The sequence below is a fragment of the Schistosoma haematobium genome, chromosome ZW, assembly GCF_000699445.3.
Source record: "Schistosoma haematobium chromosome ZW, whole genome shotgun sequence".
Taxonomy (NCBI): domain Eukaryota; kingdom Metazoa; phylum Platyhelminthes; class Trematoda; order Strigeidida; family Schistosomatidae; genus Schistosoma; species Schistosoma haematobium.
This window is the reverse complement of record NC_067195.1, coordinates 40,830,239-40,974,417: the sequence shown is the minus strand read 5'-3', so window position 1 is coordinate 40,974,417 and position 144,179 is coordinate 40,830,239. Positions and strand designations below refer to the sequence as shown.

The following is a 144,179-nucleotide window of genomic DNA, read 5'->3' as shown; positions in this document are numbered from 1 at the left end:
TCAACCACCAGAAGGGAAAGGGGGAGAGTAAGCAGTCCTGTCTGACACCACTGTTCACTTGGAATGCGTCTGTCAACTGTCTCCATGCACCACTTACTAGTGTAGTCCATCGAATCAATTCCGTATGATGTTGACGATCTTCTCAGGCACATCATACCGTTGAAGAACATTTCATAATGTCCTCCAATCCATTCTGCCAAATGCTTTCTCATAATCAAGGAAGTCGATTTCTAGTGATGAGTTCCACTCAATTGATTGTTCAACGATGATCCGTAGTATCGCGATTTGATCTGTGCACGACCGATCTTTCTAGCTGTCCTCCATAATAGTTTCTTCTTCGTTCAGTAAATCTTGCAAGGCTCGGAACCTGTTGTTGAGAGCTTTATTGAATTCGTTGAGTTTGTCAGTATCAAGAAAGAAGTCTGTATGGGACCTGTGTAATGCTGTTTCCCCAGTTTTCTAGTGCTTCTTTAGCTTCAGTTCCATCTTGACAGCTATCAGCTAATGGCGATCTGAAGTTATGTTAACTCCTCTCCTGGTTCTCACCTCTTCTATTGACCTTCTGAATTTTTCAGTGATACAGATGTGATATAACTGGTTCCGTTTGGTGTGGTCCGGTGAGGTCTATGTAGCTTTGTGTATGCGATTGTGTGAAAATATTGTGCCTCCATAACCAATTTGTTGAATCCAGATAGATTTGCAAAGCTCTCGCCATTCTCGTTCATATCTCCTAGTCCATGTCGTCACATGATATCTTCATACCCGATGTTGTCTATTCTGACTTTGATGTTTAGGTCTCTCTTCAAGATGTTCAGGTCTTTTCCTGACCACTTCTCTGTGACTGATTGCAGCATTTTTTTCGTGAGCAGAGTACAACAGCATTTCTCCTGAATTTATCCTTTTCTTTCCAGATTGAGTTCAATGGACTTCAGTGATTCTGAGAACATTCAAGTTGTATCTTCTCATTTCAGTAGCCATTTAACTGGTCCTCCCGGTCTCCCATATTGTCTGAACATTCCATGTATCTGTATTAATTGTTGCTGTGGTTGTTAGAAGGAGCATGCTCCTCATGACCTCCAAAGAATCTCAACTTTCACCATGAGGCGTCATAATTCTACTGAATGAAGATCCTTCAACCCGGAGGGCAGAATCTAGATGGTTTGAAATGTTTATTCTGGTTAGCTTTGTTAGCAAGGTTGTTTCCTAAGGGCTGGGGTTTCTGACCGGTATAATGTTTTTAGTATGGAGATACAAAAGTACTTCACTTAAATATTCAGTATTTCAACACTGTTAAACCAATCGTACATGGAATTTTGAAGTTTGTCTATAATATTTTTTAATTCAACTATTTCCTTCTTATCTATTTGTGATCAACCATAAATTGTATGTAAACATTTTTAAAACAGATAAAAATCAGCACATCATAAATGATCTCCTTAAACAATATCAGAGTTCATATAAAACATGAATAAATTTATGTATTATTTCATCATATTGCATTTCCAGCTATTTTCACAAACAAATTTATTCCAAGTTTTATAATGTGAAAATAAAATTTTCCCATCAATTGCATTGCTTGTTTTTATTTTCCCACTGATGTTTATGACTGAGATTCATCAGTTTCTTTTCCTGGCATATGTGCATCCTGTTACGATTCCCTCAATATTGCCATTAATCACATGGATTATAAGTAGAAATGGATAGTGTCTAGCAGTGGAATACAGGACGTACGTTTCATCCTATTCGGGACAACTCTGATGGATATACCTGCATTCCAGAGTTTTCACTTTTTGATTAAAAATGTTTCCTTTCACAAAACCTAGGGGCTGCAAACACTAACGAGAAATAGTTGGAATCAATTGGTATTAGCATTTTAATATATGATTTGGCAGAAATCTTTATCGATCGTCGTGTATATAAAATACTGATGTAGGGATAAATAGATGTCTTCACTTCATGTCTTAGTTTATGAGATATATATATATGCTAATGGGTTAGTTTTCGTTTGAACTATTAGATGAAATGTATTTGCATACTTTATTTCAACCCCAACAACCATGTTGACTCTGATTACAGCAAAAAATTTCAACTTAAAACTAACTTGTTTAGAAAAATTTAAATTTGTTTTATCAAGTGACTTTTATAAAAATTAATTTTTCTATGTCGATTTTTAAATGTGGGAACCTTACATTATGTTTGTTAGGAGATCAACAATCTTTTCCCTCCCTTTGTCAGTCAGTACTATTTACATTTAAATCATAAACTAGCTTGTAAACTATAAGGACAAATTAGTAATTACTTGGTAACAAAATGAATATATCTGTAAAATTTATTTAGACAGTATTATTTGTTTTTAATCTGAGTACGGTTTATTTTTATTATTGTATTATTATGATTACAGGAAAACATTAATCACGTTTATTTCAATAGCTTGATTAGAGCACATGTTTAATGTTGTTAACACTCTTGGGAGATTTCAAAATTCTCATTACATTATATGTAACATGTAAACAATTTTGAACAACATTCGAGTTTAGATCATCAACATATTATTAAGGTAACTAGAATTGAAATGTGAAACTTAAGTTTGGACAAGCTGGGGTTTTTTTTTGTTGTTGAATGAAACAACTGTTTGACGAACTCTACTATTGGATGATGGAATTGCAAATGTTTTATATACATACCTTTTTCATTAATTCGCTATTATTAATTTCCTTGGTAAAACACATTTTGTCAGTTTTGTATAGGCAGTTTAATTATCGTTCGGCCCAGAATGCAGTGTGAAACTGCACAATTAGAATATCATAGTATCATCCATGACCAAGGATTTTAGATTATTCCCATTTTGAGCTGCCAAAAAATTCCTACCATTTTACTTGTCAAATGAAAAATATGTGTTCATTCCCCAGTAAAACTATAACCAAAATAATGAAAGTGGGAATGTATTTTGTTGTTTGTTTAAACTGACACATTAAGAAATAAGTCAGTTGTCCGAAAACCTGTTTACGATAATACATTTGTTTCCTATGAAACGTAAATTTATCTAATACTAATAATATGCCTATGAACCTTTCAGTATTCTTTTTCAAAACGTAGCACTTTTCTAAACTCTCTAAAAGTATTTAATTTCATTACAGCTTGATATAAAATAAACTACATGTATTATCATAAAGTTTATCTTTTGACACAGTTACATTTCACTTTGCTGTAGATCCTGTTTCATTGCTAAAAGAAAGTAGAATGTAGCAGATCAATTATCCTGCATTTTTTTTCTCTAGAAACATTCATAACAGTGGTTTTTGTAAACAAATGTTGATAAATGTCAAAATGCTCATTACTCTCTAGCATGTTAGTCATTCGTAAAATAAGATTAAACAGTATCTAAGGGATAAAAATTAGCTAAAATTTCTCCTTGAAAAGTCATCTTTGATAACATTGTGTTAGGAATACTAATTTTTGTGCACAGTCAACTAATGACAGAATGTAAAGGATTTTGATAAAATTTGCAATTATCAAATATAAAAAAGATTTGCATTATGTTTCCGTGAATGAAAACTAGTATTTTTCCACTAACAAGATTGTAGAAAATAACAAACTAAAAAAGGAAAATATATGAATAACAAACACGAATGAACTCTATCATCAAGCGACATAGATTTCAAATGAATAACTTCGTGTGTTTCACTTCATAGAACTGTATGAAATATAAACTTTACTCAACAAACACATACTACTTCGAAACGGCCGTTCAGTGCTTCCAGGTTTTCCATGGTAGTCTAGCCTCAATCGACTTATGAATTCAACTATTAAAATATCCAGATTTCATAACCTTTTGAAATCGATTGATTTCATTCTATTTATTTACTGAACGCATAATGATTTGAACAGATCCTTGGTTGAATGCAGTCATTAACGTTGTGTTCTCATTAATCGACACAAAAAATATTCATTTAAAACATATATTATCTATTTTCCATTCACTTCTAACATTGCTATCTGTATCATCGCGAATTCCAGATGTTTAGAGTTGCATAAGTAGTTTAAAAGCACAAATGTTCGTCTAAAATTGTTATTTTCGACAGTTGCTCAACGATTCAATTTTAGAAGCATACCATTGTATCATCTTCACTGTAGGCTTAATCAATTCAACTCATGAGTTGATAATTTAATTCTTCATCGGTCACCATGATTATACACTCTTAGAACCACGGTGCCCTTCAAAAAAGTCTCATTATCATTTTAATTAATTCATTGTTTCGACTTTTACAAAAACGTAAAAGTGCGATCATGTAGTAAAAATACTTCTTGATGTGCGTCTGATGAGAAAGAGTAAAGGTTCCTTAAGAAGATCCGTATTTAGAAAACAAACATGGAATGGCCAGCTGATCAAATTCTATAGCTGGGTTTTTTCAAGCAGAAAGAGAAGTCTCACTCAGTCTTTATGTCATCGAATACATCGGATCGGTAGTACGGAATGCATTGACGATGAACTGGCATTCCTCAGGAAAACTCTGACGAACCATGGCTATCCAGACCGCCTCATAGATAAGAATATGAAAAGAAGCAGTTATGAGAAGAAATTTGGTTGTTCGGTCTCAAAGAATAGCCTCTATATACGTTTGGAATTTAAAAGTGATCAAAGATCAGACGTAATCAAAAATCGTTCAACCACAGCGATTAAGGGAACATTCAATGCGGCAAAAATGCGAATAATGTTGACTAGTAGTAGCTTTCCCGACTGGTCGCCCCCATGTGCATGTACCAGTTCACCTGCTCTCTCGCTTTCAACTCGAATACGGGGACATATCTCAGTTTCGTTCTACAAGGGTGAAAGAAAAGCAGTTAGGAGTTCTATACTTGAATACATAATCGACTATAATCATTCTACAGATCTAGTTTGATTTTAAAGTTGTATATATGATTCCTTCAAACCTGCCTAGATTTCTTCCTATCCAACTGCTAAAAATAGCCAAAGCTCTTACTATCCATGAGCTCAAATCAGAACTATGCGTACAAAAGAAGTACGTCCTATCGTTATCGTTACCTTGGTCTTAATTAATATTATTTTTAATACTGCATTCGCCACTACTAGTGTCGTATTCTCATTGTTTCATTCATAAATTCTCATCATATCATTATTTATTTTTTACATCTCTATGACATTTAGTGACCTTTAATTATGGTAACAAAAATCTTTTAATCATCTTACTACATTCATGTTACAATTCGTTACTAACTTATTAATATCAGATGGGTTTTGTGGATATTATAGTAATTTCAATGGTTAAGATCATGAGTCTAACTTATTAAGTCTATTGTTATTATTTGTGTTACGTAATCTAGTATTATAATCTTTCTATTACGTCATCTTGCTTATTCCATGTTCACGTTTCCTCACGAGACTAGTACTTTAACAAAAAAAGTTTTTAATATATATACGATTGTACGGCTTGATAATAAATCCGTTGAAAAGAGATCCTTTCGCTGAACTTAACTTATTAAGTATCTTGTCTTTATGAGTTTAACTTAAGGTACTGTTGTCAAGACATCAGTGACTAAAATCCTCCAAAAAAAGAAAAGAAATAAGCTTTACTTCCATATAATACAGTGATCGGATTATCTGTGGTTTTCATATAATAAACCATTTGAAAAAAATGTAAACACATTGTACCACTGAATTATATCATGACCCTTGTCAAACGCTATAATGATACACCTTTGGAGTAATTCATTGAATTTTTCGAAATGTAGGTTTATTCAATTTCAGTAGTTGATATCATGAGTCAATTGAAGCTAGACTACCATAGAAAACCTGGAAGCACTGGACGGCCGTTTCGTCCTAGTATGGGACTCAGAAGTGCGCATCCACGATCCGGCCACCCGCGAGATTGAACTCAGGACCTATCAGTTTTGCGCACGAGCGCTTAACCATTAGACCACTGAGCCGGCATCCAACGGTGTTAATGTCTAACTTCCACGAAATTACGCCACCGTACACAATTGTCTTCCTTCAGCTAATATCTTGCAACAGTTTCATGATTTCAACTATTGAAATTTCTAAAATCTCCACAAAACCCCTTCTGTTCATTCAATTCTTGATCTTGTCCGATCAACATGAACAACATATTTTCATTCCATATTTAGTACAATGGAATCTTAAAATGGATAAAGTTCAAATATCAAATACACTTCAATTCACATTTAATCAAACAGTAGGATTCCAATTATACCATATTTTTACAATGTAAATAAACAAATAAATAAATATTGAACATCAAATTCTTAATCTTTAAGTCATCCTAGTTAACATCATGGTATTTAACAGTATACATTTCTATAAACATCTAATAATTTCTTTCAGCTTAGAAATAATGAAAATAATTTCGTTTCATTTTTATTTTTTCTATGTAAATCCAATTGTATAATGGGATAAAATAACTAATAAATTTGATCCGTAATTCCATCTATTTAAATATACAACTATATCCAAGTTGAATACATAAAGTTCAAACAGAAACATCAACAACAACAAAAATCCATATCAATAAAAGACATTTCTGATAGACAGCTAAAGCCTCCTGGGGTTGGAAATTCACCATTCCCAATGAACAGTAAATATTTGCATAAAATTACAAAAAAATATTCATCAAATTGGTTTAAAGTTAGCAAAATATATAGTTATAAGTAATAAATGTTGCTATTTTAATGCCTCATATATACATATACTTCTATACATGCAACGAAATAAAAATCGAATACAACATATTTCTACACGAACTAAATAATGGTTATGATGATAATGATAATAATATCAGAAGTTCATTCATTCATTCAACAAGTGATGAAAATGAAATGGTAAAGTTCAGAAACACAAAAATATTCTTATTAAAATAAGTTCATGTTACTATGAATTAAAATACAACATAGTTAAGATTGTTAGTTAGACGTTGGCATGATTCAAGTAAATAAAAAAAAGAACTAGTGCCCGTGAACAATCTTACTGTAGTGTTTATTAAATGGAACCTTTTAGATAATCTTTTATTTATGTGAAATGTTTTATCTCATATGACTGCCCTTACAATATATTAGTCAATAAACTGACGGAAATAGACAATAAAAACTAATATGTACTTAATAAAAACAAGATATAGTGCTTTACACATGAAAATGACAGCTACATATGAAATTTTACTTAAAATTTAGTTTCTAACTTCTTATTAAACATTTTTCCCATAGATATCTTTGTCTTTCCAAACAATAAGTATTACTCTCAATGTTACGTAATTGATTGTGAGTATCCTAATATCGGTAGAATATAAAAGGCACTTAATTCAAATGTATCCGAAATGTTAGCTAGAATTTTTACTGAACTACGAGATTGTTTATTATCTAAACTGTCATTCATACTGTCCAACCGTAGATAATTCTACGATTTATTTCCGAATTCCTCCGAACTCTAAAACTATCAGTTATTTATAGATGGAACTGTTGATATATTTATTTTATCACACGAATGAAGCTAATTAGGCTAATATTACCTGAAAAATCTTGGAGCCTGAAGTATAGTAGATATAATGATATCATTTGATAGCTTTTTCTAAAGCCTTCTTTAAACTGATTGCATCCCTAATGTTTGAAAAAGTAGTTTTGAAATTACATCACATTTTTAATAATAGTCGTTCATTACTGTAACTTTAAGAAAAAAGAAATACATTTCCCTTTTAAATAGAGTTTAAAATTTCGGTGACGAAGAATCAACGATGTACAAACAACCTGTGATATACCAACGCAAGTATTTTCAAAATATTAAATCATATGAGATTTACCTGAAATTTATTGAACGTAGTTATGTATAATCTTTAATATTTTATTTGTCGAAATGTATGATAGTTTGTGACAAGAAGTCATGTAGAAACAATAATATTCTTCTGTTACTTTAACTTAAGCCCCTATTAAACTGAGTTTCTTGTTAGTAAAATAGATTATACAACTATGTCATTTTAGATGGTGTTCATAAATGTTGTTTCTGTCTATTTATGATTATAATGAACAGATCAGAAAATGAACTTTGCGGAAATTTAAAACCACATCATGTTTTATTTTGTGTAATGATAATAGAAAAGATAATATATCATAGAGTGCATAACCTTTTAAAAAGCATATGGAAAGTATTACATAACATATATGTCTATAGGTTTTCAGTCTGATGATTTATATATATTCTCAGATTCGATGATCAATGATAAATTTCACTCATGTACAAATTACTCAGAGTTATTGTACAATTATTCATTATTTCCACTATTATTACACAATCGTTTTTTTCTTTACTCTTATTATTAGTAACTATAAGATCATCTCATCTCTTCCGTACAACTATCATTAATATTATAGTTTGGTAGTTTTAACCATGTAAATATGAATTATTCTTATTTATATTTAGGGATATATTTTATGTCCTGTTCTACTTGTTATGATTTTCGATATAGTCACAAACATCTATTTAACTTCGTTAGAAATATTCGGAAACTTTATTTCTAATTTCATTATTCCTTGTAATATCAGGCTACTTGTACCTGACGATAAACTGTAATGTACAATAAATTTGTGTTATACTCCAAACTTTACTTTTGCTCTGTTTATAAAAGTTATCTACCCTGACTAACCATCAATAATCTATTTTTACTTTGGTTTTCATAATGTAACAAAACTCAGTTGATTTATGGAAGTGACAACTTTCATGTATCAGCAACATAGAACTAAGACGATCGATAATGTTAAGTAATCGCTCAGTGTTGAAATCAATGAATGTCAGATGAATTGTAACAGCTTTCTCCACAAGATGTTTTGTTTTAAAGTATTATTTTAGTTTCTTCAAAACTGCCACATTTCTTTGTGAGATCAGGACATAAACGAAACTGTTCTGGGAAATTAAGATATCTTTCATAATACCCTAAATGTATGTAACAATTCTAGGTAACCAATAATTGCACGGCACTCAAAAGCGTATTTCATACATAATGTCTGTTTATATGGAACTTTGACATTAAGTTAACCATACACGTATATTACATTGAGATAATTAATAAAGAATAAACACATGCCAGGAAAAACTAATTAGAAGTCACCCAAAAAGGATAATCCGCATCCTTTCTACTAATGTGTTAAATATCGTACATTTTGCACAAGTTACTGACTATATGAACTAATTAGCTCAGTGAATAATGCGTTAGACGTTTGAAACAAAGGCATCGAGTTTGAGTCCCGATATGGATACCAAGACTATGATGATAAGTCCGAAGAAAGTAGAACAAAACGTTCCTCTTGACTTTCAAAACCGAACTATTCTATAAAAATTTTCAGTCATTGTTTCAAAAGATATTCACCATACTTCGTAATAAAATTTTAGCCATATTTCTCGGAATAACAATTTACCCGCGAAACTGGATTCAGACAAATATAAAAAAGCCCTAAGTATTAAAGTGAGCTCATAAACCGGAAGAGGTTTTACAGTCTACTGGAAGCAATAAATAAACAATTTGCTACAATCTAAAGAAAAATATATTATTTTCGTTGATAAAAACTGCGGTACCAGTTTCGCAAAGTTATATATCATTTTATTTCAAATGTCTAAATATTATACACAAAAATTATCCGAAATGGAGTTGATATTGATTGACTAGCAGTAATATATATACATATATATGACAATTAAAATACTTGAAATTGGTAATCATTCAACCGTTAAAGGCAACACAGTAAAAAAACTCTATTATCAATGACTAAATGTAAGATGAACTTCATACTTCAAAACGTATTTAGTATGACATAAAAGATCTGATTTGTGTACGGTATTATTGTCAAAACGTTTCCATTTTACAATTGTGGTGAATGTTCTGTTCTAGCAATCAATAATAACACATATTTGAGCATTTACATGTACCATTTTTATTCAATGGAACATGGTTAATCAACTTAGCCGAAAATTTATGCTAAGTTATCAGGCGTACTGAAAGTTTTCGATATAATATTTAACGAGGTTTATGTTTGTTTCTTGATAATATACAGGAACGTACATACAGAAAGAATTCCATGGGATTGACAGCCTACAATTCCAAAAACATTTAATGACTCAAAATTTACATAGAAAATAAACACATTATAACGTTTATGAAGAGAACTACTCAATACAACGTGAAATGTATAATTCCGGGTTTAAACATTAGTGCACACTAAAAATGCCAGAAAAAACGTTTACGTTTGATTTCTGATAAAATTATCACATTTCTGGTGAAAATCTTCAAATAATGTACTTCAGTCACTAAATGCCCCCTCCCAGTAGTCTGAATAACTTAAATTAAATTTTCGACGTCGTTGATTAAAATTGCTGAAAGACACCATTTTAGAGCAAATAACTGTCTATTGTTTCTCAGTCTTTAACAGTAATCAATCAGTCCATGATGCAAACCGTAAGTTCAACAATCTTGTCAGTTAACTTCTGATAAATTCAGTTTTAGGCATACCACGTAATCTACTTCAATATCAGGTCTCATAATATATGCGTTGATTCCAACGTTTGTACTAATTACTAAATTGACTTGGATGAAGAAGAAACTAAAGTTTAAAAATCAAATCTGTTCGAAATTCTACACAAATTTAAACACATGCCTATATCCTGATACAGTTCATTAGTAATATCAATGATAACGATAGTAAATATGAGGATTTTCATGATAAGTTAGATTTAATTATTGGAATGCATTTAACATAAAATTATCTGTTATAGGACTATATCTATACATAGTTACGTCGGTCAAACTGGTTTGTACCTCCTGGATGATGATTACTGATCCACTCAATAGACCGGAGGTCTGTATGGGATTCTAACATTATACAAAAAACAACTCTTCTTTTCGTCTCGATAGTAGAAATATTTAAAAACAGGTATGTTTATCATGTTCTTTTCCTTGAAACTTTCAATAATAATTAGTCTTTTCTAAATATATAATCTAACTTTGTCATTAATTAATTCAATTGTAAAGTTTTCTTAATGCCTTTATTTTATAGGTTAATTGATGGAGAATTCATTAATAGAACTAATTGTCTCACGCTTACAACTTTGCATCATTAATCAGCCATTTTGATAGAAGAATTATTTCATTTAATCTAATATTGGTCCATTCAGTTCAAATACTTTTTTCCACAGACTTAATAATAAGTAATATAATTCTGAACAAGCTTTTTGTGGTACTTGTGATATATTATTAGCGTTTCGGGATATTTCGATCTTTTCTCATGATGAAATTGAATTAAATTTTTGTTTGTCAACATATCACATTGATTATCATCTGTAATAATTTTAATCATTCTTTATGACAATCTCCATGAAACTGAATTTCAGAACTATATCTACTATTAAGTTGTTACTGCATTTCCAAGTCGTATTTTACTTAAACTACCTTACCTTCAACCTTTAATACCATTAGGGGTATTTAATGAATGTTGATTCAACTTTATGGCTACTGTTGTTTTGCATATTTAATGTATATAAAAGGAATCTTGATTTCATTCAATTTTGAATGCGTGGAAACCGCTTCCATTATTTTAACGAAACTACTTAATTATACTTCTGGAGATATAGCTATTTTAGGTGCTTATAACGAGTTATAAAAAAGTTTTTAATAACCTAGTACTTTAGAGAGAATTAACAAGTGGACTATTTTGATTAACTCATATCTATAAGGGTTGAGTAGTGATTAAAATGTTCTAACGCACCTGGTTTTTACTTCTGTTTTATTTGTGAGCTAACCACTGTTTTATCTGCTAACCTGACCAGTGCTAATCGACTCCTTGCTTTTATAAAGTCTAGTATACTAGTTATATTGTAAGGCAAATTCTCAGCTGAGACTGAAATCTAGGGAATTTACATCAGATTGCTTAGTGTCGTCTGTTTTTAAACCTTTTCTTGTGAATTCCATATAAGATTTAGGAGTGAACAAATATGATAGCTTCAGTAACTTTTTTTAAAAATGTGTTTGTGTATACGAAAGCATATTGACTAAAGAATCCAATTCAATACGTAAACTTAAGATTTTCAGTACTATATGCGTACGCATTTTGAAAAAGAATTATTGAAGGGATCAAATACCACTTGAGAATGGCTTTTCATTAAAAAGACTAGTAAAAATAAGCTGAATTTCTCGACGCAATCTAAATTAAAGTTAAGTGGAAGTGAAGTAGTACTTTTCACAACGATTAGTTACAAAGTTACTACTAATGAAAAATTTCTGTTAATGAGATATGTTTGGGTTATTAACTATTAAGTTGGATAAGCCTTGATAACTTTTCTAAAATGTCCTCTTACACTCACGACTTTCCAAAGCCTCTTCACCCAAATAATACCCTTCTTTTAGTTCTCGGTTGGTAGATAACAACAAAGGCATGTATCATTTTCAGGTTATCATTGTTTCAAAAAAACAAAATTATAAACACAATTAGACGTCAGCTAGCAGTGTAATACAGGATACGCGTTTCTTCCTATACGGGACAACTCTGCTGGATAAATCTGAATCATAAAACTGATTTTCATTCAGACTCGGGCTCAGTACTGTTCGTTTCAAACGGTATCGAGTTATCCACTTAGTTGATCAACTGATCAGTTGTAGTCCTAAACATCAATCAAAAGATTCAAACAACCAATACATATAAATCAGAATTCACTTCCTTTCAAAAGTTAGTGGTTCTCTGAACTCAGTAACTATATTGATGACGTGATGAGGTTTGAAGTGGACAGTACAGGGTTAGAGTATCTGAGTGAAAATCAACACTGAGATGCATGTACATCCATCAGAGTTGTACCAAATAGGACAAAACGTGCATCCTGTATTACAGTGCTAATCACTATCCATCTCTACTTATAATATCGACAATATCGAGACAAACCTTACAGGATACACATTTCCAGAAAAAGAGGCTTGTGAATCTCAGTCCTAAACATCAGTGAGAGGATTAAAAAAACACCACGTGAAGTCTTACTCTGTATTTTTAAAAACACATTTTTCGCTAGTTCATTCTTTTTTTAATCCACACAACATTTTATCTAAGTAGTCGCCTCACTTCATTTTCCAATACTATCTTGAATAATATGAACTCTGGGTTTTGTCACTATTTCTCACAAAGGGTAGTTCAAAGCTGACTGGATGAAACTGAATTTACCAAACTAATTACGCAACATAAAATATGCAATCTACATATTACACCATTCAATATGAAATTCCTAAGATAGGAGTTTTATTCCTTTCTATAGATTACTAATTTTTTTCATATTTTCTAATTTTTTGAGTCTATAAATAAGAATGATTGAGTAAAAGGAAGAAGTCAAAAGCCTTCGAATTAACCATTTCTATCTAACTATCGTTAAGTATTCTTAGTTAATATATTAGAAATCTCCATAATCTCAATTATCTCAAAAAGATTTCACAAATTGGACTGGACAATATCAATTTATTATACTCTAAAAGCCTTTAGTTCGATTCAAGAGTTTGTAATACAGAGTGGTGTGAGATGACTTCTTCATTAGGTTTAGTTGCATAATATTGATTACAAATGTTGAATAGTTATTCGGTGTTTTTCCGACATGATATATATATATATATATATATATATATAAATTGAATAAAAATATTATCTTTATTCATTCCAAATACAAGTATATTTCGTAGTGAAATGAATAAAATTTACCATGATAAAATGTAAACGACTATGTATATAATGGTTACAAGGATAAATCTATTAATTGTTTCATCATTTCAAGATAACTTTCTTATGAACTGATTACCTGATTATCTGATGAAGACCAAAAAACATCAACTGTATCCAGAGAGTGAACTTAGAATCTTCAGACTACTAGCTTTAAGTAGAGCGGTTCATACCTACAGTTTCATTCAACAATCTCATAATACCATTGGTGATTCTCAATCCATTTTCAACACGGTTGAACTATAACAGTCTAAGCTTACTAAACGACATTTAGGAAATCCATATTGACTAAAATTGAGCTCTTAGAAACGATTGTAATTCGACATGTTGTTTGTTAAGATTGATGCCTTTTAAAATCTTGGATTATACTCAGTTTGAAAATGTGTTTACTCTTACCCGGATGTATGAGTTTATGCTTATGAAGTTGTGGTATATTAGTACTTGATGTACACAAAAATAGTTTAATTATTTGACAGACTATGAAGTGTGTAAATTACAAAAATAATCCAACTACATTTCTATCACTATTGATTAGATTTTAATACGGTCTGATTCACTCCCTTAAAATTCTCGTCAACACAAATAGAATCGGAATAATTTTAACCTAATTTGTTTTGGAAGGCAGTAATGTCATACTTCTGTAAAAACTTACTTATCATAGAAACTCAAATTTAATATATTGCCATTTACTTTAGTAGTATAGTAGTATAGTATACTCTACAAGACAATTTATATATATTTAAAGGTTAAAGGTTGTTCAGAACGCGTGCTAATAAATAAGAAGCTAACATCTTCAAAAGAAAATTGAATGTTTTTCTGAAAAACAACCCCAATACTTCGTTTACCTTTTTGTTACTTTTTTATCAGTTAAACTCTGAACTCGGACAGAAAACGCTTGATAGACCATTTATGTTACTAAGATTAACATACTGTTAAAATATTATTATAATCAGTGGTACTCCGTTAATAGTCAACGGTGAAAATGTTTTAGAAAAACGCAATGACTTTTGCAAACAATTAAATTCATTTCATTTCACCAAATCTATATGTTTATTTGCTACCATTTCGTTTTCTTTAGTATACAATGAATTCTAAGAATACAACTATATTATTACGATATTCCCATTACTTGCACCCCCCCCCGAATGACAATAAAGGAGTAGTTACCTTATTAAACAGTGTTTGTTGCTATTTTTTTAAATAGTTTAACATCCACTCAACTTGGTTGTTGTTGAGTATAATCCACATGAAAATGCAAAATTACTTTTTGGTTAATTCATTTACTTTCAAAATGACAAAATTAAACCACTTCAGTTAGTAAGTCGTTTTTAAACTTATTTGTGACAGATACCTGGAACTACAACTATGAAATTAGTCTTTAATCTTATTTATTTTATATAAAAATATATTCAAACATTATCCGATTATTCATTTTCCTTGTACACTTGTGGTATATGCTACTTATGCTAACAGATATAAGTAGTGTGTAGCCAGTTACAAACACCGACTTATAGGACCTTACCCCTGAGCTAAACCAATAATGCGTCAACCAGAACGACCAACCTTGAGTCAAATCTGGATGCTTAATAGTTTTCTACATCATGGCTTCTCGCCAAACTCATCCTGATTCATTCCAGAATACAAATATCAGCCTCCCCTGTGCTGATCGTATATTTCAGACAAACGTAGTTCACGTACATACAGACCAGACCGCGTCGCACCATAAAATGATAAATGAAATTTATACAAGGTCAAACCAAAAGTGTATGTGAGTGTGATATACTATAACTGATATAGCAGGAATAAGTTAAAAAAGGTAAATCGTATAACAGTGACCAATCATCAAATAAATGTTTATGATAAAAAGAATACGAATATATATATATATATATATATATATATATATATATATATAAACTGGTTACTTAATCATTATCCAATAAGGACATATTTAATACCGTTCCACAAATACTTCCTAGCATTAATCATTCATTTATTCCTCGTTCGGAGTCTTATTTGGTTTATTTCTAACAATGCTACGCACAATAATGTCAGTCAGGTAATTAATAAAATGGATAGGGCTGTACTTTAAATTGGAACCCTTAAGTCTTGTGTTTAGGTAAGAAACTCTATGGATGGCTTCAATTTGTATCTTATGTAAGATTTTCTTGATCTGTATTACTTAACCCTATCACTAAGCAAGATATAATCACAAATATTGAAATGTAATCGTCAATGAAATGTACCTTTCCAGGGACGAGGTATTCCCGTAGTGGAATAGCTAAATTTTTCGAATAAATTATACAAGTAGCAATGTAAACTCAACAATTTTTTAAAGTTATCTATCTGAACTACAGTTAGTTCTCGTAATATTCCTCAGCTATGCATTTCATTTATATTATTTGCACCAATAAGGGAATCACATCATAAAATAATAAGTTAAACTATAACTGTTAAGTAAATCCTTAAGACCAAAATCGAGAATAATAAAATTTATCAGTACAAAAATGACAAAGAGATACATTTTTACCAAACATGAATCTACGGTATAATTCTCATTTCAAAATAAATGTTGACTTCCGGCTTAAATTACAGTAAAATATCAACTAAAGTTTGTTCAGTTCTTATTCACGAACTATTAGATTTTATGACAGAGGCCTAATTGACCTAATAATTGTCTAACAACTAACTCATAATAGTAAGTTGTTCTTCTTCAATTAAATTTGTTACTGAAACACTACCCATTCACTTAATAAAAACAAAATATAACTACCTGACTTAACCTAGTTTGATAATTATATCCAGGTAAATATTTCTTTAGACCCAGAACCTCTTGACAAGTTGAAGTTAATGCTTCTTTGATGCCTTTCCAGTTGTCCTCCATACTAGTTTCTTCTTCTTTCAGTAGATCTTGTAAGGCTTGGAACCTGTTGTTGAGAGCTATCTTGAATTCATTGAGTTTGTCAGTATCTCGAAGGAAGGTTGTATTGAACCTTTGTAGTGCTATTTGTCCACTTGTCCAGTTCTTCTTTAGCTTCAGTTTTAAATTGGCTACAACTAGGTGGTGATCTGCAGCTACGTCAGCATCTCTCCTGGTTCTCACATCTTCCATTGTTCTTCGGAATTTTTTGTTGATGTAAATATGATCTATCTGGTTCTCTGTAGTGTGGTCCGGTGAGATCCACGTAGCCTTGTGTATACGCTTGTGTGGAAATATTGTTCACCCTATGACCAATTTGTTGAATGCACATAGATTTGCAAATCATTCCCCATTTTCGTTTCTCTCACCCAGTCCATGTCGTCCCATGATCTCTTCATATCCGGTGTTGTCTATTCCAGCTTTGGCATTTAGATCCCCCATTAGAATGGTGAGGTCCTTTCTTGGGCATTTCTCTATGATTGACTGCAGCCGCTCGTAGAATTGATCTTTAATGTCGTCGTTGGTATCATTGGTGGGTGCATAACATTGGATAATATTCATTAAGATCCCCTCCTTCTTTGTTTTGAATGATACTTTGATGATTCTGGATCCGTGAGATTCCCATCCTACAAGTGCATTTCGTGCTACTTTGGACAGCATAAGAGCGACTCCCTGAGTGTGTGAAGCATTGTCCTCTTCGTGACCGGAGTATAGCAGTATCTCTCCCGTAGCTAGCCTTTGTTGTCCAGCTTGGGTCCAGTGGGTTTCGCTGATTCTCAGTACTGCCAAATTGTCCCTCCTCATTTCCGTTGCTATTTAACTGGTCTTCCCGGTCTCCCACATTGTTCGGACGTTCCATGTACCTATAAAAATTGTTGCTCTGGTTGTTAGAAGAGGCATCGGCCTCGTGGCTTCCGAAGGAACTCGGCTTTCACCATGAAGCGTCGTAGTTCTTCTAAATGAAGACCTTCTAACTTTCGGGGCAGAGTTTAAATGGAATGAATTATTTGTTTCTGGTTAGCGTTCTTTAGCGAGTTATTTTTCTACGGGATGGGGACGCTAACCTCATGCCCAACCCTCCTCCTTTACCCGGGCTTGAGACCGGCAGTAACCCTATAAGAGCTACAGGCGGAGTTTTTAAAAAAATATATCTTAAACTATTGGTGATATGTTTAGTCTATCAACTGAAAAATTATCAGTTAATTATTGATCGTTCACGAATCTAAATTTTCGTTATTAATATAATTATTATTTAGTAAATCTTCAAATGAAATGAATAAATGTACATGTTATGATCAATAAAAGTGCTTATTTATAAAAACTGTGAGGCATGCAACCTCCAATGTAAAAATTACCGATGGTTGACCAAGAACTTATGAGTTTTATCTGTAAAACAAGCACTGTTCTATTAAATAAACATTCACAAATCTTACCAGTCAACCAATATGATTGTTCACTAATAATAATAAGACTCAGCATGAACTATCGCCATCAACTTCTGAAAACCAAGATAGTGGATATATGCCCAATAATCCAGAGTGAATTAAAAATGATTTGAATACCATTTAAACCATGTATTGTTCACTGCAAAATCAGAATCGTCAATACTAACGTCAAGACAGTTCTAATGTATGGAGCTGAAACTTCAAGAACTACCATAATCACCATCAAAATGGTACAGGTATTTGTAAACAATTGTCTCCTCAATATAATCAGTGCCCGTTGGTCGGATGCCATCAGCAACAGCCTACTGTGGAGGAGAACAAACCAGGTTCCATCTGAAGCGGAAATTATGAAAAGACGTTGGGAGTGGATAGGACATACATTGAGTAAATCATCAAAGTGCATCATGAAGCAAGCGTTAACTTGAAATCCTGAAGGGAAGCAGGAAAATGGAAGACCAAAGAACACACTTTGTCCGGAATTGAAAGCAGATATCAAAAGGACGAATAGTAACTGGAAAGAACTGGAAAGGATTGCCGAGAACAGAGTTGGATGGAGAGTGATGATAAGCGGCCTATGCAACTCTACGAGGTGCAACAGATGTAAGTAAGTAAGTAAGTAGCCTCATGTTTTATAAACTGTAAGAAAAAACTAATACATTATTTTTGTCATAAGTTTACTAGCATATTCTTAAATTTGACCACGTAGTTGTTGAAGCTAAATTTCCACAGTGGTCAATATTTTCCGCATTTAGTTAGTTTTTCCAAATATCATTCCATACTTCAAAAGAGAACAAAATCAATGTGTCTAAACAGAGCACTTGGAGTTTTCGAAACTTTCGCGCTCAACCGATTCCCCTTATGTTCGCGCTTTAAAAAATACAATCGATGAATATGTAGAAAACTTATTTCAAAAGATTTATGGGAACAGTTTCAAAAAATAGTACGGTACAAATCAAATACTCTATGTGACTCAATATATATTGCTATGAAATCACCATATAAATAATACTTATTATTAGGTACAATTCATAAACATTTTTCGCTTTCTTTGTTTGTCGATAAATCTAATGAAATCTACTGTAACCAATAAGCTAACCATAACCAACACCTTTAGAAATTACTATACAAAACGTAATCAAAAATAAGTATCAAGAGAAATAGGCATTACTTCAAAAGATATTAATTTAAGTTGATAATAATCTAACTTAACAATTCATATGAGAAAACATAAGACTCTTTGTTCTATCATAAAATTATTAATCAAATTTGATTGACTGAAATAGACAACTATGAATAAGCTAAATGAAACATTAAATAGCTTTTTTTAATAAATACCAGGGTAAGCTACATCAAAATGGGTTTCAAATTGTTTAAAGTGAACATGTCAGAAAGAAATCAGATTTGCTTACTTCGGATCAAGATAATTATAATAAGTTTTTCTAACCGTAAATTAAAATTCGGTATAATTAAAAACACACTATTTCACTGAAAAACAATATGATATTATTTGCAAATGTAAAATTGTTTTACGAAACCCACCTTCACAAAGAAAGTGTATTATGAAATGTAAACCATTGTATACTGTATAAAAAGAATGTCACATAAATCCTAAATAATATCACTTTTATTAGAAGAGGTTTTGTGGATATTATGGTAATTTTAATAGTTGAGATCATGAGTCAGTTGAGGCTAGACCATCATAGAAAAACTGGAAGCACTGGGTTAGTTCAAGTTAGGCATTGGCACCGTTGGATGCCGGCTCAGTGGTCTAGAGGTTAGGCGTTTGTGTGCGAAACCGATAGGTGATGAGCTCAAATCCCACGAGGCGCACTACTGAGGAGTCCCACTGTGGGACCAAATGGCTATCCAGTGCTTCCAGATTCTCTATGGTAGTCTAGCCTCAGTTGACTCATGATCTCAACTATTAAAATATTTTTGTTGTATTTAAAAAGGTTAATGAGTTTCTATGACGTACTACATTGATAAACATGCCCCAAAACAAACAATAATTTCATACAATTCACCTAATTGATAAAAATTTTCAAAGTAGTAACCATGGACGTACCAGAATAATATGAACCCACTATATTTTTTTAGTTCCTCACCAGCTGCATACAAGCTGAAATCATACTGTTTATCATTAAAAATAGGTGTAAATACATTATATTTTAGTGCTGGATTTACCCCTCGTTAATTTAATCAATGAACGTTCATGAAAAGAGTAATAACATAAAAATATAGATGTTCATACGTTAATTAATGTAGATATCTGTGGGTTGAATATATGAATATTCTGGAGCAGAAAACTGAGGGTATAGAAACAGGATACTTTAGAAGTAAAATAGTAATGTAATGTTTATGTAATTCCCAAAATATAAACAAAATAGAGTGAGTACGGATCAAATAAGAAAAAGCAAGTATTAATTAGTGCCATAGAAAAAATTATGTAACGAACGTTTATGAATTATGTCACCACGGTATGATAAGATTGACTACTGAAATCTTATGAATAAGTAAAGTTAGTCTCAGTCATTTTATGGAAACCGCTCCATCAGAATGTAGAGAATTTGACGTTTTTGTTTATTAATCAAACTGAAAGACTACGAGACGTTAACATCATTACCACGTTCAAGCAAATGGATTACAATCACAGTGAAGACTCGGTGTTCTTTTATTCTAAGCTGTCATAGAACGTACTTTGATATTCAGACACTAACCACCCTTTCCATTCTTCCAATGTTTATGGCCTGGCATATACATGTAAACTGGTAGACACAATTGAAGGTAGTACAAGGTAGGAATTCGTTCTTATCTGACTGTCACGATGAGAAATTCGTTGAATACAAAAAGATCAGCTTATCAGCTGGATACATCCTTTTATGGCGATCTTTGATTTGAAATTAATCTTTCTAAGCATTTCTTCACCCCTGAAGTCAAGTTTTAACAAAATAGGCTACGTTTATTTTTCTTGGTTTAGTCATCCGAGCTTTGGTTTTTAATTATTATTCAATTTAAGCCATAAAAACATAAAACGACTTAAGGCTTTCAACCATAAAAATATAATACTCAACTAAAAATAGGAATTAATGTTTATGTTTGTTATTCTATCACTATTACTATGGAAAACTAGTTGATCAATGGAATATCCCTAATTCAGCAATATAATTAATTCATTTTATAAAATTATTGAGATCACATGATATCACAAATAAAATTGATAAACGAAAATCTTTCTACTCAATCAACAAAAAAGGTTCATAATCATTCTGATCAATCTGAAAACACAACATTTATATTCCTGTTAACAGTTAGCATTTATCCCATAACAATCTAAGTGCATCTTTACAGTTTTCAAATAATTCATCAACTTACAATGGCTTATATCGTCAAACCAACATTTTTTTTTCTAATCTTATAATTAAAATAAATGATCAATACTCCATGAATTGCTCATTTTCCTTCTCACCACGTTGGATATGTGTGTATGCGTGGGTGTGCTTATATAATGAAAATCTAATCTATAACTTAAACTTCTAGTCCACCGTCTCTTTTTGCAAACAAGAAAGCCTTCTATTGATTACTTTTCCAAATAACTCCACATTTGCATTACTTAATCTGTTTTAATTGGATTCGTTTCTGAGGAATTATTAGGAAATTCGCTTTACATAGAAGGATAACTGAGGATAGAAAAAAGAATAAGAGAGTAGAACAATTTCTTCTAATTTTTTTCTTATTTGTTTTAAAAATAATTAATCAATTTAAATAAATGAAATACAAAACTAAAGATAAACAACAGCGAAAATAAAAAATACCGCAAAATAAACTAATCACCAATTATTCTTAGAATGTTTCGTTGTTGTTTCCTCTTTCGTAATCAGCGCCCAGATGAAAAGAAAGATTTTTCTGAGAAGAGTAAAAAATGAAGGGTGATTTTAAAATCAATTAATTGGTGATTTTTAGTTCTTTATTTACCTCTGAATATGATAAAATTGATGAACGTTTCTTTTTTAGCTGCAACAAGAGAACAAATACATCAGTGAATATGAGAAATAGAAAAATAAACAATTAATAAAATAGAGAAAAAAATTCGTGCGGATGAACAAGTAAAAATTATTGTTTTATTTTTTTTTAAAGTAAAAACTGAGGTGAGGAGGACTCTAAGTAATTTTGTTTTCCTTCCCAAATATTATTCGTGATTATCTAGTATAATAATACAGTGAAATTTTTGATGGATTTATCAAGAATACAAGAGCAAATTATTCATTTATTTTGTTAGATTCCTTTGTTTTTCTTTATTAAAACACTGCCGATATGTAATGATTAAGTTATTTCATTCTTCTATGTACAATCGACTTATCTAATCTCATTGTTGACCCATATATGATTAAAAACAAAAGTATAACGCTGTTTAACTTTAGTGAATCGTTATTGCTACTTATCACTATCAAATAAGGGTGATTGGTTGAAATAAATCAGCTATTAAAACAAAGAAATTATCGTAACCAAAATAGTATTGAGATGATTTATTTATTTCAGTTGATCATTATGTATGCAACCGATAGAATTAGATATTTTTGGGGGAAATAAATCACATTCTTACAAGTCATTTAACGTTCAAATTGTGTGTAAGATTTAGGGTGATACGTTGAGTATATATATATATATATATATATATATATATATATATATATATATATATATATATATATTTACAGTTGAGTGGTTTCGTTAATTGAATTTAGATGATTATTATCCTCATGCACTGAACTAGTAAGCAATTTTTATATATATTTGTAAGAAATAGAAGACAATCAGTGGTTGAATTAATTTTATAAGACAGTAAGCAGTCAACCAACGTTTGAGAGCCAAGTGAACTGTTAAGAGCAGTTTTACTTGACATGCAAGGTAGGATAATTTGACAAAAAGAAAATAGCTTAAGTTGTGTAATCGCATCACTTTTTATAGTTAGTATTGTGTAATGACTTTATTGACTTAGTTGTATTAAAATACACTGGGTAAGAATTGCGTTCTATGCAGCAAATAATTTTATAAATTTTAATTTATATATTATTGTTTTTTTTAGAATATTCCTACTCATCAGTCTCTTTCAGCATATATGCATCTATGAGGATTGCCTCAATATGGACATCAAGTCAAGGGTATTTTCAGACCAAGACGGATGGTGGCTAGGAGTGGAATCTTGTATGTGGGTTCTGTCTTATTTAGAATTCGTCGGCAGGTTGATTACAACTTTAAACACCAATGAGAAGACTCAGACAACCAATATATGTAGATTAAAATACACCTCCTTGCACATACCAGTGGTTTTCTGAACTCAGTAGCTAGGCGGACAATGCGATGACGTTTATAGTCAACGGTACTGTGTTAGAGTCTCCGAGTGATAATCAACTCTGAGATGCAAGTATATCCAGCAAGTTGTCCCAATTAAGATGAAACATGCATACCACTGCTAGATACTATCCATCTCTGCTTTGAAATTCTATGAATTATTAGCAATATTCGCGTGTATTCATAACAGCCTTTTAGTTACATCACTGTCGGACAGCACTTCTTTAGACTCCATACTATTAACAAAAACGTTTTCGTTTTAACTGAGGTATATGAATCCTTTTTTATTAACAACCTTTATCAGAATATTATTAAATGTGTATTGTGTCGGCTAAAAATTGTCCCAATAGCCACAAGTGACTGCCATAAATGAAACGTAATTGCGTTACCTATCCTTGATAATTATTTCAAGATTACAGGCTCTTTACTAACAACCTGATTTGATGTAAGAAGAATTTACGACGTTTACTGATTTTCCATACGGATTTCAGTAAGTCTAACCCTATTTTGTCCATTAAGTTGTGTAGATTTTCTAATAGATTGACCCATTAGTAATGCTATTAATCTTCAATGAAATTTAGTAAGCTAATTAGTTTTTTCGGTATTGAAATTTCACACTCCGAGAACGTTATATGTACTTCTACTTTCGAAGACATTTTTCGGAAGAACTTATTGTAACAGATGATTTTCTTTAGGTTTTTAGTCTGAAATCCATTTTTCAGTATCAAGTCAAATATATATCAGAGAAGTACATGCAATTTGTTGTGGAAGTCCTCCATACATCGATTACAATAAAACCAGGTTTATTAAGAGGTTCTTCCAAAAAAGATGATACGAAGAATATATCGGGTATCAAGTTTGACTTATATTCAGCATTATACTATATTATCCTCAACATAATGTATAGTTGTGAAGAGAACTTTGAAATTGATTTAATCGATCACTACAGTATAGCAACTTTATAAATTTATTTTTTCCGGACTTCATCCAGTATTTCTTCCACATCTTTCCATCTAGAATTAAGCAAACTAAGCTAGAGCATATTAAAAGTACTACGTAACTTTATGTATTGTCATGCTTCCTGAGTTATGATATAAAAATTCCATGTAGACAGCTGTAAACTATTCACAAGTCCAACCTAGTTTTTAAAAGTCATTCAGGAACAATATCGCTGGTTTTTAGCATATACTAAAGAAAAATATTGCAGAAAGATGAAACTCGATTATGGCGCTTAGAGAGTTTATTTATAGTTTGTTCGTACGTTCAAACAACTGTCTTCCTTTCTATCAGTTTCTTACATCAATAGCACATATAAATTCCAACTCTACTCTTTCATATTTTCCCTACTCACTGACAATCACACATAACCATTTTGACAAGAATTAGACTTAAGTTGATGTTTATTTTGACTGAACTAATTGTTCCCCCTTTTCCTCCATATAGTTCAAACGTGTGTTGATTTAATTCCGGTTATTTATTTAGTTACTCTAAAAAAACGACTTCGACCAAGTTATTTAAACTTCAAGAAGTTTTTCTTTTACTAATTGAGAAATCACAAATACATTATTACTTCGCTATTGTATGTTAAACGTATAAAAATATGTCAAGAATGCGTTGTACTATTTTATGGATTTTCATAATCGAAGACAGTATTAATAGAATGAAGTATGTTAAACATCCATTAAGCGTTAATGTCGGATTCCTTAAAGCATGTCTATAGAACTAATTACAATATCAAAAATAGCCATTTATCGAAACAATAATAGGGTTGATCTGAAACAGTAAGTAGTGTTAAATTGTTGTCTGAACTCATTGTAAAGACGTATTTGTGTTGATTTGTGATAGTTTTCAAGGAACCTAAAACTTAAGTAATTCGAACTATCTGCACTAAGTGTTTATGAAGATGATATACAATTAGTTATTTCAAGATTACCTTTTCAGACATTGGCTATTTCTCCGTTAACTTATATTATTTCGTACTACTTGGCTGAAATTAGTTGTTACATAATTTTAAATCTATTTTTATTAAATTCAGATATCTTGACTTTTGAAAAGCATATACAAACTGAATGATGCTATCAAAATCGAATTTCATAGAAACGAATACTTTAGGCATAGTCCCAAACATTGAATATTTCATAAAATGTAATTACTCTCGTTTAAAAAATCCACTTTAAAAGGTGACAAGCTTTTTCCAATAATTAACTATTCAAGAATATTGTTTTTAGAATCCGTTTTCTATTCCAAACAGCTTTTCATTGCATTTTGGGCTATCAAACACTAGTTCATAGTTTAATATACTCTTTAAATATTTTATTTTTCAACTCATTGGTCTGACCAGGCCATCAAACTAGATAGAGTTGAAGTTAGTTAGTTATAAAATAGTTTTACGATTGACTGGTTAAAAACGTTGTTACTTTAGCCTCAAATTAAACATCTATATATTATTCTAATAGTTGGGATCATGAGTTAATTGAAGCTAGACCATTATGGTAAATCTGATAGCACTGAACGGCCGTTTCATCCTGTTGTGGGACTCCTTAGCATTGCACATCCACGAGACAGATAGGTCCTGTGTGTTGAATCTCATGAGGCGAGATCGTGGACTCTTACTGCTAAGGAGTCCCCTGATAGGATGAAACGGCCGTCAAGTGCTTCCAGGTTTATCATAATGGTCTGGCTTCAATTAACTCATGATCTCAGCTATTAAAAATTACTATAATATCCACAAAACCCCTTCTGATATATAGTATTCATTCAAAAAATGTCGTTCTTTAAACTATTACAACAAAATATACATGCCTTAGTATAAAGGATAGTTGTGATTATGTATCATTGTTTTCCGTAAAGAAAAATTTTAGTCACTGTAAAAGTTTTAACTGGAGAATTATCGCTGTATTTAATTTCCTAGAAGAATTATCTGAAATTATCCCAGATGTTATTATAAATCCTGAATAGTAACATAAAAATTTTTTTAATTACGAATAATTAATCCCTAGTTTTATGGTTAATCAATTCTGTCTTTGTTGCATTTCATTGTGCCAGAGAAAATAAAACCACGTTTAACCATTTGACTAATTATTATCATAATCCGATATTTTGAGAGCTGAGACAAATAAAAGATTACTTATCAAATAATGAGGATGGTATAGTAACCAATGTTTTTTCTCATTTTATATATATTCAGATACTCAGACACGGTTAACTATGTATAGGATACTCTTTTCCTTCTGAAATTTATTAGAGCAAATGTGTCTGTTTATAATTCAGAAATGTTAACTCTTTGACCATTTTACATTTCATTTGGCTTTCTTCAAACACCAAACACATCAAATAAGATATACTCAGTAGTTATTGAAAAACTGATTCTAAATCAGTGTTTTCCTGAAACATAAACAAACGTCTAGTCCAATGATATATTTAATACTCATAATTAACACAACCACCTTCTAGACTAATCGTTAGAGTTGTTGCACATCAGCATGATCCTAGCTTGCAAAATAACTATAACGTCATGTACAAATAAAAATTTCGAAGGCTTTTTTATACTACAAAACATCTTTGTCACTTTTCTGCTCTGAAAACTTATGAACCTGATATCTGTTTGAAACATCAAAAATAATTATTTTGCACTCCTAGAGTACATAGATAATCAAAATAAAATTTATATGATTACTATATATATTCTGACCATTGATTTATGTTGTACTTTTGCTGTTATTATTTTATCATACAACTTACCACGATTGGAGATTTTAGCTGCACAAAATGGCACAACATCAAAGGTGTACTGATGATTAAGAACTCTGTTTTCAGTTATTTTATATTTCAAGTTAAAAAGTTTAAATTAACGTTATAAGAAATAACGAGAAGGCGCTTGCTTTTTAACGCTAAATAGTTCTCACCAGACTATGCCTAAGAAATGGTCGATTCAAACTTTTATCGCGAATACAATAACCTTTACGACCACATAAAGTTGATTCGTTTACGTTTTGAGAACTGGCAAGCATTGACACATTGCTTAAACCTTCTTCTCTATAGAAAGGATCAAACCAAATGTGTTTGACTTATAGTGTCACCAATTATTCCTCTTTTTATATACATGGTAACCTATTTTCTCGTTTGTAAAGTTTCACTACGACCAATGTCATATGTACTTGTAGACTCTCATGGTATCATAAGTCGATGGAAATCCGATAAGTAACCCGATGTGTTTATCTAAAGAGATCATCGAAACAGAATTATATAAGCTGCAGAAGCATTGTCAACCTATTTTATTTATACATTAATAGGATGATTAATGTCAAACTTATTTAGGTTTTCATATATAAGCTTACTCGAGCACGAAAAATATTACTGAACAGATGTTTCATAATATTTAAACAGTTGGGAAAAGAGTAAAAAAGTCCATGTAGAAAATCATTATCTTTAGAAATACTCTGATAACGAATACTTAAAACATGTGAGATTTAAGTGAGAACAGTAAAAAATTCCATTTGATCTTTTGATCATAATTTACTATATTTTGAACATATGCTTATGTAAAAAAGAATATTTACTTATCGACTGCCTAAGTCCATCTCTATGAATACATTTTGCTTGACTGACTTAAAAAAATCACCAACAGTTATCTACACATGGAAATATAAAGCAAAAAAAAATATCACAGATTCGTTCAGTACTTAAATGTTCAAAAAATAATCAGTGATCATCATCAAATATTTTCCATAGGCTCTAAATGTTCAGAAGTTAACTTCAATGTGTAATCTAACTATTTTTCTTATATTGTAGGGAAAAAACACTAAGCAGGTTATAAGTACTAAATAATAACTTAATGACTGAGCCTATGATTACAAACAAGTAATCTATGAATATAATTTTGCAACCTCATAGACTATTTGACTCCCAAAACAAAAGCATATCGAATTAAAAACAGTTGTAGCAAAACTACACCCATAGATGTTATTTATTCGACTCATTGTCACAATACGACAGAATGTTCCTAGCCTTCACTACCCTCCAAGTATATTTGAACAACTGTGTTTGCCCTCGTACTGTAAACATGAAGTTGAACTGGACCAACAAACGCCGAACCGATAGTATCGTATTTAAAACATACTGAAGGAAAACATAGAATACAAAAGACAGTATTTAGATAGAAGTAAAAATTGAATTCATTCCTAATCCCCTTGGAAACAGAGCAGTAATACAGTATTAATTCATTTTTGTATTCATTTTTTAGTCTCTCCATTGATGTTTAGGACTGTAATTGATCAGTCGCATATTGACATATGTACATCTTGTGCGGATTGCCTCAATATTGCCTGAAGTCATAAGCATTATAAACTGAGATGGATGGTGGCTGAAAGCGAAATCCAGGACTCGCGTCTCGCCCTATTTTGGGCTAGTCAGTTGGATGTACCTGACTCCTAGAGTTGATGTTCACTTGGGGAAACTCCATCTCTACCTATAATGCTTGTGACATTAAACAATATCGAGGCAATCCGCACAAAATATACATATGCCAATAAGAGACTGATCATTTGCAATCCTAAACATTAATGCGAAGATTCAAACATAGATAAAAGAATTGGATAACCTTGTGACCAGTACCTAGTTAATTTCATCTGAATTATGAAAAAAACTTTGAACTTCCATACTCAATAAATGGTGTACATTTAAACTGAAGTATTAAGGGTTTCAAGTAAGTAGGAAGAAATGGCTGATAAACAACTATGAAAAAATAAAACAATCCCGGTAATTTTTTATTTCGCTGTGCCAAAATATAGGAGTAATGTATAAAATATATTTTATTTATTTTTCGCTTGTCAGTACTTATTTGTACAATAAAGTTCACTCAAATAAAAACCACATAAAACTATGGGGGGATTTTAAATTGAAGTATATAAAATCATGTAAAATCCATAGGTATAACACTCAGTACAGATACTTACTTACGACATCTTTAGTCGCTTATAAATAACTATATTGATCAATAATACCTCTTGAAATAACAGCTACTTTGTATTTATTTACATATAGCTCAGTGAATTATAATAAGTAAGAGATACTGATGGTATCTGACACCACGAGAACTTATACACGATCATGATTCAATTATCCTTTTCATTTTAAAAGACTTTTCAGGATTTATATATATATTAATAGTATATCAATAAATAACCAGCTTTGCTAAGTAAACCTATGATCCGATAGTCTTATGACAAGCACAACACTCTTAGACCCTTAATTTTAAATCTAATACTTTACGCTACTAACTTCAGTAGACCAGTGGTTTACCTTGGCTGTTGTTCAGTGTTGCTCCTAATAACTGGTACACTTCCAATAATATGACTACGGTTTCGAACAGTTATGGAAATTAGGGAACATGAAATACGTAACTTACTATGACATTAAAAATTAACCCTTGCTTTCTCTTGATTAATTTGGATCTATTGGTAGAAACATAAAATAGTTATTACCGGTTAAACTGACTGATTTCCAAACTCATTTGGTAGACAAAGTTCCAGAAATAAGAATAAACACATTTATGGAGCAAACAAGGTTGTATGAGCTTCTTATGTGAACAAATATAAGTAGTATGTGGGAAGAGGAATGCTTAACAGCAGAGGATTGAAATGAAGATCAAAGAAAGTAAACCGGTGAGTAATCGGAATAACAATAGAATTAAAAGAATGGTAGAGTATATCATGGATAACAGAAAGATGTGCAAATGGTGTATTCACTGTATGACGAAAAATGGCTACCCAGACCGTTTCATAGAGAAGAATATGAGTAGTAGTTGCGACAGGAAATCTAGCTGTTACGTCCCAAAGAAAAACCTTTATATAAGTCTGTAATTAAAAGGTGATCGAACATCAGACGTGATCAGAAATCGTCTAACATCAGAGATTAAAAGAACATTTACTGCGGCTAAACCGCGAATAATATTCACTAGTAGGAATTTATTTTCTGTATCCATAAAAGATAAGCTTCCTCGACTGGTCGCCTCCATGTGCATCTACCAGTTCACCTGTTCTTGTCGAGCAATGTTCATTGGCCGTAGCCAGCGCTCGCTTTCAACTGGGATACGGGAACATATCTCAGTTTCGTTCTACAAGGATGAGAAGAAAGCAGTTAGGAGTTCTGTACTTGAATACATAATCGACTATTATCATTCTACAGATCTAGTTTGATTTTAAAGTTGTATATATGATTCGTTCAAATCTACCTAGATTTCTTCGTATAAAACTCCTAAAAATAGCCAAAGCTCTTACTATCCATGAGCTCAAATCAGAACTATGCGTACAAAAGAAGTACGTCATATCGTTATCGTTACCTTGGTCTTAATTAATATTATTATTCTATTATTATTATTATTACTATTATTACTGCATTCCCCTTTACTTATGTCTTATATTTCCATTATTCACAAATACTCATCATATCACCTGATTTATTTTTACACCACTATGACCTTTAATGACCTTTAATTATTGTAACAAAAACATTTTAATCATCTTATCATATCCACTAAAACTTTTGTTATCATTCGTATTACATAACCTAGTATCATAATCTTTCTATTGCGCCATCTTGCTTATTCCATGCTCACATTTCCTCACGGAACTAGTACTTTAACAAAATTTTCATACATATACTATTGTACAGCTTGATAATTTATTCGTTGAAAAGAGATTCCTTCGCTGAACTTCGTGTTTTTTAATTCTTAATGTATGATTTCCATATTTTACGAAGGCACCATGTGGTTTCGCAGAAAACAAAAAGCTGGTTGACCGTGTTTGGGTTGTCGTTCACTACAGTATTAATGATTACTCCAGAGACGACAATAGCGATAATAGCAATTTTTGTACTGAGAATTTATCCAATCTTTGTTTAGTTGAAAATTCAAAACAGATTAATTTCCTTAACTTTTGCTTGATAGAAACAAAAAAATGCATATATCCTTTATTAAGCTACCTAGAAAGCTACTAATCACTCTTAAGTCAAAGGATTTCACTGCTTCTTATTCAAGTCTCCTATATTTTCTAATTGTGTCCAGCTTTTGAAAGTCATTTTTCATGTAAACTCATTTGATATTTTAAAACCGTTTAATCTATCCTTTTAAAGTATGCTTCTGGGTCTACATCATTTCATCAACTACTAATTAGAACTGGTAATTATTTCTCTCCATAAACATTTGAGTACTTTATTCGTCAATTAACCAGAATAATAATTTCTGTAGTCAGCGGTTGTTTAGATATTATCAGTTTCTAACGAATACTAACTTTGAAAATATTTGTCGTTATTACATTTTCTAAATTCCATTACTTCATTTTTATTAGTAGTATGAAGTGTCATTTACTTCATCCATATATTCGTTTTGTGACTCTTCACACTGGTTCATAATCGTGATTATTAAGGACTGGTTTCTTTCTAACCCATTGGAAACCATTCCTTCTTCTCGTATATAGTTTAATTGCAACATGGGACTATTATATCCTGTTTTCCAAGGGTTATAAGAAAATCAAGGATATTGTTAACAAAATTTTCTTATTTATGTATTTATTTTCCTGTTGTTACCGTTTTAATTGTGTGGCTCAAAAATTACAGCGAATAAGTTGACAAAGTTTACTTTCATTGTAACAATATCTGGTAACATTGTCAACAAGACAAAGCTCATAAAACATTTCTCATTTGTGATAAAAGTGCTTGCTTTCTTAGACTTGGAGCATCGGGTATAATGGTTGAAGGTTGGCTATGTGAGACCTCAACTTTTCTGTGCTTACGATATGTATTCATAAAGCAACTCCAGTGTTACTCGAAAAGACGCAGAATATCTTTAGTAATAGTTTCGCGTCTCAGAACGAGGTTTAAAATAATATGAAAAAAATGGGGGATCTTTGTTATATCCATTTTTTCGTTTTTCAGCTACGAAACCTACATGCTTTCAATGTGTTGCTGCCTTAGTATTTACATTCTAATAGAAATAATGCCTATAATAGCTGTTATAACATGCTTTAGTAAGTTTGACTCCTGTAATTATTTTTAACAATGAAAATGTACTTGGAACCAGCAATAATCGAAATAATCGAACAAGTGGTTCTCATACTAATAGCCCAGTATTCTATTAACTGAAATAAACCTATCTCACAAAGTCATTATCTACTACTAAAATACAGCTGATTTATCAATAGAATATAGGATAAATTCTCTCATATCATAATTATTGTTCAATACTACTTGACATTGTTTGGCTGGTAGTTTCATGCTTTAGATAAATTTATAGAATGTAGAACGAACATTAGTTATTTTTCACATCAACATGTTTCTTTAAGCAATTGTATTTTGATCTATAAAGAGAAATCTATATATTATTAATCCAGGAACGTATTTGTAATATGACATTCATCAATACATAATACCTATTTGACTGTTCATACGCATATATATGTACATATGTCGTTAACTTCCTGTTCTATAAATTCTAAAGCAAAAGACAAAATATTTGGATACATACAAAAATTGCTATGTCCATATAAACTTGCTCAAACCATAATAAGACAATTTTGTAATTCTGTTTGACATTTACATTCTAACTAACCAGATAAATATCTCTGAACTAAATACAAAGCTATTGTAAACGATAACAATAAATTACTTTTGAACTGGACAAATTACATCTGCGCGCTAATGTACAATGACACTGGACAGTATTCAAGTTTCACTTACACATAAACAGTGTAAGTAAAATAATTTGGACTTTGTTTTCGGCTAAAAAGATGGTTTCCATTGAGGACTTTTGGAAATTATTTGGAAGAAATCAGGAAGCGTCTTCACTTTGATCATGTAGAAGAATAGGTACAAGTAGGATTAATTTTATATATTAAATAACTAAGACATTTGTCTTACACCAATCAAATTAGTCGATGCCTAATCAAATTTTGACAGCCCAAGAAGAATATAGAGCACACCAGTTAACACAATATCATCACAATAAATAAACATTATACCACAATTTGCTGGTAAAAGAGTTCACGTAAACGAATGCGTAACACTTTACACTTCAAGGAACATGCAACAGACATAATAAAACATTTGAACCCCCCTAAATAATATGATAAAGTAAGTCATTCACTTTTTAAAACATGAAAGCATTTTATGCTGAAACTCAATTTTTATAAAAATAAAGTATGACAGTTTGCTTACTGCGAATAGACTTTACCGGTAAAACTAGGTTACGTTGGTATAGGTACTTCTGTCTCACCATACTGGTATTAAAATAAGCATTCTCTGTCCGTGTTTATTTGGTCAGGTGTCCAACACTTATTTAATCCATTCAGTACTTTGGGTCTTGAAATATTACTGTAAAATGGGATTAAAAGCCACCCATTTTTTTCTGATAGAGTAAATTAACTAGTTTAGAAGTACATGTTAGTTTCAATCACTATCCTGATGTGAATATACTCATTTGAAAAAAGAAACAAAATAAATTCACTTCATTGGCTTTTTTAGCTATACAATATTTTATAACTCCTAAAACAGCCACCGAATCAAGATAATTTATATTAGATTTTTCAGCTGATCATACAATCCGCCGAACTATACATTTAGTCCGTTTAACTTAAATTTGGTTCTATTTATGTTAAAAAAGGCAAGGTTGCTTACTCTCACCCTTCCTCTTTCTCCTGATGATCGACTGGATCATGAAGATGTCAACATCTGAGAAGAAGCATGGAATACAGTGAAAAGCTAGGATGCAGCTGGGCGATCTAGACTTCGCAGATGATCTGTCGCAAATGATCTATTGCACACGCAACAACAAATGCAGGAGAAAACGACCAGTATAGCAGCAGCCTCAGCAGCAGTAGGTCTCAATATACACAAAGGGAAAAGCATGATTCTCCGATACAACACAGAATTCACCAATCCAGTCACAATTGACGAAGATTTGGAAGGTGTAAAAACCTTTACGTATTTGGGCAGCATCATTAATGAACAGGGTGGATCCGATGCAGATGTGAAGGCGCGGATCGGCAAAGCAAGAGCAGGATATTTACAACTGAAGAACATCTGGAACTCAAAATAGTTGTCAACTAACACCAAAGTCAAAATTTCCAACACAAATGTCAAGATAGTTCTACTGTATGAGGTGGAAACCTGGAGTACTACGTAAGCCATCATTCGTGAGATACAAGTGTTTATTAACAGTTATCTACGCAAAATACTCAACACGCATTGGCCGGATACCATCAGCAACAGCCTTCTGTGGAAGAGAACAAATCAGCTTCCAGCTGAGGAAGAAATCAGGAAGAAGCACTGGAAGTGGATAGGATACACATGGAGAAAGGCACCCAACTGCATCACAAGGCAAGCCCTCACGTGAAATCCGCAGGGCCAAACGAAAAGAGGAAGACCAAAGAACACATGACACCGAGAAATGGAGACAGACATGAGAAAAATGAACAGAAATTAGACAGAACTGGAAAGGAAGGCCCAGGACAGAGTGGGTTGGAGAATGCTGGTCGGTTGTCTATGCTCCATTGAGAGCATCAGGCGTAAGTAAGTAAGTTATGTTAAATGATGACACATTTCTATATTTGGTGGGATTACATATATAGAGAAAGCATTTGAACAATACGATTGTTGTACTTCTGAACATTAACCTCTCTATTCGCAAGTAGTCAAGTTGATCTCTTGCCATACAAATCAATTTAGGAAAACGCTAAAATTATTATTGTTGAAAGCGAAAATGCAATGTACACAAAATAAACATTACCCTTAATAAAACATAAAAATACAAGATTTCATTAACATATAGCCACAAACTCCTGCTTTTGTTACATTAAACAGACTTGTCTAATTTGATCTGTGTCAAAAAAAACAAAGTTTATGAGGAAGAGTGAAAATGGATAGCTAACATATAGTAGTTATGTAACTAACTTTTATATGGAGTGTTTTGACATTTTTAGTTCTCTCTAGTCTCAAATTTACATAAATGTATACTTAAGTTTAGCAAGAAAACACTCATCAAAACAAATAAACGTTGACATTTTATGTTAAGCATGTTAAACTAAATATTTTCACCACTTCAATATACAAATGACGGTGATATATTATTAATGTTATTATAACTTAATGAGTATTCTACTTAATATCTCATTAGATTTATATTCGGAAGATTTAGATTATTCAAATATTTAGGAAATAACGCATGGATTTAAAGAAATATAGGAAATTTCTAAGTTATATTTAAAAATCTACCATGGAGTTCTTTTACTTTCATCTTTACATGAAAGATTTGTATTTTTGAGCATAAAATATTTGAAATTATGCTAAAGTAGACATGCTGATATGCTTTATTTATTATATAAAATGGGATAATGTGATGATTATGAGTAGTTGAACTACAGTACAAACTAAGAATCTCAGAAATAACGCAATTTAGCCAAGAAGTATTAGATGAGCACGAATAAATGTATTGTATTTGGAATTCAAAATCAAGCAGTCAACAAGTACAAAGGAATCATTAGTTCATTCAAACATCACATCCGCCACAGCATAAATTGAAGTCTAAATTTCTGTAATCAGTTTACGTCTTCGCCTTATGTTCAGCCTGTGTCTGTTCGACAGTGCATTGGATGTAGACTCTATATCATCTAGAATGTATTCATCAGTATTAGGATTAACAACTGCAATTTGAACGGACTCATCTGGGTCCTGGCATTGTATACAATCACCATGTTGGTTGTATAGCGAAACCACTGATATCTAGAATTTGAATCATAGACTTACCAACACTATCCTCCTCCACGAAATAATGTTGGATCCTCATATCCCCAGATTATGAATGATGTGGCTTCGTTTAAAACATATTTCATACATTGACTAGGGTATTCATTAGAAGTGACTTTGTGATAAGGATAAACAACAGTTGATATGAAATCATCCGAACTGTAATTAAAATCGTTCTCATTTAGTGTTCGTGCTTCGCATTGAACAAGTTTCCCACTAGAAGCAAATGCATTATGAGGAGAAGTAATATATGATATGACAACAGGATTTGATTCTTCTGAAATGTTTTCCTCAATTGTATTAAGAATGTCATTGCGGAGCAAAGGATCATTAGAAAAATCAGCATCTATCAAAACTGCATCAGGTTTTCGATCATGATTAGATTCACCCAACATATTTTCCTCAGATTTATAAGAAATTTCATCAGAAATATGTGAATCATTAGGACAAACCATATCTGGTACAATAACATGAGAAATCCGATAAGAAGTTGATTGGTTAGGAACTTTTGTCTCACAATGACTTTGAGTTTCATTTAACTCTGGATTGCTGTGTGACTCTATATCGGTTTTTGAAGTCGTGAATAAAGATGAATGATCATTAGAAAAACCCAACTTAATAAGATCACAATTATAAATTGTAGCATTAGTTTCAGCGGAATGAACCGTAGTATTACAAACTGACTAAATGTGTCCAATCTCACCACATCTGAAGCATTTAAAAATACGAAATATACACGATATAAATGAGTGAAACCTGCCACAGGACAAACATTGACCAAACTTGTGCCCATCTTCGTGAACTGCATCGCAGCTTCTCAATGAATTATCTCCATAGCCATGAGTACGCACTAAATCGGGATGACGTAGTAATGTAGTGGAATTTTTTATGTCCTGATGAACCATTTTACGAAATTTTCCTTCTTTACCGCATTTGAAATTCGTATACTTAACATAGTCTATGAGTAGTTCCTTGAGAGTTAAATAAGGAAAGGTAACAGGCATTTCTGGTGAAGCCAGAGTTTTTAATAAGCTGTATGCTTCTTTTCTGATGAGTGTGAGGGGATGTGCTACAATAATATTATCCTCAACATCTTCCTCGTTCATATCCCAGATTCCGAACCTTTCCAAATAATCCTCAAAAGCATCAAAATCTGAATGTATGCCCAACCATTCTATTACAGGCTCGATCGCGACGCCAATGTGATAATTAGAAGTATTTGGATTATGGTACAAACTAAGAATCCCAGAAATAACGCAATTTATTCAAGAAGTACTAGATGAGCACGAATAAATGTATTGTATTTGGAATTCAAAATCAAGTAGTCAACAAGTACAAAAGAGTCATTAATTCATACAAACACCACAGATAACCTCTGGATGAAAGGAAATATAATAGCAAGCGTACAAAGTTCCTTCACAATGTGTTATTTTATTGAATTTGTGAACTCATCTAATAAATTCATAAAAATGATGTATTTGGAATAGAAACCAAATACCAAAAAGCTTTGGTAATACTTCTGATAACATAAAAATTTCACATTCAACTCTTTGTGTCACGACATTATAGTACTGTAGTCAATTGTCCATTGGGACTTTGCAATAGGAGGTCACTAAAGTTATATTGATAGTTATACTAGAAGACATACACATTGTTTTAGATAGTCAGCTATTTGTTACATTTTCAAATAACTGCAATGAATTTTATTCACTGTGGTTAGAATTTGTATCAGTAATCTCATAATTTCATAAGAAACTACTAAAATGTCAGTTTTCTTAAGTGACTCAATCCAACACTTATAAATTCACTGGGTTTGAATGTGATAAATTGTTCATTTAGTTTGATTTAAAAGAAATAAGATTATTAAGAAATAAGTTTGGTAATTAGTAGAATCATGCAGTCTAACGAAACAGTATTTTACTGACTATCCAGATGGAAATTATGTAGAAAGAGTAAAGGGTGCCGTAGTTTCATTTTCGCTCCATTTATTGACAAGTAAAAAGATTCTTTCGACGAATATTTTAGTTCATCACTTTAGAAATATATCAACACTAAAACATTTTCTGACAATGAATACCAGTGGCTAGTACATTGTTTCTTGTCGAACCGCTCAACTACAAAATGATGAGATTTTTATCACTTTAAAACTAAAAAAGTTAAATTTTCAGTCCATTATGATAAAATAATAACTTCACTTCAACCTAGTAGAAAATTGTGTTATCTGAACTTAATAATATAAAAGACGATTAGCTATGAGGAATGCTGAAATTCGAAATAGAAAATAACGGCCATTACGGTTCCCCCAAAAACACTGAACATTCAATCCCATCAGACCAGTGTATTGACGTTTAGGAACTTGAAAGTATATATATATATATATATATATATATATATATATATATATATATATATGCAACGAGGTATCCATTTTCACATAAATGAAATAAAAATTTAAACACCATCGGTATATAAACTTATTGGATAGTAAATCGTCTAGTCCATCCAAGGATCGAGATAAACGTATGTACTGTCATAAAGGTTTTTACGTGTAAGTTACTTCTTATTCTACTAAAACTTTGCGATGGAATCCTGAAAACACCCATCAACTGAAAACCACCTACCTTCTACATCTAAATACTTTCTATTAGTAAAAACATCTCATCTTAATAAATAGTGATTCAGTGCAGAATTGTGATTATCCAATCTAAACAATTACTCAGGATATCTACAGATATGAATAATGATGAATGGAGATGATGTTTTTATAAGTAAAGGTCAGTTTTGTAAACTGTGAATAAAGTGGATATCGTTTAATAGATTTTCTAATAGTAAGAACCACTATGTACAATATCCTAAACAATTTGTTATCTCACCACAGAAAAATAAATAATGAATTGAGAATCAAAATATATAATTTGTTCACTCATTTGCCTCTTTCTTCAGTAATTTATGTTTCTTTTTTGTGTTTTGTCCATTACCGCAATAAAAAGGCTTAAGAATAGTTTATGCGTACGTCAGCTGAAATAAATGGTAACTGGGCTAAAAGACAATGCATATTATGAATAAAAGTAACCAACAACTTGTATATGAACTTCATAAATAATTAATTTGTATATTTGTCCTCATTAATAAGTTGTAGACGTGTATTTTTCACATATTAAAATATCTAACAACACTCAGCTCACTTATTTTTGCATTAATAACTAGTATGAACGATAAACTGGATAATGTCGTTTGAATGCCACAAGCTTTTATTCCAATTTATCCTTAATAATTTTAAAAAACGGAATATGATTTAACCTTCAAAGAATTTACACGGTACTTATACGGCAATCCAACTCCGCCTGGAGTCCCTCCAAAGGGGCTACTGCCGGTTCCAAGCTCGGATAAAGGAGGAGGGTTGGGCATGGGGTTAGCGACCCCATCTCGTAGAAAACTAACTCCCTAAAAAAACGCTAACCAGAAAAAATTATTCAAACCTTTTAAACTCTGCCCTGGGAGTCAGACGCCTCATGATGAAAGCCGAATTCCTTCGGTAGTCACGAGGCCGATGCCCCGTCTGACTACCAGAGCGACCATTTATTTAGGTACATGGAATGTTCGTTCAATGTGGGACACCGGGAGAGCCTTCCAAATTGCTGCAGAAATGAGAAGATACAACCTAGAGGTACTTGGGATCAGTGAAACACATTGGACACAAGTTGGACAACAACGATTAACTTCAGGAGAGCTCCTGTTATACTCCGGCCATGAAGAAGAAAATGCACCACATACACAAGGAGTTCCATTGATGCTGTCCAGACAAGCACAAAATGCACTTATAGGATGGGAATCTCATGGACCGAGGATCATCAAAGCCTCGTTCAAAACAAAGAAAGAGGGTATTTCAATGAACATCATCCGATGCTATGCGCCTACCAACGACTACAATAAAGACGCTAGAGATCAATTATACAATAAGCTGCAGTCAATCGTCGAGAAGTCCCCAACAAAGGACCTGACCATTCTGATGGGAGATTTCAACGACAAGGTTGGAACGAACAACACTGGATATGAAGACATCGTGGGACGACACGGACTGAGAGAAAGTAACGAAAATGGTGAGAGATTTGCAAACCTATGTGCCTTCAATAAACTGGTCATAGGCGGCACCATATTCCCACATAAACGCATACACAAAACCACATGGACTTCACCGGATCACTCTACACAAAACCAAATCGACCATATTTGCATCAACAAAACGTTCAGGAGGACTATAGAGAACGTGAGAACCAAGAGAGGAGCATCAGATCATCACTTGCTGGTCGCCAAGATGAAATTGAAACTCAAGAAGCACTGGACAGTGGGGCGAACAACATCACAAATGTTCAATACGGCCTTTCTTCAGGACACTGACAAACTCAACAAATTCAAGATAGTCCTCAGCAATAAGTTCCAGGTCTTTCATGATCTACTAAATGGAGAAGGAACTACTATGGAGAGCAACTGGAAGGGGATCAAAGAGGCAATCACTTCAACATGTCATGAGGTCCTGGGTCACAAGAAGCACCATCACAAGGAGTGGATCACTGTTGATACATTGGATAAGATTCAAGAAAGGAGGAACAAGAAGGCAGCAATCAGTACCAGTCGAACAAGAGCAGAAAAAGCCAAGGCACAAGCTGAATACACAGAAGTAAACAAGCAAGTGAAGAGGAGCATCAGAACTGACAAACGTAAATATGTGGAAGATTTAGCAATGATGGCGGAAAAGGCTGCAAGAGAAGGAAACATGAGACAAATGTATGACATAACAAAGAAACTCTCTGGAAATCGCCGCAAACCAGAACGACCAGTGAAAAGCAAGGAAGGCAAGGTAATCACCAACATTGAAGAGCAACAAGACAGGTAGGTAGAACACTTCAAACAACTCTTGAATCGACCATCTCCACTGAACCCACCCAACATCGAAGCAGCACCCACAGACCTCCCAATCAATGTTGGCCCACCAACAATTGAAGAAATCAGCATGGCCATCAGACAAATCAAGAGTGGCAAAGCAGCAGGACCAGACAACATCCCAGCGGAGGCACTAAAAGCAGACGTAGCGGTAACTGCAAGGATACTCCATATTCTCTTCAATAAGATTTGGGATGAGGAACAAGTACTAACAGACTGGAAAGAAGGACTTCTGATCAAAATACCGAAGAAAGACTATCTAAGCAAGAGTGATAACTACAGGGGCATCACTCTTCTCTCAATACCGGGAAAAGTCTTCAACGGGGTATTGTTAAACAGGATGAAGGACTGCGTAGACGCCCAACTTCGAGACCAACAGGCAGGATTCCGTAAGGATAGATCGTGTACAGACCAAATCGCAACCCTACGGATCATTGTGGAACAATCAATTGAATGGAATTCATCACTCTACATCGACTTCATTGACTACGAAAAGGCATTTGATAGCGTGAACAGAACAACACTATGGAAACTTCTTCGACACTACGGCGTGCCTCAGAAGATAGTCAATATCATACAGAACTCCTATGATGGATTAAACTGAAAAATTGTGCATGGAGGACAGTTGACAAAGTCGTTCGAAGAGAAGACCGGTGTTAGGCAAGGTTGCTTACTCTCATCCTTTCTCTTTCTCCTGGTGATCGACTGGATCATGAAGACGTCAACGTCTGAAGGGAAGCGCGGGATACAATGGACATCTAAGATGCAGTTGGATGATCTAGACTTCGCAGATGATCTGTCGCAAATGATCTATTGCACACGCAACAACAAATGCAGGAGAAGACGACCAGTATAGCAGCAGCCTCAGCAGCAATAGGTCTCAATATACACAAAGGGAAAAGCATGATTCTCCGATACAACACAGAATTCACCAATCCAGTCACAATTGACGAAGATTTGGAAGATGTAAAAACCTTTACGTATTTGGGCAGCATCATTAATGAACAGGGTGGATCCGATGCAGATGTGAAGGCGCGGATCGGCAAAGCAAGAGCAGGATATTTACAACTGAAGAACATCTGGAACTCAAAATAGTTGTCAACTAACACCAAAGTCAAAATTTCCAACACAAATGTCAAGATAGTTCTACTGTATGAGGTGGAAACCTGGAGTACTACGTAAGCCATCATTCGTGATATACAAGTGTTTATTAACAGTTATCTACGCAAAATACTCAACACGCATTGGCCGGATACCATCAGCAACAGCCTTCTGTGGAAGAGAACAAATCAGCTTCCAGCTGAGGAAGAAATCAGGAAGAAGCACTGGAAGTGGATAGGATACACATGGAGAAAGGCACCCAACTGCATCACAAGGCAAGCCCTCACGTGAAATCCGCAGGGCCAAACGAAAAGAGGAAGACCAAAGAACACATGACACCGAGAAATGGAGACAGACATGAGAAAAATGAACAGAAATTAGACAGAACTGGAAAGGAAGGCCCAGGACAGAGTGGGTTGGAGAATGCTGGTCGGTTGTCTATGCTCCATTAAGAGTAACAGGCGTAAGTAAGTAAGTAAGTAAGTATACGGTAATCCATGAGTTGCATGACGCAAATAAGATGATAGGCAAATAAATCAAAATGATACTTCAGTACACTGGTTATCCGGATCAAATGTCGGGTTGGTATAAATTAACCTGGATATTACTTAACATTAATTAATCATTGCAATCTATTTAGCAGTTCTTTAAGGGAGGCTTTGGATTAGTTTTAAAGAACGAACTCACAATCTTAAGAGAAAACAATCAATTTTCATGTATATATACGAGAAAAGGTTTTTCACGAGCACAACAATATGCATAAATCATTTTGAATGGAGCAAACCAGAAGTCTTAGACTTGTTTTATATCCATTATAGAAATTGGACAGACTTCACTTACATGTGTGCTAAGTTAAATAAATGCAGTTTTTCTTTGTCGAATAACACATTGGAAATACTTCCTCAAAAGAAATCAAAAAATGATCTCATACAGAATGGGCTTTAAGCTCAGACATAAATGCATAGATAATCACTAACTTATTGATACGACCGGATTAAACACCTACGCAATCGAAATGTGTGGAATATTCAATTACACACTACAGATTTTAGAAGTCATGTGGTTAAGTATTGATTCCCTGTAGTTTAGACAATTGTTTCATGGTAACGTTTATCTTAGATCTTGTTGAAAATACCTATCTTAAATTACTTTTATTAATAAAATTATATTTATTCACTTCTATCCTTCTGTGTGTTGCTCAATCAATTATTATGTCTCTTCACTGTTTCAGTTACTGTTATTTTGATTAGGGTTAACAGAAATGGTTTTTTGAACTTGTGTTTCTACTGCGTTTTTATACAAGCAATACTTTGGATAAAAATCTCAGATTACTATAAGATAAATAAGATTAGCATCCTCTTAAAATGTGGATCTAATTTTTTTTCATTGAAGAACAATCAACATTTTTAAACGACTATTAAAAAGTATTCTTCATCAAAATACATCAAATGTAAGTCTGTTGTTAATCAGAGATCATTGGAAAGATGATTCATTTCAGTGGTAAGCACTATAGTTTTAAACAGACTGATATCATTCTATAATGAAGTGGACCTTCAAAATATATAAAATTTTTGCTATGAGAACCAATTAAAGGTACCAGTTAAAACATTTGGGTAAACTACATTTAGCCTTCCAACTCTGGATATAACAAACTCATGCATCTAACAGTCACACTGTAAAAGTGATTACAACAAAATAATAACGATGGCTGTGATCAAGTAATAAATTACCGTACTTCATTTGTTTTTGTATGAATTCATTTTAAAAAACAATGAAACCATTATTATTTTTCCAATGTCTCCATTTATTGTATGAAGAAAATAATCCAAAAGGCCATGAACTGCCTGAGAGTAAAAGCCGTTGATGAAATCCTTCAGGAAAACGTAAGGTTCAGCTTTTTGGATTTTATGTTTACGAATCTCTATGAATGCGACCATCAAATATGATCACTTATTATAAGATTATTATAAGCAGTTAAAGGCACACTTAATTTTTTTTTGTTATTTCTTAGTAGATTCTTTCTAAACCGAGTTTTATTTAATTGAAATCCATAAACTCAAATGACCACAAATTGCTAGTGATCATTAGAAAGCAAGATAAATATTTGAACGTTTTGCGAACCGCATATATATTACTACAAAAATTTTCCTAGGTAGGAAAATCTAAAATATCGAATAGGTGTTCAACTTCAGACTACAAACTTATACAACAGATACAATCAGTTGTAGTGAAATATAATCATATTACAATTTATCTAACTATATGCAAACTCATATCATCTTAGAACTCTTAAAGCATATTTTCAACCTTAAACTTTTCCAGGAGTTAATATAGAAATGTGCTGCTGGTTATCGATTCAGCTTCTCGTAAAACGAGATGAGTGAACAAAGTCGAATTGAAATTTATGTTCATTGTCATCATTCTCCTTAGAATATCTGAAAATAGGAATTCAAGCGATTTCATTTAGTCAACAGTAAAACATTAAGAATAGGCTATCAAGAAACCAAGGCATAAGCAAACGCGCATTAAATGTTTTCTGTGACTAAATAGTGGCACTGTTTTCCTAGAAGGTGCTCTTCTAATTGACATTTCTTTATGCAACTTATCAAATTTTAGTTCCAATCACTAAATGCAGCTGTCTTAGTTTTAGATCTTTTTAAAACCCCTGTGCGTACATGTATAATTGGATGGTAGTTCCTAATATTCAAATGACTGCAAACAACAGTACATTACACGGTTATCGCCATTTCTCTCTATGCTTTTCAGGATGGATAATATCATTCATTTAAAAATGGTTTGGCTTGTCCTACTGTTGCTATTTTAACTGAAATTCGATCAGTCTTGGATGCATGTATGCATTCCATGCAGATTGTTTTGATATAGAACTTTTAACACAATTTGATACAGAATTGATGGAAAGCGGCTAGCAGTGGAATGGAGTAGATGCGTTTCGTCCCATTTGGAACTCGCCAAACTTTAGTCAAAATGTAAACAACGGGAAAATCGCAATCATTTTAAATATAAGTAGAGCTCAGTAAAGCAAACGACACTAAGTTTGAGTCCTGAGGTGCCCATTACCTCTTGGATACAGGTACGCCAAAACTAAAGTTCCAGAATAGGACGAAACGCGCACTGTGGATTCCACTACTGGTCATATTCTATCTAGCGTATAAGAACGGATAACAGTTTGTTTTAAGATAAACTTATAATGCGAAAATTATCTGTCTAGTAACTTTACATGGTACCTGCTTAGTTAGGCCGCAACTTTATTCGTACTATAATATCGATTTTTACTACTCAAAGTAGTAAATTTTCCACCTTTACATGGAAATTTAAGAATAATAAATTGAATTGTATAATGTCACGAAAATTCACTGATGTAGTTTCCTATCTAGATCCTAATTTTTTATCAAAACTAGAATTTAATACAAGTTCACTTGTCCCCAAAATAGCTTCTCATTAATAATAACATTTCATTGTAACGACAGTGCTTCAGACAGATAGAACCAGTATATATTTTTGATGTAACTAACGGCTTTAGTGATAGCTTAAAACTCCCTAAACCCCAGAATTTTTCAAATAAATCCCGACTACTTTCCATTAGTTAGTAGTATCTGTAAAACGTAAAAATTGATCAACCTTAACAATGTATGTCAATGGTATTTATAATGGATAAACCGTGTGAAGCTAGATCATTACCAAATATGTACTTACAAGAAAATATCACACCATACATTTATGTATATAGACGCACCACATTGTAATCTTGACATTTACTCGCCAGCATTTATTCATATAATTGATATATAAAGCTCCTAACTATATTTCACATACGACTTAGTTTTTGTATAGCGGAATTAACTAAATTTGAAGTGATATATAGATCTTCGAAACTCATTTAAGTGATCCTGATAGCACGGGGAAATTCGAGTTTATGTCAACTTCTGAAATCCACTATCTATCGATGTAATTCTACTGACTATATACAGAACACTATTATGTACGTAATTCATCAAGTATCTAGTAATTAATATCACTACTCAAAACACGCCTTAGTTAACATTGCTATTTTTCCAACACAGAGATTACTTGCTGTGTATAGAAGCATATTTTGATACAGAATTTGATCAGTATCCTGAAATTCTCAGTACAATATTCTTTCTATACACCTTTTACTTCTCGTGGAAGAGCATGGGCCACTCACCAGCATTCTTCATCCAAATCTGTACTGGACAATCCTTTCCAATTGTTTACAACTGCTATTCATCCTTTTCATGTCAGTTTTCAATTGTCGACGCAGTGTGTTCTTTGATCTTCCTCTTCTTCGTTCCCATTCATGATCCCAAGTTAACGCGATACATATGATGATTTTCTCAATATGTGTCTTATCAACCTCCATCATCTTTTCTCAACTTTCGCTTCAGAAGAAAGCTGATTTGTTCTCTCCCACAGTAGGCTGTTGCTGATGGTATCCTGCCAAAGGACACTGAGTATATTGAGGAGACAACTGTTTACAAATACTTGTACCATTTTGATTATGGTTGTGGTAGTTCTTGGAGTTTCAGCTTCATACAATAGAACTATGCTGACGTTCGTACTGAAGATTGTGACTTTGATATTAGTTGATAGTTGTTTTGAGTTCCATATGTTCTTCAAATGTAAGAATGCGATACTTTCTTTGACAGTCCACGCGTTACGTCTACATCAGTCCCTCAATATTTATTGATGATGCCGGGCATTTACGTGGAGATCTTCAAAATCCAGTCAACCACCAAAAGAAAGAGAAAGGATGAGAGTAAGCAACCTTGTCAGACACCGCTCCTCACTTCCAACGCGTCTGTCAACTGTCCTCTATGCACGGCTTTGTACTGTGGTCCGTCGTATGAATCACGTATGATGCTGACAATCTCATGTACTCCATTGTATCGAACAGGGTTCTATAAGTCTTTCCCATCCACTCTGTCAATTGCTTTCTCATAATCAAGGAAGTCGATTTCTAGTGATGAGTTCCACTCAATTGATTGTTCAACGATGATCCGTAGTATCGCGATTTGATCTGTGCACGACCGATCTTTCTAGCTGTCCTCCATAATAGTTTCTTCTTCGTTCAGTAAATCTTGCAAGGCTCGGAACCTGTTGTTGAGAGCTTTATTGAATTCGTTGAGTTTGTCAGTATCAAGAAAGAAGTCTGTATTGGACCTGTGTAATGCTGTTTCCCCAGTTTTCTAGTGCTTCTTTAGCTTCAGTTCCATCTTGACAGCTATCAGCTAATGGTGATCTGAAGTTATGTTAACTCCTCTCCTGGTTCTCACCTCTTCTATTGACCTTCTGAATTTTTCAGTGATACAGATGTGATATAACTGGTTCCGTTTGGTGTGGTCCGGTGAGGTCTATGTAGCTTTGTGTATGCGATTGTGTGAAAATATTGTGCCTCCATAACCAATTTGTTGAATCCAGATAGATTTGCAAAGCTCTCGCCATTCTCGTTCATATCTCCTAGTCCATGTCGTCACATGATATCTTCATACCCGATGTTGTCTATTCTGACTTTGACGTTTAGGTCTCTCTTCAAGATGTTCAGGTCTTTTCCTGACCACTTCTCTGTGACTGATTGCAGCATTTTTTTTCGTGAGCAGAGTACAACAGCATTTCTCCTGAATTTATCCTTTTCTTTCCAGATTGAGTTCAATGGACTTCAGTGATTCTGAGAACATTCAAGTTGTATCTTCTCATTTCAGTAGCCATTTAACTGGTCCTCCCGGTCTCCCATATTGTCTGAACATTCCATGTATCTGTATTAATTGTTGCTGTGGTTGTTAGAAGGAGCATGCTCCTCATGACCTCCAAAGAATCTCAACTTTCACCATGAGGCATCATAGTTCTACTGAATGAAGATCCTTCAACTCGGAGGGCAGAATTTAGATGGTTTGAAATGTTTATTCTAGTTAGCTTTGTTAGTAAGGTTGTTTCCTACGGGTTGGGGTTGCTGACCGCATTCCCAACCCTCCTCCTTTGTGTGGGCTTGGGACCGGCAGTAACCCTAGAATAGCTAAAGGTTGAGTTTTACAATAGGATCTTTTAAACGATGTGCTATTTTCTCTTTTCTTCGATAGTAGGCCGATAATTAACTACCTTTCTGAAAGATTGTTGCCCAGTTACAGTCAATAAAATATCTGGTCATATAATATTTGACCAGATTCACTTCCTAGTCGTTCACTTTGAGGTATTACATATGACTTCTCTATGAAACAAATGAAGACATGAAATTTTACGTCCTTTTCTTAGGCTATTCATTGCTATGTAAATGTTTATCATTTCTAAACTTTTCAGTGTTTGCATAAATACACCGAATCAAACTAAAACAATTTAATCCAAAGTTATATATTATTTACTGGTCATTTGCTGCTAATGATCCATCATTTTTACAAAAATGATCGTTTGAAAAGGTCATTACTGAACCTCAGAAATTAATTATAAGCGTAGATTATTGATTAAATTATTCTATAGCAACTTCAAACTGGTAATAAAATACTGGCACTCGTAATAATGATAAAGATGACATTATTTTCTTTTTTTCCACTTGAATCTCATTTATTCAATTGACCTTATGGGGACGAGTTTTCGTATATTCTTTAGCCTGGTAAACACTATCACACCTAAAATATCATTAATAAACTGATTCAGAGAACTGGACTGCACAAATACTGAAAACTTTGCCAGAAATGATTTGTTTTTTAATGTTATTCAAAAACCCGGACAATATATTTCTAGTCATCAGATGTATTACAAAGAATGTTATGTACTCACGAAAAATTAATTTACCTATTAAGTTAAAAGAACTGAAACTGTCATCTTAGGAATTGAGTTACTTGGAACAAACATTCATTACAGTTTTTATACAAAGATAAGAGGCTCATTACTTATTATTGAGCAACTCAGAAATTCATTCAACCATTGACTGATCCTCATTGACTTAAGTTACTGCTACATATGTACATCTCCATTTCATTTTCATTGCATTATCAGTATATTCTTTTAAGTGATTAGATAGGCAAAGATTAAGTCTCTTACAACTTTCATTAGAGCATATAACCCTTAAACACTTCAGAAATATTATAGATCTATACAGTAAACTAAAGCTTATATTTGAAGGCTAAAAATGTTTTATGATTTTATATTGATGGCACTGACGATATCTGGGTGCACATAAAAAGTAATATTCCCGAACCTCATGTACCCTTGTGGTAAAAGCAGATGTTCTTCACAGGTATATGTATGCATCACTTATAAATGATATGATTTATCGCATATACATGTACGTATATGTCATTTACAACTGATTTTGCTTCTACGAATTTCATCCCACAGGACAAACAATTAACAACGTAGAAAAACTATTATTTGGTATGGCCAAAAACAATAATTGTTACATTTTACAGTCTTTTTTTATTCAGCTAGTATCAAACATAACAGTAGTTCTCAATAATAAATATATTTTTGTTAGATCCCAATGACCATAAAATTGGGATATGACAAAAAAATATATTTACCACTAACTTTCTACCTAATGTCCAAATTATTTGAAACTACCAGGTCCAACCTTGGCAGTGATACCTATAAACTCAGTAATTTTTAAGATAATTAGTCGTCAAACTGGTAGCGTGAATTTATCTCCTACAAACAATTGGAACTAATGCAATCGAAATTACCAGGGTAAGCCTTCAAAAAATGTCTGTTATTGTGTTTGTCTTTCTAGGTTTTTAAATTTTCTGTCTTACGTTTATGGTGTTTAGAGCTACAACCAGCTATAATTCTAAGATATCTAGCTATTTGTTTAAAATTAGATCTTCTCAATAACATAGATCATTTATTTTCTATATAAGTTTTCCGACTCCATAGGCCGTATATACCATATTTTCCAAGGTTTTATCACTCTAGAATTGAATGAAAATATCCATAATAAATAGTGATGATGGGCTCTTGAAAATGTTTTAAAACACATCTACTAGTCTTCAATTATTAGGTTGTTTTGCTTGCTTAAGTTTAAAATAGTAAGTGGACCTATATCAATGATCCCCACCATCACAGAACAAATCTTTGTGAGTAATACCAATGATTTGCACGTTTCTTGGAATCTCTCTTGGACAAATCACATGTTTAAAAACCTTACGAATCAAACATATTACGTGAAAGATTGTAGAAATTTTTAGCAATAATGTATTTTTTGTTTTTAACGCTACTAGTTTATTAGGCTAACGGATATATATTTTTGAAAACTCTTCTTCACTTACCGAATCATCATTAATTTAAAAACGATATGAATAATCTCTACATGAACCATGAAAAGCTTATTTTAATATGAAGTCATTTGCACAAATCCGTATTTTTCGAATATTTATAAGGTGCTTCATTTTAATCATATTTCAGTGCTATATTGTTAAAATTATTTAATTGACAAGGAAAACCAATTTCGTATGCCCAGTATTTGAACAAAACATTTTTCTATTATAATCAATCATTATGTATTCAAGGAATGCAATTTATCTACCTCAAAGATAGGTAAATGTTATAAGGAGATGCTCATATTCTGTAGATAAAGAAATTCATATTTCCAAAATAATTTTTCATATCAGCAGATATTAATATTTGAGACTTGATGGTACCTCCAATCCATTCAACATGAGTATCGGTCCATCTTTCTATCTCAGCAACATATTACCAAAACACATCTATGGCTCAAGTTCAATAATACAGTCGATACCGAATTTGTCCAGCAGCAAGAAGTGGTAGAAGACGAAAAATACAGAGTTCGAGCACTTCCTCCGTATATGTATGGGCCATCCTTAACCGCTTTCTTAGCAAATCTGATATCTCATTTCACTACTTAGAAACTATCTTTGCACTCAATAATGTGGGTTTTGTCCATATCAACTTTAGGATTTTCATTAACAATTAATCCCCTTATATTTACTCATGCATAAGGTAATACTCATCATTTTTATGCTAATAATTTTTGAATAAACCTTGGTCTAATATTTGTCTCTAATTATTTCGTTTTACAAGCAGTCGAGAATAAAACATACTTAAATTGAATCTTTATTTAATTAGTTGTATAGATATTGACTATTTATTCGACACTAAACATCAAAATTAAACTTTCCCTTCTTGTTCTTCTGCTGTAAGATGTTTCATTTTCTTTTTTTCAGCTACATGGTCTGAATACTTTTATTTATGGTTTCATAAAAATAGCTTGGTACTTAATCAGTAGTCTTTGTGCAGTAAAAGTGGACACAACTCGGAAGCTGATATAACTGCTCATTTTAAAGGTATGCATTTCATGAAAACTTTCGACACGATAAAATATTCTCCCTCCTCTCAATAACACTTGAGCTCACCTGATGACAGCCAGGTAAAACAAAGGACATTATGTAATTGCCATCTCATTCTAACTTAATTAAACGCATGATGATATGTAGTTTAATGAAATTAATTCGAGTTTCTGGAGTTTGCAAACAATCACCCGTATTCTATGTTATTTCATTAATGCAAACTTGTTGATTTATATGTGCATATGTTTAAAATACGCATCATTTAAGGAGTTAACTGAACTAACAATGGAGGATGGACTGACATTAGAGAAGTTGACTTGTTGAAAGGTTTTTAAATATTATAGCATATATCCAATTAAAACTTGTTGATATGTCGAAGGCAAGGTGCTGTTTGGTCGCAACTATGAATTCAAATAAACTAAGCGATAAAGCACACTACTACATCACGTTTCTGAAATGTGAGATAAAAAGTAATCTGAAACAGTTATTCATCTTAGCTTCATTTATCTTATAATAATAAGAAAAGCCTAACCCTGAAGAGCCAAACTTTTAGCAAGCTTTCGTGATACTCACAAAACTAGTGGCCCTGAATAGCATAAAAAGCAGTTCTTTGAACTCTTTGAGGACTAATCAATTCTAGTATTATTACAATTTTAATTTGCTGGTACAATCTAGCGTACTTAGTTTAAGTACATAGACCTGTGCCACTGGGTTGTTTAATGTGGAAAAGATATGATGGATACAAGTGATCTTTATGTTTTGCCCTATACAGTGCGTTCACAGGCGACCTGCTTTTCATTATAAGTAGATAGTATGTACAGAGAGATTTGTTAATTAATTATTTCACAGGTTTTAATTCTCGCGAGCTGATAAGCACATAAAGAAAATATTTTTATCTGAGTTAGTATTTACTTGGCTCATTTTACAAATAAATTTCTCACAGGCATTAAATGAACATCCTATTATGTTGTTTTTTATGTATTTCTCAATGCCTTCTCTCAAGATCAAGAAGCAGCTACTTTTTGTTGAACTGGAAGATACAATTTGAACTCTGGGGGTAGCTCGCTTTCTGAATACAACCGATCACAAAAGTAGACCCTGCGTATGCGACAGTTGGCATGAATCTAAAATACGAAAACCACTATATTTATATCTTTATAAACATAGACATTTTAGAGCAAACAAATTTGACATCAATGATAAGTTTATTGCAGCCAGCTACAAGACCCCTCAATGAGTACTTAAATGTCAGCATAATCAACAGTTCAAGAAGTTGAATGATATTACTGAAGACTGCTAACAAAAAATAAACTTAGACTCCATCTCCCCTCACGATATGGAAGCCTCCTGTCATTCAATATCTTTCACACTATATGTTTATCGTTTTTATTGTTTTTCATGTTTATTTAATACTCAGTCTTCGACAATACTAGCGTGAAACTTGTTAAGCCTTGTATTAATGACGTTCATCTGTAAAGCCTCATTTTATTCTATCAATATCACTGACACCAATAATGAATACAACACAACTCAAAGTGGATTCCAATTACTATTCGCCAGAGATGGCATATTCTGCCAAAAAGATCCATATATATAAAGAAGAGCTACAAGTAAATAAAAAGTATCGTCATTTAGATTATTTGTCTATTCTGTGTTGGGAAAGCGACAATTTAGTAAAACTTTAATATCTTGGTATTCAAGAATAGTGACGACTCTATAAAGTACAATCCTTTGAGCTTATTTCCAAACTCATAATAACATATTACTTTCATTATGAATCTTTGTAGTGTTGATTGATTTCCCAGAGTGATCCGATAACACTGTTTGCATGATATGTCCAGTATGAACTTAGCTCCTTTACTATTCAAAGATTCTAAATGACAGCTTCTGAAATTGGGGTAATTTGAACTTCAGTAATCTCATAGTTTAGCACCATAAATTCACTTGTTAACAAATCCAAACAGATCCTTAGTCGTACGATGCAAAAAAGGAAACATCAATATCAATCAAATATAACTACTAATTGGTAATATCTTACTATTTTGAACTTCATATTAGAAAGATACTTGTTGAAAAAGTCTGCCTTCTTTCTACATCCAGGAATAAACCGGCATAAGAGGACGACAAAAGTAATATAACTGTACTTAAACGTCATCAGCTACCAACTGATGTGTACTGAACCTGTTGATGATGATATGAAGCACAATACATATGTGTTAGCGATACGCTTGTGCTGATCCGAGAAAAACTGGGGTATACTTTATTATTTTTTATAAATTAAATTTTAAATAAATTAGCTCGATCAGTTAGCAAAAATAACCTAAACCAAAAATAACTCCTGTCAAAGTTATCCATTAGCGCAGACTATAATGAAATTGGAGAATTACCTCAAACTGCGTTTAGCGAGTCTGTTTAGCAAAGGGGCAAACTATTCGTTCATCAGGTCACTTGATCAAGCTTGGAAGTATCTTTAGACAAGTTACTAGAGATTGTAATTGGCTAAAAACAATAATAGCAGCTGCAGATGAGCTATTCTTTTGTGTCAAAAAATGATACTAAGATCATCCAACACCGCAAAACGCATAGTATTAGAGATACAATGAGCAAACTTTTAAACACTAATACATTATGTTGGCACTTAACAACGATTATATATTATTCGTGTAGATTGATAGGTGAAATTTCTTTAGTTTACATCACGAACTCATTTTATCTAAGCGACCTTTGAAAACCAGGAAGGATTGTATAGCCGTCTGTCCTATCGTGAAACTCCTCAGCAGTGTGCATTCAGAACCCCTCATATGTATATAGACTTCAGGAGCTGCACGATTTAAACCATGAAAATTTGCGTAACAGCAAAAAATTGACAATCTTTTCAAATTGTTAAACATTGGTCTGCCATAAATTTATGTTAGCCATTAACGCATTGCATTTACAAATAATGAATTTGAATAACTGATATTGTCCTGCAATTTCTCTTGTTGTGATGCTTAACATTTCTGAATGCTGTTAGTCATTTCGTTTTTACAGAAATTATTTTGATGGTTTTAGACGTTGAAGATTATTTTTACTGTAATTGAATATACGGCTAAATATAAACGTTTTCAGAGATAATTTAAGGATTTTGAGCAAACATTCCGAGCTCTGAGCTCAGATTCAATTGTTCAACATATTCTGGATACACAAGAAAAAATAGGCTGGGTGGCTCCAAGGCCTAAACTATTACTTCGAACTACGATTGCTCACTTGTGTTCGTAAACACATTATTAGTTCTAGACAGAAAGTACAAACTGCTATCTAAATGCTGTTGGTACAGTGTTAAAATTGCTATGCATGAATCATATTATTTGTCTAGCTAGCCTTTAGGCTAGCTTATCAATCGAAAATATTTGTACAAAAATTGTATGATAATTAGTTGTCTGAGTGTTTTACATACATGAAAAGTTACCACCAAATTTGTCAATATCCAAATAATCTAAAAGATGGTAACATTACACAAATTCAAAAGTAAACAGTTATCGAGGAGATAACTAAGCTCCCTTGTAACCGTCTAATGAGATGTAAATGCTTTAATGGTTTGAATTTTCACAAATAACATTGAGATTAACTTATACCACTAGAAATGTTCATTTGAATCAGCGACGAAACTAGTTGCAAGGTCTGGTATGTATATATGACATCAATTCACACTAGTGTTTTTCAATATTTAGCTGCATTTTAACGCCAACCTACAGCGGAATATTGAGTAATCTGACTACGCAAAACTGCAGAAAACATTAGTTTTCTTTAATAAATCATCATTCGTCGTAAAATAACATAAAATGGCTTTAGTGGTAAAAATCAATACTATGGTAAAAATTTTAAAAGCGTTAAAATCAACAACGATCTATGGCCCAGGACTCGGGTTACATCTAGGCTCATATCTTCTGATGTTGAAAACTGTGAATCCGGAAATGCATGTTTTATAACAATAGCTTCATTAACCGTTTTCATATACTAACTACTAATGCTATTGATAAAATACTCACTTGTACTCTCAGCGTTTCGACGTAATTAGTTCCATAGGCGCGTCTTGTGAAGTCACAAAGGTTAAACTGAATTTGGTTCCATCCTTCATCTAAGCGCATTGGCATGGTACAAATAAAAGGTTTTACACGAGTGGTACTCTGATAGTTGCTAGCTCGAAATCTCCGCCTAATTTTCTTATCATCTAAAATCTGGGAAAAAGAGTCAGTATGAAACACTCGTTTTACAAACCAAGACTTCAAAGGTGAAATATTTCTTTAGATTCTTAATAATCATCACAAGGAATGGTAACTTAATGCCTAAACTTCGCTTAGGTTCTGCCGGACAAGTGATGAATGTGGTGCTGAAATCAATGAACAAATTTGAAAAGAAAAGCACCTGACGTTAGTTCCCATCAGCTCTAACACAAGTGACTGTATATCATTGTCTGTTATTCTTTTTATATGTCCATTCATTACCTAGATACCTTCATGAGTTAGAAATTTTAAACTACGCTTTTATCCCATATCTGGAGAGGTTTACTGCCAACACTATAAAGTATTGAAAGAAATCCACTTTGAAATGTATTCTTGAACATTTTCACTCCGACGGCGAGTTTTACAAACACCCCTTAAAAACGTTGTTTATAGCAACAAATAAACTCACCTATTTAAACAAAATACGGCTCCAGTTTCAGTTTTAAAAAGAAAGGATGTTTGTTGGTCTTTTTTGGTCTTGATAATGATGTTCTCTCAGTTGATCGAGTTTTCTTTTAAGAAAGTGGACAGAAAGAGCTTCAATCATGTGTTGAGATAATGAATTCCACTCGTTGAAGAGTCAATGGGAAAGTCGATAGTCAGGTGACAAGTATTTTGTTCTGAGCTTCTGAACCATTTTGGAGTGTCCTCGTAAATTCTTTGTCTCAGTAGACGAAATAACGAGGTTACATCATGATCAAATTTCTCACTAAGTAATAATACGCTAATCGGGTCATCGCCAATTCTTCGATATGACAACAGGAACAGGTTTAGTTTAGCCAGTCGACCATCATACAGGAGTCAGCTTAGATTCTGTTCTCTGAACGTTTTTTCAAAACTTTACTGTCTTTTTTAAGCAGGGGCTAGCGGCTTGCATTCAGTATTCAACTTTAGGACGCACGTTTACTGCACACAAGGTCAAAAAAGTTTTAGCGTCCACATGACTAAAGGACATACGTATTGTCCATAGGGTTCCAAAACCTTTGGCGGCTATCGTACGGCAGTGTCCAGTGGTTTTTAAGTCTTGGCTAGCAGTGACTTAAGTCATTGTGTATTTGGACAACAAGTAGCTCAATGTTATTCATCAAGTATGTATCTTTGGTGACATTGAACCCTAAGCACACAATCCTCTAAGCTGAACACGAGACAGCTGGGAAACTAGATATTCAACATTTAACACGGAGAAAAACCCAACGATGGAGGAGGCGGGAGGAAGGAATCCAATGATTCAATTGCTCAATCGGATGGCATGGCTCGCCCATGCAGGTGTGGTCACTCTTGAGTGTTGTCTTATATCTTTTATTCATATTAAATATGTTGCTCTTTATCTGGCCTAACCTTGTCCTCCATCATGTATTGGCAGTTGTCACGATGCAGTGAGTTGGTGTAGAAGATAATGTGACTTCTACGTAAGATTTTATAGATTACGTAGTTACATCATGACAAGCTTAAAACTAAGTCTATCATTAGAGTACTACTAATAACGAAGCAGACCATAATTCTACATTGGCAAGCCCGACTAAAGAAACGCAGCCTATTACTATTATTCCTTATTTCTACGTTAACTTTCTCAATCGACTTTTACTTATATAAACCCATTATTCTGTTAGTCGTCTGACTGGTGATAACTTGAGGGCGCGCGCTACGGACTGGACGTTACTTTCAGGCCGAGGCCTTCAGTTTTCTTTTTCTGGGATTCTCGCAGAGTTGGATGGATTATTTTTTCTTAAAATTATGGAAGATAACTCAGTTCTGAAATATCAATCTATAAACTGTGAATTTCGTGCTATATGATAAGATCTGAGTTTAACTTATTCATGGTATTTATGATCATATTCATACAATAATTCATAATCATACAACTACATATATTCATTTTGGCTATACGATCAAACCATGCTCTATCATTTTAAAACCATATATAATCATATTCGACGAAGAAATGCATTTCACATCTGTATTCTTTTCCTTAAGGAATATATGGTTATGTCGTGTTTGGATGCTTTAACCCACGTACTTTATGTATCTACATGATCTATTCAAACCTCTACCTGATATATAATCGTGTGTGTTCAACTACCGTACTCACTATTTTATGAACTATCATTTAAATCGTATTTGGATACTATAACTAATTTAATTTCCGAAATTACATGTCCAATTCGGTGAGTCTGTCATAGTTTTTTTGACAGTATTTCTATCCAAAAAGCTGTTTTATATATTTGCTCATAAAGCAACATAATAATTTTAGACAGTAATCATCTCTTAAACTACTCATCTCTGCACCTCCCAATTTTTACCAATGCGGACTTTCAGTTTACATATGTGTCACGTACCGTGCTCACTTTGATTGTTTGATACTAATTATAGACATTTCTAAATTACATTATTATATTGTTGAGTTGGCTTTCGGAGAACTTCAGTGGAGCCTCCAGAGGCCCAAAAGGAGCCGAAGAGTCCTAGCCAATCAGAGCATGATGAAGCATTCTAGAATTCCAACGTGGAGTGTTACTATTGGTAAGTAGCATGATATGTCGTTAATGGATTGGCCGAAATATGATGTTGATTTAACAAACGCTAACATCTATAAATACCCATCTTTTCTGTACAAAAAACGAACCTTGGAGTAAAGTGTTTCTCCCATACTTTGCGTCTTCTTTCTGGTGTTCAGGTCGTTGTATAGTTCTAGCTTGCGGGTTTGTAGTGGCATTGGCCCATAACCACACAATCTTCAAAACTGAACACAAGACTACTCGGAAAACAGATATTCAATATTTAACGCTGAGAAATACCTAACGATGGTAAGGGCGGGAACACCGAATTGAATGAATTGGAGTTGATCGGATGGCATATATTGTTCTTTCTCTAGCCTAGGCTTGTTCTTCATCATGCATTGGTAGTTGTTACGATACAGTGAGTCGGTGTAGACGATGATGTGACTTCCACGTAAGATCTTATAGATTAGGCAGTTATATCACGACAAATCTACAATTTTAGGATTAGGTCTATTAGAGCATTACTAATATCATAGTAGACCATAGTTCTACAGGTTATTAGAATAGCTTGGGAACGAATATAGCGTCCAAATCAGCAAGACAAAACATATATAAGGCTATCTTTCGTGTAATATATATGTTATAAATTACACAACGTCCTCCTTTATGTTCTATTTGCATCCACACAGATACTGACATAAATACCTCATCTCCACTACTATCTTCCTGCCATTCTCATCTCTTGTTTTTGACACCTTCACCAATCCTCACGATACATTCACTCTTGGTTAAAACATAGGTTTTGACTTCCAGACTAACTTGAGCCCTCGGAATTGATTTTTTTACCCATTTCTATTTCCAACATTCTGTTCAATCCATCTGCTATACGTCGCTTTCTTATCATGCCACAAAAGAGAATGAAGACATTTGCTTTTAGGCGTCCAGCCAAACGTAAGAAAATGACACAATCTAACACTTCTACTGGCACGATTTCCGACAGTTTGAACGAGACGAGCTACGCCGTTCATCCGGAAGCAGACAAGCTTTTACCAGTTGTTTCCATTCCAGACATGTTGAAGACTCTGTTGGTAAACAGTGATGGTAATCGCAACTACAACCATATGGGTGATATAAAAAAGTTGCAAGTAGACATGAACATTCTCAATCTGCTTAAATATCTCATTAACCCCAACCTCACAGAGACTCCAGATCAAATGAATGACAGAAATAATTTCCTAGATCGTGTTACATCAGAGGTATTTAAAAGAACAAGACAATCTAGTAGTGCAATTGTGTTCAATATACCGGACACATATGCCCTTAAAAATATCAAATCTAGCCTGCTTGGAACCAACAATATGACACACGTACCATGTGTATACACAAGAATAAAGAGAAGTCATCCTGGTGTGCACTCACCGATTTTGTTCAAATTCAACTCATTTGTAGACGCCAGTGAGTTTTTAACTTTCTCAAATTCATTGAGAGAAAAACAGATTTTCAAGGGTATTAGGATTCTTCCAGACAGAACACCATGCCAGCGAAAAGCAGGAAGAGATAGCTACAGACCACCAGCGTCAAACTCCAAAACGCATCATAATCCTAATGGTCGTAAAAGTAAGTCCGATTCTAAGAGGACGTCTAGCTTTACAAGTATGCCGCCACCGAAAAACTCTTCTGAATTTCCTCAAATTCAAAACCCAGTAGAAAGTAATCCCGATGTAGGTGGTATCCATTCTCTTAGGAATGTTGACTTAGATTCAACCCGAAGTAGTTGTGCTGATGACGAATGGGATAACACAGTCCAGATCCCTGCTAGTGCAACACCCAGTCACAGTAACTGTGCAACGGATAACAAGAAAACTGATCATTACATTTATATAACTGACCACACACTTAACGTCGATATATTCGAACCTCGCAATCCATCGCAAGTATGTTTAACAGCACACAATTCTCCCCAAATTAAGAGGAAGACAAAATTAACCACAAACCTTGGAAATAAACATCTGGAACATGTTATCCATACGTCAGGTATAAATAGTAATCTGAATTGTAAATAGCCACTTGGTCGCACACATAGAACTGAGAGCCTTCTTGCTCCGGCTCCCGATATGTACACTATGCCTTTATCAGATGTTATATCCAATAGCAATGAGAAGATTTTCTTTGTAATTCCGCCGGCTTTCTGCCGGCAACGGTAAACATATTTCACATGATGACAAAGTGGTTGAATCTATTTCCCCTCACAACACAACTCTTACCTTAGCCAATCCTACGAGTATTCATGGAACTACCAATTGCGATTTATACTCCAACCTGCTTCACTATGATGACTCTCTGTCTAATAAAATTGTTCATCTTAAAACCTTTTTATTCCTTGTAAATCCAACCATTGTACTTATTACGGAAACGTGGTGTAATTCATCTATATCCGATCACTCCTTGAATGCAGATAACTATGTTTTCTTTAGAACCTATGGACGTTATGGAGTAGGAGGCGATACAATTATCGATGTCCGTTCAGACATTCAGGTGTGAAAATTTGAGGATAAATCTCTTGATGTTATAGACGACTCCATATGGGTTACTGTAAACTGTGGATCCCAAAATTATTTACTGGTCGGATACCAAGTTTGACAGATTACTAACAAACATCTTTTCCATTGCTTCACATTAACCACATACTTTTAAAATCATCGAAGGTGATTTTAATCTGCCAAAAATTACATGGGGTTCGACTCCGGTACCAGGTCGATATAACAAGCCAGTTGAAATACTAGAAATTTGTAGAAGGGTTCAACAGGTTCGAAAACCGACTAGGGAGAATAACATACTTGATTTATTGTTTACAATCAACATAGACTCCATCTCAGTGCATACCAGTCATGAGTTTTTTATGAGTGATCATAGAGTTGTATTTAGTATTATTCATTCTCTAAACTCCATAAAATTGAACATTAAAGTCTTAATGATGTACCAGAACAGACATTTTGATCAACAAACCTGGAAATGGACTGAAACTCTCATTCAATGTTTACCATAGGAAACTTATGTTACCACAAATAATGTTGACATTGCGCTTTCCAATCTATACCACAACCTGATATATTGCCTTGGCTGCACTACTCCAGTTACTGGCCATGTGGCTTATAATGCTAATAAGGGCCAGAATACTTTTAAAACTTTCAAAAGAAAGCTGAGGAAATTAAAATGCTGCTACTACGAGCATAATGACGTTTATGCACTTCAGAGTATACTTAAATTATTCGACAGAAATTCTTCATCTAAACGCAAGTATTTTATGAATATTGAAAATAAAGCCCTACGTAGTAAAAGCTCAGAACTGCCAATACTTCGGCTTTTTAAATCCTGTGTGAAGTCAAATTCCGTTAGCACGACTAAATTCTTCATAGTTAAAGGAAGCATTGTTGACGACCCTAATATTATTTGCGAATAATTCAGCAAACACTTCTCTCAATGCTACAAAACTGGGACTGAAAGCCCTATCACCACATTTCCAATGCTGACATCCAGGCACCTATCGAAAATAGATTCTATACCCGCCAACATCAAGCAGGCCATAGCTGCTCTGAAAAAGTCTTATGATGGTGGGACTGACGGGATACCTTCATCATTTGTGATATATGGGAGTAGAGAATTCCCACTACTTTGTTCGAAACTTTTCAACCTATCCATGGAATATGGGACCTATCCGTCTGTATGGAAAACATCTCTTATAACCCCTAGATTCAAAACAGGATCACGTAGTGATATTGTTAACTATAGGCTAATTAATTTAATACCCGTGCTCTCAGGAACCATGGAAAAAACATCCACAAACAGCTATTGTCACTTTGACTTTCGGCTAGTCTGATTAGCCAATCCCAACATGAGTTTATGACTAAACGCTCATGTTTCATATCGCACCTGGAGTTTTTCGATCAAATTACCCAGAAAAGAGATGTTGGTCAGCCAGTGATAATTCTTTACTTTAGTAAGGCTTTCGGCAGTGTCTCACACAAGCTTCTTCTAAAACTCTCTTCATTTGGCATACAGAATCCCCTTTTATCTTGGCTCAAATCTTTTTTAGAAGAACGTGGCCAAATCGTTCGCTTTGGATCCTGCTACTCTCAACCTGTTAGTGTAACCAGTGAGGTTATACAAGCAAGTGTGATTGGTCCATTACTCTTTCTCCTTTTTATCAATGACGTGTGTTCCCTCTTTCAGAATGGTAAACCTTTCCTTTTTGCTGATGACCTAAAAGTAGTTTATACATTTTCTTCTCCCACCAAAGAAAGCCATATTTCAGCGGTAATCCAAGAAGAAATAAACAAGTTATACGAATGGACTGTTTCGTGGAATTTGCCACTTAATGTTCACAAAAGTGGATTTATTCACATTGGCCGCTGCCTTAACTTAAATCTGACTATACGCAAACATACAGTGAAACCTCTCAACACTGTTTGTGACTTGGGTTTAAGATATAGCAACAGTCTGAACTTTTCTGAGCACATTATATCTCAAGTATCCAGAGCTAGAAAGCTGATCGGATTGATAATGATAAACTTTAATAATATCGAATCGAGATTGTTATTATACAGAAAATGTATCTTACCCATTCTTGAATATGGTATTTTAGTTTACAGTAATTGCAGGCATGATGACCAGATTAGAATTGAAGGTGTTCAAAAAAGGTTCACCAAAGCTGTTTTGGGGTATTCTGACAACAAAGACTATCACCAAAGATGTCAACAACTCAAATTAGAACCTCTCTGGATCAGATGTATCAAATCAAATCTTGTCTTTATCTACCCTGCACCATCCTCAAAGCCTTAGACATTCCAAAGGGACATAAGGTTGCGACGTTTAGAAGCTCCCACCTTCAATGGACCTATCCTTGACCATCAGTTGCACATTCGCAACGCAACTTTCGTGAAGCGCGCCAAGTGTGGTACTGATTAAAACCATCTACATTCATATCTTATAAATTATCAACCCAGCTATATAATTTACTTAAGTGGATATTGTATCATTTGTATCAATTTGATCTTGCCTGTAAACTGGCATGCCTCATGTAACAAACTGTTATTTAAGAATAAAATTATTATTATTATTATTATTATTATTATTATTATTAATGGTATTTCCTACCCTTCGGTATCCACTCCTTCATATTCTATGATATAATCCCACGATCTACTCAATAAGATGAATATTCTGGCGATTCCAAGAACCCACACAAACGTACGCCAGAATTTTTTCGTTATTTGCTACTCAACCATGTGGAGCAGACTGCCAGTGAACAGACGTTGCAGTGAAACTACAACCTGGTTCAGAAGTCTCCTCGGTGGTTTTCTTTCCGATAGTGGTTATTGTCACCTATTGAATATTAATGTATTTAATAATGATTTATGCAAACGAGGTTCATCATCCATCTAATTGACTGAAAAGCAAATTTAGCCTTTGAAACTTTTCACGTCTTTTTTATTTTACTTCTGTTCATCCTAATATATGAAGTCTGGTTATGTTCGTATTTATATGCTATTACCGTTATTAGTATTGTTATTGGTCCCCCGACACATTATATATTCTTTTTATCTCTTCTTATCCTTCTAAACATATTTAATTTCTGATTGTCCTTTGAAATTAATTATGACTTTCATAGCTTCATTCTCAATTGTTATTGCACAAATGTTTATACTGACATCCGGTTTCACTCCGTATATTATTACATAAATCTACATGTATTTATACGAGTGCACTACAGGATTTATTTTATTTTTCCAAATTGTTGGTTTACTTCAGGGGTCTATATTCATTACACAATTATTATTATCATGGTTGAACCTATTCACTAGGTGCCCACTTCTTTTCTCTCTTTTTCTCGTCTAATTAGATATTATTCATAACATTACGAAGTTTGTAATTAAGACAATAACTTGTGTTACATCGAAATTAACTTCTCAGACTCCTTTTATCTTGATTATGCATATATGATTCATGCATATTCATATTTCATTATCCTTTTCACTTAATTGTGACCTTCATAGCATCATTCCAAACTATGACTGTACAAACATTTATTCCAGAGTCATATCTTACTGCAATAACAAGTTATTTTTTCTTAATTATTTTCCCTTTTATTTTTGTTACTAATTTGACGATAAACATATAGTCGTTTATTCTTGTTCTGTGTTCATAAACACGCCTATTAAACTATTTGCGTATTTCACGTCTCCTTTATTTCTATTCCCTTATTTTCTTCCTTTCCTTCCAAGTCAATTCAATATTCTTTTCAATTACACAGAACCTGATTTATTATTATTATTCTATTATTATTACTCTCCTTTTTCAAATATGGAAAATGTAATGCTAACATCATTGAAACTTTTGTATTATTGCATTTTTGAGGGAACCCGGAATGGTTTCTTCACAACACATATGTACCCATAAGATGTTTGTGAATAATAATTATAATGTATTATCGTAATAATATATTGATTAGTACTCATAACATACTCAACCGATAATAATAACTGGTCAGCTATTTTAATTAGCTTTGATGATTCATTGGCAAATCTTAGTGGTGTTTACCATGTTTCAGCGAAATAAACTTGTTTAAACATCAAACTCTAGCAAATATGACCTGTAAATGGCCTAAATACATATTGATTAGCAACGTAAGCAAGGACTGAAGGGTTTTCTGTACCTAATTTTTTATATTCTTTCTTCAATCAACGTTCCAATCTTGCTTAAACCAATCACTATTCTGTCATATCTTTTCTTCCGACCACTGCTTGTCTTATTTTTAATTTTCGAGCTTCATTGCCAAGCAGCAGAGATACTACTCCGAACACATACGGTGAGTTTAGTCTGTAGCGGTAAATAAATCCTCAAAACAAATAGCTCTGTAAGTCTTCGAAATTGGACGCTGACCACATTTTTTAATGGACTCACCTAGCTGAACGAGCTCGGTCATGCATCCGCTCCAGATCACGAGTGGGAACGCCGTGCTCAACAACCCCTGCAATCGCTAGCCAGATTAGATTAGACGATTCTCGATATATTGATAACCTATTAAATATATCTTCAAACCTCCTCGCTTTTGTCTTTTGATTTCACTTGGTGGGTAGGCTTCATATTAGAAGGTGTTACTGGTTAAAGCGTTGTCAAACTCCAAATACCTGTGGCATCTTCATTGGTGGGTCCGACGTGATCTGGTACACCAAATCGTAAACTGTGAGTCTGTTGTTTTTTGGGATACTATATATCATTGCCTTATCCTAATTTTTTAAACATCGTGATATTTTTTTGTGTTTTTGGACATATATATTTTTTTCACTCGTTCATTCACGTACTTCATATTTCATCATGACTGAACAGACACCCAAAGTACTTAAGGTTAAGACTTTGTCCGACCTTCGTTTCAACTGCTGCCCTTCTGGCCAGATAACATCGAAGCTTGGTTTTGCTACGTACAAGCCGACTTCTACAAGCACAGCGTGATCGACACACATGCACAATTCCTCGAAGTAGTCAAGGCACTACCGCACGAATTCAACAGGTACGTAGCACCTAGCATGTTTACTAGTGATGTTTCTGAACCTTACGAAAAGTTGAAACGTTCTATTCTTAAACGTGGAGACTTCACCGATAGGCAGAGGTTAGACCAACTCCTTAATAACGTCGACCAGCAACACGGTTCTGCGACGGACATGTTGCAAAGGGTGAGGGAAGTTATAGGACTAAGAACTTTCGACAAAGGCCTATTCAACCAACTTTTCTTGCCCAAACTTCCTCAACAGGCGCAAGCTGTGCTTGTCTCGTTTCACAACAACGCCTTAGAAATCACGAAATCTAATACCGAGGTTTTCCAGTCAGAGAAAAGCCTCAAACAAACCAGAATGACATAACACAGTTAGGTCATACACTTATCGTGAATTTCGTAACGACCGTAGGCGATCACACACCCCACGCAGAAGCACTTCGCCTAAGCGATCTGTCTCTAGACCACGAGAGACGGATAACCCCGACTGGTGCTGATATCATAACCAGTATGGAAGGTCTTCCAGAAATTGCAGAAAACCCTGCAATTTTTTAGCTCAAAATCGACTGACACGAAAAACAATTCGGAAAACTTCCAAGCCGGCACGCGTTAAGGGAAACTGTAGCCGGCGAACATAGCCGTCTGTTGTACGTCACAGATGTGACGACGAGAGTTCGCTACCTCATCGACACTGGCGCAAAAGTTAGCGTTCCTCCATCAAATTCTAACGTTCGGCTTCACGAACCGGTTTTAAACCTACAGGCGGAAAACGGAAAGCCAACCGCCACATATGGTAAAAGGTACGTTTACCTTTACGTGGGTTTACGCAAACACATACACTGGATCTTCGTTGTTGCAGATGTTTCTATGCTAATCATTGGTATAGACCTTCTACAACACCATAATATACCCACCGATACGCGCAAACGGAGGCTATTAGACGGAAGCACTAATTTATCTGTTTGCGTAACTTCTTTTCCGGTTGCAGATTATCCCTTGTTACAGTTGGGCTCACGATAGACCCATTCTATCAACCATCACTCGATAAGTACTCTGAGACACACCAAAAGCAACCGAAATTGCCGCGTGTAACCAGCAACGTTACACATCACATCACGACTACAGGACCACCTGTATTCTCTAAAGCACGACGACTAGCCCTCGAAAGGCTAAGGTTGGCGAAAGACGAGTTCGACCACGTGATAAACTTAGGCATCATAAGACCATCAAACAACCCATGGGCATCTCCGTTGCACATAGTTTTTAAGAAGGACAGCAACGATTGGCGTCCAACTGGTGACTATCGGCATTGTCATGACTTGACAATCACGTAATATGATTGATAAAACTGATGAAACTATTAACGAAATCGGTCAACCAACTGACTTGTAATTACCACTAAATAGTGTTATTTTCTCGCTATCTTAGTCCGTTAAAGATGATTTCAGTATGTTTCTCTATCAGTTGTTCATCCAATATATATCTTAAAATTTTGTGAGTCTAATTAAAGGTTTAGCGACACAATCACGCATGCAGATCATCAGTATAAGCAGTGGAGTAAACCTCATTCAAACTGAGAATACTGTCGAATTTAATCTAACACTGACTATGGCTCAAGCCATTATCATAGACATGAGTTAGGAGTGTACCACCCTGGTTACAATTTGTGTTCTCCCTGATAATCACATGAGCATCACTCACTGTTAATCATCTTGCAAAAACTTATTTAGCCGAAGTCATCTTGCACCACCACATCACTCATAATTGCGGCACATAATCTTAGTTCGTTCTAACAACTTATAATCACTATATCGCAATTAAATCGTGTTCCACCTTATGCTAAGTTGCATACTTGCAGCTAACTTTTATGCACCCATAGCCGGTAGGTATAATTATAAATAAATAGTCTATTAGAGTACTACTAATAACGAAGTAGACCATAACTCTACATATCTGTACCTTGATGGAAGATATGCATCACAATACACCTGGAAGTATATATCAGCAACTGTCAAGTTTGAGACCATTCAGGTAAATTCACAAAGTCATTTTGAAGTCCGAAGCGATCACCTTAACTTCTTATCGCTCTCCATATCTTGACATAGCATATAGCAAGACCGATGATGATATGAGACGAGGAAGGTCACATGCAAGAGGAATAACATTGGCCCCAAAACTGTACCCTGATGCACTCTGCTAATCACAGCTTCCCAGCTAGACAACTTGGAATTCATCCATACCACCAGCTTTCACGAGCCACTAATAAGTTATTGAGACAGGAACAGCCTATTCTAAAACCATTTCGCTTTTCTGAAAGGAACCGGTTTTCATCGAGATACTTGGAAAGCTCCTTCCGAATAAGGTTTTCTAAAAGTTTAACAACCACGCCAGACAGGCTAACGTGCCAGTAGTTCTCAAATTTATGCTCGTAGATAAAATCATATAATCAGAGACGTTGCTTCTGAGTTAAATGATAGGGCGATGGCTAAGTTACTGTTCATACGTCAAGGGTATGAAATCGTACAGACCAGTTCATCAGATAGCTAAAGACAAGATTATCAGTATCGGAATTATGAAGATTATTGAGTTTTTGATGGAGATCATGAATCCATCAACGTCAGACTACCATTGAAAGCCCGAAAGCACTGAAAGACCGTTTTGTCCTGGTATGGGACTCCTCAGAGGTTCGCGTCCACGCGCGGGACCGTGGTTGCACACCGCGAACGGTACAGTGTTTGTCAGTGGCAAACCCTTTGGATCTGAACTTCTGACTGATCATATCTTAGAGTCATCATTACTCCACGAGGGAGATTGTGCTGTAGCACTTAATGAATACCCAAAATAAATGGTTCCTTGAGTCCTCAACATCGATGTTGGCCTCATTGGCTATACTGGGGTGACACATCAATACATCAGGCCACAATTGGTTACACCATGCTACTCAACTACAATGACAACTAGTCAGCTTGGATTATATACTTCTCAATGCACCAACTACCTTGCAATTATTTCTTCGAACCTTATCGTCCCTGACTTCTATTTTAAGACGTTTTATTACAGAGTTGTAAGAGACAAAAGCTTCGTCAAACGTTGAATATGAGTGGAGAAGATTTGTAGCTCAGGTGGATGATTTTGATGGAGTTTTGTTCTCTGAGCTGGATGGTTTGGTCGTGGAGCTTTCATCGTTCTTCTGAACGACATCATCAGCACAAACTTCAGATAGAAGTGAAGTGTTCGAATTTCTCCATATGTGTTTCACAGCTTGTTCTGTGCACCTCGATGTTGATTGGTTCTTGTTGACCTTAAATTTATCATTGTTTACTTCTTTGTTTTGGTTGTGTCTCCCATTGGTTTGATTTTTGTTCCGACATTTATGCATGGTTTTCCTGATTGGTTGATAAATTGGATTGATTTCAATATGTTTGTTGATTGCTGATTGACCTGAGTGCCAGGCTTCTAGAAATTCTCTGGTGTTTTTGGAGTTTCCTCTGTCTGAATATGAGTAATATCTTTAGACAAAACATGATTCTCGTTTTAGTGAAAATGTGATTGACAGCGTAATAAAATGTTGTAAAGCAGTATAGAAAGGCATATTAAATATTTTTTTCTTAGAATACTACGTTATAGAGACACGTATTTCACCATGGTAAATGCTTTAATTGTGACAAAACGCATGAAATTCGTATATAGGCCTGCTGTTTACTTCACCACCGGTGATGATCAACGTTTTGATTCTCAGGTAAGGGAGAAACCTAACTAATGATCACACATTATTTGTATTTACGACTTTGAATAACTCACTTCAAATATAACTTGTCTTCATTTCTGACACTAATAGCAGCAGATCTATCACTTCATTTAAAAAGTCTAAGTCATCAGATTACAGTTCTTTGAAGGAAACCGATATATACTCTACTTCTAGCATTACTGGTCTTGAGCTTGCTTCATTATAAAATTTCCATTTTAAATTAAAACCCATTAAATCCCGGTTGTTGGTATTGGACCATCTATCCTAAGGCTACCTAAGAATGCTTGAAGCCTAACATTTTTAGTAAGCGCTGAGGAGAGTTACAAATAACGACCTAAAACTTAAGTAACTGCCAAATCAGGGTGTATAAATATGCCAACAGCTCCAAAACTTCCTATACTAATATTCAGGTAGACAATCTCATGACTTTAAAAACTGGGAATGTAGTAGACCAATGTTTTCACTGCTGAAGTTTGGAAACTCGTTCAAAAGAAAGAATAACGAAACTGCCAGAAGAGCAACGTTTCGTTCGGAAACGGACAATTTGAGATCTGCCGATGCTACACATTGTCAAAGAAATGATCTCTGACAAACTCCGAGGCATCAAATGAAGAGTCTGACTACTATTAACCACTGGTAATCTATCAACAAAGATGCTGGTTCGAACTCGCCAAATAGATTTACCCAGTAGCCGTTTGTTATTGTTGCTAGAACATAAACGTTAAGGAAGCTTTTCAAATCTAAGGTTCCAAGAGCACACTTCAAAACTTTTGGAAAAGTAAATTTCCAGATTGATCCAGATACCTTAGTAAAACTATCAATTTGAAAGGGTTTTTTGATTTAGTTAAAGAATGTGGACGTGTAACTTTGGGGACTAATATACAAAGAGTTATTATGTCTAGCTTAATTGCGCTGTTGATAAACGCCAAGATTTTTACACTTTTCTATTTACTTATTCTTAGGCTTTCATTCGACACATATGTCATTATCATATGCTCGATCATCCCAGATCTATCATTAGTTAACTATTTCTACAGTATTAGAATTATACAATACTTGTGGTCAAACTGTATATTCTTTTTAGCTTTGTAGTTGTGTCGTTATATGGACAAATATTCAGGGTATGTAACCTTGTGAGTTTCGGGTCGCAAAAAATAGCATGGCGTAGCAAACTAATCTGGTTTCTATTCTTTCCTCCAGGTTAGGCGTTGGTTCGAAAAAGCTTGAGAATCAATGAGTTTGGTAAAAACCAATGTCAATGATAAGGCCTTGTTTCAGTCTAATATCATCAGTAAATGTATTTTCAACCCTAAAATGACCTTCATTCACGAGCTTTATGTTGGCACGTTAAATCTAAGTCATATCATTATAACAATAATGGGGAAACTGGTTAGTAAACCTATATTTCAAACAAGTGGTGACGAATAAATTTGAATTTATGATCGCCATAAAAAGTACCACCTATCGGTAAGCATTTTTGCTTCCTGTGATGAAAGCACGAATTGTTGGTTCGATATCACTAGTTCACCTATTAAAGTGAGATGTGGATAGCTTAGACGAGTTGTAATACGTTAGAAGACTATAGTATTCGGCAAAGATCCATTTCAAAACCATTCCCCATAGATGGGACTATTGCTCTCAAACATCAAGAACGAGAGGTGGCTTCAACAAGGATTACTACTTAATAAGTCACACAGCTTTTTCCACCAAAATAGTCCTTCCTGAAAGTCATTGCAGAGACCAACCTAGCAACCTTGGAGAAGATATTGGAAAAAGACATGAGTCTCATATAAAATCTCGAATTGTTTGCAGTGTGCGTACTTTTTGGCTGTGATCCCTCTGAAGTATCGTGGACATAAGGTCTTTCGTAGTCGGCTGTAAGGGATGCTCAAACTCCACCCTTCTAGCTCCAACAATGTGTCAATGAACGAGATAGACAATATTCCGTTTAACGATTTGATCCGTCCTACATCAAGGGCTGTTTCATGGTCCCCTATCACTACTTTATTCTACTTACAAACCACTCATAACCGTTTTTTCCAATCTTTTTTCTTCCCTACAATCATGCTTTTAAATCTCAACATAAGCCCACTACCAGTATGAGCATCAAAATAACTTCGAGGTGATATGACGAAAGTCCTGTTACTTTAGAGAAGATAGTTATCCATATTTAGTTAATAAATGGTTGACGAATTCACCTAGGACATTGCAACCCCACTGATACGATAACCTCAGTGAATGTTATTGCCCATTTAGAACCTATCCCTAACATCAAGGTATGAGCCTGAACGAAGCAAACGATTCATCATTATTCTTTGGCCTCTTTTACTACTGGTAAGTAAAGGACAGATGACTCTCCAACTGAGAAATGGTTATAGTCACACTAGCATAATGTAGAAACAGTGGGGCAGAAGCTGCAGACTGCAGACCGACTTCCATGCTGTCAGCAGCAGCGAGAGTGGGAAGAATTATCAATAAATACCTCCGAATTTGTCTACTCAGTAAATCCATACTATCTGGTTCTCAACATACAAATTTTTCGATTACCTGTAAAAGCTGGAACACAGGCCTCCTAGATTTCTCCAAGTCGTTCGATAGGCTTCACTACAGGAGTCGTTAAGTAAAATTGAAATTAACGGACATCAATAGATGTCTAGTCAAATTGTTCCTGGATTATTAAAAGATTCGACTTTTCAATGATCAGTAGTCCTTTAAGGCTCAGTCCTCGAATGTACTTCTATTCTTCCTATTTATTACCACCCTGATTTGTATTCTAGGTTCATAATCGCCTCTACGTTCAAATGGCCTAAAGGTAAAAAAACGATCAGATCTTGGTGATATTTAGCTGCTTCAAGAAAAGTAGATGCGTGCAAATACAGAGTGATAATAGTGAACAAAAGTGATGCTCTATTTATCTCATAATTCCTTCAGCGATACGAGTATCATACTTCCTATGGAAGAAGGAGACATTGACAGCACTTTATGCGAAATTATGGACGTTTCTTCTCATTGACACTTTGTAGCTAACAAAACATGCTGTCTTACGGCTTCTTTCCAAAACATTAGGCAGCCAGACTGAGAAATTACTTTGTATCTTTTTCACTGACTGATAATAACTTCATCTAGAGAGAAGCTCCTGCTTTATGTCTTAATGCTTTATTAAAGTCGTCACTGCTTCGAGACGATTTCGAAAAAGGTAACAAAAAGGATAATCAGTTTGAAAAATAAACAACATTCAGCTCAGCTGGGAGAGCTAAATCTATTACGAATTCATTACGAAAGAATTATGGGAATACGATCAAGATACATTTCATTACTCAAAATCATTTTCAAGGTAAAAAGTGGCAAGTAAACTCCTATACTTAACTACACTTTTGAGAAAACCAATTTCAGATTGAGCACAAATGAACTTTCATGAATTTCGATTCAAAGTATTTCTTGGTTTGAATAGTTAGACTGCGGAACTCTCCTCCAAGGCAGATAGTAACAAAACTCCCCACAGAGTCTTTTAGGGGAAGATAATACGTTGATTTCGTTTAAATACGCAATGATGGGAATTACTAAAGGGGTTACTATTCAGATATCCTTGCAATTATTAACCCGTATTTTTGCCTTTTATCACATTATTTAAAATATTATTAATCCAGAAAGCTGTACTACCACTCAGAAGAAGACTCTGAGAATCAAATCTTTCCCTAATCCTATATACAAACTTTGAGGTTTGACAGTACTAGATACTGCAGTTGGCGCTAGCTAAGAATATGTGCGTTACTTAGTTCATAAGGTTAGTTGTCTTCCTAGTTGAAGTTCGTCTGTTTGCTATGAAAAAGCATCATACTTGACAGTAGTGACAAACAAAATCCTATACAATGTTATGTGCATTAATGGTATTCTCACACATGCACATTACTTATAGGTCATGTTTCAAAGGGAAAGTATACATTGTCCCCCGTTCCATTCAAAATAAGTGTGATTTCGTGACAAAATTTATCTACATCTGGAAAAATTTATTAATATTTCTCCAAATTTTTGGGAAGGCCATTGGGATTTTTGGAAAGCCCCAAAATTTACCCAGAATAGGGAGACTGGGAGTGACGTGCATTGTGTTCACTTATTGTAAAGGCAAGACAGACCTAGGTTTAGCATCATATAAATGTTAGTGTTTGCAAACTGATTAGCTATAATTGTATCAGGTAGGGAGTACGCACCATTTCTTCTATTTCAGCTGTCTCCCTTGTCAAACAGATGTTTTAATTGGGATCGTCAGGAGTGACAAATTCGCCGCGTGTATAGGTGTTGTCTGATATGTTATCTTGCGTCTTTGAGCATTTAAATTAGCTCCAGACCTGTGGCTACGCTGCATATAGGATCTCTCTGAATTATGACAGTAGTATGTCAGGCGAGACTCTAATTTATGTACGAACCAATCAGATTTACGATAATAGGTCTCGAATTTTGGTGTGAAATATATTCACCAATTTGTCTAAATATCATTTTGGCATCTTAGCTAATTTTAGTTTACTCTGAAGACCCCAAATCCAACGCTTGACCCTTACCATCAACTGTAAATCATAATCCTTATTTTTCACATTTATTATTTATTTATTTATTTTAACACATAGATATTGGTACAAGAAGGCACCATATACATATGCGCCACACAGGTCTCATTTGATATGTGTGAGGGCTTTGATATTGCCCGCGTGCCCAAGCCGAAGCAGGTGGTTTACTTAGGGGGCCACACCCGCAGCCTTTAACCTGAAGGTCTGATCCACAAGGCAGTGGAGCATCGTAAGGAGATGCAGTCCCGTGGTAGTCGGTGACCAACAATTCGTTTATACGCCATTTGTTCCCTCGGGATCCTGGAGCCCATGTGCACCACTGGTTTGGAATCAGGGTTTTCCAACTCCCCTAGGCGGATCTTCTATATCCACCACCCGGTTAAAGCGCCGGACATTCGCTTTTCGTCCTCTCAATTTCGTAACCAACACCCCGCCACGAGAAGACAGTGAGTAGGACTTCCCTGGCAGAGGTTATATACGTGTGGCCATGTGAGAGCATTCGGAGAGGGAGAGTGGACTCTCCCCACTCTCGGCCTTACCAGGGCATTTATAACCCTCCAGGTAACTAGCATTGCTCAAAGGTCGTCCATAAATTATAGTCTCACTGTATATCACTATTGGTTCTGAGGATCCTGTTGTTTTTCAACCCATGTTCTATGTTTTTCAGTCTTATTATCACAGTAAAAGAAGCAATATAAAATATACCTCAAAACATAGGTGTTTGTCTGATATAGTTTCTTCAATATTTTCATCCGATATGACTTAGTTATTTGTAAACTGAGGACTATCAACCTTAAGTGGTGAATACATGTTCTGATGTCTGATAATTTTAGAGATGTTAGTAATCGTACGCCTGAAAATAGAGTTCACGCGTGACCTTGTCCTAAATACTTAATTGAAAAGTAAGTTTTACTTATTGACCTGTAATGTGGCAGTCTCATTTTCATTACTGTACCAGAGGACAGCTTCATTCACCATGTCAGACAGTAAGTCTGGGGCTGCACTTATCCAGTGAGTAAATTACGTAGGAAGCATTGATTTGTTTTTAGTTACTAACGTCCAAAAGTTTCATTTTCATCACGTTTATAAAGTCATATTTTCCTAATATGTCTGAGCAGTTGATTCCACTGAATGACTACTTCTCAGCGTCTTTACAATCTTGCCTGAAAAAAACTGATTTTCTTTTTACATTTGTCCTAATGTGCGTGCTGCGATTTCACGTATCTATTTTTACTGAAACATTTATGATCCGAAATTAAGTGGGATTGCTGCTTAAATGTACATTTCCATTCCTATCTCTGTAACTAGTAGTGGAAATCTAATTTTCGTTTCTTCGTCTATATAGTGCGATCTCAATTATGGAAGAGGCCAGAGCTGTCCTGAAGAAGAAAGATGCCATTCTTGAACACCCGTCTATGCTTGCAGAAGCAATTGATTGGTAGCTTTGAAACTTTATAACCGAACGGATTTTTAGCATCCGATATAATAACCCACAAAGTGGACATAACGAGGCAGAGGAGCTTTTAGTGGAGAGCTATCAGGGTGCAATCGAGTTCCTGTTTGAACTGGGGACTTGGCTCACCTACATTGGTAAGACCTTTTCAGAATACTTCGCATTCGTTCGGTTAGATGAAGATGCTCAGTCTACTCGTAACATAATTGAATCAGTTGTCAAGGAAGCTATTCTTCAAAACTACGATCGTTCCAAAGCCATAACATGTTTAACAGATGAAGCTTCAGCCGTTAGTTCTCTTGGTCATTACCTAACATTTCGAAATTCAGGACACCATGGAGTGGCTTAGTCAAATGGTCGAATCTCCAACTTGGCGTCAAACTATTTATAACCTAGCTCAGCATCCACGGAACGAAGATTGTCCTTTTTTATCACTATCTATGCCGTGTATAGCTGTAAAAGAAAGTCTCATTGGAGAACTCGTATCTGTTCCTCTTGCATGGAACACTCTGGGCATTTTCTTGAAGTGCGTTATCTATGTTTTACAGCCATTACTAGCTGCCGGTGATACAGTTAAAGATCAGACATTTATGTACTCCATTGCATTTTTACAGCCAAAACGGAATAATGCTTCATGTACCAATTATTCTAGTGTTTCACATTCAGAAATGAGCATGGTGAATTCGGAATCGCTTCCATCTATTGATGACGTTAAGGGTTTTGTTTCCGCTGTCGATAACGAACATCAACCATACTCATCAGAAGGAGAGTCTCACTTTTCTTTTGATACTGCACAAGATATGTTAACCCACTTTTTGGTAAGTTAATACACATTTCAGTCTTTTTTGTAAACAGAGCAGTGTCTTAGCTGTAAAGGCGTTCATTTTTTAAGCATTAGGCTGTTAGAATAGTACAAGTATCCCTTTTATGTTCTAGGTAGTTTGTCAACGCAGTGACGGTACTAATTTTAATCTCACAGCACCGAAGTGATATGTTACAGCTTGAATCACTTTACGTTGGGACTAGATGCCATCCCGCTATTGTCTCTGCCTGTTTTATCCACAAATGTGTAGAGTTCGTTTTCTCTTTCCTATTAAATGACGAATATCAGATCCTTAATTCATAGATGATCATGTTAATAAAAATGTACTAAGACAGAACGATTTACCATTAAATAATGGTTCAAGTGAAATTTTATGAGTTAGTATAATAACTCCACCTTACCACCATGGTGCAACAAAGAATGTCTAAAGAATCGCAAAACTACACAGAATTAAAGCATACTACGAAACAACTAGAATCCCTCGAAATATTCTAATTCATAAAAATGATAAGATTTGCTTTATGTCAACACAAAATCGTGTCTACAAACTAAAGTTTTCTTATTGTGATGCTTTCTGGATTGGAGAATTTTCTCGTAAAATAACTCAAGTCGAAAACATCTGAGATACACAAAGAACTACTTATTAATCCTCAATAACCTGCAAAACTCTAAATTAAATGGACAATCGCAGTGCATGCCATCTTCGATAACCTTTAAGTCGATATTTAAAATATCAAACTTATACAAAAAGCTTCTCGATTACAAAGATAGGTGAGTAGCTGAAGCTTTTTATATATTGCTAAATCCAACTGCCTTAAATAGAAAAGAAAGCCTTGTGGTCTATCAGACTTGGATCATCGATGAAATCTACTATATTTGATTCTATTCATATCTCACATACGAATGCAACCCTACCTTTTTACATAGCAAATACGCAAGCGTTTCTCACAAAGTCATCTTGACTAGAGCGACATGATATTGGCTTAATCAGATTTGCTTCTGGATTGTACTAAATATTTTTTGCTTTGTTTCTTTGTAATAACTTAAACTCGTTTTGATTTAATTTGTTCATTTATTCATTCTGTAAAGAAGTGGCTTACGCTGAGTCACAAAATGCTAGAAATTTTGTTTTCTACTTACTGTGACACTACGAATATACTGCTACTTATATTATTAACAATCTATTGAATGCTTAGTTTATTTAACAGTACCAAGTAAAACCTTAGTAAGGATCCAACGTTATCTTTCTTCTTTTCTTGGCATTCCTTTCCTGTGTCACAACGGAACTGGACAACGTGGCCCAATATATTGCTCGTCTCTTGTTCATCAAAGTTAGTTCACTGCAATTGTTTTAAGATTCAGTGAAGTATCTTATATTATATGAAAGCCATGTGAAATATTGGGTGTTATGTAGGATTACTCCTACTACACGATTTTTAATAAGTTCTTAATAAGTAGATAAGATAGGGTTGGATGGTGAGTTCCCGTATGCTTTTTAATAATGTGAGGTAACAACTTTTATTAGTACTAAGGGTTTCACTTGTTTCTTAAACATCGGTTATTTTGCAAAACGTCTCACCGTTAAAATATGCTGGTAAGTCAGAGGTAGTCAAAAAAGAAATGGTAAGTTTGTAATACATTACTTAAGTCTGTTACCATTCTAGAATAGTGTCAAAGCACTTTTTCAAGGTTCTAATATGTATTGAAATTTTCTCATGAAACAAGATACCCTTGTTATTTTTATATACGACGACAGTCCTTTCTAGTCGGTTTCCCTTTTAATATACTTACATTTGCTGCCTGTTAATAATACTGTTGCATTTAAATGGACTTTTTTCTTGTTGAGTGTAATTACTGTAAAGTTTGAATTGAAATGTTTGTTAACTTCATGAATACTTCTACTTTTATTAGGAAATGGGTTGTCATAGTGAACATGGATATTTACTCTTGCAATCTATCTTGCAGTGTTTGGCTCGAAAAATGAAGAGCCATTGTGCTCATCATCTTATTTGGCTTTTGGAAGCTGAAGCAAGTCGAAGGTTCTGATAAGTTTGATCCTGTTTTCAATTTTAGTTACAGATTTTCATGTGTTAAACTTTGAATAGTTTATCACAAATTAGTAGATAGTGAAAGGTTTTTGTACTAGTGTTTTAGAGTTAACTGATGCTAGTAATAGTAATTTTTCTCTCTATAGGTGCGCGATTGTTTCAAAGTAAATTAGATTTACTTTTGAGATGCGAAAACCCACTCTTACGTTCATAAATTTTTTTACTCTATTTTATTTACTTCCGTAAGTTGGCACCGGTTAAAGTGAATTTCCTTGTTGAGTTACTTTATCTTTTCTTACCGGAGAGGCCTCTGTAAAATCTCCAAATTTCTATAAATTACTATTTCAACCTTTCAGTTGAAGAAATGAAAATTCAAATACATTTATAATTTTACAGTTATTTGTAAGAATGATGACGTACAGCGGTTGTTTAGATCCACTAAGTCCCAGGTTCGAACCCCACTCTACCTACGTACTTCGGTTTGGGCAGCCGAGTGGTGTTATCATGTCTCGCACTTAGAATGTGGCTCATTCACAAGTATTTAACGGTCAAGCTACCCTCCATTCCCAGACAGTGTGAATGGAACATTGAAGTAGGTCCCTCAACTCTAACTGTAGTTCAAAAGGCTATAGTTGATCTGAAACGAGGAAGTGCAGCTGGTCTAGATAGATTGGCTCCAGAGATATCCGTCTATCAATAAAAGGACGAGTATACTGCGCGGCAGTTCGTTCTGTTTTACTTTACGGCTGCGAAACGTGGGCATTAAGAGTTGAAGACACTCGTAAGCTACAAGTATTTGATCACAAATGCCTTAGAAATATTGCTTGCATCTGCTGGGATCACCGGGTAAGTAATAGTGAGGTTGGACGCAGGGTATTAGGAAATGATGGTAAATCAGTTGATGAGGTTATGAATCTTCATCGACTGAGATGGTTGGGTCACATGTTGCGTATGCCTGAACACCGATTACCACGACGTGCAATGCTATCCGGTATTGGAAATGGTTGGAAGAAAGTTAGGGGCGGCCAAACCAAAACGTGGCATCAGTGCTTGAAGTCACTAACTTCTGGTCTGAGCCATGTTGGTAGATGCAGACTACTTGGTTGGGGTCCGCGTGACTATCGTAACCAATGGTTGGAGACTCTTGGTGACATGGCTCAGAATCAATCACAATGGCGTCGGTGTATACACTTCCTGTCTTCCCTTAAACTAAGAGACTGAAATCGCTTTATATCTTTCTTTCTACGAACCAATTCTTTCTTCCTGTACTATATCTCCATATGCAATCTTTCTCTTATATATTACCACCTTTGACCTAACCACTGCTATGAATCCAGTGTTCATCTTGCTGTGCTGATGCGGTATGGCAACCTGGACCGATGCACATATGTGCCTGGTCCTACGTTGTAGCTGACTGACTGGACGATCAAGTTAATTCATTCCATTTTCATCTCTCAAAATTTGAAAGACTGGGCAATCCCATATATGTCTAGACATTGAGCATGATTTACATCCTATTACATTGATTCACTCTTAAGTTTTTTTACATCGTAAATATAAGTGTTTCTTGTTAGATTTTAAATAAAAGTGAAGAGAACATACTGAGTCGGGTGGGTTTTATACAGTAGTGATCAGTTGATTTGATTTCAGGAAAAAAAGTTGCAACCAACACTTTTTAAAATCTTGAATATATATTTCTTTACACTCCTATTCAGATTAAGATTGGTTATTTAAATTCCTTATCATACCTGTTTTTATTATGAAACATTAATATTATTTTAACTAGGCGATATAGTTTTTTTCTGCTGTTCTTCCTCAATGAATAGATTCTTGTTCGGTCGAATTTGGTAAGTATAGCTCCACTAGTCAACCTTTAAAAAAGTAATTTTCTTGTGCCTGCTTTACATGTGTCCCATAGATAAATCAGTGTTATCAACCTGATCGAAAGTCAGGAGTGGTTTGATTGGGTACTCACTTACTCTTGTTACCCCTCCTGGAGGAAAATTGGCCGCTCACCAGCATTCTCTATCCAACTCTGTCCTGGGCAATCCTTTCCAGTTGCTATTGATCTTTTTGATGTCTGTTTCCAATTCTTGGTGCAGTGTGTACTTTGGTCTTCCTCTTTCCCGTTTCCCTCCAGGATTCCAAGTTAGGGCTTGCCTCGTGATGCAGTTTGATGTTTTCCGTAATGTATGTTCTATCCACTTCCAAAGTCTTTTCATAATTTCCTCCTCAGCTGGATGTTGGTTTGTTCTCTCCCACAGTAGGCTGTTGCTGATGGTATCCGACCAATAATGGACATTGAGTATCTTGCGTAGACAATTGTTTGTAAATACTTGTACCTTTATGATGATAGTTGTAGTAGTTCTTCAAGTTTCAGCTCCATACAGTAGAACCGTCTTGGCTTTCGTATTAAAGATTCTGACTTTGATACTGGTTGACAGTTGTTTTGAGTTCCATATGTTATTCACTTGTAGGAATGCTGTCCTTAATTTGCCAATCCTCGCCTTTACGTCTGCATCAGATCCTCCTTGTTCATCCATGATGCTGTCCAGGTATGTGAAACTCCACATCTTCCACAGCTTCTCCACCAAGTGCGATTGGGATGATGTTCTCTGTGTTGTATTTGAGGATCTTGCTTTTTCCTTTGTGTATGTTGAGGCCTACTGCTGCAGAGGCTGCTGCTACACTGTTTTTATCTTGACCTGCATTCGTTGATGTGTATGGGATAGAAGGGCCAGGTCATCTGAGGAATCCAAATCATCTAGTTGCATCCAACATGTCCATTTTATCACATGCTTCCCGTCGGATGTCGAGGTCTTCGTAATCCAGTCAACCACCAGAAGGGAAAGGGGGAGAGTAAGCAGTCCTGTCTGACACCACTGTTCACTTGGAATGCGTCTGTCAACTGTCTCCATGCACCACTTACTAGTGTAGTCCATCGAATCAATTCCGTATGATGTTGACGATCTTCTCAGGCACATTTCATAAGGTTCTGCTATACACTCTGTCAAACACCTTAGTCAAGAAAGTTGGTGTGTGGTGACGAGTTTCACTCAATTGATTGTTCAACGATGATCCGTAATGTCGCGACTCGGTCTGTGCACAACCGATACCTACAGACTCCGACCTGTTGATGTTGAATTCGGGCGTCTTCTGAATCCTTCATCCGGTTCAGCAACACTCTGTCGAAAACATTTCCTTGTATTGACAGAAATGTACCTCTGTGGTTCTCACATTTGCTCAGATCTCGTTTCTTCGGTATCTTGATGAGGTGTCCTTCTTTCCAGTCGATCGACTCTCGTTCTCGCTCTCAAATCTTCGTGAATAGAACGTGGAGCATGTTTGCAGTTGCTTCTATGTCTCATTTCTGTGTTTCAGCTGGTATATTGTTAGAACACTGCCATACTTATCGAGGGCCAACAATCGTAGTTTTTCTTGACATCAGGGTTGCCTTCGATTCGTTGGACAGGACTGTTCTCTGGGATTGTCTATTGAAGAAGGGTGTGCCTGAGAAGTTTATTAACATCCTAAAAGCCCTCAGGCAGAGTGAGGGCATACAACCACCTCTCTCCATTGTCCCACTCAAGCAGTGGGGTTAGGCAGGGTTGCCCAATCTCACCATTCCTCTTCAACTTTGACATCGATGACATTCTGGAAACAGCTCTGATGGATGTAAGTAATGGTGTTGTGGATCTGTTGCCTGGAGAAAGACTTCTCGACATTGAGTACGCGATAATGCCCAAGGCATGCAATCCGCACTTAATCAGTTAGCAATCAGTGTCCGTAGGTATGGTATGTGCTTTGCACCTTCGAAGTGCAAAGTACTTCTACAAGACTGGCAGGATTCTAATCCTGTACTCACCCTGGATGGTGAGCAGATAGACGTAGTTGAGAAGTTCGTGTATCTGGGTAGCTGCATAAGTGCTGGTGGTGGCGTGAGTGATGAGATCAATGCACGTATAGTGAAAGCCAGAGCGCCTTATGCCAATCTGGGCCATCTTTGGCGCCTTCGTGATGTTAGTCTGGCTGTAAAAGGTCGGATCTACAACGCGTCGGTGAGAGCAGTTCTGCTCTATGTCTATGAAGCCTAGCGTCTCCGAGTTGAAGATGTTAGACAACTCTGTGTTCGATCATCGTTGTCTCCGAAGTATTGCTGACATCCAGTGGCAACACCATGTTAGTAATGCAGAGGTTCGGCATCGTGTGTTCGGGCACAGAGACGATAATGCAATTGGTGTCACCATCTTGAAACACCGACTTCGGTGGCTTGGACATGTTCTCCGAATGTCGTCCCAGAGAATTCCACGTCGTGCATTATTTGCCGACGCTGGGACTGGTTGGAAAAAGCGGAGAGGTGGCCAGTGTATGATATGGTGTCGTGGGATGAAAGAAAGCTGCAAAGGACTGGCTTCTGTTGGTCCTTCACGACTCCCTGGTTTTTGGGGTCCTAGAGATGGTGCTACACAGTGGTTAGAGACGTTATCAGATATGGCTCAGAATAGAAGCCAGTGGCGATCCTGCTGTAACCTTCTTTTACTTTCTTCATTAAAAAAAAGTGGTTGTGTCTTCCTTAACTGAAAGATTTCTTCTGATTGTACCTTTCCGTTCCCCCATTTTTACCATTATTATTATTACACCACCTTACATCAATCTCCTCGTTATTATTCTCTCTTTTTTTCTTTTCCTTCCCCTTAAATTCTCATTGTTTTGTGTGGTGCATATATATTTGGCGCATTCTTGTACCAATAATTATGTGTTCAAATAAATAAATAAATTGTCAGGTTCTACTGTTTTCCCACTCTCGATTTGTCTGATGGCCATCCTGATATCTTCCGTCGTTGGTGGATTGACATCTAGCGGAAGGTCTATGTGTGCCGTTCCGACGTACTGTAGATTCAATGGAGCTGGCTTTTTCAAGAGTTCTTCTAAGTGTTCCATCCAACACTTCCTTTGTTCCTGAGTCTCAATGATTGGCATTTCCTCTTTGTACTTGACTGGCCTCTCTGTTCTACTGTATTTCCCTGCCGGTTTATTCGTCGTGTCATACAGTTGGTTCATATTTCCTTCTCTTGAGGCGTTTTTTGCTGCCGTTGCTAGCTCTTCCAGGTATTGAGATGGTGAAGAAGATTTGTAGCTCAGGTGCATGATTTTGATGGGGCTTTGTTATCTGAGCTGGAGAACAAAACTCCATTAAAAAGTTTCCATGTATTTCTACTTGTCGGCTCTAATGCTCCTCTTCACTTGCTTGTTTGCTTCTGTGCATACAGTTTGTGCCTTGGCTTTCTCTGTTCTTGTTCGGCTGTTGTTAGTCTCTGTCTTCTTATTCTTCCTTTCTTGAATATTGTCCAGGATTTCTACAGAGCTCCATTTCTTATGTTGATACTTCTTGCGGTCCAGAATATCCTGACACGTTGAAGTTAGTGTTTTTTTAATCTCTTCCTAGTTGTCCTCCATAATAGTTTCTTCTTCGTTCAGTAAATCTTGCAAGGCTCGGAACCTGTTGTTGAGAGCTTTATTGAATTCGTTGAGTTTGTCAGTATCAAGAAAGAAGTCTGTATTGGACCTGTGTAATGCTGTTTCCCCAGTTTTCTAGTGCTTCTTTAGCTTCAGTTCCATCTTGACAGCTATCAGCTAATGGTGATCTGAAGTTATGTTAACTCCTCTCCTGGTTCTCACCTCTTCTATTGACCTTCTGAATTTTTCAGTGATACAGATGTGATATAACTGGTTCCGTTTGGTGTGGTCCGGTGAGGTCTATGTAGCTTTGTGTATGCGATTGTGTGAAAATATTGTGCCTCCATAACCAATTTGTTGAATCCAGATAGATTTGCAAAGCTCTCGCCATTCTCGTTCATATCTCCTAGTCCATGTCGTCACATGATATCTTCATACCCGATGTTGTCTATTCTGACTTTGACGTTTAGGTCTCTCTTCAAGATGTTCAGGTCTTTTCCTGACCACTTCTCTGTGACTGATTGCAGCATTTTTTTTCGTGAGCAGAGTACAACAGCATTTCTCCTGAATTTATCCTTTTCTTTCCAGATTGAGTTCAATGGACTTCAGTGATTCTGAGAACATTCAAGTTGTATCTTCTCATTTCAGTAGCCATTTAACTGGTCCTCCCGGTCTCCCATATTGTCTGAACATTCCATGTATCTGTATTAATTGTTGCTGTGGTTGTTAGAAGGAGCATGCTCCTCATGACCTCCAAAGAATCTCAACTTTCACCATGAGGCATCATAGTTCTACTGAATGAAGATCCTTCAACTCGGAGGGCAGAATTTAGATGGTTTGAAATGTTTATTCTGGTTAGCTTTGTTAGTAAGGTTGTTTCCTACGGGTTGGGGTTGCTGACCGCATTCCCAACCCTCCTCCTTTGTGTGGGCTTGGGACCGGCAGTAACCTTAAAAGAGCTACAGTCAGTCAGTCATCTACAACGTAGGACCAGGCACATATGTGCATCGGTCCAGGTTGCCATACCGCATCAGCACAGCAAGATGAACACTGGATTCATAGCAGTGGTTAGGTCAAAGGTGGTAATATATAAGAGAAAGATTGCATATGGAGATATAGTACAGGAAGAAAGAATTGGTTCGTAGAAAGAAAGATATAAAGCGATTTCAGTCTCTTAGTTTAAGGGAAGACAGGAAGTGTATACACCGACGCCATTGTGATTGATTCTGAGCCATGTCACCAAGAGTCTCCAACCATTGGTTACGATAGTCACGCGGACCCCAACCAAGTAGTCTGCATCTACCAACATGGCTCAGACCAGAAGTTAGTGACTTCAAGCACTGATGCCACGTTTTGGTTTGGCCGCCCCTAACTTTCTTCCAACCATTTCCAATACCGGATAGCATTGCACGTCGTGGTAATCGGTGTTCAGGCATACGCAACATGTGACCCAACCATCTCAGTCGATGAAGATTCATAACCTCATCAACTGATTTACCATCATTTCCTAATACCCTGCGTCCAACCTCACTATTACTTACCCGGTGATCCCAGCAGATGCAAGCAATATTTCTAAGGCATTTGTGATCAAATACTTGTAGCTTACGAGTGTCTTCAACTCTTAATGCCCACGTTTCGCAGCCGTAAAGTAAAACAGAACGAACTGCCGCGCAGTATACTCGTCCTTTTATTGATAGACGGATATCTCGCCTTCGCCATAGGTGACGTAAGTTGGCAAAAGCCAAACGAGCTTTTCTAATCCGTGGTGATATTTCGTCAGACACCAACCCATTAGGGCTGATCAGACTTCCAAGATAAGTGAAGTTGTCGACGCGTTCGACTACTTCACTCCCTATCCTTAGTTCAGGTGTTGACGCAGGCCAGTCCTGAAGCAACAACTTGCACTTAGAGGGAGAGAAGCGCATTCCAAACATTCTGGAATTCTTGCTTAGTGCTGCCAGAAGACTCTGCATTTTGTCAGCGTCTTCACCAAACAGGACTATATCATCTGCGTATTCTAAGTCGATAAGTGGACCTCCTGGAAGGAGATCAATTTTTGAAAGTTTAGAAGACGAGAACGTTATTTCCAACAGTAGGTCTATGATGAAGTTGAACAAAAATGGAGATAGTGGACAGCCTTGACGGACACCACTTGAGGTTGCAAAAGCAGATGACAGTTCGCCATAAGCTCTGACTCGACTAGTAGTGTTCGAGTAAAGAGCCTTTACAAGGTTTATGTACTTCTGAGGTACGCCTTTCAATGACAGAAACTGCCACAGAATCTCGCGGTCTACAGAGTCAAATTCTGCTTTTAAGTCGAGAAAGACCACCATTGTCGGACGCCGATAATTATGCCTGTGTTCTAGAATCTGACGAATGGTGAATATGTGGTCGATGCAGCCACAACCAGGTCTGAAGCCAGCTTGATTCTCTCGTGTTTGCAGTTCACGAGTCTTAGTTAGGCGTCTGATAATTATCGAGGCTAGTATTTTAGATACTATATTAGTTAAACTAATCCCTCTATTGTTGTCACAGGATGATTTTAGCCCTTTCTTGTATATTGGGACGATAAGTGATTGTGACTAGTCTGATGGAATAACGTCTAACTCCCAGATCTTAGTTAAAACATTAGTCAACCTAATCGCTAAAATTGGACCACCATCCTAAAGACCTCTGGAGCCAGTCCATCTGGACCAGCTGCCCTTCCTCGTTTCAGATTAACTATAGCCTTCTGAACTTCTGCTAAAGTTGGGGGACGTACTTCAATGTTCCATTCACACTGTCTGGGAATGGAGGGTAGATGTAGAGTAGCTGAAGGCCAGTTGAACTGTTTTCTGAAATGTTCCGCCCATCGTTCTAAACGTCTGAGCTGGGAGCAGATGAGAGTATCGTCTTTTTTCGAAATAATCTCACTTACACTTGACTTATTAGTTCCAGTTTCTTTTATTAGTCTATAAAGCTGTCTTGTGTTCCCTATAGTCGCCGCCTTTTCCATCTCTTTTGCTTTCATTGCCCACCACCGCTCACGGTCGTTTCTTAGACTTTTTCTTAACCTAGATCTGATTTGTTGTCGCTCTTCATCATGTTCGGAACCTGATGGGACGAGTTTGCGAGAATCCATCAGTGTGATAGACTTTGAAGAAATCCACTGGTTCTTTGTAACTCTGTGGTTTAAGTCACTAATAGATTTCATTGCTGTTTCCACAGCTGCTTGTATGTCTTTCCAAGCAACCTGTGGGTCAGCCTCGTCTTCAGAACTACCTAATTGTGAACTCAGTTGTTCTTGGAACCTACTTTTGGTTTTCTCGTTACTCAACTCAGTTCTAATGGGTCTTTTTAATGTGGCTTTTTTGCGTCCAGTGAGGTGCAAGCGGATGCGTGCCCGTATTAGGGCGTGGTTGGAGTCCAAGCAGGTACTCCAGAATGAGCGACAATCTTCTACCGACCCTCTCCAACGATGACTGATGGTAATATAGTCTATTTGAGTCAATCGTTGGTTTGCTGTAGGGGGTCGCCATGTTAGACGATGTCTCTCCTTATGCTTAAAATTTGTGTTTGCTAAAAATAAGCGATTGTCTGAACACAGTTGCAGCAGACGGTCACCATTATCTGTTCGCTGTGCCGGAATGCTAAAATATCCACCTAAATGCCTTTCTGTTTGGTTTAAGCTACCTATCTGAGCATTAAAGTCACCCCCTACGAGTATTATGTCTGAGCGTTTAGCTTTCTGAAGAAGTCCAGAAAGCTTTCTGTAAAATTCATCTTTCACATCATCTGAGCTGCAGTCAGTGGGAGCGTAGACAGAAACGACGAAAAGGCAACGACGTGTGTCCTTATCCTTCCGAGTTCTTACGGAGCCGTTTAGCCGAACAGCACATAGACGACTGTTGACGGGGATCCACTCTAGCAGTGCTTGTTCCGCCCTCATGCTTAGTGCTATGCCTACACCTGCCAGTCCACGAGAACTGGCCATCGGGTCACCAGATACACGGAGGGTGTATGTCGTTGGCTCTCCGTTTTGCCGAGGTGAGGTCAAGTGAATGACCACACTGGGATCCTGTATGTGTGTTTCGGAGACACAGCATACATCAATGGTAGGAGATTCTAGGGTTTTAGCCAAGGATGCCTGGTGAGTGGTTTGACATAGAGTGCGTACGTTGAAGGCTCCAATGTGTAGTTTGGAGCGAGGTGTCAGTAGACCTGGGACAGTGTTTTGCGCACTAGAATCGTTGGCTATGGTGACACTTGAGGAGGAAGCCAAAAGAGGAAGTTTAGAGTTGAAAGTCGATATAGGAGGAGTAATAGGAATTGAAGAGAGAGGTTGATTATGAATACAGTGATCTTGAGTTCTGTTAGAGGTATGAGGGCGGTTATCACTTCCCGGTTGCCCACACCGTGGAAGGGTTCTTCTGGAGGTACCTGAAAAGGAAATTGGATTAGAGGTGGTCTCAGTGACCTGAGAGCGTGACCGCAGTGCCCAAGGGACAACTGCTTGCGGCCGGTCGCGCACGGCCTTTTCGTGGGAGGTTTTTGACGTGTTAGCTCCGTTCTTCAAAGGGCCTTACCGCCGGAGACGGAAATCCGTGAGGTAAGGTGAGGTGTGCATTTTTAGGGTCGACCTTTTCTAACCCCACCCCTCCTTGTGGGAAGGCAGCATCGCTGTCATGCTGGTTGTCTGAAGGAAACACCTTACTGCTGTCACACCTCTGTACAGTCAGCAGTACGACTTCGCCTTCGGACCTTGGGTTTGTTGCTTTTAGTCTTTCCGCTCTTCAACCGACCTGTCTGACATGGTAGGACCTTGAGGAACGGTTGTCCCAGCCAGTATAGCTCGGTTGCTTCATCACGATAGGCAAGCCCGACCACCACGTCAAGGTAGCAACAACGGTCGGGTTAAAAGAGCTACAGGCAGTGTTGTATTAGATGTACGTATTCAATATTTTTCTTAGTTTATACTCATATCTGTACTAAGCCATTGTTCCTGATTTATCATCTATTGGGTTATTTTGTAGTGTTTGTTGATCTGGGCAGCCTTTGACATTGACGCTAAGTTAGAAATGAACAGAGGTACAACTGCTGTAAAAAAAAACTTTACTGTATGCTTTTAAAATCTAGTCTCTGAATTTAAAATACTCACTGGCTCACTGTTTAATTTAAGCTTTCACAAGAAATTTCTCTATTTTGATGGCTTCTTTGTTTAGTTAATACTAATATCTTACAACATATGTTGGAATATAACATGCATCGTCAACCAATCGGTAATCTCATCCTAAAAAAGTGGCTTTGATTTGTTGGATCCTTTTTTAGTGAAAAACTTGCAGAAAATTCTATACTGGGAACCGTTTGCTAATTTTGAGAATCTTTAAAAATGTTTAGTGGTAGTCAGTTTATAACATAATGCTCTAGAATGAAAAATATCTGTGATGGGACTATCAAGGCAGTCTAGATAAGTTCGTAGAGATTGGATAGCTTGGTGGTTTAAAAATCGGCTCACGACGAAAGCAAGTGGATATCATTTTGGTTGTGCTTGAATCGCATTTTGAAATGTTCTTGTTATTATTATATAATTTTTCCGTTCTAATTTATTCACAAAACTGTTATCTTGTTTTGTACAGTGCATTTTTGATGCTTGATTAACTCAATGGTTTTAAGCTCGAAGTAAATATATGTAGCTTTATTTCGCATAGAAAATCTAATAAGATAAATTAACTGGGTTTTGTATATCATGGACCTGTAAGTTCCACACTTATACAACTAGTCATTTGAATATTCTCCGTATATGTGATATGCCTCATTTCCTTTTGTGTTTCGCTTGGTTTTCGGACTACGTTTACCTTTTAATGATTACATATTCGATCCAGGGGCCGTGACGTGAGTCGGTACACAACGTATCTCTGTGGTGCCCGAGATTATCCTGATAGTATGGATGCGATGCGTATCATCCTTAAAGAACAGGATTTAATTCCGGATGCAGTTTTGCTGGTTAGTCATCTTTTATAAATTCTGTATTATCGCCTGTAGATATCCTTTCAAAGGTTTTTACAATACACCCAGATAAGTGATAGTTTACAGGAGTAAATCATAAAGTTCAATATTAATCTAGAAATTTGTATTTTTGTAATAAATAACGGGTACTGAAAGCCGGATTTCGAACTCCTAAATAATTTCCATCAAGTTCGGTAGCTCTACTCCTTTGAAAGTGTAAACTTCTTTCTAAATTTTAATGGGATTCGTCCGTTTGTACCATTAAACGCTTAGTATCGCAAAGAATATATTACATAATGCGTCAGAGTTTTCTTGTAGAACAGATATAACGGAACTGAAGGGACAGACACTGATTACGTTGTTTACTTATGACGGTTGATTATGAACAGAGAAAGCTTCATATGCGTTAGGTGGATTTGTATTCTTTGTAAACTGATGCCTACGAATGAACAACTATATATGTTGTAACTAGCGTTATCCGTGAGTTGACACCGATACTCAGTCTTCTTATACACTAGCCCAACGGGCTACTGCGTTGCAAAGATCAAGAAGTAATCGATATATATATATCTTAGGAAATTAAGTGACCAATGGTATGTCTCATTCTCTAGGAATGAAAGTTATTTCCAGCCCAGTCACATGTTTTCATCATTTAGCGGATTTCCTATTGGCCTAATGTTTCAATATCCATTGCGAATTCCTGAGTGTTATGCTCAAGATTATTTACTTAATAGTGCGTTGCTTTCCTCTATTTTTCGGTTAATATTTTTCATAGTAGATGTTTTTGAGAATACAAGTAATGAAGAATGTGTTAAATTAATTTCTTGATTCTAAAATAGATTCGTTTTAAGCATTTAAAACTCAATCTCAACGCGAAAATCACCAAACATTTTGGAAACATCTCTTAAAAGACTATCGACCCCCTAGCTGTTCAAAATAGATGTGCGAGATAACATCACTGGAATAATAAGAATAACAAGTTGTTACTAAATTCGAAAAATTAAAGTATTTGTTAAAAGTAGACCCTTTATTAAACGTTTAGAAAACTGCATTTTTGATTGGTTATAGAGGCAAAGGGATCGAAGGTAAATCGAACATATTTCACATCCTGTAAAATGTTATTCCCCCTGTCGGAGCTCACCTCTATTAATATGCTCTCTTTTGATAACCGCCCTTATTAATATACACCATTCTTAAGTCATCCTTTTGGTGGGATACCCTCCTTGCTACCTCAATCATCAAAAATTTGCATCCTAACCAACTGATTTGGCATTTTTGCGTAGTAGTTTATGCCTAAACTCAACATTCTTGACTCATTTGTTTCACGAAACAAACAATGCTTCAGAAACAAATCAAAAACCTGCCGCGTATGCATGTCCTCTACTTTCAGAGACCATGCTTTACTTCCATAAAGTAATGAGTGGCAGGTTTAAGAGGTATTTAGTTATATGGCTTTCGTTCTATCAAAGCCCTCAAATGCCCTGGTATGGCCGAGAGTGGGGTGGGCCCGCCCTCCCTCTGGAAATGCTCTCACATGGCCACGCATATATAGCCTCTGCCAGGGAAGTCCTACTCACTGCCTTCTCGTGGCGGGGGTGTTGTTTGCGAAAATAAGAGGGTGAAAAGCGAATATCCGGCGCTTCAACCGGATCCAAAACCAATGGTGCACATGAGCTCCAGTATCCTGAAGGAACAAATGGCGTATGAACCAATTTTTGGTCACCGGCTACCATGGGACTGCATCTCCTCACGATGCTCCACTGCCTTGTGGGTCAGACCTTTTGGCCAAAGGCTCGGGGCGTGGCCCCCTAAGAAAACCAACCGCTTCGGTCTGGGCACCCGGGCAGTATCGTAGCCCACACACAAATATAATGGTAATGAAAATGTGTGGTGCATACATATTTGGTTCCCTCTTGTACCAATATTTATGTGTTCAAATAAAATAAATAGAAAAAACATCACTGGGAACACATACAAAACAAGTCGACCACTCATATCTTACAAAACTATTTAATAAACACCTCTCATTATTTTTTCAGCTTGAGGAAGCATATAAAGGAGATGCCTCCCCACCAGTAGCTTTGTTACGACAACCCATTTTCATTGGTAAGTATGTTTTAATTTGCCACTTGAAGCTTCGATTGGAGCTTATTTTTTAAAAGTCAAGTTTGGGATTTACATACAATCCTATAACTTTGCCAATACCAAACCACCTTGTGTGTCTTGTGAAACTAAGTTAGAGCCTATCAAATACCAAACTTTATGGGTAACATTAACTGTCGATAGAAGCGATTTAACCATTTATTTCTAATAAAAATCAGATAAGATGATCTTGTGTTTAAGGGGTAAACACGTAAACCATACTTCGTGTACCATAATTTAGACTGTTTATCATAGATAGATAGTTCAACTTTAGAGACCTTAGCCACAATGTTCATACCCTCAATCTAGGCAACTAGACCATCAGTAACTTAGTGGGGTGGTGTTATGTGTTGGCTTGGTCGTCTTTAGAGTTTTTCTAACCGGTTTAGCTCATAGGGTTGTACAATGGTCACGAGTGGGTATTTTGACAGATAAATCAAAGAATATCCACTATTTTGTCGGATGATTTACAACCTGTTGTAACATTTTAAACCTAACGCTGCTTCGAAGACATTTACGACCAACTACTTGCATTTGATTTATATCGTCTGCCTTCAAAAATCTTATATTCCAACTATGAAGTAATACAGAGAGTACTTGTACTCAGATAGACATCACACTGGGACACTAGGTTTCTGTATCCATCCCTAAGTTCTTCCAGACAGGCTGATGAAACTCCCAACACAATCGACATGCTCAACTACTTCTCTAGGCATGACTTAAGCCAGTTCTGAAACAACATTTTGCTTTGGTAGTAAGAGAAATACTCTCTGGATACTTTCATATGGGTTACTGAGGTTTTTTAGGTCTACATTTTGTCAGCGTTTGTATAAAAACAGTATATTTGTTGCGGACTACAAAGCAGTGAGTTTTCTAGTACTACAAAATCAATCCTTAAGAAGTCAAATGATGTGTTTTATTAAATAATTCTGTTTAGATAAGTAGCCTGATACTATGTGTAATATTATAAAAGAGTTTTTTAATATCTACTGAACATAAATGTCCCTGTTATCATTATCTGTTTAGGATAAACGGAAGATATGCCCATTCTTGTTCACATTTACCCCGATTTGCTTTTCTGTAACTAGCACTTTTTATTTTGTTGATATTACTGCTGGGAGCTAACTGTTAACTGAATTATAGAAATAATACAAGCAAAAGCCTTTTTTAAAATACATTTTCTTATGACCCTTAACACTACCAGTTGGTAGGGTAGTTTAATTTGTGTTCTTTTGTCAAGTATGACTTCATTTGTTTAAGCATACTACACTTGTAGAAAAAAATTACCAATACTAAACATTTCGTTGTCATATAAGGTACAATTAGTAAGTGTTTCATGTGTTACAACAAAATAAAATAGTCTTATTTATCCACAACACTGTAATACTTCACGATTTAAACTATGTAGATGTTGATTGAACTTGCTAAGATCTATGCATACAAAATCACATGTGTAGCAAGAATATATTTTCAGTACAATAAAGAAATACCAAGTTATTTGAGTTGTTGTCAGTTAGTTGATGGTAAATTTATGCAAGAATTCGACTGAGAGTGTCTTTGTATACTAGTTTTCTCTCTGTTTAATTGATTAGCGGGGTTTGAACTGACACTTGTGACGGATATTTTGTAGCATATCTTTCCGTAAGTTGTTCGTCAGAAATAACTTGCTGCATGATATTTCATATCCTTAGTTGGATGAGCAATTTTCTTACCAATGAACGTAATCGAAGATAGGTATCAAGATCGTTATTTCTTAAATTAATGAGCCTATGTGTACATGTGCAAAAGACGATTTGTAGCATTTCAAAAAATTTTATTTATGTGTTAACCAGTGGTAATAAATTTCACAATAATCATCTTATTTTTATGTACTAGCACTTCTAGCAGATGCATTATTTGCAAGTTCTGATAGATTGTTAACTGAACAATTAGAGCAATATGCATACCTTTACAGCTATGCTGCAGTGGTCGTTGAAGAGATTGAACCTACTACTGAAAGACGTATCTCATGTATACGTACTGAAGTTGATGAAGCAAAACGTGAAGTTTTAGAAGCAAGTCGAATTTGTAGACAAGTACGTACCAGTAACCTGTCGACGATATTCAGCAATTTTTCTCATATTTTATGCTCCCTATTTTCTGGTGATTACGTTGGTTTAGTTTATTATCTTATGCGTGTTGTTTATCGCGATTGTGTCACTTATTTGAAACTGGTTCACTTCACTTTTAGTACTAAAGTAGTGTCGTTTACATGTACATATACTTGAGAATCACTTTATACATGAGTATCATCAACAGCTTCTTTGCATAAAATAGCGCTGCAAATAAATGGAACACAAATAAACTAAAACAACCTAACAAATTTTTCAGTGCTTAAAATCATCACGGAAAAAATCGATGATCAAAAAAAGAGTAAAAGTAATTGCATCAACTATGTCAGTGACAGTTTTCATTCTCCTGTATATATTCAGTCAGTCAACTAAAATTTCTCTTATCTGAAAACTATTCAGCAGTCTCACTGCAATAACACAATGAGTGATTAAAAGTTATTGCTATGTTCCACTAGCTATGACCATTAACCTGTTACACAGACATTTAATTGGTTACGGATGGCGAATATTACTGCTAAATTTATACATCCTAAGAGCGGCATAACTCATGGTTTATTTCAAATTCCATTGAGCATATATAGTACCTTTCATCTTAGTGTCGCTATAAGTGAGGTAATCTAACGCATGCTTAAATTTAGAAAGGCCTGAATTACCGATAAAACTGTTGAATCGAATCAGTTGTACGGTTCTGACCGTCTTTGCAGTAAAGCAATTGGTTTCTTAAGGCTTTATTTACTAATCGACTGGGAATTCATTGTCCACCCTACGCAAAACAATTGTGTTCTTGTAATCATGTGTCAAGGTTAATATTTTTATAACTTTATTGGCTATGGAAAATCTTTTTCAAGTTGTTATGATTTATGGTTCTGTCCATACGAAAGACCAAGTAGGCTTCACCGTAAAGTGACAGAAAAAGACCAGAATAATTCACTTTGACATTCATCCCAGTTCCTACTCAATGTAATTACCGTTTTGCAATTCAGTTTACATATATGATACACATATAATAAACTGTCATTTTTTATTTCAGTGGAACAATATGTCTGGCAGTGGAATTAGTTTACGTGCTTTCCGAGACCTTCCATCGCTTTTGAGATGTTTATCATGTCGACCTGTTTCACTTGGTGTATTTCGTTTCGTTCGGGTCGTTTTTCATACGAAACGTGTCGATTTTGAATTAAATATGGACACCATGAAACCTTACTGTATAGTAGTGAATGAATTGGCTGAGGTCAATGAATATTTACGTCCAGCTCTCTTAGCATTTATCACAGAATTACTGGCTTCTTCAGTTGAAGGAATGGAAGACTTGAGTCAGGTATGGTCGAGGTATCTTCTGTTAAACGCTCCTCCTTCATGAGTTTTCTTTCAGATTATCTTCATTACTGTATCTTATATTTTTATTTTCTTCGATTTAAACAACGTTTATCGTTCTTAGCCCCATGGTTTGTGGAAATCGTTCACTTTGAGGATACCTTTACACCATGGATTGAACTTGATTAAACAGACACTAAAATTCAGAAAATATACTGATGAATAAATTACAGGTGAATTTTCAAAACTTTAGTGAGAAGCTGTGATTGATGAAGTTCAATCATTTCTAGTGTTAGACAGGTACTACCGATCGTAATGGATGGCGGTCATATAATATCGCGAACCATCTGAAGCTGAATGTGTTAACCATCGAACTTCAACTTTAGTAATGTGAAGGTAATAAACTTACCGTTGGATATAATGGTCCTAAGTTTGTTCCCCGGTCGGGTCGTAGGTATTCACTACTGAGAAATCTCATACTAAAACGAAAATATCGTTCGGTGCTCGTTGGTTTTTAGTGGTTTTCTATCTAAAGTCAGTCCATGATGTAAACTGTTACGTCTTACCAAAAAATCCTAATGATATTGCTGTAACATAAACTCCTTCCTGCTACTTGTTCAACGAAACAAGATTAGTCAGACTCAATCCAATAAAAAATCCAAGACTGTTAGATGAAAATTTATTTACAAACCAGTAACCGATTACAATAGCATTCTAAATAGATATGAAAGATGTCGTTCTAAACGCTTGGATCAGTTGAACTAGCATTCAATAACTCAATATTTACATACAATTGAGTTGTATATCTTCCTCCTTTCTCATATAAACTATTCACAAAGTTGATATCTTACTGTACAGCAATCACCTCTACCAGCGTTTTACTCGACGTTTTGCCGTTTACCTTTTACTTTCCGGAAGGATTTAAATACTTACTTTGTACACGTTTATATTTACCACGAGCATATTTTATTTCATTAATTTTTTTCCTATTTCGCTTCTCTCTGTCAGTAAGACCTATTTTATTAGGTACAAAATATTCACTTTTTAAAAATAGTTTAACTACCTGAACGTTTATATTTTACAGTTAGAATACAAACGAATGTTGGTCGGATTACTTGTTCATTTACTATCATGTGGCCATGTACTTCCTGTAATAAACACAATGCATAGACTGTTTTTACGCAATCGTGTTGATGTTTCTATTGTTCGCCATTTTGTTACAGAAGTACGTGACATGTTTTTTGATTTTATATTATGAATATTGATAGATTATTACAGCGTTCACCATATACTTATCCATTTGAGATGAACACTTAAATTCATGTTGGATAACCAGGAAACAAACAGTTTGCAAATCAAGAAAATTTTTGTTATCAGTATAGGGTTGTGGAGATCTCAATCAAAGTTTTTGTTTTCAATTTTCATAATCGTCTGTTATTAGCCTTGGTATTAAGCTTAAAAAGGTAGCCTCTAAGCTCGTAATATGTTAACCGATTTTTATCTTAGTGTTACCGCTGACAATTTTCTTCAATTGAGCTCGCTAACAAGTAGACCAAAATCCTATAAAACTAGGTGTTAACTTGAGTAAAACATTAATTCAACAGATAGTAATTATGTACACCTATCAAAAATCGTGCCTGATTTTTATCACCATAATCATTTAATAATTACCCTTTTAAACCCATATTGTGTGGTTTCGTAACTAAAGGAATTACCAAAATTAGAACTGGCGTAAAATTGTGAATTGTTAAGAATATTTCAGTTAATAACGATGAATATAGACGCTTGTGAGACTATTAACAATCGCTCAGCTGTTAAATCTATAATGATGTCGAATGAAACAGCACATGTTAGTGAATGACAATTTATTGAGTTAGAACATTTACTAGAATAAATAACTAGCATTCATATACATATAAAATGTTACCATACACATGAGTCAACCGTAAACCTTGCTGATTATCACTTAGGTGATATACCTCCTTGGCTTCCTTCTACGAAGTCTGTTTCGGGTTATATTATTGACAATGGGACTGTGACTTTGTAGTTGAAGCACATGGTTTTCAATGATTAGACCTCAGGTTCATGCCCCTCTCTGTTTAGCTCGCCATTGGCGAATTGATAATATCACTACCTCTCACACAAAAATATGTCTGGAAGTCAACTGAGTAAACCTGAACTTGGTGAGTTTTCCAACTAAATGGCAGACTTTCGCTGTTTCCTGTGCATTTGATTCCTATGAAATCGTGTCAGTTAGGTAAAACTATTTATATATCTGTTTAGACAGACCAACTAAGTCATTCAAGATATCTTGCTGTCAGTTTATTTGGTGAATGATATGAATACTTATTCATCTATTGCATGCCATCACATAGTGCTGTGGAAATGGATTTTATACATTAGATTGATAAAAACGTTTTATGTCAAGAATAAATAAATATTTGTGTATGATTTCTGTTTTAATTTCCCAAGGCCGTCATATTTTTAGCTATATCAAAGAAAATAGGAGCCAACCGTAAACGCAATCGGTTTATAAACTAGTAACAACTAAATTTCTTAGAGCGATATCAAATTACTTACATAAATGTCGGCTATATTTACTAAATAATAAACATATGTGTAGCGGTATACTACATTACGTCTCATACTAACCTCGGTTTCTAGATAACTGCAATGACAACGACTGTTTTCATCACATTGTTTAAATAAGTTCAGACACCTTATTAAGTCACCATTAGTGGTGTAAGTCCTATACTGTTGTTGCAATTAATAATGACTCTTATTAAAAACTAATTACTAAATCGTTAAAATTATGTCAAGGTTAACAGATAGTGTGCCTGTTCTTAATTATAACATTTTATAAATTGCATTTAATTACTTTTACAGACTGTTCTGTTTAATTTTATCCAATGAAATACTGTAAATTTCGTAACGATATTTTAACTTGACATACACTAATACGGTCCTATTTATCCTGGGACGGCACAAAAATCCAGCACAGTGAGCGAAAGTATTATTAAATAATCAATGCATTCCGCAACTATAAAACTGTTGATGATTACATGAATTATATGGGAGTTTCATAATACTCCAATTTAGTTGGTTCAAATTTATTGTATAACAATTCTAAATCATATCAATGTAAACAGAACGATTTGAGGGGAGCATTTATTGTAAATAAATTCTTTAATCATATTTCCGAAAACAATCCGCAATATTTAACATTACTAAATAAACGACCTATTGAAATAAACTATAATTAGAATACTAAATCATGTACTGGTCCTTCAGTTTTTGCTACAGATTTGGAGCGTTATAAAATAATTTACCAATTTTCACTAACAAGCCATTTCATACTTTATCAGAAACAAACCTAAATTTTTGACCGAATTTAGATTGTTTACGTTTTATATCCTCTTAAAGTTGTCGAAAATTAATGTACCATGTGAATTTATTTATACATAGTGTTTCATATAGACTTATCCATGTAATTCAAAAAATTTCTTTTTGTGATTCGTTTCCAAAACCTACTAGTTGCATTAATAAGAACTTTCGTCTAAATTTGAACGAATAGTTTCACAATATTTGGGCGCCGAGTTAATATGAGACATTAAAGAGGAAGAATGTATGTTTCAACATCAAATCCATTCACACATTTGTACGTACTATATTGTTATTATTATTAGGTTCGCTAGTTCGAATACGCATATTAACCTAATCTTAGTTTCGGTTTTGCAACCCGATCACTTCCTTTGAAGTGACGTTAGCATAAAAGTTAAAACTAGGGGCTGTAGGATAGTGTTCAGTTTCATACTATTTCATTTATCTGTTTACTAGACAAGATCTATATAATTCATTATCCTTATTCATATCACAATGATCACCTATTTTGTCTGAAGTGCAAATAATAAACTTGTCGAAATACCATCCAGTAGTTATTAATGTACTGTTGTGCATTATCCATATCCCTGGTTCAATCATATTTTAATGGACGGATGGTTTATTTGATATAAACTATACTGGGATAACTAAATTTCTGTTGATCGACTGGTTTTATCATATACGCTACGTGTAAAAATAAAATACCTACTCACTGGAAAGTTTTGTTATAATACCTAGGTGAATTCTATTTAAATAAGTCTTTTGCACGTCAATCATCTGGTATCATGCTTCTTATATCCAAAAGTTTGAAGAAGAGTTGTGTTTCAATTTTTACTGAAACTGATGTCTGAAAGTGTCTCCAGTCACTTAACTCGTTTCAATGTTTAGGACCTGATGAAATCCTAAATCAAACCGAATCAGGTGGTTTACTTAGGGGGCCACACCCGCAGCCTTTAACCTGAAGGTCTGATCCACAAGGCAGTGGAGCATCGTAAGGAGATGCAGTCCCATGGTAGCCGGTGACCAAAAGTTGGTTCATACGCCATTTGTTCCTTCAGGATCCTGGAGCTCATGTGCACCATTGGTTTGGAATCAGGGTTTTCCAACCCCCCTAGGCGGATCTTCTATATCCACCACCCGGTTAAAGCGCCGGACATTCGCTTTTCGTCCTCTCAATTTCGTAACCAACACCCCGCCACGAGAAGACAGTGAGTAGGACTTCCCTGGCAGAGGTTATATACGTGTGGCCATGTGAGAGCATTCGGAGAGGGAGAGTGGACTCTCCCCACTCTCGGCCTTACCAGGGCATTGGTAAGAAAGAGCTTAATGTCTCTGCCAACCCAAGGTGTGATACACGGAGCTGTTTTTCTACCCTTTTGCATGATCTGCCGTCTTTTACAGAAAACACTTGTTAAGGATGCGGATGGTCTCACTGTCTGCGCATTGATTTCTGCCTCTACATCCCTTTGAAATGAATGAGTCCTAGTCGCTCATTGAAAGACTGTTTTTTTGTTAATGTTTTGTAGTGTCGGTTACTGTGTCAAGCCCACACAACTTATTCTAGATTTTGGACAGGTCACTTTATCCATTATTCTTGAGTCACGTTTTGACCTTGTTAATTATCAACCTTGACTATTTTTGTATGAGCGCATGTGTGTACATCTTATCCTACTCGTCACATATCCGTAACTTATTTTTGTGTGATTGTAAATATTGATTGACGCTTGGTTAAATCGAGTTGGCTTATCCGCCTTCTCCATCGCTCGTCATTTTGTTTTGCTTCGCTTTCCAATAAACGAGTGTACAAAATATACGTATTCGAAATTCATCCTCGTATTTGACTTATTTAATTCCGTTATTCACCAACGCAAGTTAAGTCGATAATTTTGCACGAGGATTGAAGAGATGTATATATTTCAATAGCAACCAATCATACGATCTAATTGGAGTCAGATCTCGGGTCACAAAGGTCTCACACTTAGCCCTTCTAGATGTCAAACTGTTTATTTTGACCTGGGACATGAGCAGTACTTAAACACTTTTTGGGAATCAAATTAAGTTTGTACTATTGGAGATTCTGTGATAAAAAGAATGTTAAAGGTTGCTTACCTTTGTATAAGTTTTTCCTCTTACCTTTCTTGGTCTTATCATACCTTATTGATATCGAAGCAAGTTATGTCTGACTTATTATATAAAGAGGCTACATACTTTTGAGATTATTCGACAAATACTTCTACTTTTTGTGAATTTCTGTATTATTCTTTACTGTTCCTCATTATTCTTTCCCGGGCTTTTGAGAAAAGATTTTGCTGTATTGCGGAGAGTGCTGAGGACAGTTAGCAGGGTGTGTGGCGAATCTTTCGAAGTCATTATTAATGTGGTTGCAAACTTCTGGCAAGTGTTATCTCGCCAGACACTGACCATCCGCTCGACTCACATCTTTCACCTTATCTTCTGGTAGAACAAGACCGCAGTACATTAGAATCCATTCATGTAACCAAATGTACATTGTCCAGCAAATAAACCATGTGACGAGCAAGCTGTAAGAGCTGAATTAGTCAAAGCTTATATTGTTGAACATGTTACCAAAAGTTGTCTAGATTCGTATCTTCTTAAAAGCACTTCGTCTAATTCCAGGTAGTTTATTTAATTATTTCATGTATACATATATGCAGTTATCGATTGTTTCATGAGAGTAACTTATGGAAATATTGTGTGTTGACAATCCCATATTTTACTAAATATATAATACTGAGTAAAGCCATTAATAATGATAAATAATAATAAAGTTTTCACGTAAAATGTAGTATTGACATTGTCTTGAAATAGGAGTTTATCTGAGTTTAAGGATTTTTGTTTACTGAGGATCTTGACTAAAGGGATATCAGTCCTTTTATACCATCAACTTAATTTCTAAGCTGATCAGACTTTAAGCTACATTAGTTTCATAGGTTTGTTATCTTTTACATGCTGTTGATATGATGAATATTCACCAATTCTGCATTTTCGAGTCCCATTTTTCTTCATTTCTGTCATACCCCAGGTTCTAAAAGTGGCGGGACAACCTTATGCAACGTTCTTCATGAATGCATTACATCCTCTGGTTGTCCATCCAGATATCAGTGATGGTTTGAAAGGGGGAAAAGACACAGATTACGTGAATGAATTCCTCGGTATGTTAATTTTCAACAAGTAATTTGACATGTATTTCACGAATGACAGTACACCGTCCGTATAATTAATATTTTTTTGCTTTTCAGAGTATTATGAAAAAGAAAACTCGCCATCGCCAAGTTATTAATATGTCATCTTATGACTTCTGTTGTACATAATATGTTCTCTATAATTACAATGTTTTTTTTAAGTTCTTCATTTATTGAATTATTACATCCCTTGCAGTGGTACCGACGTAAGCTATTTGAGCTCGGAATATTTTATCCTAAAACCAGTGGTGTGGTTAGGTCGATATTTTGAGTCACGATTTGGTTTAAACAGTCATCTTTCAATCATTCAACGAAGTGCTCGAATCAGTACTGTGACATCGAAATATGACATAACCTAGTTTGTAAGTGTTTTCATGGTTACAATGTGTCATTTGCGTATAGCTTATTTCCGCAACTACCGCCGGTTTCTGTGGTCAATTTAGAGTAGTTCAGAAAAAAAAACAATTTAAAGACGCGATGTACAGTGATTTTAAATTAATTTTATTTCGTTGGTAAATTTCCTTCAAAGGAATTGATTTACTTACCCATTTGGTAAATATACACTGCGTTTGTTAATGGTTTATCGATTGAGTCGTATTTAAAGGTGATTTCCGGGAAAATCTATTCATCACATTACATTTTCTCACCCCAACAACACATTGAGTAAATATGTAAAAACGCTATATTCGAGTTAGAACTAAAGTCACTTTGTATCACTGTCAACTAATCAATCACGCCTCACGCTGTTAAAATTGATAATTGACTCGTTTTTCATTCCATTATTATTTATGGTAATTCATTTTTGGCTAGATCGCACCATAGCGATTTGCAATCCACGTAACCATAAGTCTAAGTAGTCACTAATTAAACGATCTCTAGTTGAATTCACTGTGTTTGATTTAAGTAAATCATTACAATGCCCATTTATGTGTGGCTTTACTAACCACGTACCGTGATCACATGTTTGGATTTCGAGATGATCAAGATGTGGAGTGCCTTTTTGGTAATTACCTTTTACGTGTAGAATTTCATCCACTGAAAGGTAGGACCAGTTCTTTTTCGTCTGAATTTTATAGAAAAATAATTAGAAAAGGTGAATGAAATAATATACTTAGACATGTTTTATTGTCAGTGTTCGTTTTAATTATTTGGTGATTATAGAATAGTTAGGTAATGAAATGAAATGATCGTTGCCGTTCTATTGTTTAGAGGTGAAAGTATTTTTGTGTTAAATGTTATCAGTATATACCCCTTAGTTTCAAGCTAGATTTTGAAGAGGGACTTCGGTTTCCACTGCCCTACGCATACGGACACAAAACTATCTTTCCTCAAGTTATTTTTTTAATAATATGGATATTTCTTCACTTTTTAGTGTTTGGAGTTCGTCTAGTAGCCAAGACTTCAGTAAATTTCCTACCATTTACTGTGTATTGGATCGAAAACTAAGTCGCTCTTTAAACTAAAATATCAGCTCAAAGTCCATTTTATTATTAGGTCATGCCAAATGTTAATAAAATTCCCAACTTGCTTATAAACCAGTACTTTGGTAATTGACTACAAGTTTTAATCTCCTTAGAACGAGATTTACTATTATTTTTATTAAAAACCGCTTATACAAAATGAGCCAAATTATTTGATAAATTTCTAGAGAAAGTAAGTGTAATGAAATATACGGACTACTTTTCACCCACTCAAAGAAAGAAATGCCTCTAGTTTCACTCTGATATCGATCTTCCAACTTTGTGAATTTAAACCACGTGACCATATTTAAGTTTTATTTACAGGTAGTTTGACAGTATTTAAATATCACTAATGGTGAATTATTTCTTATAATAGGGATCCACTAACTGGAATATAGTTGTCCGAGTTTGTTTAAAACTACACTTGTTTAAAAGCGATAAAATCCATCAAGCCTGACAGTCTGCAACGTCGTATGTCGTTTCCCTTTAATTTTCTTCCACCCACCATCAAGTCACAATAAATTAGACATATAAAATGTCCCCCAGCTACATCAGTCGGTGCAGATTCACAGTTATCTTTACCTAGTACCCTGAATATAACTTCAGCATTCCTCAGTCGGTTACCCAGAATACTCGGGCTTTAAGGGCAGACATCTGGTCTACGTTACAGGTAACCCAAGTTCACTAAAACTAATAAATCCTTCCAATCCATGTATAGATTTCATCATCTGTTGACACACCAGTTCTGACAAGAATTTAAAAATATTGTGGCTAATGCGCTCGACTGCTTCACTTTCTCCTATCACAGTAACTATTGATGCACACCAATCCTGAAGAAAAGTTTTATATTGAAAGTCAAACCGACATTTGTGATGTTTAAGACGTTTAGAAGATTTCATTTTGTCATCATCTTTGCCAAACAGAACTACATCAACTATTTATTGTAAGTCGACAAGTGAATTTCTTCGACACGTATTAAGATGTTAAAACATCTCTCGAAGTAAGTGTTATCTCTAGAGATATCAATGACAAATAGATGGAAGCAGAAAGTTTTCAGCCTTAACAAATAAGATTTAAGACAGCCAACCGCCGATAGTTTACCGTAGGCTGACATAAACAGTAGTTTTCGAGTTAAAGCATTAATTTTGTATAACAACTATCAGTAACAAACCACGACATTAAACGTAGAATACATGTCAGAAAATTCGATTACAATCATCAAATAAGAGTACTTTTTATTCGTGTTAGAACACAAAACTATTGACTAATGTTATCCTGCTATTAATGTTTGTTTAATTACTACAATATTCTATTCGAATACTGTTACTGAGCTCTTTTCAATAAGCCTTCTGGAGAATCGGGATACTTAAAATCGTAAGAAGCAGAATTGGGATTTTTTTCGTTGCTTTGGATTGACTTTTGAGTATTCCTAAACAACTACCCCAAAAGACCTTTACAATACCACTAACGGCGCCCAATCCTAAACGTTTTTATGTTAAAAAATCAGTTGTCGATCGTATTCCAGAGTTTCTAGACTATTCCGCTCACATTTGCTAGGAGTAGTCATCTATTGACAATAGAGTACGATTTTAAATCAGGCATCAATTGATCGCTGTTTCATCCTAATATATAAATCTATAGTAAAATACAGTGTTTTATAAGAACTTGTCCGAGTTATGTCATATCTGTTTTTATAAATGATGTCGCAGTAGGTTGAAAAGTTATTGCATTCCATCGGAATAATTTGTATGATGAATTAATTATGATAGATTCATGGTTATTTTCAATAACAATCTCCAAAGAGAGAAATATTCTGTACAAGATAGTATGGTACCGTTCTAATATACTTGTTCAGTTATTAATCACTCGTCATGTTACGATGTAGAACTTACTCTGGTTTTTAATGATGAAACATCTCTGTAGGATGACTGCTGATTTGACTTTTCGCAACCAGCTTTGAAAATAGGTAACTTTGGCCAACTGATGTTATGCTTCGTTTCAAAATATTTCCACGCAATAAATCCATCTTCTAGTTTAAATTCTCGTACCTGCCAACTTGTTATCCATGCTAATGCACGTGGGATAGTTTTGATATGCTTTATCTTTAGTGTGCCAGTTAGTCGCGGATTCAGGGGGTTAAGCTCGTAATCTAAGTTAATCACGTTTCCCTGTACGGAAGTTTCATGTTTTTTTCTTCCGTTGATTCCTGTCATACATACAGTCCCTGCAGAATGGTCCTTCCAAACTTCATCACTACTCTCACAAACAAAACAATCCCATTGTACTTTTTCGGTATATGCTTTCTATTAAAACAAATGATATAATTTAACCACGAGAATTTGTCAAAGCGTATGTTATATGGACAGGATAATTACTATTGACATAGAATGCTTGTAAATGTTTTCTCAATTTAAAGATTGGATATTTTAGAATACTAGTTCTGGAGTGTTGTATACCCCTTGTTTTCTGTGAAGCGGAATTCAAGTCAAAGATAAATCTCTTGGTGCAATTTAGTCGTGACCTGATTTATTTGTCTGTGAATTCAATTCACTAAGAGATTGTGTATGAATGGTTCCCAGGTATTTATGATTAAGATTTTGGGGCTGATAATGTACATGAAAGGTAACGTATGTACATGGTGTTATATAATAATTTTTCAATACATTGATATTTACGAGTTCGACTATGATTAGTTTCTCTCTACATATACATATGGCGTAAAATCCCGTATGACAAGTAAAAAATAATTGAAACTAGTTTTTCCCATTAAATAAACTTAGCTTAAGAACCATTTTATGGATCCTGCGCAAACTGAAGAGTTCTAAGCTGTTACTCAGCATTCCTTAGTATTTGGTGGCTCTATAAGCGATCTCAGATAGTAATGAAAGCTATTTTTTAATCGTAAAACTCTTCACAATTAACCTCAGCAAATAAATACTTTGTTTCTGCCATAAATGGAAACTTAAATATTCCCAACATGATATTAGTTAGTAAAGTAAATCACTGTATCGATAAGTTTGATCATAAACAGTGTGGATAGGAAATAGGCTACTCTCTAATTAACCACCAGTGATTCATGCATACATTCATCTTCACCGCATAATATCTTGATCGTTACTTTTTCTAGGATAAGCTTATCAAAATTGCAATGTATTTTGGCTGACTTTTCTCCAACGAAATATGTCGTGAAACTTAGTCTATACGGGAACTTATGTAGACATTATGGTTTATTAACTTAGTTGAGTTTTATAAAAAGATTGTACCACGACTGTTGTTTACTTAACAGTTTGTCAATGATTTTGCCATCTAAATAAATTGCATAACTGTTTATTTATCTTAATTTGAGTGATTAAGGTCGATTCAACATCTCTGTTTTGCATGACGTTTTATCTTTTTTTAATAAGTAGTATGATGAAATTCTTGGTTTAAATGAGTCCACTTTGCTTCTCTCTTATATTATCCCGTGTATTTTGATTTAATTACCTTTAAATGTATATAGGTATGTTCTTGATTACTGGATGATAAAAATCAGAACTGTAAGTTTAATCTTTTTTTAGTAATAATTAAATTATTCACTTGAAGTAAAATCTCTTGGATTTCTATTTGTTGAACGTTCATAGACAAAATAACTAACTGAGGTTATGGTTATTTCCAAATAAGGTCTGTCAAAAAGTACCATAAATTTTATAATATTTGATAATTTATTTCGAATAAATCACTTACCGGCATTTTTGTTTTCTTCATTTGAAATAGTTCAAAATAACCAATTTCCTTCAGCTCTTTCAAAAGTTTATCGAGATGTTTGGTTGTTGGATAGGAGTGGGTGGCTATAAAGAAGAAACTCGATTGACGTTTTCTCTTTTTCTTCGACTCTATCTTCAAAGAATTCCATGCATGTATTTTAGATTCTGTATATAATTCTTTGCCTATCAAAGTTTCTGGTTGCCTCAGTGGAGAACCATAAATAGGTTCCGGTCCAGATGTCGCATTATTATTCGTGTTGTGTGGACTGTCCCCATATGTTTTTGACGGGTTCAGATCACTTCCGTGACAGGATAAATTGTGTAAGCTTTCATTTGTTAATTCATTCCACATATTACGTAACAAGCACATTGATGAATGGGTTATGTGAACAGGTTTCGTGTGGTGAAACTGTACTTCCAGTACCAACAACTATGAGAAAATTTAGGCATTGAAATTTTATTTTGCTCGGTTTGAGCTGAGTTTATCCTATATATGATATACTAGGCTTTTGGTGTGTATATATTTTAGCATACCATAATCTATTTTCGTTCTCTGATGATGCTTCGTTTATTGCCGTTAGTTAGGATAATGACAGTACTAACAGTAATAATTCAAGGAAGTAGTATAACTTAATACGAAGAGCAAACCCCGGTACTGAGAAAGGCATAAGATGAAGCCATTTTAAATGTGTATAATGATGGTGAAGCCAGTTAATGTCAGTAGTTACCGGGGCTGTTACCCTTCGAGATTCCAGAGGTACCTTATGAATTGGTGGTAACATAAAACGTAGGTTCAGTGCTACCTATTTCTTCCAACCATCAAACTTAGATCAATGGAATTAAGATACCTTTGGAATCATAAATGAACACAAAAATGTATATGATAATAAGGCCAAGTGAAAGATGATGGGGAGGATATAAAATGGTTTTAGGAAACACAGGCAAAACAAATTAAATAATAATGGTAAATTATTCGATCAAGTGCGTCTCACGAAGCGTGGATCCTTGAAGTATAAGATCAGTCCTGAACTACTCACATTCGGACAAAACCCAGAAATATTTGTTTACAAGTTCACCTAATAATTTACTAACGTTAATTTAAAATTTTTGGATAGGCTAGTATATGGAACCGCATTATCATATGAATTCCTAATTATATAATTATTGTTATCAAAATAAGCTATCTAGTCGTAACTGACATACTTGCATCCAAAAGACATAATATTTTGTTTTCACACTAAAGCATTTGTTTTGAAGTGGTCCAGGGTATAAACATTGAGAATAATGCTTTTGGCAAGCAAAATGAAGGATTAAATTTGAAGATATTTTTTGTAAAGGTTTACTGCTCTTTTTGTTAGGATTGAATTTTAATGAATCGGCTCCTAAAAAATGCAGAGTATTTCTCATATGCATGTCGCTATTTTTTTTAAATATATAGGCTGATACTGTTGATCCTCGGGAGTTTTCTACAGTAATTGCAATCGGAATGGGAAGATGATTATGGACAAACATCATATACTGACTTAGTTTAGCATAGTGACGAGCATGAAAATGTTGAATGGGATCATCGGTTAGGTGCGATGATAGTTGTAAAGCCGACTTAATTGATTCAGATGATTGACTGATGTTAAAGATATCATTAGCTAACGTAAATGAGAAGTTTTTCTCCTTGTTTTGAACTAATCGCCTACTGCTTCTTTGATCCATATGTTGATATCCTTTCCCAGAATCATTTGAAATAAGCTTTTCCTTTTGTTTTTCTGATCTGGAATCCTGTTTATCTGATTCAGAACAATCTGTACTACTTTTTCCAATAAATCTGAGCGAGCTTTCATGTGAAAGTTGTTCTGAAGAGTGCAAGTATGAACTAGTGGCATAAGAATTACTTGATTCAGATAACATGCAAATACTGGAGACAAAGTGTTCACTGAACGTATAATCATGACCATCAATATCACAGGATTCCATTTTTAATTGGGATAAATTGTTTCGATTCTTAATACTTGAGTTCGTACTTCCAGTCAACACTAAACCACTGTACAGTTTCATTGATTCTGTATCTACACGCTGATAATTCAAATCCCAATTCGAAACTCCACTGGTTTCTCCAAAATATAGTTCTGAATCGTTTGATTTACAACTTTCAGACTGAAACGAGAACATAGTTGCACCAGGAACCATCGTTTTGGAAAAACTGTGATTAAATTTTACTGTATTTAGAAACCTGAAATCATAAGAAATATGTATGTATAACTATATATAAGTACCAGTAACAAGCCTTAATTTCCTGCCTCTGTTTTGGGAATAAACAGAGACTCAAAATATAACTCACGATAATGTTATAACTTCTTTAATTGTTCATGACGTACCGAGAGCTTGGTAAATATCTACAGACTAGTAAAACGATATTTCATTTAGGCAGCCATTTGTTGTCCCTACAACCTTGGATAAATCATTGGAGAAATTAACACATCCATAATCACCACGAAATAGCTGACTTTTTGAATTGTATAACCTAAATCAGTTTTTATTTTTGTCCGGAACATTTGAATCATTTTCACATTTCCCTTAATCACTTTCTCGAACAAGCATAAATTATCGTCTTGTAATTTCTGACAAAACGTTTCTCTCCTCAACTTCAGGTTTATTCTTGTTTTACTACTTCGAATTCTCTTATTAATGTACTGCAAACGACTGTCTACTGGGTCAGCAAAGGGATATATTGAATTTTATCGGAGTAAGCTATGTTGCGCAGGGCTATGTGAATCAGAATTGAACAACCAGTTTCTGCTTCCTCGTTAGATAGGTGGTTTGTCTGTAGGCGTTATTTGAACTCGCGGAGACAAAGTAGATAAGCGGGACATATTCCAATCGCTAAATAATCTCTGCCCCCACATTTAATCCACAAAGCTCTACAATATGCAGATCGGTTGGAACTCCTAAACAGCAGGTTATGTGAAAATCAGGATAAATATGGGGTGGCAAAAACATTATTTTTGCAACACTAACGGTTTAAGTTTTCTCTAAACTGTTTTCACATTTAAAAGTAAATTTTCATCTGGTAACAACAACAGAAAGAAATAAGGTGGCCGTAAAATTTTTAATTCATCAGTAAGCTATATCTGAAATCGTTGAGAGAATCATCTTATTTCTGTTCGTTTAACATACAGCTTCCAAAACCTGATAAATCATTATTTTCTCAGATTTATCAAACCTGTTCGTATAATAAAATACCAAGTGAACTAATCGATCGTCATACAGTCAGTGTTTCTGGACACGAAGATTTTTATTACGCTAGAAAATGGAATATGAATTAGGAGTAGTAACACCTAATCACAGTATCGTCTTATTTTTATTAATTCGTACAGCCTGGTATCATGTTATATTGTATAATTAACAGTTTTAAAACCAGATGAAATATGTTAATTGGTAAGTTATAGCCAACGTAAACAGTTAAAATGAGAATTTTAATGATTATGCGAAAACAAATCAAATTATATATTCATCCGCTTTATACGAAAAAAGTATTGTTGTTACCGACTCATAACTAAGCACTAATCAGTTCAAATGTATTACATGGCTCATTAGTTACTTTATGGATTGTTCCATAATCTAAATAAACATCAACTAGTAAAAGACACTTACCAAGTATATAACTAACGTTTCGAAACGAATAATACTTCTTTATCACTTGTGCAGAAGCATATATTTCATGAAAACAATCAATAGTACGAACTGTACGTAAAATAAAACTAGATCTAACTTATAAATTTTTACACAGAATATACTTTTTGTTTGTACGTAGTTTTCCAGCCTACATATGCATGGAAAAAAATCAAGAGCACTCAGTGGGTTGGACTATGGCCAATAGAGGAATCTAGGACGTTCATTTTATTTTGTTTGGCGGGTTTGCCTGGATCTCAGCGTTAAGTTTCGGATCATATACCTATTGCTTCAAACATCAACATCTTATTCAGGAACCTGCTGAGTCTAGACGGGTACTAAATTGTTTAATAGGTACTGATTTATTTGTAGTGGTTGGCATTTTCTAGTTGTTGGTGTTAAAGGACGCAACTCACTAGTCTATACTGGTACATGTATGTCATAAGCGGGTTACCCGGATATTTCCATTTAACCACAAGTTTTAAAAAATGTTGGCTTGTAGCTAGTAGTGGAATTCAAGATACCTAGTTTGTCCCGTTTGGGATGTATCGGCTAGATTAACCTTTATCATGGTGTTTATGGCAACCCCGTACCTATCGCATAAAAAGGCCCATCCATTAGATTGAATTCGGAAATTTTATGTTGGTATGCTGCATACACTAATTATAATAGTGTAAACCCAAATTAACATTTCTTTTGCATTTTAATTCTAACAGTTCACTGGGACTTCAAGAGGACAAATCTGCAGTATAATTGCGTCTGTAAAAATTATCAAGATATCCAAGACAAAGTATTCCTACCTTGTTTCCAAATAAATGTAATGTAGTCGAAATAGTCTGTGACAATTATCTGTAGATATATAAATCAATTTAATGAAAATGTAGATTCTAGATAACAACGACGTAAAATGAACGCCTCTATAATTTACACACATTAAATGTGACCACATTAAACCACCCCTTTAAATACGTTGTAGTTTGAAACCTTTGTTATTATCATCATAATTAAATTATTTTGACTTTTAATTATTTGTATAATTTATCAATACACTTGAAATTCTTATACATGACCTTATACACACATTTTGTTCATAACCGGAATGCCGGTAGTAAATACGAGTAGAAACGCAAAAGATATATACTAAAGATATCTTGCACATTTTGCTCATCAATATTATTTCAAAGGATAAATGATTTTCCTGATCTTTAAATTACATTAACCAGGACGATAATCAAATAATCATGGAATTACAGCCGTAAGAACAACTTGTAGTGACATACTTTTATCAAGAGAACGCGATTAGTTTAATGAAAACAATTATTTTTATAACCGATTGTACCAACGATTGCTTTACTGTGCTCGTTTGTTTAACTGTGCTAAAGACAGCCATATTGCTCTTCCATTATTCTCCATCACTGTTTTGCGGTTCGTGACCCCGTTCGCACGTACTTTTTCCTGCCGATCCCGCTTGTACCTTTTCTTGGCACGATCTCAGTATTCATTCGATACCACGAGATCGCCAACGAATAAATCTGGTTACGTTCAATCTTCGCCTTCTGATTTATTTGGCACATGTTTCTTTGTAGTGGTCTTCATAGTCAACTGGGACTCGACACCACGCTACAAACTTTTTGTCTGTTTAATAATTTTCTATACGATGCCGATACAGAACAAAGAAAAGGAATCCTTCATGTTTAATGACTTAATATAGTATTTCGCTTTTTCCAAGTTGGTAGGCTTATTAAAACTCTATTTTCAGTTTTAATATACGGTATCGTGTGATTTACAGTTGATAGAGTTAAGTTCTGTTTAAGAGTAAACAGTGGAACAATAAATATAAATTGATGTATCAGAATATATTGCCACAAAACCGAACACTTAGTTCTATTTATGATAATGAATACAGATTATTATTATTGAGACTTGAACTTCAACAGTAATTTATTGGTATAGTGAAAGAATCGTATCTAGACAACCAGTAATCCACAACACCCGAGTTTCAATCTATACAATACACCAGTATAATATGTTATTTTATTAAACTCAAAGATAACTAGTAAAATATAGTTAATACACTGATTATCAACTGTGTTTCTAATATTTGGTGAATTCCTGAATTGTGCAGATTTATTTCACAAATTCATCGTACCCTTTTCTTTTTCATAGAAAGTTTTAACATTTCTTAAGTTTTGCGAGGATACATCGACATTTTCGACGGTATGCCTTTTAAGCAAAACCAGTCCAGACTATGAAACCATTGTGCATTCTTGATGCACAGTCTGATCATGTTGTCTAAACTGAAAGTGGAAATTACAGCCATCGTTAAACGAGGAATTAAACTAGAATGTTTACACATGCTAATAAATAGTGTGATTAAGAATTTTAGATACCAGAAGGGGTTTTTGTGGATATTATAGTAATTTTACTGATTGAGATCATGAGTTAATTAAAGCTAGACCACTATGGCAAACCTGAGAGCACTGTACGGCTATTTCGTTTAATTGTGGTACCCCTCAGCAGTGACCAGTGGAGTTCAACCGTGTCTGTTGTGAGATAGTATCTCACTGAAGACAATGGTGAATATGTCGCTCAATTTCGCGGACTGGTTGAATTTATACATTAACACCGTCGGATGCCGGCTCAGTGGTCTAGAGGTTGAGCGGTCGCGCGCAAGACCAATAGATCCTGGGTTTGAGTCTCGTGAGGCGGGATTGTCGGTGCGCACTGCCGAGGAGTCCTATAGTAGGACCAAGTAGCCTTCCAGTGCTTCCAGGTCTTCCATGGTGATCTAGTTTCAATTGACTCATGATCTCAACTATTAAAATTTTAGATACCTCTTTAAAGCGATTAGAATCTGACGCGCAACCATATTTATTTGCCTGAACTAAATTTGATAGTCATCTAGCTGGAAGTGTAAAATTTTGAAAACAAATGGCTTTCTGCTTCTGAAACCACTTTAGTAGTGTTATTATCTAATCATCGTGAATATCTTGACCAAATACGATATGATCATTTTAATAACCTTTTATACGCTGAAGTCCTGCTCAGAATTTATCCATATCAATTTAGAATATCCTTGAGAAAGCACATCAGCCAAACTTCAAAAAATTATATCAAAATAATCTCGAAGGTATAGTAATTGTAATAAGCAATTCTACTTTAAAAATGTCGGCTTTTTGGAAATTTGTTTCATCTACCTATCGTGAAGAAGCTTTTGGATTTTAATTAATAGATAAATTGCGAAGCTCAGTGAATGTTGAACTTATCATTAGTCACCTGTTTAAGACTTAAAGCAAGAACCCATCCATTCATCAATTTGAGTTTCAGAATGGAGTGTGGCAATCAAGATATATTCACAGCACGGAAAGTAAATTTTAACGTGTTTTTCATAAAGTCGTTTAACTATTGTTATTTCTAGTCAAACATATAAATTTGGTATGCGACTCTATTTCAATAAATAATAACATTTAAAAAAGGAACAAATTAATAAGAAAATATCACGACAAAATCGAATATCTTAAAAAGCGATTTGCATATACCCATAAAATACGTCGAATCGATCGACATGAAGTAGCTCCAGCTTCTTCCTGACCCTTCACAACATCTAACACTTTCCACTTCCGTTATGTCCTGTGGCCCGTCAAATATTACGTGAAAAAATCAGTCAGAATACTGACTTCTGTGGCCTTGTGCTAAACTAAGGATACGTCAACCAGCGCGAATAGCCTTCAGTCAACTCTGTGTCTTTATTGGGCCTCCGTATCGTAGCTTCTTGCCTAGCCCAGCCTGTTCAGTTCAGAACACAAATGTCAGCCTCCGCCAAATGAATCGCATACTTCAGACAAACGTGGTTTATATACAAGGAAACCGGACGGCATCATACCATAAAATGGAAAATAAGAATTGTACGTGGTCCAGCCAAAAGTGGATGTGAGTGTAAGAGACTGTAACTAATAGATCGGGAATGAACTAAGTATAGCAAATCGTATAACAATAGACAACTAGTCAAATGAAAGCTTCTGATAAAAGGAATATATATATATATATATATAATCTAGTTACTTAATAATTATCCAACAAGAATGTATGTAATAATAGTCCATAAGTAATTCCGAAGTTACCATTCATTTATTCTTCGTTCAAATATAACAATTTGTAATAACACGATGTCTTAGTCATGCCATTCACTTTCGCATAGAGAAAACGAGCTAGCAGAATTTTACACAATTACTTGTAAATATTGATATATTTATATTCATGTCTGCACACGAAAATGCATTACAGTGATTAGTGGAAATCGATTATCGAATTCACATGATCAATTAGCCCGTAGAAAAATTAATAAATAATAAATAAATTTATTGTGGCAAGTGGTGAAATGTGTTTTAGCATCGTAAATGAATAATATGTTGACATACATAATTATTTCACTCAGTAAGAGTATGGCGTATTCGTTACTGAACCAGCTGACACGTAAATAAATGGTGCCAAACTTTAGGACGTTTTAGTTGTATCTCACACTAAAACTGTGTTTCGTAATTTCTAGCAGTGTGTCTCTTACTATTTAGAGGGATTGAAGATAAAAAATATTCTCTTGATTGATAGGATACTTCTCAATATTCACAAAGAATAAGGAATTAAGGTTCCCTGATAAAATACTATCCGTTTTTTAGTGAAATGCTATTGCTGACTTTATCATTTAGATTTGAATACACAATAGGATTATTATTACTTGCAATTATATAAATCCAATATCCATAAAAAAATAATAACTGTTTGGACTAAACTTCTTAAAAGATAAGATGACATTGCTCATGAATGACGTTTTCATATTCTCCACATACTGCAATTTATACTACATGATCATTGTTTCGTAAGCCTTAGAATACTTATTATAGTTTTATGAGAGGCCTTCCTCTAGTATCACTGAATACAAGCCCCTAACTAATGATAATTCTTAAAAATATTAGCATCTACACCAACAAGCAGGAGAGCAAAGTCACTTCACTAAACAGTATTCACATTCACAACGGTTTCCGCACCGAAAGACCACAAAGTTTTATGTTAACAAACAGAAGCAAACGAAAAGACTTTTGTTATTTTCATCTTTGTTTGCAAATAGTATCCCTCGTACTAGATTAAAAATAGCTTGCAACTCCTAATATCAGACGTTTAAGGTAGGCACTGTTTTACTACTTTTGAATCTAAGTGCATATTTTGTGTTTCGATGTACATAGAAGAGCCATTTAAATGACTACTATGCTCTTAAATAATGACGGTTTAATACGTCCATTCACTTTCCCATGGTCGCAAAAACAGAACCCGCTTTTGATAGATAGTATTTTACAAACAGTACATACCGATATACCATCATTTAATTTTTATTATCAAAGTAGTAACATGCTCTTCTAAAACGTCTTGCACAGATGCAGAATTATTTACCATTCTGAACTTTCCGTTATAAATAATATAACTCAACCCGATACATAAGAAGATAAATGACAATTATTTTCCTAATACAAAACAATCTACAGTCTATGTAGTCATAAGTTTACGTTTTTCATTAGAAGCTTCGCAGTAATTTCAGCATGACATCTTATGTTAGCCATCAATATAGTTTTTTCCTTCCTGGAAGTTATTTCTCGAGTAGCAACAGTTCATCAAGAAATCTTTAAAATAAGTGAAATGCATCAAAAAACGTGAGCATTTTTAATATATAGTGCAGAACTCGATACCAATAATGCTGAAATCGACCAGTGGACTCACAGAAAATCACCAAATAAATCATCCTTAGCTCCTCTTACAATTATTGCTTAGCATTTGAACAAGAAACAAAAGTCATGTGTTCTTCGTTGTCGTGATAGTCACTTGCTAAAGAAAATTATGCATAAACATATCTATTACTCTTAAAACTTTAACATCTGCTGAGTAATTTATTTCCTAATCCTTCTGAGTACCGCTTCTGATATGAACAACTAAAGCGTTAATTACACTAATGAACCATTCAAATTAATAGGCGATATTTCCACACGCCTACTGCATTATCACTTTTGATTGATGAAACGCTAGTGAAATTCAAAGTAGTTTTTTAATAAATCGTTATATATATTGTTTAGTACATAATAAAACAACGTCACCAATTTACATACTGATTCATAATTCTCGCTACTAGATCCCATCTGAAATAATTCCTGACTACGAAACGCATTATTTGGTTTATCACCAAAACCAGTACTTTGCTTCATTACGCAAAAACTATGCGCTGTGGCAGATAGGACGTCCAATTAATTGATATCATTTACCCTTTGGTAAATTATGGTCATGACATCATAAAATCGTCATTTCTTGGACGGGCCAGTTCCTGCAAAGGTTTAATTCAGTAGGCACAAATAATTCGATAAGGGTCAGAGAACATTTTTGGTCGCCTCGAGCTGAAAAAATACATAGTTTGTTAAACAAATGAAGCTATAGTCATTTGCTAAGAACCATCTTGAAAATAAAATCAATCATTCCCTCTGTGCCGATTCTAGAGATTCATATTCATATAATTTATTAATAGCATGATTTTGGTAATTTCAGTTGAATTGCTTTGATCATACCTGTTTTGTGAACTGTATAATAGAACTTTAAGTAGTTGTGGGTGGGGTTTTTCTATCTTATTATTATTTTCTTGGTTGAGATGCTCAGAGAACCCACTAAGGTAGATTTATGATAGATAATAGCCTACCATATTTAAGAAATTATCTGTATTTCGTTTAAGTCTAAAAGATTGTAAGATTGATGCTAATAAAAAACCTAACCTCAATGAACTGTAAATACAATAAAATTAACGGTTATAAGTGCGCAACAGTAGTGAGCAATTGCTGTACACATCTCTAAAACAATAAGCTCACTGTTTATAAAGTGACTAGTCGATGAGTTGTCTATACTTATGCTCACTAAACAATTGCTTTAAGTTCAAACTTCTATATGTTTGACATCAGAATGTCTTAGTTATAGATTGATTTGACTCTCAATGTGTGAGATAATATTTACAAAACATGCTGATTCGTCATTGAATATCCTTTCGATTGCTCCCGAAAAGGAAAGTTCAAGCAACACATTATTTGTATGCATTTTGAAGGCACTGTAATCAAACTCACAATTATAATCTTGATGTGAATTTTATTCAATGTATAAATGTTCAGATGGTGGACAAGTTTACAGTTATTTAACCGGCGTTTGGAATAACTTACCATGGGATTAAATACACATAGTCAACCATAGTAAACTTATGATCATTTACATTATACTTTTGACTTATAGCAACAAAACAATAATACACACTACAGTTAGTTACCTAAAAGTTGTTTCATGTCACAATTATTGGGAAATTCAAACGGAACACTTTTTAGAATCGTGCATTTTAAAACGTTGTTTTGGAAAAGATCAGAAAAGAAATAGGAAGTTGGTTGTTCGAAGAGAAATGTATCGACTTTGTCCGTAAGCTTATTGTCTGCATTTTAGTCTACCGCAATGAATGAACCAAAAATTATATGCAAAGAAAATTATCATAAAAACTGAAGTTTTATTTTAGCAAAAGGAAGAAGTCTGTTTAAATCCCTGTAATACAGAAAACAAACGAGTGACCTGGATACTTGGTGTGTAGGATTACTGATTCATTGGAGTTATCTGTATACTTGTTTAAAGAATTAGCTCAGCCAATTGTCAGCTGCCATATGTATATTCGTTCAAAATAACCCCACGAGCTACGACTGTTTCGTCTGCTTTTATTGCAGGCTATTAAATCATTTACTTTAAAAAGTCATTTCCAAAAACACATGCTTTTTCTGCTCTAAATCAATTAATTTTACTTAAGTTCAAAGTTTAGCATATTGATGCAAATAAGTTTATTCTCAGTAGGAGATAAGAAACACTGAAAACGGTATTCTACATGTGATCTGAGCTATAAAAGAACGTAAGTTGTATAGCTGTATAATGGTGTCATTCTATTGGCTGAAAGGGTTTACTATATTTCAATCCTTCACGTGTATTTCTTATATTTCTTCTTAAACATGACATTAAAAGGGAGATATACTTAAATGGATATCTCGGATTATATGAAATATGCAGTCACCCAAAATCCCTGAATAAAAGATGATATATCGAATCAATTCAAGATGCGAGTATAAAAGATAAAATGAGCGTGCTTCTTCTTTCTAAACAAAGACCGGCTTATTTCAGTTATTTAAAAACTACCTTAGGTGGACAGGTACGCTATCCAAGTGGCAGTAGTTAATATAATCGAAATAATCATTCAACATACATCAAAAGACTTAACACGGCATATAACAGTAATAAATGCATTGGATAAGTAAATAAAGTTGATAAATGGTGAACGATATACGTGATAATCTGCTTACCACTTACTCTAGAAGTTAAATCAGTTATTTAAAATACTTCTTTTGAAGTACGGTTAGTGTCGTAAACTGGGAAAAACTTATAAAATGTATTCTCGTAATTCCATGATAATCTACTCATATGTTTTTAGGCAGAAAACTAGCTTTTAATTGGAGTTTTATTATCTTACTTCTAATAGGAGAAAGAAGGTCACAATACCAATGCTGTTTTTATTAAAAGACGGATACTATATACTTGCTTTGGATTTGTTTTCGTACTTTTTTAAAGAGTCAAAACCTGATTAGCCAGTCACACACTATTTCCTCATCAAATAAACGCCTAGATAACAACGAGCAAATCGTGAAGTAGTTTGTTCCAGTGAAACTCAGAAGGAAAACGTAACAGAGTCTTTATGTTCAATGTGTCTCAAAGATCAAGCACGGCGAAACAAAACGTATTAAATTTTTTCATTAACCAATGTATTTATGAGAAGACCTACCTGTTCTAGAAATCAGAATGCCTCATAAATCCATGTATCAATTCAAAATAAGTCAGTATCAAGGAATAATTACTCAGAACTATTACTCCAACACAAGCAAGAGCATAATGCAAAATTCTTCGGATATTTTTGAGCTGTCTTTAAAATTGGTCACATTTCGCAAAGACTTTCAAAAATCCCTTTAAACGTAAAATAAAGCAAAACGTTCAAGGCCCAAAAACTAGTTAAACAATAGCAACGTAATGTAGAAAAGAAGTGGTTATGATCATAAATATTTTATGTCGAAAACTATATAGATAGGTGCTTTATCTGTGTTCCGTAATTACACTATAAAAATTAGTGCTGATTCTTTAAGACCAGCAATGCACTCATAAGATTATGAAGTAGGGTTACGATGGCTTAAGTCAGATCATATATAAAACAATGGTCTATACTTGTTATGCGACCGAGTATTTAGAGTAGAAACAAAACGTGAGTATATACAAATGAAAACTTACGTTTGAGGACAAAATACGGAACATTCGAACGCACTTCTGACCGTATCATACAAGTTCGTATATTCCCAATAATTCTAGTATAAGCGTTAACTAAATGCCTCGTTTAAAACGTCCTCAACGATCTGTTAAAACAATGCATGTTACGAAATCGAACTATGTCCAAAAATACTTTATACGACATAGTCATATGACAGATTGATCAGTACTCACTGTTGAATCATGTACTTATCATCAATTGAATCACTGTTGTGTATCCAAATGTATAAATATGTACTTCCTATATTTTTTGTGCACACTCGGAATAATCATTGGTCTACTATATTTAGTTAGTGTCTCATCAACGAAATATTCAGAATTTCTAACTATGGGCATGCATATTTTTGAGACAGTTATCAGGGATTTAGTGTAAAAGTTACTGTTGTAGTGGTAAACAAATCCCCAATATAAATAGATCTGTAAGTCTTCGACATTGGATGTTGACCACATTAGTTTTAGTGGACTAAATGGTTCAAATGGTTCAAATGGTTGTGGACGGAATAGAAGAAGCTTTCGCTTAACAGGCTTCCGTGTCTAGTAGCAGGGGATCACCAAATCCTCCAGGCAGGAACCTAGGTATGTTAACAATAAAAAGGAAAAGAAATTAGTAAATCATAGTGTGATGCTGTCCTTGGTCCTTAAGAATAGGTCAAGTTGCCTCTTAAAGGACTCCTGAGAAGTCGCTTGGACTAGCTCGGCCAGCAGCGAGTTCCAGCTTTTGACAACTCTTAAGGAGTAGAAGTTGTGTCTACATTCCGTCTTGCTATGTTGTGTTTCCAGTTTCTGGGTGTTACCTCTTAGGTTATTATTCGAACTAAGCTTAAGTAGGGGTTTGAGAGGATGTCCAGAAGTGTTAAGAATACTATAAGCCATTAATAAATCACCTCTAAGACGCCTATATTCTACTGGGTAAAGGTCTAGTGAACGGAAGCGTTCTTCGTAAGGCTTAGATTTGAGTCCTCGAACTGATTTCGTGGCTCGCCGTTGGATACGCTCCAAAGTGACCTTGTCCTTTTGGAGTGAGGGGGGGAGTACTATGTTTCCGTACTCTAAATGGGGACGGATGAAACTATTGAAGATTGTGTGGAAAGTTCTTCCGTCAAACTGGCCAAAAATGCGCCTCAACGTTACCAGTGCAAGGTTTGCTCGCAAGGCATTTTTGTCACAGTTAGCGTAAGACTTTAAGTCGTGGGGCACCAGGACTCCTAAATCTTTTTCGACTTGGGATACTACTAGAGAGGAGTTTCCTAAGTTGTAAATGTAGTTTGCGACATGTCGCAGATGGACTACTTTACACTTTGAAGTGTTAAAGGTAAGTCCGTTATCGTCTGCCCAACTTTGAAGTCGAGTCAGATCCTCCTGAAGTACCTGTATATCGTTTTGGTTGAGTATCACTCTCCAAAGTTTAACGTCGTCGGCAAAAAGTAATAAGTCTGACGTTACCTGTTGAGGAAGATCGTTTATGTAGATCAAGAAGAGAAGAGGCCCTAGTACTGAGCCCTGGGGGACCCAACTAGGACATTCCATAGCTTGAGATAAAGTGAAATTAACCCTAACCTTAAAGTGTCGATTTTTTAGGTATGAAGTAAGCCAATCGATTAGAGGTGGTTTGATACCTAGTCGTTTGAGCTTGTTGATAAGACACAAGTGATTAACCTTATCAAAAGCTTTTGAGAAATCAAGGTAAATGACATCAACCTTTCCCTTGCAATCGAGGATGCTTGTCCATCTGTCCACCGCAGTCAGCAGGTTGGTTATACAAGAGTAACCCTTCCTGAAAACATGTTGGGGTGAGAAGAAATTTAAGGACAGTAGATAGTCGTTTAAACCGTCGCATATCAGGGACTCCATGAGTTTTGAAGGTAATGACAGAAGAGCCACCGGCCGATAACTTGAAGGTTCATTGCGTCGACCACCCTTGAAAATTGGTGTGATGTGAGCCAACTTCCAATTTTCCGGTAATTTGCCTCGGCTAAGCGAGTGTGAAAACATCACGCTAAGCGGCGTTGCCAGGATTGAGGCTGCCTCCCTCAGTATGGCAGGATGAACCATATCCGGGCCAGGAGAAGTGTCAAGTCTTAAGTGCTGCAGTTTCCGGAACACCAAGTCAGCGCTTAGGTCCACTTCAGAAAGTCCTGTGGAGTTGGAGATGAAACTGTCGTCAATAAAGTTGATGTCAGCCGGTTGAAATGTTTGAGAGTAATGGGCCGCCAGAAGGTTAGCGGCGTCGCCATCATTGTTGGTCGGGCCGTTAAGACCTAGCAGTTGAGAAACTCGTGTTTTGGCTTGACGAAGAGAGGCTGCGTAACGGAATAGGCTTCTAGGGTTAGAGGCAAATTTGCCCATAAGCTTTGTCTGGTACTGAAGCCTGTCTTCTCTTATAGCCTTCGTGCATATGTTCCTGATATGTTTATATTGCCTATACGCTCCATCGTTATTAGTTCGTTTGTATTCCGCCCAACAGTGTCTTTTGCGGCTTAGCAGGCGAAGGGTACGGTTCTTGATTACTGTAGGTGGCTTGCAGCTTTTGGGGACCGTTTGAGGAACTGAATGGTCTGTAGCACATAAGAGCGTGTGCAGTAAGAAGTCCCAATGACCATCCACATCGAGTTGAGGGTGAACATCCCAAACCACCTGTTGTAGATAGTCATGTAGAGCTGGCACATTCAGCCGTTTAAAGTTCCAACGCAAATTATTGTTGGGATACCTTAGCTTAGTTTTGATGACAAAACTGAAGGCTATGACGGCATGATTGCTCTTTCCCAGAGGAGCCAGGATTGAGAGGTTGTCGACTAGGAATTCTTCGTTAGTGAATACACAGTCTAAGAGCGATGGTGTCTGACTGTTTCTCCAACGAGTTGCCGACCTCACATTTTCATATAAGCCCAAGTTATCGATGAGGTTGAAGAACCGAGCTTCAGTTGAGTTGTCGCCTCCAGTGTACGTGTGTTCCGCGAAGTTGACTCTAGGGAGATTAAAGTCCCCTAGAATCAGGATGTGTGTGAAACCGAGACGGATAGAGCGGGATAGTCCTTCCAGCATACGACTATCGTACTCGGTGTCGGCAGTTGGCTTCCTGTAAATGACTCCGACTAGACACCTCGAAGTACTAGACAACCTTACAGAGCACCATATGGATTCCTCAAGATTGTTAAACTCGAGGTTGTGAACCTGGTGCACCTCCAAGCAAGAGCTTATGTATATGGCTACTCCGCCCCCAATTCCTATTTTTCTGTCGTTGCGGAACAAAGTCATCCCAGGTAATGCTAACTCTTGGTCCGAGAACTGAGAAGATATCCAGGTTTCAGATGTTCCTATCAGATGGGCCTTGTTAGCGTTGCTAAGTTCACGTAGTTCATCCAGTTTGTTTGGTAGACTCGCGGCGTTCATATATAAGCAGTTTATGCTTTCAATTTGGAACGCGTGAGCTTCATCCTGTTTTTCTGTATGAACCTTATGTGAATGGACGGGTAGCCCACCTATATGAGGTTTGCCGAGGTGGTAGGCCCTGTCCTTTACACGTTTTTTTATCGTTTAGACAGTCCACAAGTGGAATGGTCAGCTCCAACTTGCCTTTGTTCTTGGTCCTGACTTCGTATGGCCTGTCCGGGTGCATGTGGATTCCAGGTGGCAATCGACGTCTATTAGCACGAAATGCTTCCAGAACTGCAGCCGCCATGTGGGAAGATGGGAAGGTTATCTTCATTAGACGGGGTCTAAGATCACCGTCCTTCTTGGCTAGTCTCGTCACATGCTGAGTCAGTATGTGTTTGAGCCTCAAGGACTGTTTGATGAGTTTCCATTCCCTGATGTCAGAATTTGATTGAGTAGGGTCTGCATTTTCCGGTATACCTTGGACAATTATGTTTCTTCCGCGGAAGAACTTCTCGCGAGATTCTTTAGAGACGTTTCGTATGATATTGCGCTCAGAGTACGGTATGTCGGGCAATATTCTTACGTTACCATCTGATTTCAGTAAGTGACTTGCTAGCAAGACGTCCTCTACGTCGGTAGCATTCTTAAGTGTTACTCGGAGAAGCCTCGGGTGATTTAGATGGTCTATACATGTTATGCGACCGAGTATTTAGAGTAAAAACAAAACGTGAGTATATACAAATGAAAACTTACGTTTGAGGACAAAATACGGAACATTCGAACGCACTTCTGACCGTATCATACAAGTTCGTATATTCCCAATAATTCTAGTATAAGCGTTAACTAAATGCCTCGTTTAAAACGTCCTCAACGATCTGTTAAAACAATGCATGTTACGAAATCGAACTATGTCCAAAAATACTTTATACGACATAGTCATATGACAGATTGATCAGTACTCACTGTTGAATCATGTACTTATCATCAATTGAATCACTGTTGTGTATCCAAATGTATAAATATGTACTTCCTATATTTTTTGTGCACACTCGGAATAATCATTGGTCTACTATATTTAGTTAGTGTCTCATCAACGAAATATTCAGAATTTCTAACTATGGGCATGCATATTTTTGAGACAGTTATCAGGGATTTAGTGTAAAAGTTACTGTTGTAGTGGTAAACAAATCCCCAATATAAATAGATCTGTAAGTCTTCGACATTGGATGTTGACCACATTAGTTTTAGTGGACTAACCTGAAGGCTCTCGGTCATGCATCCGCACCGGATCACGAGTGTGAACGCCATGCTCAACATCCCCTGCAATCGCTAGTCAGTCTAGATCAGTCGATCCTCGATATACTGATATCCTATCAAAAATATCTTCGAACAACCTAACGTCTGTTTTTTTATTTCACTTGGTGGGTACTATTCATATTAGGTGTTACTGGTTAAATCGTTGTCAAACTCCAAATACTTGTGGAATCTTCGTGGTATTTACAACTTGACGGTTGCTTTCAAATGCAAGTCTGTCATACATAAAGCAGGCTTGAAAAAGCAATCAAATTCCTACGGCGTATGGTGATTACCATAATATAACAATCATAACATCCTTCTGTCCTCAGGAATGTTTTTGCATCTTTTTGGGATTAAGGAATGCGAGACAATCTCCACGAGGCATCATCAGTCATGTCGTTTGTGGTATGAACTTTATAAACGCACGTTTACGAACGACTTATTGGTTCTTTAGCGTCTGACGTATATTTGATCCACTCCAGAGTAATTATTTCACCAAGAACATAGAGTTCTCTCGGATCGGAAGCAATTAGTTAGACATTCCCAGACAGACCATTGATACTCATAAGATTCACGCACTCAAAAACGAGGTGACTGCTCTTCTGGATTTCCTCAAGTAGATCACAGTCTGGCATCTATCGTCTTTCAATGGGCTGGAAACTCTCTTGTAGAATTATGTTCAGCTGCATGTCATTGATGAGGCCCCTACAAGATCAAAACTTGGAAAAGAACAGAGAAATCAAACTGCAGGACAGGGTCAAAAACCCATGCATCACAATAAAGGATATATTTGGGAGATGACCAATTCTTCGGGTAATATTTGATGTAAGCTACCTAGTCGTCGTAAAGGATGCTTATCACGATGTGCTGAAACATTATTTTATACGGATGTGTGACTAAGCACCTCCAGCTAGCATGAACTTAGTAATGCTAACCAGGTCAACATAAATGCCTTCGAGTCACAATGCTTTGGGTGGTTTATTCTGCATGGCACACGCTTGAAGATGGCACAGGTATTCAGTGTTTGACAACGCCTTTACCAGTAACACCTTCTAATATAACTCGTACTCACCAAGAGAAATCAAAAGACAGAATCGAGGAGATCAGAAGTTGTATTTGACGATTGCCAATATATTGGAATTATCTGATCTAATCTGGTTAGCGATTGCAGTAGCAGTCGAGCACGGCATTCCCATACGTGATCTGGTGCGGATGCATGACCGAGCGCCTTCAGCTAGATGAGTCCACTGAAACTAATCTGGTCAGCATACAATGTCGAATACTTACAGAGCTATTTATTTACCGCTACACGCCAACATTTTGCGGCAGGTGCACTAATCTTCAGTGACACGAAGACGATTGAAACTGAGCAACTAGTGTAACCTTAATAAGCATTTCTTCAGATACCGAAATATTATAAAAAGGGAATATTCGAGAGTATTTATTTGGATAGGTTTGAAGTAGCTTAAGATTAGACACTTCTCCTGGCCCGAACATGGTCCATTCCGCCATACTGAGGGAAGCAGCCTCAATCCTGGCAACGCCGCTTAGCGTTATGTTCTCACACTCGCTAAGCCGAGGCAAACTACCGGAAAATTGGAGGCTGGCTCACATCGCACCAATTTTCAAAGGAGGTCGACGCAGTGAACCTTCAGGTTACCGACCGGTGGCTCTTCTCTCAATACCTTCAAAAATCATGGAGTCCCTGATATGCGATGGTATAAATGGCTATTTACTGTCTTTAAATTTCTTCTCACCCCAACATGTTTTCAGAAAGGGTTACTCTTGTATAACCAACCTGCTGACTGCGGTGGACAGATGGACAAGCATCCTTGATCACAAGAGGAAGGTTGATATCATCTACCTAGATTTCTAAAAAGCTTTTGATAAGGTTAACCATACATGTCTTATCAACAAGCCCAAATGATTGGGTACCAGATCACCTCTAATCGATTGGCTCACTTCATACCTGAAACATCGACACTTTAAGGTCAGGGTTAATTTCACTTTATCTCAGGGTATGGAATGTCCTAGTTGGGTCCCCTGGGGCTCAGTACTAGGGCCTCTTCTCTTCTTGATCTACATAAATGATCTTCCTCAACAGGTAACGTCAGACTTATTACTTTTTGCCGACGACGTTAAACTTTGGAGAGTGATACTCAACCAAAACGATATACAGGTACTTCAGGAGGATCTGACTCGACTTCAAAGTTGGGCGGACGATAACACTTCAAAGTGTAAAGTAGTCCATCTGCGACATGTCGCAGACTACAGTTATAACTTAGGTAACTCCTCTCTAGTAGCATCCCAAGTCGAAAAAGTTTTAGGAGTCCTGGTGCTCTACGATTTGAAGTCTTACACTAACTGTGACAAAAATGCCTTGCGAGCAAGCCTTGCACTGGTAACACTGAAGCGCATTTTTGGCCAGTTTGACGGAAGAACTTTCCATATAATCTTCAATAGTTTTATTCTTCCCCATTTAGAGTACGGAAACATAGTACTCCCCCTCACTCCAAAAGGATAAGGACACCCTGGAGCGTACCCAACGGCGAGCCACGAAATCAGTTCGAGGACTCAAATTTAAACCTTACGAAGAACGCCTCCATTCACTAGACCTTTACCCATTACAGTATAGACGTCTTAGATGTGACCTTCTGATGGCTTATAGTATCCTTAGCACTTCTGGACATCCTCTCAAACCCCTACTTAAGCTTAGTTCCAACACTAACCTAAGAGGTAACACCCAAAAACTGGAGACACAACATAGCATAACGGACTGTAGACACAACTTCTACTCCTTAAGAGTTGTCAAATTCCGGAATTCGCTGCCGGCCGAGCTAGTCCAAGCGACTTCCCAGGAGTCCTTTAAGAGGCAACTTGATCTATTCTTAAGGACTGAGGATAGTATCACACTATGATTTACTAATTTCTTTTCCTCGTTTATTGTTAACATACCTAGGTTCCTGCCTGGAGGATTTGGTGATCCCCTGCTACTAGACACAGAAGCCTGTTAAGAGAAAGCTTCTATTCCGTCCACAACCATTTGAACCATTTGAGCTTATTAATAGGACATTGGATCAGCGGAAAATTCTGTTTTGCGTTACTTCAATGGTTCTAAAGGTTTATATCAGCACTCTTTCTGGAAACCTTAAGGTTGGAATCGTTACTTTTAACTAGCTATGATGCAGGTCAAAAAAGAACAGGCACTCATTCTGTCACTGCTTAGTGCCAAAAAGGTTGACTTTAAGGAAGTTGACCTCTCTGACGTTTCCAACGAACCTGAGAAATGTTCATTATTTGAGGAGCTGAAGAAAAAAGATAAACCTTTGGTTCCACCACATATTTTCCTTGATGAGGAATATCTTGGAGTTAGTATTTTGCTTACTTTCATCTTTCAAGGGCTATGAGGAATTTTACGAGGCCTTGGAAATGGAAGAACTGGAATCTTTTTTAAAATTACCTGGAGAAAAACCTGTAAGATCTTCAATTATCTATTACCATTTACCTTCAGAAGCCGTTCTCAGCATTGATGGGTAGCAGCGCCAGTGAGGTACCGGTTGCGCCTTAGGTCTTCTCGCATGATTGTTTTGCCTTATTTTGCATGTGCTGCATGAATTAAACCTGTTGAAAATGTACTCAGACTCAATTTGTGACGTTCATTTCCAGGCCGAGAGTGAGGAGGAGGACGAAGAGAAGGATAAGGTAGTGTGTTTAATAGTAATCAGTTGACTTTACTAGGAGTCTTCGGGCAATGAAGATAAGTCTGATATTTCTAACGAAAAAGAAAAGAGTGAAGCTGATGAAGAAGAGAAGAACGAAGATCAAAAAGAGAAAGAAAAGCTTTCAGATGAAAGTCTTGAGGAGAAAGTTGGTGCAAATGGGGACAGTTCCACAGAACACCAGAGAAAAACTTCTGAAGATGAAGATTCAGGGAATGAGGAAGAAGAAAAAATAAGCCCCTCGTCAGTCAAGGATGTTGAGGGCAAAGCAAAGCCTTCGAAGGACTCTGATGAAAGTTCGGAAGACTCGTCTGGAGAATCCGAAGCCAAAAAATCCAAGACAGAGTCGGATAGTGATTCATCAAAACATTCAGTTTCTAGTGCTCGAAAGGATTCTGAAAGCTCATCATCTGGAGAATCAGAGGCCAAGAAGTCGAAGACAGACTCGAACGGCAGTTCACCAAAGCCCTCTCCACCAGATTCTCGAAAAACATCTGTTGGTTCTAAAGCCAAGAATTCAGAAGTGAAATCTGACAGTGACTCATCATCAAGTCACTCAGAGCAGCCTGCAGAAAAGTCTATGGAGATTAGAAAGGAGAACACAACGGAGTCGGAAGACTCAAGCGCAAATGAGTCTGAATCATCTTCGGACTCTGAATGAACTTCAATGAAATTATTCTTGTGATCCATTCAATAGTTTATCGCTAACTGATATATTTAATATAATGCTATGTAATCATTCTTATCGCATATCAAAGTCACTTAGGATTTAATTACGAGAATTTATTTTACAAACATGTCGGGATAGTCCATTCCTCACGATTTATCCTGGACGTTATTTGGTCCAAACGACTTGGTTTGACAAGCTAATATGGAAAGGGACCACGTAATAATTATGAACCACAGCTATGTCGGAAAGTCTGATGTCACTGTTTTGTTTAACACATCCATTCGATAGAAGATGAGTAAAAAACTACTGTTCTCACCTGGTATAATGATGTATCACATTAACTATTTCATGTTAGGATTCTGATCAACAAATGTTCCTTCGAATTCAACGAACAGAACGAGTAGGTAAAACTGTAATAAAGACCAACTTAATTTGCTGAAATGTCTTGAACTGTAATGGGGAACGAATACGTTGATACTTCGAATTTTAGAAACATGACACTACTTTAGACAGAAGTCACTATAAGCTGATGCTATATGATTTTCATCTCTGAATGTTTTAGTAATCACAGTGAACTGGTATTCACGTCAAGCATTCCAGGGCACTAACTGTCTTATTGTCAAGAGTTTCGGTATAAAGGGTAGCTATTTAAAATCTCACGGTATATTCATTTACTCGTAATCTACATATATAATTTAACTATCATTACTGTATTTTGTCAAGATAAGATAGTTCCGATAAGTATGGCGAACAATTATCATGTGAAGACTAGAACGAAACGACCGAATTATATGTAAGGGCCCCTTTTTGGTGTTCTAATTGTCGGATGCTCACTTACACGGAAAGTAATATTTTGATATGTTGAGTTTTGAAGTTCAGTATTTTCAGGGGACAATTTATTACCGTAATCTTTTTTAATTAAATTATTTCGTCATTTAGTACCACCTGAATTTACCGCACTGAAGTATGCTTATCGACCTTGGAAACCGCATTATTCTTCCCGCAATCCGTCCATAGGTAATTCTAAATTTCAGAATATATGTATTATCTCCGATATTGAGGTTTGTAGGATGATTCAGAACCCATCTATTCTTTATCTTTCCTTAGATTTTTGGCTTGAGTACCATCTCATACTTCCAATTCATTCCTTCACAGGCCATATTTTCCAATGGTTAGTCTCTTTCTATGATTAGTGTTTTAAACATTTCAACCCCTTTCTCTTCTTTTCAACTTCACCTAACTTCTGATTTGGAGTATCATCTTGTCCTGATGCCCATATCTAGATCCTACTTTGGTTGGAATGTTTGAAATACCAGAAAACTGTAGTGTCCCACTGTAAAAACCATTAGAAGTCTAAATTCAGCCGTATGGTCTTCTAGACTAACCATTGCTGCATGTATTTTTAATAACTTACTTATAGGCCTTCTACTTCACTGTATGATGAGTACAACAATTCTGGCAGAAAATCTTCCGGCTGATGCAAGTTATCTAGACTAATGTCAACATAAATATAGATGAAAGCAGACCACAATGAAGGGATGTTTCCATAGGACTAACAATATAACGTTTACGTATTACAACGTGAAACTCAGGCTCATCATTTCTCTTCGGTAAAATCATGAACACTCGACTTATTAATCGATCATCACTTATAAACTAATGACTTGTCAGATAGAGCGAAGGGTACTTACTGCCATAGGAGTCTGTAATTAGGACAAGATGACTCTGCTGGTAACTGCATATGAATCAAGCGGCTGCGCATATATTGACTACTTGGATGTATATTTGTGTGCCCAAATGCCCTGGTACGGCCGAGAGTGGGGAGAGTCCACTCTCCCTCTTGAAATGCTCTTACATGGCCATGCGTATATAGCCTCTGCCAGAGAAGTCCTACTCACTGCCTTCTCGTGGTGGGGGTGTTGTTTACGAAAATGAGAGGACGAAAAGTGAATGTCCGGCGCTTTAACCGGATCCCAAACCAATGGTGCACATGGGCACCAGTATCCTGCGGGAACAGATGGTGTATGAACAGATTTTTGGTCACCGGCTACCATGGGACTGTATCTCCTCACGATGCTCCACTGCCTGGTGGGTCAGACTTTCAGGTCGAAGGCTCGGGGAATGATCCCCTAAGAAAACCACCTGCCTCGGTTTGGGTACCCGGGCGGTATCACAGCCCTCACACATATCGAATGAGATTTGTGTGGTGCATATGCATTTGATGCCTCTTTGTACCAATATCTATGTGTTGAAATAAATGATGAGTCACAATTGGTTGATCACCGGGTGGTGATTAATGTCATGCTTGTCTAGTACTTATTAGTGCAGATCGAATGCTATCGATCATGTTGCAATGTTGCCACCAGTCTAGGTGACTCGACACTGTGGGCACTATATATTGAGATTTAGATGGTGGTTGGAGGTAGTCAACAGGAAACCCTGGACCCGGGTTTCGTGCTACTTGGCACTCGTCAGCAAGGTGTACCTGTAATCTAGAGGGAACTGGTGCTCCCTGGCGGATTTGAACTCGTGTCACCTAGCTTCACAGTCAGAGACGTTACCACTGAGCTATCCGAGCCGCGACTGACCTCCTGTAGGACTGAGATGTAATCACAATTGATTGATCACTGGATGGCGATCAATGTCATGCGTGTATAGTCCTTATTAGTGCAGACCGAATTCTATCGATCATGTTGCTGACGAGTGCCAAGTAGCACGAAACCCGGGTCCAGGGTTTCCTGTTGACTACCTCCAACCCCATCTAATCTCAATATATAGTGCCCGCAGTGTCGAGTCACCTAGATTGGTGGCCACATTGCAACATGATCGATAGAATTCGGTCTGCACTAATAAGGACTAGACACGCATGACATTGATCACCATCCAGTGATCAATCAGTTGTGATGTCGGTTGTATGTATACTCGTACAAGGTTTAAGTCTTAGAGTTATTATTAGTGTTTTCCATGAAAAATGAGCAAATGTGAGTAGTATTATTGGTGCTTATTAGGTCAACAGTTATAAAACTTGCATTTAAAGATTTCACTGGCTTTTGTTTACTAATAGGCTCCCCATTTATTCGATAAATATGACAAGATGTAGTAGCATCTGTAGCTTAAATTGTGACAATTTCGCGATTGTCTTAGGGAAATATTTTAAGCGAGGGTAGGTCTAATACAACTCCATACATCATCAAAACGGTATCATGGTGATGGAGACCAACGTCGGTAACAGAGTTAATAAAACCGTGGCTTTGTTGTAATTAAGCATTTAATGCCTACCACTAGTTAAATTTAAAGGCATCCAGCTAGGAATCAGTGTTGTACACTGCATTGGTGTGATAGGTTACAGTTACTTGCTGCACACTCTCTACCTAATTACATTTTGAGATCAATCCAATCGACTTGCCTTTCCAAACAAATTTGTGTTAAATATTTACCCTAATGGTCTGGTTGTTTACAGGTAAACGACCTAATGACACAGCGTTTCAGAGATCCCATTTCTACTTCTTGAAGAACAACTAAACAGTTACTTAGCAGGAAGTTTTGGAGACTAGTTTTTGTCGTCCAATCCCTAGGTAGTTATAGGCGGCAAAAATATAGACTTAGATGTGGTGACAATATTTTTCCAGCCGAAAAAGTTGCCGAGAGCGAGATGGCTTGTTGCTTAGGTGAAATGTGCAAGCAGCACGAGAAGTAGTAAATAGCATAAGTTCTTAATGTTTGCCTTTAGCTAGTTCTCTTCAGTAAATTAACGAGGTTTGCTAACAGGTGTTGAATGTCAATAGGACTACCACCTATTTATTCTGGGGGTTTATGTAGATTAAAATTTAACGTACACCAATTTATTTCAAAAACAAGTTGATATCAGTACATAACAAACTTTGCGTACTATGTGTCTAAGTAAAATCAAAGAATGCTATTTGTCAGTATCCTCGATCGATTTTTGAAATGATTTTAACCTTATTTTCGCTTTTTGTTTGCTCGATTCAATGTTCATTTTGATAAAATATAAATATAATCAATAAAGCTTTAACCAATGAGGAAGTAGGTTATTTTGTACTAAATAAGTAGTTACAGAAAAAACCTAAAAATACCTGATTTGACTGTTAAACTTGCTGTTTTCAGTCGTCAACAATTAACTCGTGGATTGGAATTTCTGAGTCATTGTCAGACTAACATCCACCCGGTGCGAAAAATTATTTTTCTGAAGCAAGTTATTTCTCCATGATCTGTGAATGATGTAACAATATCTCATATAAATAAAAAGTCCACATGAGGTATATTAACACTAGGACCATTGTCCAGCAACCAAATTGCTGATGTAAGTTCACCTCGCTCTACGATAAGAGGATACTTAAAATAGTTGTACAACCATTTTCTCTGAGTTAATACAAGATTCAGTAATGAATAAGATCGAAATTAATATGAATTTCGTTGACAAAGTACTCTATTATAGCTTGATACGGACGTACAAAACGTCAGTCAAAAAGTTTTTCGACGTAACTTCAACCAAAGAGATCCAAGATTTACAAAAGGAGTACAACATATTACTACCCATCAGTCACCCTATTTTGCAGAAAGCTCAAGGGTGTGTAGCGTGGTGTCGAGTTGAGGTTAACTATGAACACACTACAAGTGCTTCATCTGAATCTTATATGTATCATGTCTGCAACATAAAATGATTTTCAGTAATAATACATTATTTAGAATAAAGATATTTTTGGTAAACAGTTTTGTGTACTAATTATCAACGAAACCTCTGGATACATGAGAAGAGCATTATCTACGCAGTTGTATAACATGAGACAGGCTTCAATTTGTAAACAACATCTATTTAATAAGTTGCTAACATGCAATTAGGTTAAATATACTAAGATGAAAACACCATGTGCCTGAGAAATCAAGTAACTGACGTTGGAAAACTCCAATTCAGTCATTTCAATTTTTTGAATAACTGGGACATGTGATTGATGAAATAAATACTCATAAGATAATATTAATATTGTTGGAGAAAAACTGTATATACTAGTATGAAATTCGTAATTGTTTTTGTTCACATTTATTTGCTGCATCACAGAAAACAATGGTACACTAGTTGGATATGTTATCCTGTTCGCCTCATGTTTTTACGCAAACTGTGCGTATATGTTACTTATTTTAAATGATCTAAAGAAAAACAGTCATTTCAGATTGCTGCGTGCTTGCCTAAATTTTAGTCACTAAAAACTAGATACAGACTTTGGTGTACGCTTGATGAAAGACGAAAAATTTAAAATTGGAAAGTTATAAAACGTAGGTTTGTGTGTATAAAGTGAGATCTAACTCACCTACAAAAGTATAAAATACAGTGAAGAGATATGCTGTTAATGCATATAAAAAGCTGTAATAAACGCTAATCGCCAGAAAATAGTTCATAGTCTGAAGACATATATTTTCAACAAATTAGTTTATTGCCTATAAGAACTTTCTTAACATGTTTCTGGTAAGAACAAAAAAACACCAGGTATTGTTTCTGTTTGGTATAGTGGGTCCTAGTTCTTACCGTGTTATCTTAAATCTGTAACTTTACTGAACAATCTAAAATCATTATTTACATAGGTTTCATTTAAGTAGATTGTCTTGTTACCAAACCTAATGTGATGGATTTATGTTAACTTCCAAACTGGAAGTTGAAATCGTAACAAACCATTTACGACAAAGGCTGGTTACAGAAATGCATGAGCACCTAGTGTTCTGTTTAAGCTTTGTAAAGTTCAGAGTCAGAATACATCAATATTTAATTGGACTAACGACTCATCAGTGTTCAGATTTGTAATGCCAGACCACGATTTTGAAATTTTCACCTATTTAGGTTTATACAGCCAGGTAGTAACCTTGTTTCGGGTATGACAAGCGCTGCTCTCTAACCAGTACACCGGAGAATATATCCAGTTCTGAAAATGTACACATAAACAGGTACTCATAATTTCTAATTCTTACCGTTCGAACCTGTTGCGCAAAAATATCCAAATGATCGTTCCTCCGTACGCGTGTTCATCGTAAGCAAAAGTAAAAGAACAATGTTTTATATGAAAAAGTAAAAATTATTTAAGGCTAAACAATCGAGGACTTCCCATTGTTGAAATAAAATAATATTGCCCTGAGGCTAATCAATTTTAAATTTGATATTACTGAGAGTGCTTCAGTATGTTTCTGTACTATACTGAGTAAACAAAATGTATGCAATTAGTTGTATACTTAGCCAACTTTAATAACTATTTTTTAAACCCATTAATATATAATTAAACAATGTATCATCTGTAATTAATTTCCATTTAACTCCAATTTTAATAACGTTAAGTAGTATCCATTTTATTTATACCACTGTGATGATTGGAGGCACAAAGAGGGAATACTGACCAGTTAGTAGAGACTTCAATTTTTTCCTCGTCTTAAAAATTCATAATACTGACTAAACTTTTATGAAATCATTAATTTTATTCAACGGAACGAAAATAAAACTTGAACAGTAAAAATAATGTATTTGTAAAGCTTCAATAAGTAGAAATTTAGATTTATGACGTTTCGTGACTTGGTGCAAGACACTTCTTCCTTGTGTGACAATGCTTTTTTGTAGCTGTTTGGTATATATAGACTTCCTTATAAATTCGAAATAAATGTCAGATTAGCAAATATTGACAGAAATAGGTTCACTAAAATTTTCGGAAAATATCAGTGTAAAATTGAAATCAGAAGTCAGATGAAACTGCCAGTTGTTTGTTCATTACGCTTTATAAATAAATAAATGAAATGCTTTTAACAAGTAAGATACTGGGAAAAAAAGTGGTGCTGAGTTTTATGGGCTGCATAATTTAACATATTGAGGCTTTACCAGCTCTCTTTTCAAGTTTCTGCTGATGATTTCTAGTGAGACAATGAAGGCTTCACTCCAAAGTCACTCAGATAATAAAAGTCCAACATGATCGAAACTCTCTACCACCGTTTAAAAAATCCGGAATGTGATTTCGAATTATTGAAAGTATAATCCTACTTATCATACATCATTCATATTTTCTGTCTTGATCGTATAAGTGACTCACCAGATATGCTTATAGTTTGCTAGTTCATTTAAAACGTATTTGTATTCTTTCAGCATATACAGGCAATTAGTAAAAAGTGTTTTAAACCCCTTTATTTCTTTTCAATTCTAATTATTTGAGAACACATAAAGGATATTAGTATATCTAGTAAATGATGTCAATGTTATGGGTATTCAATTTTCATTGAGTTGTAAAATGAGAAAATGAAGTTCAAGTATTCACACAGATTATCTACCTTTCACTGTCTCTCGAAGTACTTCAATTAACAGTAGACAATCTCGGAATTCAAGAATCCAACAGTAAATATGATACCTGCTTAAAGAGATACAACCAAATTCTATTTCGTGATTTTCTTATCATCTGTTCTAAGAATAATTTAGAGCTTAGTGTATCTATCACTTTGAAGTAGTTTAATTGCACTGTTGAAGTTTATAAAAAAAATGAAAAGAATGATTTACGAGATGAGTTCAGAATTTCTAAGTCTCTTTTGTTTGCCCAGTATCTCCATCACTGACCAATTTAAAAACTAATAGCAATGAAAATGAGCAAATTGGAAGTCTTAGAAGGTTGGTCACGTAAATCTTTTATGGAGTATCTTTTACGTCATGTTTCTGTGATGTTTACTTCATTTCAATTAGTCACTGTAAGTTGAAGCATTTTTGTTTTTGTACGCAAATGTTTATATGTTCTGCAATAATTTACTGGAATGTTTTTTCTATATTAAACTGAAATTTTATGGTGACTGTTGTTTTCCAAAATTAGTACGTTTTTAAGGTATTTATTGAAGTTAGCGAATAAATGTAGAAGAACCTCCGTGAATTCTGATTCCCATTTCACAAATGTTATAAACTAATATTCATCCTACGCTATCTTTAAAATAGATGACTTCATTCATAATACAATCATCTAAAATCCATACACCTCAGTCCTACAGGAGGTCAGTCGCGGCCCGGATAGCCCAGTGATAACATCTCTGACTTTAAAGCTAGGTGGCACGGGATCGAATCCGTCGGGAAACATCAGTTCCCTCAAGATTACAGGTACACCTTGTTGACGAGTGCCAAGTAGCAAGAAACCCCGGTCCAGAGTTTACTGTTGACTAACTCTAACCACCATCTTATCTCAACATTGTGCACGCAATGTCGAGTAACCTAGACTAAAAGCCACGTTGAAACTTGGTTGATAGCATTCGATCTTCACTAAGAAGAACCCGACACATATGACATTGATCTCCACTCAGTGATCAATCAGTTGTGAAATTCCATAAAGTATATTTTCGGTGCACTACTTTTGTACGATAGTTATGATTTTCGTCTAACTAAAAAACAGGCAATCTGAGTAAGTTAATAAAAATAGGATTCTATACAGTTATGTATTTTCTTTCATTGATAATTTGCACAATTAAATATAAGAAATAATCACTTTGTAAACACAAACTGTTCACCAGATGTCACGGTGGCTTCTCTTTCGTAGATATAACTTTTAAATGCAAATACGGTCAAATTTGAATCATATATGAAGGGATGGAGATAAATACTTTAAAGTGAATTGGCACATATCTGATCTATTTGAACTTAACTTGATCAAAGTTGGTGTGTTTAAGTTTAAATGAAATTCATATATATATATATATATGTTAAACTACGTAATTTAGAGGAAATATTGGCTTTCTAAAGCAATTCTTCATAGTTTAAAATATCCTTAATGTATCGGTTTTTCCGTCATTGATTACCAAACGTTGAAAACAAAGTGAAATGTTATAAAGTGTCTACACGTCCAAATGTAACTCCTTTAACGGAACGAGAAAAATTTTTTAAAAGTAAGATCAAAGCACATTAAAATGGATGATTTAAGAATCACATTTATTCTTGATTTCCCTCATAGTCAATAACACGACAATGTTAGCGTGAAACAGTCTAAAATGAGTCTCTCCGAGTTCGCTGAACACCTAAATATATACATTTAATCTTTTATACCTATTTTCATTTGTTCATATTTTACAGCAATTTTTGAATAATATCTATTTGAAATGAAATATTGGGATATTTGTTTTAACTGTAAAGATAAGCATGAATGTTCAGAATACATTCTTAAATACATAATAAATAGACAATTCTCAGTTTCTAGTGATCGAGGACTATCAATGTTTGATGCTTTTTTGTTTTAACATGTGACATTTAGAAAATTAGGTCTTTTTGTAACTAACAATATAGCTCCAGGATATCTTCCAACTTCGGACCAGAAATTTACAGAGTAGAACTTTACTCTAAAACCAGTAAGAAGTATTTCTTGATTTTGAGTATGTTTTTGTGATAGTGGGAATCATGAACATAAGCTTTTAATGTCTTAATCGTCTGATTTCCCTACAATTTTCAAGTACAAAAAAAAAAACGATTAGACACAAAATTTTGTTAAAATGCTAATATTACTGACATATAACTGAACTATATCAGTTAGTCCGTTGCAGAATAATTATTGATCTCCGCTAGAGTTGATGAGTGGATAGTCATACTGCAAGTATCTTTAAAAAGAACAATCTTTAAAATCTATGATCATTATATACTTGTTAATTTGGAGCAAGTGCCGAAGTAAGATTGTTTTCTTTCACCCAGTGTTGGAAAAGCTGTCTTAACAGAAGAATAGATGACAGAGAACTGATTTGTTCGGGGATTATCGACAACTAAATCTATGAATTTTTTAATAACCATTGTTGGCAATAATGATTAATATAGTATTCGAACCATACATTAAGTATGATGGATGCCACCTTATTTTGTATGTTAGAATTGTTGAAATTGTCGAGCAGAAATTAACTGACCCTATATCAGAATTTAGGCTTGATCAATTAATAAAATGATTTCCGATTTTTTGAATTTCTTGTAATGTAATTCATTACTTGATCGGCGTTTATTGAAACATGTTAACTAGGTATCTATGCTCCATACTATGAAATTCAAAATAATGACTAAAAACTAGTGAACAGCTGTTTCTTCAATAATCATTTGCAGTTTTGCAGTTACCATTTACAACTTTTATCGCTTCTTTTACAAGCCTGAATATACTAATTAGTGACTATAAATCTAGAAGTGTTGATGAAGTTAATGTTCTACCATAAGCTAACATATTTTATCAAATAATGGTAGTCAAAGGGAATTACTAATTCAATATGTCCGTATCAGGTATAGAGTATTAGACTTATTGAAACTATCATCTAAAACTTTTAGATTAACGCATTATTGGACATCCTTTTTTCTAACTTAAATTGATTTTATCTTACTGTTCAACTGTGCTACTTTATTCATGAGTTTGGGTTGAATCTTTAACTCATTCTCTTCAAGGTCTACAAATACCCTGTTGACTAAACGATTCTAAATTTCACGGGTGAACTTAGGTATAGCATGACTGTTTTTGCTAAATGTTATGGCAGTGAAGAACCCGTTTTATTTAGAAGTCTTGGGACTGAAATGCAACCAAGTTATAAGAGACAAAAACAATCAATTCGGTTACATGATGAATGATGAAAATAGTAAGCTTAAAGAACCTCCCATTTTTATTGGAAAAGATATGTACTTCTTCTTAGGGTGAATTTGGGTAAATATAACCACAATCACTATGATTATTCAAATGAAACGAGAACAAGATTTTTTAAAATAACATAAATTCACTATAGTTCAAGGCTTCTGCTTATCTACAAACGGCCTAAACTTCTATTGTAAAAGTATAATAAAACGTTTTAAGCACCGTTTTCAATTAAGTTTAGTCCTAAACAACATGAGAAACAAGAAGAGGAAACAACACATTTAACGTAAGAGTTAAGATTAATCAGCATTCATATGTTAAAGGTGAACTCATATAAGAAAGGGGGTGAAGTTATAGACCGTAATAAAGAGACTATGAATAAAAACAAATTAATGAAAATCGAGGCACCTAGTTGACATGAAATTAAGGTTAACGTCGTGAGTGAATGTCTGTGGAATTTGTCTTATTTTAAGTTATAAAGTACAATGGAGAGATAATGTAATTAGCAAACATCAAAATAATGGAGCTGTCTTAAAATGGCAATGAGAGATTTACCACAACTTCATTTTGTATACAAAGGGCGGGTCGGAAGAACCTGATGGCAATGACCTCTGCGAAGCGGAGTACAAGTGCTCACTGTTTTTTAAATAATTTTAAAATCTATTGTTGTGTTCACTTTGTGTCTATCATCTAAATGTCTAAAGATCACACTTTTTAATACTATACTCGATTTCAGATACAATTTTTGTTAGACAGAAGTCTCATAAAAAGAAAAGTCGAAATCAATGTTAGAGCATAAATGATGACTGGATAAATTATATTACTCAGTTTAGTTTCGTTGTAAGGATCCAAGGTTTAGTAGTACTCTTGATAGTCTTTAGTTAAGATCTACTGTTTTATCCGGAAAAGTTCATAGTTGACCATTAATACATAACTGGATAGCATATAATCTTAAAATCATTATTATTTTTGTCATAAATAAATGCTCATTTCTATTGTATGGAAACTGGAAACTGGTACATGTTTCTGTAAAGCATTTACAAAATAGAGAGTGGAGTGCTAACTAGTATTTGTCAGGCAATAGAGATAATGTACAATTTCTTTTGTTTTCTCAGGAAATTGGCTGATGAAATACAATGTACCTTAAATGTGACAAAAGTGCGAAAATGATTATTATTTACAAAGTAATGTGGTCCAATTAACAAAATGTAAAACAGGAAATGTCATTTAACCCGAAATATGAGAATTAGTTAAACGGTTTATTTAAATTTATAAAATTGTATCCTTGAATTAACATACCAACCACTTTCTTCTTTTATCGATTGGGAAAAACTTGAACTAGTGATATTAGTAGTAGTGATAACAATAAAGGAGAAATGGACCATTATCATGTTAATAAACATTTCGCATAGGTACACTGTAATAATCAGCTCAGGTTTGCTTAAATCTTTTTGAATTACTTATTACTATTTATTTACATTTAAAAAACTGAATTTATTTTGTTTGGTAAATAGTTTTTTAAGTTTTAAAAATGAAATAACGTTCACAAGTGTAAATTTATCGACCCGAACAGATCTAGAGACTGATTTTGATTAGTGTCGAAGGGTAATTTAATAGTGAAGAAATACGGATTACATTTAAAATTAAGTTTCGTTTTGTGTTATAGTGAATATACAATGAACACTGAGATTCGCGCATCAGTTCCCAAACTTTACGACAAATATGTCATTTGTATGGGGGACTTGTGGAGATTATGTTATTTTCACAAATGAAAGCACGAGTCAATCTAAGCTAGATCGCCACTGGAAACTTGGAACCAATGAACAGCCGTTTCGTCCTAGCATAGGAATCCTAAGTGGTTTGAGGCCACGATCTCGTACGCGGGACCCAATTATTGAATCCCAACAATTACACTTCATCAGTATGTCCCAAATTTTCTCAGCTCGACCGGAAACTAATAGGAAGATCTAGCTTGTGATATTTATATATGTTTTGTGGAAAAATAGCATTCTTTGAATACAGACTATCTTTTCAGTGATCAATGTCAAAAATTTTCATTTTGATTCCTTCTTATCATTACACCATATTTCTACTGCATAAAATGAAAAATTAATGCCAAGTGGAATTATACATACTTTTACCTTGTTGGAAGCCCAAGGAAAATAAACTTAATGTCATCCTCACTAGCATTTTTGACTAGAAACATTTATTGAGGATTTGTATAGCTTAAGAATAAGTCTTAATCAAAAATGGTTCTTGCTGTTCAACTATTTAGATTCGGCATATCTTAAATGAGTTGCTACAACGAGTAAACTCGCTTGAAAGATCTAATTACATCTGTTTCATTTAGAAACGAGCTGGCATGTTTTATATTGATTTGGATTTTGTGAATGATTTTAATTAATATGTAAAGTACAACTAAGTGGTGGAAAAACCAGGCTATCTATATATAGCTCAGCTAATGGGTATCAAAAGTCTGGGCGACTAACAGCCAAAATGTGTTGTTCTAGATGGTAAATATTTAATTCAGAAATGAACAATTGAAATTTGTTTAAAATTTATTTGATTTCAAGATCCAGATTTTGTCGTCATTTGCCAACCAATAGAATTGATACCTAAATATTATAATCACTTTTCCCTACCATATCAACATAATTAGTAATCTTTTATCTGTCTTATGCTTGTGCTTAACGTAGAAAAGTAAACAATCTTATTTTACAATTTATTCAAATTTAATTCATTACTTACTGTAGTTGACATACCATTTCTAAAAGTTCGCTTTGTGCTTTTTTCACACTGAAAACAAAGTATCTGTTAAACTAACTAGTAAAATTTACGATTTATTAAAGCAAATAAATTCAAAGATATTCTTTTAAAATTGATTCCTATTAATTAGGATAATCTACTATCATACTAACCAGGAACAGCTATAGACTTTTAATTCTTTACATTAATCTAACCTGAGTAGCATGATATTTGTCACTTTAAGTTTAGTATTACAGTTTAACGGAATTAATATTTTTATAAAACAATGGAAAAATGAGACTGGAAAGCAACCTTAATAAAACTTGAGGATGAATATTATAGTCTTGTTATTGGGTATAGTCATAAATCCTGTAGTTAATTCAATTCATATTTTATCTTAAACTATAAGATCCTATTAAGCCTATAGATGCCTAGCAACACGATTTTGTTTTTTTACATTGTTCAGATTGATAAATTATTTCGTGACATATTAAAGTTCAACTACTAATAGTTGCACCACATTCTCTTCAATAAGATTTGGGATGAGGAACAAGTACCAACAGACTGGAAAGAAGGAATTCTGGTCAAAATACCAAAGAAAGGCGATCTCAGCAACTGGGATAACTACAGAGGCATCACTCCTCTCTCAATACCGGGAAAAGTCTTCAACAGGGTATAGTTAAACAGAATGAAGGATTGTGTAGACGCCCAACTTCGAGACCAACAGGCAGGATTCCGTAAGGATAGATCGTGTACAGACCAAATCGCAACTCTACGGATCATTGTGGAGCAATCAACTGAATGGAATTCATCACTTTAAATCAACTTCATTGACTACGAAAAAGCATTTGATAGCGTGGACAGAACAACACTATGGAAGCTTCTTCGACACTACGGCGTGCCTCAGAACATAGTCAATATCATACAGAATTCCTACGATGGATTACACTGCAAAATGGTGCATGGAGGACAATTGACAAAGTCGTTCGAAGTGAAGACCGGTGTCAGGCAAGGTTTCTTACTCTCACTCTTTCTCCTGGTGATCGACTGGATCATGAAGACATCAACATCTGAAGGGAAACACGGGATACAGTGGACTTCTAGGATGCAGCTGGACGATCTAGACTTCGCAGATGATCTGGGCCTTCTACCCCAAACGCAACAACAAATGCAAGAGAAGACGACCTGTGCAGCAGCAGTAGGTCTCAATATACACAAAGGGAAGAGCAAGGTTCTCCGATACAACACAGCATGCACCAACCCAATCACAATTGACGGAGAAGATTTGGAAGATGTAAAAACCTTTACATATTTGGGCAGCATCATTA

The 144,179-nt window shown here is 35.1% G+C and overlaps 3 protein-coding genes across 7 annotated transcripts; 2 read left to right on the top strand and 1 right to left on the bottom strand.

Annotated features, from left to right (window-relative positions):
* Positions 1-73,431: 73,431 nt before the first annotated feature.
* Positions 73,432-102,545, top strand: PDE5A_5 (cGMP-specific 3',5'-cyclic phosphodiesterase; the record flags this gene model as incomplete). 2 transcript variants are annotated; one of them, XM_035733137.2, is made up of 13 exons in its annotated part: positions 73,432-73,476; positions 75,600-75,692; positions 75,729-75,844; positions 75,884-75,996; positions 76,037-76,525; positions 78,442-78,569; positions 89,897-90,017; positions 92,060-92,126; positions 94,038-94,237; positions 95,304-95,591; positions 96,672-96,812; positions 102,012-102,141; positions 102,229-102,269. In XM_035733137.2, exons 2-13 carry the CDS (start codon positions 75,613-75,615, stop codon positions 102,267-102,269), a joined length of 1,914 nt encoding a protein of 637 aa, XP_035588801.1. In that variant the 5' UTR covers positions 73,432-73,476; positions 75,600-75,612. The 2 variants fall into 2 exon arrangements, with proteins under 2 accessions (XP_035588801.1, XP_051071449.1); XM_051211394.1 differs by having other exon boundaries at positions 73,432-75,692; positions 76,037-95,591; positions 96,672-102,141; positions 102,229-102,545.
* Positions 102,546-102,652: 107 nt separating this feature from the next.
* MS3_00003564 (uncharacterized protein) lies at positions 102,653-124,686 on the bottom strand. Of its 2 annotated transcripts, XM_051211393.1 has the most exons (5): positions 115,159-115,524; positions 108,578-109,598; positions 107,355-107,804; positions 105,524-105,934; positions 102,653-103,234 (listed from the first exon to the last, which is right to left on the bottom strand). In XM_051211393.1, exons 2-5 carry the CDS (start codon positions 109,553-109,555, stop codon positions 102,968-102,970), a joined length of 2,106 nt encoding a protein of 701 aa, XP_051071448.1. In that variant the 5' UTR covers positions 109,556-109,598; positions 115,159-115,524; the 3' UTR covers positions 102,653-102,967. The 2 variants fall into 2 exon arrangements, with proteins under 2 accessions (XP_051071448.1, XP_051071447.1); XM_051211392.1 differs by lacking the exon at positions 115,159-115,524 and adding exons at positions 119,916-120,094; positions 124,577-124,686 and having other exon boundaries at positions 105,524-109,598.
* A 3,407-nt stretch (positions 124,687-128,093) lies between these two features.
* Positions 128,094-131,470, top strand: SH3BGRL2 (SH3 domain-binding glutamic acid-rich-like protein 2). 3 transcript variants are annotated; one of them, XM_051211389.1, is made up of 6 exons: positions 128,094-128,272; positions 128,308-128,487; positions 128,519-128,593; positions 128,631-128,669; positions 128,786-128,821; positions 128,858-131,470. In XM_051211389.1, exons 1-6 carry the CDS (start codon positions 128,228-128,230, stop codon positions 129,497-129,499), a joined length of 1,017 nt encoding a protein of 338 aa, XP_051071444.1. In that variant the 5' UTR covers positions 128,094-128,227; the 3' UTR covers positions 129,500-131,470. The 3 variants fall into 3 exon arrangements, with proteins under 3 accessions (XP_051071444.1, XP_051071446.1, XP_051071445.1); XM_051211391.1 differs by having other exon boundaries at positions 128,188-128,272; positions 128,308-128,593; positions 128,858-129,577; XM_051211390.1 differs by having other exon boundaries at positions 128,188-128,272; positions 128,308-128,593; positions 128,631-128,821; positions 128,858-129,577.
* The last annotated feature ends 12,709 nt before the right edge of the window (positions 131,471-144,179 follow it).

What these genes read in the sequence shown, in the direction of transcription:
- MS3_00003564 (XM_051211393.1), bottom strand. Translation starts at nt 109,555, where the DNA reads ATGGTTCCTGGTGCAACTATGTTCTCGTTTCAGTCTGAAAGTTGTAAA. An exon ending in ATTATGTCTTTTGGATGCAA is followed by an intron (nt 107,805 to 108,577) that starts GTATGTCAGTTA and finishes ATTTTCTCATAG; the next exon opens with TTGTTGGTACTGGAAGTACA. An exon ending in TGAAGAAAACAAAAATGCCG is followed by an intron (nt 105,935 to 107,354) that starts GTAAGTGATTTA and finishes TTGTTTTAATAG; the next exon opens with AAAGCATATACCGAAAAAGT.
- SH3BGRL2 (XM_051211389.1), top strand. Translation starts at nt 128,228, where the DNA reads ATGGTTCTAAAGGTTTATATCAGCACTCTTTCTGGAAACCTTAAG. An exon ending in TGGGTAGCAGCGCCAGTGAG is followed by an intron (nt 128,670 to 128,785) that starts GTACCGGTTGCG and finishes GTTCATTTCCAG; the next exon opens with GCCGAGAGTGAGGAGGAGGA. An exon ending in AGGACGAAGAGAAGGATAAG is followed by an intron (nt 128,822 to 128,857) that starts GTAGTGTGTTTA and finishes TGACTTTACTAG; the next exon opens with GAGTCTTCGGGCAATGAAGA.